Source organism: Falco rusticolus, chromosome 7, assembly GCF_015220075.1.
Source record: "Falco rusticolus isolate bFalRus1 chromosome 7, bFalRus1.pri, whole genome shotgun sequence".
Taxonomy (NCBI): domain Eukaryota; kingdom Metazoa; phylum Chordata; class Aves; order Falconiformes; family Falconidae; genus Falco; species Falco rusticolus.
Window position 1 is genome coordinate 52493532 of NC_051193.1, and position 120417 is coordinate 52613948.

The 120417-nt window shown below is 44.7% G+C and overlaps 2 protein-coding genes across 10 annotated transcripts; both read left to right on the forward strand.

Moving 5' to 3' along the window:
- Positions 1–825: 825 nt before the first annotated feature.
- ACTN1 (actinin alpha 1) lies at positions 826–91948 on the forward strand. Of its 6 annotated transcripts, none has more exons than XM_037394382.1 (22): positions 826–1121; positions 44209–44323; positions 49513–49632; positions 57176–57262; positions 57847–57934; positions 58844–58922; positions 65111–65192; positions 68286–68371; positions 73804–73896; positions 75023–75253; positions 75809–75956; positions 76529–76679; positions 79102–79210; positions 79733–79873; positions 81861–82043; positions 82778–82912; positions 83734–83913; positions 84820–84966; positions 86958–87038; positions 87602–87667; positions 89179–89337; positions 91067–91948. In XM_037394382.1, the coding sequence occupies exons 1-22, from the start codon at positions 1017–1019 to the stop codon at positions 91223–91225; spliced, it is 2745 nt and encodes a 914-aa protein (XP_037250279.1). In that variant the 5' UTR covers positions 826–1016; the 3' UTR covers positions 91226–91948. The 6 variants fall into 6 exon arrangements, with proteins under 6 accessions (XP_037250279.1, XP_037250283.1, XP_037250281.1 ...); XM_037394381.1 differs by lacking the exon at positions 68286–68371 and adding an exon at positions 66847–66932 and having other exon boundaries at positions 1017–1121; XM_037394386.1 differs by lacking the exon at positions 86958–87038.
- A 7920-nt stretch (positions 91949–99868) lies between these two features.
- On the forward strand, positions 99869–116720 carry LOC119150789 (serine/arginine-rich splicing factor 5-like). 4 transcript variants are annotated; one of them, XM_037393647.1, is made up of 8 exons: positions 99869–100014; positions 102394–102532; positions 106073–106143; positions 106902–106988; positions 109301–109373; positions 113205–113278; positions 114233–114343; positions 115216–116720. In XM_037393647.1, exons 2-8 carry the CDS (start codon positions 102407–102409, stop codon positions 115496–115498), a joined length of 825 nt encoding a protein of 274 aa, XP_037249544.1. In that variant the 5' UTR covers positions 99869–100014; positions 102394–102406; the 3' UTR covers positions 115499–116720. The 4 variants fall into 4 exon arrangements, with proteins under 4 accessions (XP_037249544.1, XP_037249541.1, XP_037249543.1 ...); XM_037393644.1 differs by having other exon boundaries at positions 99875–100014; positions 115195–116720; XM_037393646.1 differs by having other exon boundaries at positions 99875–100014; positions 109304–109373; positions 115195–116720.
- The last annotated feature ends 3697 nt before the right edge of the window (positions 116721–120417 follow it).

Sequence of the window (120417 nt, forward strand, 5' to 3'; positions counted from 1 at the left end):
TTTCACTGACAGAAACCCACGTGAAACATTTGTGTGTTGGTGCGCTCCTTAACAGCTTGTGTTTCTCTCCCGGGAAGCCTGAGAGGAGCCACATGTGGTTTGGTTCAGCGTTTCCCTGTCAAGCAGGTACTTGTGGGCCCGGCCGGGCGGCCTGGCACCGCACACCTGCGGCCCTCGGCTCCGGGTGCGAGGCCTCAGCCACGGCGCTGGCAATCCTAGCGCCCACCCACCGCTGCCGGCCAGGAACAAGAGAAAATCGCTATATTTCGGCACCCTCGGTGCGGGCACACCGGCGAGACCCCACGAGGAAGCAGTATTCCGAGGCGGAGGGTGGCGGGTCTGCAGGGCTGTGACCGAGCGCCCTCACTTCGGGCCCGGGAGGCCGGGCCGCCAGCTGCGCCGCACCAAAGCGGCCTCCCAGGGACAAAATGCTGCTCTGACCCGCGCTGCTCAGCCGCCCCCCGCACCGCTCCGCCGCACCACCCGCCAGGGCGGATCTGCGAGGGGCCTGCTCCCGGTACGGGCTCCCGCGCCCCGTACCGCCGCGGAGCGGAAAATGCCCCGACAGCAGCACCGAGCTTCCCCGCATCGCTCCGGGCCGGCCCCGGTTCGCCCGCCCTCGGCCGCCGCCGCGGGAGAGGTGTGGGCGGGGCTGGGGGCGGGGCAGCAGCAGCCCGCCTATGGCGGCGGCCGGGCACCGTGACGGACGCACGAGAAGCGCAATGAGCGAGAGGCTGTCGCTGGGAAATGCAGTTCGGCTGCGGGCCCTAGCCAATGAGCCGGGCGGGGGCGGGGCGGGGGCGGGGCGGGGGCGGGGCGGGGCGTCCCGCACCCGCGGTGCTGCGCGCGGCTGAGGTGGAGAGGTGAGAGCGGGCGCCGCCGCCGCCTGCTCGGGCTGAGCGGCCGCGGGGCCGGGCACAGCGGGCAGCTTACCGGGGCGGGCACGGGCCGCAGCATTAGCAGCAGCTTTAGCAGTAGCAGCAGCAGCAGTAGTAGGAGCAGGAGCAGCAGCAGCCATGGATCACTACGACCCGCAGCAGACCAACGACTACATGCAGCCGGAGGAGGACTGGGACCGGGACCTGCTCCTCGACCCAGCCTGGGAGAAGCAGCAGAGGAAGGTGGGCGCGCCTCTGTCCCCTCCCCTCCCGGCACACCGCGGGGCCACCGGGACCCGTGCCCGCCACCCCCAGCGGCCGCGGCGGGCCGGTGCGCGCCTGGCCGGGGGCTGGCGCTGCGCGGCGTGGCGAGGCGGCGGGGGCGGATGGAGCGGGCAGGTGATGGCGGGGAAGGAGGGAGCGAGGGAGGTGCCGCGGCGGTTCCCCCGCAGCAACAGATGTCCGCCCTGTCACCGGTACTCGGCCCGCTAAGGCGGGCCCGGCCCGCAGGTGCGCCCGGGAGGAGCGCGGCGGGCAGCTCCCCCCACCCCCGCCGCCCCCGTGGCCCCCCCGCTGCCCCCGCCCCGGCGGCCCGGCAGCGGGACCGTAACTGGCTTCTGGTTTGAATGGTGTGGTTTAGGGCAGGGCTTGCGCGGAGCTCATGTCCAAAAATGGTAACATTCGGCCCTTTTTTTAAACCGAAAGGGTGGCGGGGGGGGGGGGGGAGCTCAAGAGGAGCTCCAGCCGCGCCGCTCTCTAGTTATGTTTTTTTTTCCCCTCCTCCTTTAAACCAAAAGCATCCTGTATTAGATCACTCAGGAATCCTAATCCCCGAAACATTTCCGTTTTAGTCACTTCATCAGGCAACAATACAGCAGAATTTGGAGCAGGGCTCGCGCTGCCATGGCAGGGACACCCCGCGGTGCCGCGGGGTCCCGCCGCTCTTCCCGGCTCGCACTTGCTCACCCTGGGCTGGCGTTGGGGTCGCGCCTTGCTCAGCCCCAGCTGCGAGCAGGCAGGGGAACCCCCAGCCCTTCCCTGCCAGAGGGGAGGGTATCGCTTATTTATGCGTAGGTGATCTATTAATATATGTAATGTGGCTTCTTGTAAGGATCTGGGAGCAAGTGGGAAGGAGGGCACGGCAGTGAGAGGACTCTTCTTCTTCAGCCCCTCTGCTTCCGGATGGGGGGTTTCCAGGTTCTCCTGTTCATAGCGTCTGAGGTGGCATCACTGAACTCTGGAGCCTGACGAGTTAATGGAAGGTGGTAGCTATAAAGCTGCTTGGAGGGACCTGGGTGGTGAGAGTAGACAGCATGAGAATTAAAGCACACAAACAAGGGCATTTAGTGGAGAAAGGGTTGATGGGGTGTGAGTTATGTTTGTTACATTTCAACAGAGGAGAAGGAGGGGAATGTAACTGTGGTCTGGGGGGTGAGTCCTGCGTGGCTTATAGGAAGACCAGGCTCTGCTCCTTTGAGGAGGAAAGTTTCTTCCTTTTCAAAAGAACTGCCTAGCTGTGATCTGTATCTCCAGGCCTATACCTATATGAGGTAAATACATCTAGAAACGGCCAGCAGGGCCCAGACCGAGATGGGCAGTGTTGCTCACAGGCTGTGAGGGAAAATGATTGTCATGACATGGGGGGTTTTTTGCCTTTCACAGTGCAGGGTGAGGCAAAATAATTTATATGTAGTGGCACACTGACTCGGTTGTCAGAAGCAGGAGCTGAACCTTTGGCTTTAAAAGGAGTCCTAAAGCCCAGGTTGTGGTACGTGCAGTAAAGGCCATGCTCTTTTAATATTGTCTCCTTCTAGGAGATAAGTCCTCTTGATCTTATCACAAGAGGGGGACAGAGAGCTACTCTGTTAACTTGGGTTACTTGGGCAGCGTAGGGGAGAAGCCAAGAGGGAGTTTTAAGGAATTAACGTATCTGTTCCAAAATAACCCAAGCCAATTTCTTCTGATGGTCAGCTGCTATCAGTTGAATTTGATGTGCTGAGTGTCATTCTCCAGCTTGCTGAACGGCAGGGCTCTATATGGTTTGGTGCCCTTCGCTGGTGGTGGGGTTGCTTGATTGATTTTCTTCCTGCCGACGGACAGTTGAAGCTGTTCCCTTGAAGCTGTTCCCTTCTGCTGTGAGTGCAAGTTCATGGTTTTATCATGACCCACCCCTCTGGTGTCTGTAGGTAGGAAGATCAAGTCTGGGAATGATGGCTCCCAGTTGCAGCCAGTCAGGCTTGTGCACCCTCAAAGGGATAGATGACTGGACCCCAGCCTGTGTAGGCTGTGCGGATACTGAGGGACAGTTTTGTTCCCTTCCCCAGGGTCTGAATGTGACCGAAAGCCCTGTCAGGGTCTTGAGGCTTGATACCTTCAGAGGTGACGAGATAACAGTATCCACCAAGCATAAGCCTGGGATGTGTAGTGTAGCAAAACTGTCACCCCTTCTTTCTTGTGAAATGAAATCACTGCAGTAATTGAAGTTAAATGTTCATTACTGTACATGTTAGTTGATACTTACTGAGTTGAACAGGAGAGATTTGTGCCTCCCAAGTATTCCTGGAAGCTCTCTTCAAGCTTAGTGTTTCCTGGTTGATTCATGTGGTTTAGGTTTTCCTTCACCTAAGGAATAGCTAGAGAAATTCTGATAGAGGAACTCTAAGTACTAAATCAGATAGTACTAAATCTGATGTAAGTACTACCAAATCGTTGCTGCTGTTATTATTTATAGCACTGAGGACAGCTGGTGAGGCAGACTTGCAACTTCTGTGCTCAGGGCCGCTATGGGAGAGGAGATGGCATATCTGAAGTGGTAGCATGGCTGGTAATCCAGTGACCAAGTATCTGTGTGAGAAGAGACTGTGTCTTGCTGGCTGTTTCCCACCCAGCCCCTTGTGTCTCAGCTTAGTAAAGCCCTGTGGCCTGGGGAGAGCTGTGCCACAGTGCTGTCCTGTGCGGCTTTGTGCAGCTGGGACTAATTGAAACTTGGGAAGCAAACAGTCTAGAGATGTTACTCAAAGATGAATTGAATCTACCTCCCCTTCTCCCAGCTGCATGGACTCAGCAGAGCTCACGGCGGGGCATCCATCGGAAGCAGGAAGATCTGTGACTTTTTTTTCTTTTTTTTTTTTTTTTGTGACAGCCTCAAGAGGCATGCTGTAAGGACAAGTTTGCTGAATTTTCAGGAGATGCTGGTTCACAGGTTTTCTGTGTCCTGAGAGACAGATATGACAGCCTTAGCTGGCTGGAATGGTGTTTGAGAGATGATCTTGTGAGCTGCTTTGAGATGGGTAAATAGGTGAGCTGCAGAGTGAATTTCATGTTTGCAGTGTGCAGCTTGGCCCCCTGAATATGATACAGAGAAGAGACACTGGTCTCGTGCCTCTTCCCACCTGCCCCTTCCTGGGAAGTTACTGTTTTACAATGTAGGGATAAAGTGACAGTTCCTGGGAGGAAAGCAGCTTTCCACGCGAAGCCTATTTTTCATGTCTATCAAAAGAGGTTTTAAAGAGCTCGTTGCAGCGTCGCTGTTCGTAAGCGGCAAAAAATACAATGTGCGGAACAAATTCAGCTACTTCTCACTTGATATAAGCCTCTGCACAGCCTTTTGTTCGGGAGCAGGGGGTCTCTTCTGGGAATTAAAATATTTTCCCCTTTGCACTGTTGAACTCATTTCAGTAGTTTCTTCTAATAGCCTTTTCTTTCCTCTCCCATCTCTCTTCTTTCCTGTCTGGAGACAGGCCTCAAAGTAGCACCAGCCAAGGCATAACGGAATTGATCCTGCTGTTCCCGTGTTACAAAAAACTCGCTGAAAGGCATCGCAACAGTCTCACCTAGCTGTTGGGGTAGGAACGTTGCTGTGTAAAATGTACGTATGTTGGTGTTTACTGGCCAAGAGATCGTCACTCATGCCCACAAGGACATTTCTCCATCTTGCTCTGCAGGGTTCAGACTTCTCCTGAGTCAGTCTGAGGGCTTTTGGTGAAGGAGCTTTGCTGAAGCTTTGGTGAAGGATTTGGCCTTGAGGGATCGGGTGAGCCATTTGGTGCTCAGCATGCCTGGGTCGTCTTTGTGGGTGAGGTGAAGGACATTGGAGATAAGGACAACCTCCTGCCACTGCCTCCTGAGTGTCCCAGGGAGGTCAGGAATGACACTGGGGTGAAGTTGGCACTACTTTGGGGTCTTGGTGGAGAGAGCCCCTCAGGCCCTGCATGCCTCCTGTTGGCCACTCTTGTCAACTGGTTGGTCAAGGTGCACCTTGTTCAGGGTTTATTTTAAAATCTGGCCTGAAGCAACTTGTCCCAGCTGTAATGACCTGGCAGCTGCTGTCTTGACAATGAGTAGGAAGAGGGGTTCATTTGCAGCATGTAGAAGACAACCATATACAACTTAAATGCTGTAAGGAACGATAGTAATGCTTTTCCTTAACAAAAAAACCCAACCAAACAAACAAAAAAATTTGCTGAAATAAATGTGCCTTGTCTTTATCCAGTGCTGCTGTGCCTCACCAGATTGGCATTTCTGTGGCAATGTGACAGTAAATAATACCTCTGGCTGAGAGAGCTGCATCGCTTAGATTTACAGTGCTGCTGAAGCAGTGATAGTACTGACTTTGGGAGCATCTTTTCTGCCCTAAAGAAGTACTTACTAAGTACAGTTATTCACAGACTTGCAAGAAATTGCCTGTTAGAAATGTCCGTCTCCCAGAACCCCTTTTGACACTGTGCCATGCACTGTGTGTAAAGATACACATAAATACGGGGCCGATTGCATAACCTAAAAAGCCATGGGTCTCATGGCCCTGCTGTGTCTGCATCCAACAGGTCTTACTGCTCTTGTTAGGATTTGAATTTTGCTGTGCTAATTACCTCTCTGTTTGAGGTAGGGTTGTTAGTGATAGAAAGTACCTGTTTAAAGAGCCCAGGTCCCTCATGGAAACACCCCACCTCCAAGCCTGCGGGGTAGCATGCTCAGATCAGGTGGCATAAGTGTGACTAGTATCGCCACCAAAATGTAAAAGTCACAATCACAGCTTCCTTTGCCCTTGGACTGAGTGTACTCTTGTCCAGACAGGGTCTATTTTGAGAAGGGTTTCTAGATTTCCAGAAAACTACATTTGTCGTAGTTGCTGTGGATCCACAAGAGGCGTGATACTGCACCTAGTCTGTAGTTTGCTAAAATTTCTTTCAGTACCATTACAGATTCAGCCATGAGGCAAATAAGTGTGTCGTTAGTGAACGTACAGCACTGAGTCCCTTTGCTCCTGCTGTGAGTGATGCTGTGTAGTACTCTATGGGCCATAGTGAGGGATGGTGCTTGTGTGGTCTTTGCAATGTGGGTGTGCTGCCGGAAAGGTGGCCCTGATGCATGTGAGGATCTTCTGTGCCTTATTTTGCACCAACCAGTATCATACAGAAGCAGAATGCTGAAATTTGTAAGGCTGCTTGCTCAGCTGCTCTTTTATAGTCAAACAGGCAGGCAATATAGGTCACCAGATATCTCTTCCAGATCAAGCTTTTGTTGTTTAACATAGGTAGCTTATTGCCAGATACTTGCTCTTCAAAACACTAAACTCAGAAGTTGCTGTAGGGGGCTCTGGAAATATCTGGCTTTGTAGATCAGTTACTTGTCTTGAGTGTGGGAGCTGCCTCATATTTTCTGTGGTCAGGTTTCGTCAGGATGTGCAGTTGTGGGTTTTTTAATGACAACATTATTATTCATTGTAACCTCTTGATGCATGATGAATGAGGCATGTGCACTTTGCAGTGACTTACCCACCTATTTAGCATCCTATTTAAGTGGGGGGGAAGTAAGGAGAAAGCAGACATGGGTTAAAAAGGAGACCACGCGTACTTTGGGGGGCTTGGTAACGGATCCCAAGGTTCAACTTATAAGAACATGATACTTGCCAAACTGCATTGAACTGTTCCTTCTCCTAATGTTCTAGGGAAGGGTGGAACACCTCAAAGGCATCCAGCTACCAGCCCAGTGATGTAAAGTGTGTCTGTCTGGGGAAATTCTTGCTGACTGCTTCAGGCAACCAGTTTAAATTCTTCTGTGTGTGATTTGGTAATGACGTTTTTTTTGCTGTGCTTAAGTGCGAAGGCTAGAGAGGATAACATTGTTTTCCTCCCTGGCCACTTGCAGTGCTTGGTGGTGTAGCTTGGGGCATCTGGCATGCCACATAGGGCATTTTTAAGCAGAAACTGATTGGAAACTTCAGTTTTCTTGGCTGTCTGGTGAGAACTTGTCCCCTTAGAAGGAAGTGGGTGCTTTTGTATGAGGTGCTGTTGTCTGGCTATGAAATTCAAGTGTAACTGGATGGTAGCTGTGAGAATGTGGACCGGTAAACCTGTTAAGTAAAAGTGTTTGTGAACACCGGGACTGCATTTTGAGAAGCAGCGTGTGTTACAGTGGAGACTCAGTGAATGAATGGTACCTGCTCTTCCCAGCACTGAGGTGACCACCATGAATGGTAGTAACATGCTCCCCAGCTGCTCCTGCTGTAGGCACCTTGCTCTTCCCATGTGTGCTGTGTGAGAGGTGCAGTTCTCATGCAGTTTTTTAACTGGAGGAGGAGCAGGGTTCAGTTGGCCTTTCTGGCCAGGTTGTGAGCCTGTGTCACCTTTTCTGTGCCACCTCACTGGAATCCACTTAAGACTTTGGCTTGGAGTTCTTAAGGCTGGCACAAGCAGCAGTGACAGAGATGGTGAAAACTTGGACGGCTGTGCTGGGGAAGGACTGAGAGCATTTTCCAGCTGCCTGTGGATTATCACTGTTGTGCCCGACACTCAGACTGTTATCTGGGGTGCACTTACACTAGCAGAGGATGGCTGTGCTCCTTCTGACAATGAGGTGCAGAAAGCAGTCACTGCAGAAAAGAGGCTTGAGAGTTGTCTGGGGAAACGTTGTGAAGCTGCTAAAATGCAACACATATAGTGGACTGGTCTCACTTTAATGTGTTGCATCTGCCCCAGGAGCTTGCTGGATGTGTTGCTGTGATTTTTAGAGGTGTTCTGTATGGTGTTTGAGGAGGATGGGATGCAACGGAGTTTACTCTTCTTTTATAAAGAGCATAGAACTGATTTCCTGCCATGTGTGACTATTGGAAACATGATGGTTACCATGTGGAACGTGCTTAGCATGACTACTACAGATCTTGTATAGCAATGTAAAACCCTCTCATCCCCTCAAAGCCATAGGTGAACTGTGCGTGTAGGGGGAAAGATGTGTGTAGTATGCTTGGCAAGTGCTAGGTAGGGAAAACCATGACCTTAGCAAGAAAGGCAGTCACCTTTTTCTTCATAGGGATGTAAGATTTGCATTAACTCGGGTTTGGGCCTGAAACATGTTACACAGAGCTTGGACCTATTGAGATGAGTTGGTGTAGAGTGCTAAGATAGGCTGGTCGGCAGCAGGACCTTCTGCTGATGCTAGTCATGCCAGAAAAGTCTGCTTTGTTGAAGTCTGTAGAGCCACCTGGTGTGTGAGACTGACATACAGACTCTCCGTAGTCACCCTGATCACCAAGACAGAACTGGGGATTCCCTTGGGCCAACCCAAAAGATGCTTAAGTGAGCAACCCCACTAACATTAATATGATTAGCAAAAAAAAAAAAAAAAAAAATCTTCCTTCCTGTTCCCCTCCCACTGTTGCCTTTGCTGCTCTTGTCCCTCCACTGCCTGAGAGTAGAACTTGGTCATAGGATGTTTGTGGTGTGGCCTGGTGCCAGTTTAACCTCTTGGCTCCCTATTAGGCAGTAAAGCAGAACCATTTTTCCCCCATGTTGTTTTCCTGTTGTTGTCTTTCCTGCTCTGCTGGCAACAATGTGCATCCTATTGGTAAGGGCTGGGTCAGGCCTTTGCAAGCCAACCCTTGTATGCAGCTGACTGACTTCAAGCTTTTACCTGCAGTTGTCCTCTCTTCTTCCAAACCTGTTGCTGCTTTGAAGCGCTACAACGTGAACAAGACTCTGCAGAGACCTTCTCCATGCTCTAGTGCACTGAAACAGTTCCCATTGACAGGCCTGGGGGTATGCATGCATAAACAAAGGGGATTGTGGGGTCTCATCCAGATAAATCGTTGATTTGTCACTCTATCTATGCAAACTGAAAACCTCCTGGAAATGTATTCATCCCTGTAGCGTGGGAAATGATAGCAAAACTGGCCTTTCCATTGTATTGGAGCCAAGAAGGGAAGTGTTGTCAGGTGAAAAGGCCGTGTCTTGGCTATTAACACTCACTACAGTGGACACCACTGATGTGAGTCTCCATATATCACTCAGATTGGAGTGGTTTCAAGTAGGTCTCTGAATGCCAGCAATCCAGGGCTTCTGGGCAATATTGCAGGAACACACCAGTGTGGATAGTTGATAGACAGGTGAGGAGGCTGCAGGGAAGACTTCTTAAACAGCAGCTTTTTCCACATCCTCTTAGATGGTTTATGTGGTCAATGGGAAGTCAGGGATGACTTGATGTATCAGCTGGTTGCTTCTTTGGCCATGTGCTTGACTTTGCAGTGACCATGCATTACTGCGATGCAGTGTGCCCTTCAGGATAGCACAGGTGGGCTCTGCTTGTGCATCCTATGCATGTCCCTCATTTTCAGAGGAACCCTTGTGAAGTCTTGCATCTCTGTGCCACACAGCACAGTGTGGATGGGCAGCCTGTTCACCCTGCTCCTTCCACGAGCAGAGTGCTGGATGGCTGGAGAAGTTACATGTAGGATACTTGTGCTTCCTTTTGCAACACTGAGGACAACTCTCCTGTCCTGCAGAGGTGCTGAACCAAGGCCAGTTGGCAGTGGAGGAAGGACTTCTACTTTCTATGGCCTTTGGATCAAGCAGCCAGGGCACTCGCTATTCCTTGCTGCAGCATATGATGCTAAACACTTGAACTTTACTGCTGCTGTAAATGGAAGTTGTGCTGTTATATCTTCACTCCAGGAGCTAGCCTGTAAAGGCCTCTGAGAGATGAGAGAGAGTGAGAGAACCGTGTATGGTCTCTGCATCCCAGCTGAGTATTCTTTTCTTCATCATGGAAAGTGAAGTGTACATCTCAGAGTCCTGTTTTCTGGCCAGATTCATTGGCTCTATAGCAGGCAGAGTTTCTCTTGCTACCCAGTGTACTTAACTGTGATTCCCCCTCAGTTTATTTAAATCTGCCCTTCAGTAGGTGATGTTAATTCTGTTACTTTAATGTATTATCCCCAAGAAAACCTTTAAAATGTGGCTCCACAAGCGGGAAGAAAAAAGCACAAGTTAATTTCTTAACTGCTAAACAATGCCAAAGAAAGGACACTTTTGTTAAAGCTGTTTAGAACACATCTTTACCAGGGTTTATCACAACACAAAATACTTAATTTCCTAAGGAAAACTTTGATTGCAGCCAAAAGCAGTTCCAGCTTTTTAAGCATATTTATGCTCCCAGGTGAGTTTCCTACATGTCTTATCTAGTTTGGGAGATGTGGAGATCTCCCACCAATGAGGGAGGGGAGACCAGTATGCAAGGGTGTGGTGGGAAGAGGAGTGCGGAGATATATTTGTTCAAGCCTCTGCCTTCCCTCTAGCTCTGCTCATGGTGTTGATGTACAGGATGAGCATCTTCAGAGGAAGCATCGGTCTTGGCCACACCTGGCTCCGTGCACAAAGCAAGGCTTTGTGCTTCGTCAGTGCTTGCTCGTCCAGCACCTTTTCGCCGTGGCACTTGCAGGCGGCTGTGCTGTGCAGAGAAGCTGGGTGGGGGCAGCGGGGGAGTACATTCATGAATATGAACCAGTCTGTTTCAAAATGGCTAACGCGTGGAAACTTGCCTTTTCCCAAGGGTTTTGTTGGGCCGTTGGGGAGCTCTGGCCAGGGATGAGACTATTTCCAGCTGTGGTGAGCCAAGTGTGAACTCACTCTGGGCAAGATGCCCAGCTCCACTGGTTTTCTCCTGCCAGAAATCCTCACCCTCCAGCCAGCGATACCAAACTCTGTTTCTGCCAGTCCTCAGCTGAAGACCTCTGAAGGGAGAGAACAAGGAGACCAAGCAGAGCAAGATACTGCTGAGGAGGGGGTGATGGGAGTCAGTGAAAGGCTTGTGCAGGGGTCATGATGGTGGGGTGCCACCACCAAGGGGTGGCTGTTGTGGGTGAGGGCTGGCGTGGGGTGTAGAGACCTGCATTTCGTAGGGTGAGTGGTGAGGGTCCAAGGGATTGGTTTTCCTTGGTTAGGCAGAGCTACCCAACCCACAGGGACATACTGCTAGCAGCACCAGCAGGGTAGTCATCTAGGAATGAGTATTGTTCCTCTCCTTGTGGTTTCAACACACTGGGGATTTCTTCTGTAAAACAGAATATTCCTTTCCTCTTTTATGGAAGGTGCCTCAGGGAGGAGGGTGCCCTTCAAGGGTGTAAGCTGCACCTGGGACCTCTTGCCCTCCATGGAAGAGGCATGGTCACAAAAAAACCCTTCATCTTCCAGAGCTGGCAGTCCTTGTTGCAGTCTCTGTGCATTGGTATAGGACTTCTTGCAGGGATCGACTGGTCCGGCTGCTTTTCTGCAAAGACTGCTCTTCAGTCAGATGCTGTGGAAGAACAAGGAGATGGGTGAGTGTCAGGTGTGCAGGGAGCCTCACTGCATGTTCCTTGTGTGGACTTTATGCAACTGAAGGGACTAAGAGGTTAATGCCAGATACTGTGGCCCTTCCAGTGCTGGCCACAATTGCTAGTAAAAAGAAATTTCTAGCTGCTCTTTCTGGTGAGTGCCTTTGGCTCCTGATACTGTGGGTGTTTGCATTTGGCAGTTGGCTGGAGCTAGCAGGTCGCTGTGAAAGAGTTTCTAAAATGCCTGTAGTCACAACTCCTTGCATGCTGAAACAAAGCATCACAAGCATGATACTGTGTCAGTAACTTAGCATGCATACACCTGTCTGCATCATGTCTTCTGGGTCCACTCATGCAGAGGTGTTGGAGCTGACAGGGCCAGCGTATGAACGGGGACCTTTGTTCCTGCAAGCACACTTCCTCCAACACTGATAATTTTCATGTGCCAGCCTATTATTTAGTGACACATTACACTGCTTCTTGCTGTTGCAGCCTGTTGCAAATGTTCTGACCCAGCCAGCTGCTGACAGCCTCCTGCAGGGTGGACCACTGAAAGCTGTTTCCATCCTAGACCCAAACGAGTATTTCCCTCCCCCTCCTGTAATGGCTTGTTTCTTTAAAGCTGTTAACTGGCCATAATCCAATCATTACTACTGTAATTAGTGAACTGCTTACAGTAACTAAAACACTTGAAGCGTAATATCCTCTGCGTTTGCAGAGCTTGGAACAACTTTTGCCTGCAGTCCTGTGAGAGGTAATTACTGCTGATGGCCCCGGGGTGGGTGCAGGGGACACAGGGCAAGCCTGGCACAGGCCATGCTGCCTCTGCTGCCTCTTGTGCCAAGCTCCGGCTGGTGCCAAAGCCCTGGCTGGTGCCACGTGGGCTTCCCACAGCAGGGAGCAGCTCAGGAGCTCCATGGAGGTAAGCCAGTGTGCCCAGCTCATGGTGATCTCCTGGTGCTCGTTTATCAGAAAGGAGGCCTTCCCTTTGCAGGCTGTGTCACAGAGCACACTGGTGTTGAGTGGAACTTGCAGGGCAGCTGGTTGTATTGAAGGTGTGATGTAGTAGTACTTAACATTTAGTTTGTTACATGGCAGAAAATATCTTATGTTGCAGCAGACTCAATGTCTCCTCTTGCTGTCAGAGGACCCTGTTATCCCTACGCACAGTGTCTGTGCTCTCCACCCACCCGCCAAATTACTACCTTTGTAGGCAAAGCCAAGAGACTTCGGCTTCTGGTCCTGCAGTTTCATTCTGCAGGACTTTGGGTTTCCAAGCAGACACATCTGTCTGCTGCATTCTTCAGCCACTTCTTTTGCGAGCAATGAGCTGGCTTTCCTGAATGATTCCCCTGCCCTCCCCTTCATATCCTGACAGGAGGACAGTACCAACGTGCTGGTCTCCAGCCTTTGTTCTGCTTCCTCAATTTTAGTTCCTGAGATGAAGCTTGTGACTCGCTCTTCCCTCTTGGGGAGGAGGAGGACCATGGAGAGGAACAAGTGTGGGCAGCTTTAAAGTGGAGAGTCCTGCTGGATGAAAGGGGGCGAGGGTGGGTGAGTACACACAACTGCAGCAAGCACAGGCCCTGCAGTGGTAAAATACCTAGCTGCCAAGCCGTCAGCTGGCTGGGTGGCCGTCAGGCTGTACTTGCCGGCTGAGGAAGGGTATTCATTTGCAGTATTTGGCCTGTGATGGGGTCAGAAATACAAAGTGTCTTTTCAGTCTAAGGATGAGTTGGTTTTTTGTTGTTTGTTTGGTTTTTAAAAAAAAACAACAAACAAAACAATGAAACAAATAACCAAACAATACCACCACCACCCAAAAAAACCCAAAACCCACTCCCATCATGGGATTTTTGTTTTGCTCTTGAGCAATTATTGTGCAGATTATTCTCCAGGCTTCATTCCTGTGTGGTGCTGGGCAATAGATGCACTCTAAGATGCACAGTCTGCGTCATGGCCTCTGGCAGATGACATGAATAGAGAAGCAATCTCTGATGAGAATGAATTTGTTCCATATGCTCAGTGTTTAGCTTAGGAGGGAAGAGATTTTTCTCATCCCTCCAGACCTTGTGCATGCTGTCAGCCTCTGCCACTTACCTGCTGTTTTCACTGACTTGCATGAAAGATTGAAAATGTACTTGTTTCCACGGAGTTCAGAACGGTCAGTAAGGTGCGGAGGAAGTCCCAGAGTGCCAGTGGCCAGAGATCTCTGTGATGGGCCCTGTGACGTGCGAAGATCTCTGCCTGCTGGCCTGAGCAGTCAGCTTGTTGCCTTACGCTACACCTTTGCAGCTATGTGCATCTTCCTGCAGCCTCTTGCCCTACTCATAGCCTGCAGCAACTGTGTTCAATTCCGTATTTTTCTGCACTAGCGCCATACATTGGACTTGTTGGTTTGAGGTGCTGGCACAGACACTCTCAGCATACCCTACTTGAGTGCTTCCCAGTCTCTCTTCAGGATGAGGTCTCATAGTAGACCACTTTAGAGTGGTGCTTCTGTATTTCTGTCATCTTTAGCTTCAGATGTCTGCTTTCAGTGTGTTGCTATAAAATTGCAAGTATAGATATCCCTTTCTCCACACCCTTCCAACGCTGCTAGTGTAGTACAGCAGTACTCAGTAGTGGGTTTCTGATGTAGGCGTAACCAGAGAATAAAATCACCAGCATGCTATTTTTTGTTAAATTTTGCTTTGAGTTTAAAGCCTCCTGTGGTACTTCTCGATATCTCTTTTTCTATCTATATTTCCCAATCCCAAATTCTCCCTCCTCCTCTTCTCCCTTCATTTTCTTGCTCCACCTTCATTGACAGAAGCTGAGAAGGGAAATCTCTGTTCCCATCTTACTCTGCCATTGTGCTCGGTGATCTCATATGCTTTAGATTGAAGATTGCTATTCTGCTTAGGTGGGTTGCTGGCTTTCATGGTATGATACATTAACAAAATTATGTGGTGCTGGGAAGAGCTTTTGAAACTTCTTGTTAGTAAGATTTTAATAATTCTCTTCATCTCTTTCACACAGAGACTGTTTTGGTGGCGTTGCTTTCTTTCAGAGCTTATTTGGAAGTCCCCCACTGGCAGTGGGTTCTGGCAGCCTCTGGGCTCTGCTCTTCGCCTAGAGAGCAGTTCCTTTGGAAGGGCTGTACAGACCGAACCCACACCTTGGACTCCCACAGCCTGACTGTGCCCAGTGCAAACACGCCCCTACCTCTGGCCTGCCTGCGGCTGCCCTGCTCAGAAGCAGAACTCTTCTTCAGTGCCAGGGTGCAGCATGCAGGAAGAGGTGTCCTTTGGATAAGCACGCCTCTGGGTGTGAATATTGTCCTGATGCTACAGCAAAGAGTGAGCTCTTGGCAAAACTCGCTTGGGTTTCTGTTCCCCTCTGACCTTCCTGTGTGGTGGATTGGCAAGTCACATTCTCCTATGACTTATTCTCATGTGAAGCCTTAACAAGGTTCTGTAAGGGTGCTTATTTGTCGTGAAGTTGCAGTGCACCAAAACCACCACCACCCTTCCAATCTTAGTCAAAGAGAACAGAAATGTTAGCTAGACGTGCCTGTTTCTGTCAAACTAACTGGGCTTTAATTCCCCGCCCCCCCAAGTTGGTACTTGTTTTACCTTCTCAAGAAGATATGAGTGGGCAAAATATTTTACGTGTATATTGGGCATAACACACTCCAGAGCTCTTAGTGTAGTTTTGTGTAGTGCTTATCTGCTTTTTGGCTAGTGAACTTTGGTACTTCTGCAGCCTTTGGAAGGGGGTGAGTAAATGTATTGTGTAATTGCAGTCTGTAAAGTGTATTCTAGACAGTTTGCCAGAGGGTGACATAAGGTATATACAAATTAGCAGTCCCTGATGATTCCAAAGACCTGCCAAAATCTTTTGCACCTAATTTATTTAACTTTTGCATGTGCGAGTGCTGAGTATTCTCTCTTTGTCCATTTACATAAGGGGCAAGACTCACTCCAGATGCAGTTTCACAATCTTCAGTCCAGTCTGTGCTTACCGGTTACTTGTTCTCAGTTGGATGCACTCATGATCAGTACCTGCACATGCTATGGAAAAGTGTTTTTTCAGAGAGATAAGAGTTGATCCTGCTGAGCCTAAGGTTAAGAGGAGGAGGTGGTGACAGGGTGGGGGACGACAAGGGTGAGTGCAGAGTGGAACTGCTCACTTCCATGGCAGCTTGTCAATAAAGTGGTCAGTGTCAGCCATGAAACCAGTCCCTCAGCAATGTAGTATTTGGGGCTGAGCAAATGCAGAGGGGGCCTGGTTCTGGCAGCCAAAAGAGCTTGAGATCTGTGCTCTGTTCCAGGCTTCTGAATACCTTTTGCTAGGTTGGAAAGCAAAGCAATGCTTTCTCACTTTCTTTAAGCCCTTCCCAAATTCCTTGAATTTTTGCAGCTTGGACCAGGCGATAGTTCTAGTCTGCATGTGAAAAGAATACTGTCCCGCCAACTCTCCCGTAGGTAGGAATGCAGTTTAAAACCACCTCTAGCCATGCAAGATATCTGAGATTACAGGGGAGGGGTTTTGGAGTGAGGGAATGGCAATCTGCCTTACACAAGTGATGTTTGAAGCAGTGAAACTGTGTTTATGGCTTGATAGGGTAAGGGGGCTGCACTGAGAAATGTGTGTCCCCAGCTGCTCCTTCCCTCCCTTGCAAGGCACAACCTCTGCATTGCTCCAACATGACTGCTTGGGGAACATGAACTGTGAGCCAGATGAAAGAACTTAATCGGTGTTAAAATTAATTTGCCAAAACAATAAGAGGAAGAACAGTTAAACCTAAATAGCTCACCACAGTGAGGGAGCAGCAAGAGGATGGGGGAGAACTGGAGAGAGTCTAAGAAAAAAACACTCTTAACTGTTTTTGCTGTGGAAATAAATATCAGTAGATCTGTGTTCTCAACATCACGGCTCCCCAAGCACTGGCCCTGGATTGGGATTTGGCATTTGTCTCATTTTCAAGTCCAATGCAGGCTCCCGCCTTCTGGAAGCGAGTGCTTAATAGCCAGTCAAAAGAACCGCTGTGCAGCAGCTGCTGAGCTGGGAAAGAAGCTGCTTCTGTTGCCTATGGAGGAGTATTAGCTGCTGCCTTTTAGGCCCTGCTGAGACGGCTGGAGCTCAGAGCAGTTCACACAAACCCAGTTGCTGAAGCTTTGAGGAAACAAAGCTGCTCAGCACGTGCAGTCTTTAGCCCTCGAAAGTCTGAAAGCTCAAAACCTGAAGACTTTGCCATGCTGCTTTGCAGAATACCAGACTTCCTCCATGAACAGGTACCAGTAGTCTGATCCCCATCTTTAAAGAGTGGCAAGGCTGCTGTAGGGAGTTTGGGGAGCAAAGGGTTGTGCTGTGGGTTGGCCACTCATGCCTGGGGGTGGTGCTTCCCTGTTAGCATAATGCAACAGAGCTGGCTGTTGCTACAGCGAGCTGAGCAGTTGTCCACTGTCAGTGGAGGATGCTGTGCTGCAGCGGCTTCACTGATGGGTACCTTGCTCTTTATTCCCTAGCAAATGCATAGTGCTCTGATCTGATTTGCTTTTGCTGCCTGATTGCTGTTCATATGGACCTGTACTGCTCTGCCAGCTGTTGCTTCAAGTGCAGTTCAAAGTCTGCAGCATGAATGTGTTGAGGTTCTGTGTTTAGTCGTTCTGGGTAGAGCTCATCCTACAGCAGTCCTAAATGCAGAGAAGCAACACAGACAGCTGGAAATGGGCTGTAAATTGTCAGGGTTGGGTTCTTAAGCATCAGGAAGTTAGGGAAAAAAGTGCTAGAGAGTAGCCTGTTAAGCAATGCAAAGGCTTAGCTGTTTTGGCAGCTGAGAAGGGAAGAAATAAATTCTAATTCACTTAACAATACCTTACCTGCGTGCAGAAATGGGCTGTCTGGCTCATGTCATGGGAGACAGTCTAATGTGGAAATGACTAACTTCCTCTGGCAGTTGCCAGTGCACTGCATAGGATGTAGGAGCTAGGATGTGAGGAGGTCCTGGGCCACTAGGAAGTGTAGCTAGGCTTGTTAAGTACCAAGTGTAACCTAATGCTGTGAAAATTCCACTTTCTTAGTTGAATTGCCTGATTTGTGCAGGAAGAAAATGTTTCCCTTACAAGCACAGTGTTCTGTGACCATCTGACTGCATAAGAGGAAGGAAGAGTCCTGCAAAGGTTAGATCCTATGTGCTTTGATGATGGGGTGTGATCCCATGGGAAGGAAGAGGATCCCATGGGGGAAAGGGGCTGAAATTCATTACTTACCTGGCTTCCAGCCCACAGGTTCAGGTCACTTTCTTTTCCCAAGCTGTGGTGGGTGCTGGTGTAGGGCTGCATGGCTGTGTCCGCACAACACGAGTGGCAGCCGTTGGAGTAGGAGCACTGCGTGCGGGGCACTGCAGCGGATGCTTGCGCAGCAGGCACGGTGCCCCTGGGCAATGGCCAGCACCTACTATAGCGTGTAACAATCGTGTGATTGCTTGCTGAGGAAAGGGTTGAGACAACTTGCAGCCTTTGCTCTTCGAGCCCACCCACTGCTTATTCAGTGTGTTGGGAGTGGGATTGTTTCTTCCTGGCCCACAGACAAGATCAGCTTGAGCCTCCCACTGCAGGATCTTGCTGGCCCGTACCCTTTTCCCCATGAAGCTGCACGTAGACCAGCGTTGTTGCTGGACATGGCTGTGGCTGGTGTCCAGCCGGATGATTGGGTCAGAGCAGGATGGATCACTGAATAAAGCAGACTTCCAGGGGACTAGTTATGGTGGGAATCATGTTCCTCCTTCTGGGGCCTTCCATGGTGTGGATATGGCTTCCCAGAGGAGACAGCAGCAAGCACAAAGCTGGGGACAAAAGGCCAGTCAGTCTGAGGAGACACTGTTTTGCTGTTCCCACTGCAACTTTGTGCTGATGTGCAGCTGCCGGCAGGAAGAGGGTTAAGCGCACACATCACATGGCGCGGTTCTGTTTACTGCATAATTGGGGCTGGCTGCAAATCCGGAAGAAGATTAGCACTTAACCAGAGACCCTGAAACAATGTGTTTCATGTTGGTATTCCTGAAGCTATGCAGCCTGACATCAGCTCTATTGCAGAGACCTGCTCATCCCTGCAAGCCTCGGAGGGAGCTATGGGGAGAGCAGAAAATGGATGGTTTTAGGAACAAACCCTGGATTGGGCTGAATTGCACTTGTCACTGGTGTAAGCTTGAAGCCAGGGGAGTTTTGCCAGGAATTAACTTATTCTGTAATAACCTGATCTCTACCAAAGCAAGTTCTGGCTGGATCCTGGGTTGAGATTAGTGCATGAAGCTATCTGGGCTTGACAGTGACCAGTCTGGGAAATAGGACCGTGTCCCTTGCCACAAAGTTTTGGATGGGTGTCACTCAGCAATTTTGCCAGTACTGAGTTACTGAGCAGTTACGCTGTTGGAGAACCAAGCACAAAGTTCAAGCGAGTGTTTTAGGTGTGGCTTTGAACAAGAGGGAAGGTCTGGTCTATAGTCATTTTCTAGTGTGGTCTATAGCTTACCCTTGCTATCAGCAATGGGCATAACTAGCAAATTTCCACAGGGCCCAAGGAGGGGTGTGATTTACCTTCCTGCTATTCCTCCTGCATAAGGCAGATCCCTCTGTTTCTTTCTCTCTCCTGACAAACAGATCTCTGCCTAAGCACATACACAGCATGGGGCTTTTCCATTCTTCGGTCTAGTACCAGTTCACTTGTGAAGACCTGCCTTGTCCTCTTAGAGCTTCCACACATGGCAGCAACCTGTGTCACTGCTGATTTCCAAAGCCATTTCTGAACACGCCTGTCATCTCTTAGGAATCACAGAAGTTTGTTTTCCCCCATGCTTCCAAAGGTTTTTTTCCATCATCTTTGTCTTATCTGGAAAATCTGATCATCATGCATGGATGAAGTTTATATGAATTGAACATGGGAAAGGAAGGAGAAGGGTACTTCCCGCCTGCCCTGTGACGAAGCCAAAGAACTTAATTGACCATCCTGTTTATTATTGGGGTCTACCTGCTTAGGAAGCTCTTGGGCTGAAGGGGAATAGGAGAGGTTTCCTGGTCTAAGCACAAGCTTGAAAAAACCCTGTCCATGTGTCTGTTAGTGATGTTGGAAAGACTCTCCCCTCTCTTTTCCTCAATGAAGTTGACTTTTGTTTACTCTTTTACACTTCAGTAGGAAAGGAGATGCTTCCTATTCTGCTGAGTGCTAGCTATGACTGCTAACCTATGGTAAAGTTTCTTAGCCACAAATATTAAAATACAGCAGTTTGAGTCCATCTTGAATTTAGTTTTCTATATTGGTCTTACACTGAACTGGGTTATTGTAGGAGAAACAGAAAGCTACTTGAACTTCCAGAAATAATCCCAAATTCCTCTAATTAGAAGACTTGTGGACTTGTGATAGATGTCTTAGGGTGCTAGCAAGATACCTGTTTTCAGTAGGTATTGATAGACTTTGTATCGATATTGCTGGAATGAGGTTTTTAGGTCATCTGAAACAAGGGGCAATAAATGTTTGTACCAGGGGTAATTTGACTTCCAGATGGTAACTAACACTGCTGTCTGTCATCTGTGTGCACTTTGCCTCACTCAAATGATTCCTTAGTTGAGGAAACAGATGACAAACATCATGGCAATGGTGGCTTGTAGATTGCTCACAATCCTGGTCCTGTTGGGTTATTTCTTGTTAGTGTTCAGTTTTTATTTTTTTTAATGTAATGTGATGCAGGATCCAGGATCTGCTGGTTTTGTTATTCTTACTGCATCTGTTCATGCATATACTGCAGTAGAAATTATTTAGACATTCCCTAGGTAAAGAATAAAATATCCTGAGTGTCACATATCTGAAAAAAAACCAGGGTAGGTCAAAAAACAAACAAGACTCAACAGCCATGCATTTTACTGCGTAACGGTTAGGAACAATTACCATCTATCAGCTGTGATAGTACGTTGAATTGCAAATGTTTTGCTTAGCAACTGTTGCAAAGGAAAATTGTCGGGCAACAGCAAAATTAGGAATGGTGAGTACGGAAGGCACTCTTTTTAAGAGACGAGCTGTACTCTGACTATTATCTGTGACTAAATGATTCGGCATTTTCTTACACAGACGTGCAAGAATGAGCATTTATGAATATGTATCAAAGCAAGTTCAGTCTAATCCCCTAGCTTCATAAGTGTTCTTGCTGGCTTTCTGTGTGCAGTAGATACCTCTAGGCAGCTTCCCAACACAAGACAGCAGATTCAAAGAGCTTGATGTGGTACTAACTTCTACTTCCAGTACTTGGGCAGCAGCAATGAATTTGGGTAGACATCCAACCGTGGTAACTGAAGAATGGTGTTTGACTTAGTCATTCTCCATCATGAAACCATTCCTTTTCCCCTAAAGTAAATCACATACCTGAGAGGATGGTGACCAATACCATGTTTGAGATTTCCCTCCTGTGGAACTGCACCAAGGTTGGTGGTGGTGTAAGTGCATATGTGAATGAGGTGCTGGTGTGTCCACTTTAAAGTACATAGCAGGACAGAGCAAAATGATGAGTGATGCACCATGTATTGTCTGCAGAAGTGCTTGGTCAAGGAGTATTGGCTGTGGAGCCACCTGAACGGAGGATGAGCCTGCAGTGAAGAAAGCTTTAATTTTGTCATGTATAGGTATGCGCATATTATAGAAAACACTGTGTTTAATGGACTCCATGCAGGGGGCTAATCCAGCAGGTTTTCGGCCTAAAGTCTGAAATAAGAAATTCGTACTATGCTAAATGACTGCTTTAAGCACTTATGTTAGGCAACATCATCTTCCACATGTCTCCTGCCTTTGCTACTATGATCTTAAGGGACTGTCTTAGGAGAGGCATATGAGTAGCAACTAGGTATCAGAATACAAATACTGTCAGGGTAAGAGCACTTGCATTAGGTGTTACTTATTCATGGGAGAAATGATTAAAGGCAAAAGAAACCTACCTTGAACTGGCACACGAGCTGTGCTTCAGTGTGCAGGAGCCTTTCTGCTGGGTTATTTGTGAGAGAGTGCTTGACGCATCTTAAGGACTCCTTTTTAATTGATTATTAAATTGTTTGCAAAAATAGATAAAGTTATGTAAGGAAGAGTCAGAGTACAGCTTAGTAGTGGTCTGCCCAGGCTACTTGCCCAGCCTTGAAGTGAAGTCTTTGTTTTCCCTGTATCCCAGCTTTGCAGTGAGATTTTACAGTGCTTTCATTGCCCTTCCGGGCCAGGGCTCAGCTGGAACCAGGGCACTGTCTCCTAAGCAACTGCTCTTTCTTCCTTGCCTGTCCCAAATGTATAGCATGTGGCAGGGGGGAATCAATGTCTTGCTAGGGTGACAACATAGCTCAAGTGGAAGTTCTCCAGGATGAGGGCTTCTACACTTGAACCAGAAGGGCCTGGTAGGAAAATGTTTTCAGCAAGGCACTATCTTTTTCTGAAATTTTCTTCACACCCGAGTCTGAGTTATTTCTGCAAGTAAGTTCTGGCCCTTGCAGTGGAAGGACACTGGAGAGGATGCCCCTCACTTTGATGGCTCGCAACAGCTCTGGTGTGAACCATTTGCTGTGCTTTGGACTTGCAGTTCTGTCATTCTAGCTGCCCCATATGGGTTTTGTTTCCTTTAGCAGGAATTTTCTTTTAGGCAAGCCACCGTAGCTCCCAAATAAAGGTAGAGTCCCTGCTACCTCATCCTACCCTCAAATGAAATGTCTTGTGTAAACAGTTTGCCTCTTCCTGGGCAGAGACCCCATTTTATCCTTCACATCAGGAGTGGGAGCCTCTCCAGCCTCATTGCTCTGCTGAACCTGTGGGCTTTCAGACACTGTAACAAGGGGTGCGTGTTGCTCTGTTACAGACACTGTGCTGTGGCAGTTACACTCAATCCCTCCTGCATCTCCTTCATTGCCACGCTGATGAGCACAGTGTGTAACAGGCCCTGGGGATCCTCCACGGCTGCTGGAGGGAGCAGGTGCTGCTGGCAGATACCGGGGAAGCCTGTGCTGTTGTTTACTGACTCGCTCTTCCTTGCAACTAATAAAAAAAACCCAAACCTGTTTAAAAAAAAAAGGGGGGGGGGGTTTCCTTGTATGCACCTGCTTTTCCAAAGGCTGTGCAGTTGGTGGAAAGCAAATGAGGTCTCACAAGAAGTGGATGGGAGGATGTAAGCAAGCCTGCTGCCAGGCCTGTCCCTCCATCCCCTGGATGCCAACGGTGCTGGGCTGGCTGCTACCTGTAGCTTGTGCCTCTTCGGCAGCAGTCTCCTCTCTTCCAGCTCTGGTCTGTGCTCAGCAGAGCAGCCTGTGAGCCCCGGCACAGGGTGCCCTTCTCCTCCCCCTGCATGGCTTGGTGCCCCGTCTCTAAATGAGGGTGTCCCCTGTGCTGGTGGCTCTGTTGCCTCCCATGTCTGTCAGTGGCGGTGACTCACCTCTGCTAGCCTCTTTGGGATGTGCTGTGTGTCCACCTTGGTCCTGCTGCTCTGGGTGCTGGTCTGTCCACAAAACAAAGGGATTTGCCACCCTGCTGCCTTCCCTGTCAGTGAGAGCATGCAAGCTGGCCATGCCCGTGCCCTGTGAATTTAAGGGATTCCTTGGTGTGGCTCTGTCTCTGTTCATGAAGTGGGGAACTTAACCAGGTGTGTCTGCTAATACAAGAAATCAGCTGACTTGTGTCAGGAAGCAGGGGTATGACTTGAGAGACCGGCTCTGGTAACTAAGGTTGCTGAGCAGCCATCATCCATCTAGCTGTGTTTCAAAGGTGTATTGAGTGGGTACAGCCAAAAGAGCCTGCTCAGAAATGGAGACGGTGGCTGAGAGGGTGGATATGGAAAGCACAACCTTGTGGTGCTCATGCATCGTACCACACCAGCAAACTACACTCTGAGGGTCCTCGAGGTGATTTTTCCAGAATTGAGAAAAATCCCATGTAGCCTAAATTGAGGCGTTAGCAAAGAACTTAAAAGGTTGTGAGATGATGCAAATCCAGGGTGCAGAACGGTGCTCAGGTCCTGTGGGGAACACCTTTCCTATTGGCAATCATGGGAAGCATCTCAATGAGTTCAGCTTCAGTCTACTGCCAGCATATGGCTTAGGTCTGTAGGCTTTTCCAAAATTGCCACAGTAAGCTCTAAACTGTTTGGAAATTTATGAGACTCGGGTTGAATAAATCCCATGCCATTTACCAAAGAAACAGATACTTGATTTTTTAAATTTTTTTTTTTTTTAGAAATGCCATTCAGAAAATTACATGGGATTAGAGGTTTCATCTGGTCCTGGGGGAAAAAAATCCCAGTTCTGCTGTGCCAGGGCCCCAGGGTGATGGACTTCTGTGGTAGCTTGGGAACACTGCTCTAGAGCACTTCCACAGTTTTTAATGGGTGCCCCCTGTTTTGAAAACCATTAAGTGCAGAGGTTTACTGGCCATTAATTTGTGCAGCATAGTGTTTCATGCATCACAGAAAACAAGATGAGCCCGTGTCCTAGAGAATTTCTAGGTAAAATCAGTGGTTCACAGGTACCTGTGTGCAAGCGCAAAGCAGCGGACATCCTTGTACTTGGTTCTTCCTGACAGGCTAGACCACAGATTGTTTCCTGTGGTCAGGAGCCACATCTAAGAGTTTAGAGAAAACATATGCAAGTTGGGGACCTTGTAGCTAAAAAAAAAATATACATTTCAGATGAGATTAGTGCTTACTAGAAAAAAAAGCTAAGGAAGGATATAGGTTAGAGATGTGTTTGCATGCATGCTCAGCTTAGGCAAATAATGTGATGGTTCACAGTGGTTTTGATGCTGTGTTTTACAGGGGGTGCTGAAGCACTGCCTTTTGAAGCAGCTCAGTTTTGTTACCCACCTGAAATGACTATCTTTCTAAGACTTATTTCAAAACTTGCAGTAGACAAGGTGAAAAGCACCCCATCCTTTGAATGGTTTCACTTCTGTGTATGAGAGAAGGGCACCTCCCCATGCTACCCTCAGCTGCTACTGTTGGTGGCATTTCTCACTGGTAGTTAATACTCAACCACAATGTCCACAGAAAGTCTAGATTTCAACAATTATTTCTGTAGCTTGACAATGTCTTTTTCAAGAGTGGCAAGGGAGGGGCAGGAAAGGGGAGATTTACTTTGTATTGCCTCAAAAAAGCTAAACAACCGTAAGCCACATAGTATCGATCTGACCTTCATCTAAGTCAAACACAACATGAAATCTACTGTAGATGTATTAAACAATTGCTGCATAATTATATTCTGCTCTTCCCTACTGAACTGTAAAGCAGAAGTAAGTTGAACATCTCAGATGATCTAAGGAGTTTGCTTGCAAAAATGTTTTGTTCCTGCTTTCTTGTTGTGCAGATTCAGGACCCGACTGTGTTCTGTGTGCAGGTGCAGCATGGTGTGGTGAGCTGTTACTGTAATGTCCATAATTGTTGTTTGTCCCATTCCTTCCTCACCTGTATTTGCAGTCTCACTTCTAGGGTATTGCTGTGCATTAAACAAATGAGCTAGTGAGCTGTTCAGGGCTCTTCGCTGTTTTGTCCTGGTTTATTTTGAATTCATTTAGGATCCAATAAGATGTTTGAGTAGTCCAATACAACTGATTCTGTGAGGATTTATCATCGGTAACTTTTTTTGTGATTGTGTTGCTCACCTGCTTTGATTAGATCTAGTTCTTCACAGCTAGGCTTTATAAGTCAAAATATGTTTTCACCTTAATGATCATCTTATTTTTCACTGTCACTGATAATTGCATCAGGTGATATTTGTGCTTCTATGACATGTTGTGTAACCCCCCCACTTAGTTCTCTCCATGATGGAGACTGGCCACTTTATGCTTTCATTTTCTATCTTTAGTAGTTAGTTTATATTCCAGGAGAGAACATCCCTCTTGGCCTGTGGCTGTTTGCCTTTGAAGGGTCAATGACGTTACGATAACGGCGAAGTACAACAGTACCTAGGAAAGGGTGCACTAGGGTTACTTTGCATCTTTCAAGAACGCCACGTTGCCTGTTATGTTGTTAGTGATTTGTTTGAGTTACCAAGGCTGGCCGATGGTTAGTGGTGCTAGGAGGCTAAAGTACCTTCCTGGGCAAAAAAAGCCCCACTGATAACCAAAGCAGCTGTGGGCTTTGATAGCTTAATAAAGGGAGGGGGGTCAGAGACATAGCCTCAGTGATGTTTAAACTTGATGCCATTTTAATGGTTAGCCATGGTCACTTAAAATCTTCACTGGGAAGATGGTGTTGACTTAACGCCTATGGCAGGTGCAGTCAGTTCAGCTGTACTATGTTAGCAGCCCATCGGAGTGTGATGGTGGTAATGCAGTGGAGCCTGTTGTCTGGAGGGGCAGTGCTCCTAGGGTGTCATCTTCCCACTGCCCTTTGCAATGAGACCTTGAGTAATGGATTTTCATGACTCTGCCTGGGAGGCAAGGCCTGTAATGGCATACTAATTTTAGTCACCTAACATAGAAGGCTAGTGGATTGCTCTTGGCACTGTATACTGGCTTCTTGACGGGACTTTCTTTGTGTTGATTCGGGTCTGGTACAATTTTTGAAAGATAAGTGCAATTCTTTGTCATGCATGAGGTAGGAATTAAGTTCCTGTGTTGACTCTACCACATTTCTCTTCAGAAGATAAAGACCTGGAGTAGGATATGTGTCAAGGATGGGTGGATTTTTATAGGGCTCACATGTGGTTTTAAAGACTTTAGACCTAGAGATGGAGCAGATGTTGTTCAGGCACACTTGTTCTTGCTGTCACTTTCAATGGAGTAGCAATGGGCAGCAGTGGGGCTGGGTAGAGTCTCCTTAAAAACTGTGGGTGAGGTGGTTTTTGAGCCTGCCCTCTTGTTAAAGCTGGAAAAAACAGCTTTTGGGAAACATGGTTATGCAGTGTGCAGTTACACTGCTGCTAGCGTGCTTCTGCTGCACTGGATGGTGTGCAGTTATCTCTGTGTACTGCAATGTTAACAGCCCATTGCATGTCAGGCCGTCTTTAACACTTTTGCTCTTACAGCTTTGCAAGTCTTGAGCCCAGAAATCCTTGCCTAAATTTAGATGTAGCCACAGCACAATGCTGAAATACGATGATGTGTCCTGTTGAGTAAGTAGGCAGTATGTGCTACAATGAGACACCCAGCTTGCGTAGTGTATCTTGCATGGCACCTCTCCCTTCCTTCCTCCCTCAGCTTGGAAGAGCCGCGGTGGATGGCTGCCACGGCATTAATCCGTTAACTAACATTCATATGGCCAGAGAAACAGGCAGTGCTTTTGTGCCATGATTTCACTTGCAAGACTTCCCTTTGTGCCCAGGTAAACAGACAGAGGACCTCTGAGGGCTCCTGTCACAGTAGTTACAAAGCCAGGTCTCAGCCTTCAAGACTTCATGAAGAACACATGCTTCCCTGGGTGGTTGCAGCATGTGGAGAGCTGCCAAGTTCTCTGTTAAATTCAGACAAGTGGGATAGAGATGAAGAGCGGCACACGGGCCCTTTAAGAACAAACTGGCAAAAGAAGAGCTCAGTATTTAAATTTAGAGCAGACGAAGAGGGGAAAAATTCCCTGCAGCATCTGGTTTATATTACTGCTCTCTGCTTCAGTAGAGGGTGTGTTTACAGTGAAGCTCTCTGGTGTGTAGCGAGGAGGGTGCTCAAGCTGTTTGTTTCTGGGGGACTCGGAGTTCAGGGTATGCCTTGCAGCTACCCTCATGTCCTCCCTTTGGCCTCCTTAACTAATCTCGGCTGCTGAGCAGAGTGGAGAGGTGCCCTGTTGGGTCTGAAGCGTCTAAGCACAGCACTCTGTCTTCCAGGGCTCTCCAACAACACTCACTGTCCTGGCTGCTTCCCATTTTGCTCAGCCTAGAAATGGAGGCAAATAGTCCCCCGATTATGAATTTATGTGGACAGTGACTGGTGGCTACCTACAAAGACTATAAAATTGCTGATGCATCTGTGTCCTGGCTGTTGTAATGCTTTGAACAGTGCCGGTCACTTCTGACTTGTTCCAAATGCAAGGTTGAAGCTCAGCGTGGGAGGTGGAAAGAGCAGAAGGATGGCTGGATTTTAGTTGTGGTGGAATTTTCGTGTGTGTGTCTGTGTTGTTTATTAAAACGTGGTTTGTGGTCTCTGAGCAGTTTCAGCAGAACTGAGTGCCAAAAGGAAACCTGAACATAGTAACATTAATGGAGCGACCTACTTGTCAGAAAGCAGTAGAGCTTTGCAGAGGTGGTGCTATGCACAGGTCTGTGGTAACCCATGCAAATGCCCCCTTCCACCAGTAGCTTGTGCATCCTGTATCAGTGTATCTCCCTGAGGACTGCACACCTCCAGTCACATATGATGTAAAAGTACAGTCACTGGACTCAGCAGTGAGCTCCTGTGCTCTGTTTGGCAGGCAGGGATGTTAAAAATTGTGAATTCAGTAATAAGATAATTGTATTGCAAGATTTCATTGTGTTGAAGGATAAAATACAATTTTTTTCTAGTCCTAGAGCTGAGAAAAAATAATTCCTAATCACCACAGGGCTGGTGATCGTTTCAGTGTCTGCTATTTGAAACTTTTGGGAATAGATGCCATATGCTTCCAGGCAGAAGGAAGAGGAATGGAAAATTCTGGATTTATGTTCATATATAATACAGATTTTTCATATGGTCATTTTCTCCAGCTGCTGCTGGACCAAAGCCTGTTGCCACCACTGCCAGACTGAGATTAAAGCTTGTAACACAAATAAACTCTTACCCCAGCTATTTCCACAAATTCCCTCATCCAAGAAAACACAAAACTGGTCCCCACCTCCCCTTTTTCTTCCTCCTGACCTAGGAAGAATCAGACGCATTTCTCATCTTGGGATTTTCATCATCCCTTCTCTTTAAACAGCAGCAAAGGCAAATAACAATCTTTGCCTGACTCCATTCAAATCAGTTCCCCTCAACTACCAGTCATCTTTTGTAACTGAATGCATTTCCCTACACATGAATCATAAGTTAAACTCTACCCTTGGCTCTCTGCCATCCTCTTCCAACCAACTACCATCTTTCAAACTGCTATGTTCATTTCCCAGTGACTGTCCACCTAGGGGCAACCTGCTAGCAGCAGGGAGAAAATACCTTTTCTACACTTAACTGCATGGTTGATGGCAAAACTGGCAGCACTGTGTGTGTGCCCTGTTTTCTTGATAATGCTTTGGGAAACACTGGTAGCTAGGGGGATGTTCAGCATTTACTGCAAGGAGCCAGTCCTTCTCAAACTGTTGGAAATGTTCTTTGACCAAAATGCATATAGTCTTTAACTGTAGTATACAACACTTTTTTTGTTGTTGCTGTTTGTTTGGTTTTTTTTAAAGTGAAAAGTATGTTTTCAGTGGGGCAAAAGCGATACTGGGGTAACTTGTTTGTTTGGATTTTGTTGGTTCTTCTGGATTATTTTTTAACACCACCCCACCCCCCCCCCCCCCCCAAATACTGGAAATCCCAATATTTTGGCCAGCTTCCTTTTCCTTCTGCAAAATACAACGGAACTATTAGCTGCATACCCAAATGTATCTGTGAGGCGGTTTCCAAAGGGAATTGCATCTCCCATGATTTACACACATCAGACTCCTGTAAAGTACCATTCTATTTGGTAGCTTATTGTGGAAGATGCCATTAAATTAACATAATATTTCTGCACAGTAGAATAAAAAGGGAGCTTGAGGCATCTGAACTACATCTCCTGAAAGGCATCACAGTTCCTCTGCCAAAGCAAAATCCTGCAACTTCTGACAGAGTATTCCTCTTATTATATGTGCCCTTGCTGAAAACAGGCCCTTTTCTATAGAGCAGGAAAAAGATGTCTGATTCACTCTAACTAATATTTCAAATTGTCAGAGCTATCCTGAAACTCACTCACACTTTTCTAAAAAGGTGAAATTTGCAGCAGTTGGTTGGGAACGCTCACGATTTAGTCAGAGTGTAGCTGGAAGTATGGTTAGGGTTGAAGTGGAGCTACAGAAAGGAAGGGAAGATCTTAACAACTTCAATTGTTAAGTAATGTAGAAATGTCTGAAGAAAATTTAATTTTAACTTTGTTTCCAGTGGGATTTTGCTCTTCTTTCTTCTCTTTTTCCCAAGATAATGCTTGCATTAATGCACAGCATCTTGGGACATTTGACATGGCAAATAAGAATTGTCCCAATCCTCTTTCTTCCTGCCTAAAGCTGGTCAAAAAAATGGATATCTGGCGCTTTTTATTGAAAATAGCTAACACACCATTAACTCAAAGGTGTATTCATTTTCCTTGATGAAAGTACCTGCTTTTTCTCCTCAGATCTCTCTTCCAGTTCTCTGCCTACCTGAAAGCTCCTCCTTAGAGAGGGAAAAGATTGGGGTGTTTTTCCTCTCATCCCTTAACTGGGAGTGCTGAGCTTTGGAAACAGTGCAAACTTTTTTATACCCAGTGTGATGCCGCCTCCTGGCCCGCTGAAGCAGGCACCTTTTGTACCAATGGCCTTTCCTATAAATGGAAAAGCTCTGGGTGTGTGCAGAGCACAGTGGGGAAAAAAAATTAAAAATCTAGTGCTGGCACTCACCATCCAGTTTACATCATCCATCCTCTCTTGTGGTGAGCTCTTTGACCTCATCTCCTAGAAATGAGCAAATGCAAGAATGTGAACGTGTCTGTGGCTAGGACTTAAATCACACTCTGTCCTCAGTCACTGGAGTTGTTACAGCTCCTGCCTTCAGATTATTCATAGGCTTTCCTGACTACCCTGCCAAGTGAATTTCCCCAGCCAGATACAGTAGTGTGGTGTTACTAATCTAGGTTACATTTGGGCTTCTCGTGTCTTTCCAGAGGGTGACTGAAGAGTAGAGCGTTTACAGAAGGTGATCCTGGGCTGGTCCCCAAGGCCTCACCAGTCAATGGGCATATCCATCTGCCGAGGGCATTGATGCTGGGGCTTGTCTCCCTGCCCATCCCCTTGTGCTCCTGTTTCTCGGAGAACGTTGTCTGAAGCCTTCAGCTCTCTGAGGCAGAAAAGCAGAAACAGCAAACACTTCCTGATGGGCTGAACTTGGCTGGTAGCAGTGTTTTCCTCCCAGCTCTTTCTGCAGTGTGGTTCCCCCCATGTTCCTTTAGGTTTTCCTGTCATCAGGACAGTGAAAATTTTGCTGCTAAGTTTAAAAAGAGATCAAATTTTTCCCGTTAGTGTCTGGCAAAGTGTTCCGCGTGTCTGCTTTGAAATAACGCAGCAGTTCCTTACGGCTCCTTTTGACTTGGTTGGAGTCACCAGACTTTCTGTCGTTCTGCTGCTGTCCCCCACAGTGCAGGGCCTGATCCCAGCCGCCTGCAGTCAGTTGAAACATTCTCTTTGGTAGCCTTTGGGTCAAGTCCAGAAAGTTTGCTGACTGTGTTTCCCAGGCTTCACCTAGGGCAGCTGCTCTAACAGGCTCAACACCCTCCCAAAGTATTGCAGATCCCTGGTGCATATGTCTTTAAGCTTCACTTCCTTTCTTCCTTTTCATAAAAGTTCTGGAAAACTAGACTGTAAAACCACAGCATGAGTTTTTTAAAGAATAATTGATACCAATAGATACTAGCTCAGAGCTACTGTGCTACCTAGAACTGAAACTGCTTTTCCTAATGGTTTAGTTTGAAAAAAAGATCAAAGGAAGAAAAAAAAAAACACCAAAAAAACCAACCAGACTTGAGTGTTGCTCTTTTCCTTTTAATCCTTGATAACAGTTGCACATCTGACTTCTTTTAGAGAGAGTTTCTTGCTTTGATAAACTGCATAAACAGTTTCAAGACAAACAAAATAATTAAGGTCAGATTAGATAAAAATATGAGGTTTTGGTCATAAGATCGAGAAAGTCTTTAAAGACTTTAAAGACATCCCCTTAAGTTAGGTCATATTCTGCTTAGTTTCCCGGTCTGGAGTCTTGGTGGCTATGGGCAGGGCAATGGAGTATGAGTTTGGAGCAAAGACAGCAAATGGGGAGAAGCAGAGAAGTGCTGTGCTCCCTTCAGCCAGGTGTTCTGTTGGCTGAGCCAGCATTGCCTCTGTCTCTCTTAATGCAGTTGCTGCTCTCTTGGGGTGTCTGAAACGGTGAACCACAGCAGTCTGTAACAAAGCTCCTGCTGTAATTATCTCCTATCATAACTTTTAATCTTCAACTGCCTTTTTTTCATACTTTGCTTTAAAAGATCTCCATCCTGGTCTGAACACACCTGCTGGCAAGACCTGACCTGACCTCCTCTGCTTCTTTGCTCCACTGCAGTACGCAGCCTCTGTTCCCATGCTTTCTATGTACTAATCTCTGCAGATGGGCTGTGCTGTGGACCTCTGGTACAGCTCCTTCGTTGGATAGCCCTTGCCAAGCCGTGTTTTCGTACTATCACTGTTTCTGGTACCTTGGCTCAGACACCTCTACTCTGGTTTTCACTGTGCTGTCCAGGTGTACCCACAGACTTGGCACAGATTCCTCAAAGCACATCTCAGCACCAGTCAGGGCTATATATGCTGAATGAACATACAAAATCCCATCACTTGCAGTGCCTGTGGTGTTAAGGTGGTGTTAAAAACTTGCAGTGGCATGCAGATGCCTTAGGGCCTGTGAGGATGCTCACTAATTAGACCACTCCTTGGGCTGTGATGCACGCTGAGAAATAGCTTGCTCCTCAGTGCTAGTGTAGACAGTTTAAATCCTGTTTTATCCTAGCTTTTAGATGACACATTCATACCTCAGCAAGGAATATGTCTTAAGATCCCAGAAAAGACAATCTTCATTATCTCACCACCCACAGTAGCTTTAGCACTTTCAGTATCCAATTAAAAATAAGTCACAATGCTATTCAATTTTAAATATGACTGTTACCTTAATAAATACCCTTCCCCACAACCACAGGACATGCAGACACTGATAGATATGAATTTGTGGTGGTGGTAGCTGTTCAATGTGCTGGATATTTAAACTATAACTGAAAACACTGTTGAACCTACAGCTGTACAAACGTGTGTGCCCACCTAACAGTTACAGCCTAGGAGAGATGCCTGTGGTCAACTCCCAGTAATTCACTGAGGATGATCATCCTGACATAACTTGTCTGTGCTCTGTTGAAGGCCTGCAGGTTCAATGAGACACGTAGTGGACACGCTGGCAAGCTTGTGCCACAGTAAGGACCTACTTCTCTTCATGCATGAGAAGGTGCAGATCGCAGAACAATCCCTATTATCTGTTCTGGCTTCTCAGAGATAACAGCAGTAAAAAGTGACAACTGCTGCTGTGTGTGTGAATGAAAGGGGCACACCTACTTAGGGGTAGGTAGAGGAGCTTCTCCATCTCACCATCTCTCCATTGGTCTGGGTTGCAGCAGTGGAGGTGGGAGAGAGAAGGCACACTGGGGTGGTCCCTGTTCAAACTTCCTGAGGCTCAGTTGTGTATTTTGTCTTTTAGAAGGCATTAACTGCTCATGTAGATTAGCAGTGGGACTTTTTTTGTAGTGCCTTTAAGTAAACATTCAATATCTCTCCTATACCCAGATCAGTTAAATCCTTTCATCCAACAATAGATGTGACATTCCCTACTCTGAGCTGACATTTCATTTCCCTCCAGAATGGCTGATGGATCTTCCATACAGCTCCCACACAGGCTCTCAATTATCTTTTGTCTGATTAATGGCAACATCCTTTTTTTTTTCCTGTCCTCAGTGAAGCAATCCAATAATGCTCACCCAAACACCTGCAGTGATAATTTTTGTCACCCATCACTTACAAATATGCCCTTTAGTTCATGTCTCTCCAGTAGCACCCTTTCTTCACCTTGTTAAATACGAGGTACCCATCTTTGTTTTCAAGGCCCCATGTTGCCTCTTCAATTTTTCTCGTCTCTCCACTGTCAGATGTCAGCTCTCAACTCTATCAGCCCCTGATGCCAACTGTCTGCTCATTACATTTTCAAATAAATGCTTTCTTGCTCTTGTTTGTGCTGCCTCTCTCGCTTAGGAGTAATCTGCTATACACAACCACAGTTTTGCTGTTTCCCCTCCGGTTAGGCTGCCAGCACTAACTGCATGGGCCAAGCTAGAGCAAATTGCACCATGGCAGCAGGATGTTACTTTTGAGAACAAGGTGATGGCACCAAAACATAACATGATAGTACCAAACACTGGAGAGTGTGAGGGGATCAGTCCTGTGATCTCACCTAGGAGACTGCTGTTTGGACAGTTACATAGCTTGTAGGGATTGTGAACTGTGTTTTGCTTTTATCAGATAGGGTCAGTCTTTTTTTTTTTTATTAATAAATCTCTTTAGTTTCCTATGATCTTAGTAAAGAACATGACAAGAGGTAGGTTGTGGGTGTGCTGAGACCACTGCCAACCACCCTGACTAACGCCACCTCGATGTTCTGAGATGCACTGTCTCCACCCTCATCTCGAAGCCTCATACTGAAAGTGCCATCTCAACCCATCTTCAGGGCCCTTACTTCTATACTCATCTTGTCCCAGGAGCTATTTCTTTAATTTTGGAAAATCCTGTATTAAATGAATGATCTTAACAATTGCAGACCTTTTCTAAAAGGTGAATCCTCTGAAGCTGGGACTGATGCGCTTCACAGCCGCAAGTGAACGTGAGAGCTCTGAGCATTGACAGCACATTGAGTCAGGGACAGTGATTATGGTCAAAGGGACAAATGTATCCAGAAGTCTTATTTTCTTTCTGTATGTTTTAGCTAAGAGTTTGTGTCACCAGTGATGGGAATGAAGCCCAAATACGTAGCCTTCAGAAATTCTGTTGGACACAGGTATCCTGATTCCTTGCTCTTTGTCAGGGACCTCTCAGGCTTCATGCCAAACACTGCTTTGGAGTCCCTTTCTCACTCAAAATGCAGCTATAGATTCTTTTAGTCAGGATACTTGCCATCATCCCTTATAAAACCAGATTATTTCAAATTTTTTGTTTCCTAGAGCTGCAGAGTCACTAAAGTTCTGCAGCCTGAAAAGCCTGTGGCAGTGCTTTGTGCTAATTTTGCAGCATTCATACAGAGCAGCACGCAAATGCATTAAGTTGTTTCAATTATTCAGCCTGTTTACTTAGCTCTGTATTTAGAAAGCCTGGATAAATGAAGCTTCCCCTTCCTCCCTTCCCCTTCATCAGCAAAGTAAACAGCTGAGGAAGAGCCACAGAGCAACACCTGTGAATCCTGCCAGGAAGCTGAAGGCAGCAGCTCCTCAGGACAGCAGTGTGTGAGGTGGAGATGACTGCTCTGGGCAGTGCTACACGTCTCTGAACCTACGCTGCAGATGGGCTTTTGGCCAGATCGGCTCCTGCACTGCTGGCTTTGTGGACGTCCTGTAAACTGGTGACCCCCGCCCTGCCCCATGAGAGCAGAAGCAGGAGACAGATCTTCAGCAGAGCAGTTGTGTTAATGTCTGCCTGTGGAGCAATGGGAGTGCATGGGAGGGAGGGTGCTTTCCTGCCCTGCTTTGAGTTGGAAGAAGTCTTGTGCCTTTGTCCCGTGCTCTCAGGCAAGCCAGAGCTGGAGGTGGTCCACATGGCCTGATTTGTGTGGCAGTACTAGGTGTTTGCTGTCTCCCCCCCACCCCCCAGCCTTTTCCCTGGATCAAGTGGGTCACGCTTCACCATGAAATTGGTACTGGGTCTGAATAAACCCTCTGAGAGAGTCTGGCTGGGTGGTGGGGTGTAAAGTGCAGGCCTGCCATCAGGGACATAAGGCTGCTCATGAAGGCTTTCATCCTGGTGTCCTGGCCCAGTCCTGTGCTGGACATTTGCCGTTCAACCTTCATGGATCAAACAGTCTTGCTTTCAGTGGTTTGTTGCCACTTTTCAGTCCGTAAATAGTTGCATCCTAGTACTCAGTAAAATGATTTCTTCCAGTATGTTTTAAAATGCTATAAAGTATTTGGGAAGCTCAGCATATAAAGTGCAGAGATAGGCTCTGTTTAATTTTTGTTACGAGACAGCTTGAAACAAATTGACATTTATGAACTGATTTCTTAGGAGAGAGAAGAGTATAATGAAGTCTTGCTAGCCTGAGCTTCACAATAAACTATAAAAGACTGTACTTTTATATACTAGCCAGTTGGTTGTCTTGTATAGTTTTTTGCATGGTTTTTGCATGTCTGAAGACTTCTTGTAAGTTCTTCGTTATTAGTGCTTCCTGGTAACTCTGGGATAAAGAGAGCTTGTACTTTACTGATCTGAAATGCCAGCCAACTCATTGACTTAATGGTCAGTAGCTTTCAAATGCCAGAAGCAGATTCTTCCTGAAATAATGAATGCTGTAGCAGAAATGGAGTTAAAGGCTCCAGAGGCACAAATGTAGAGAAGAACAAATATTTACCCTGTGTGGGACAGGAAGTGTGCTGGATTGAGATTTCTGCCCTCACCACTTTAGCCTGTTATTAGCTAGTAAAAGGGATTGTTCTGACTCCAAAGCAGTTAATACCATGCCAGCAGAAAACCAACGTGGAAGGAACTCTGCCTTTTTCTTCCTCTGTCTTCCAGGAGAGGAGAATTAAAAATTGTGTAAGATGTTGAGAACTGTAGTCCACTGAGCAAAAATGAAAACTTCTACACTGAATTTACTTTTTTAGTTTGGTTTTATTTTCCCTATGTAATGGTTCCTAGCACCTCTGGACAAGGATAGGCTTTGGTGGTGAACTTCACATCCCAGTGGGATCCAGCCTGGCTTATGCAGTTAGTTTGGCCAGGAGCTCTTACTGCTGTGATGATGTTCTCATCCAGAGCTGTGGAGACAGGTTTTGGGAAGTGGCTAAGAAGCAGTGACTGAACTCTGTGTTTCCAAGTTGCAGGGGCTGTATCAAACGTGAGGAAACTTAGAGTTTTCCTTTTCAGCCTTGGTATTTCCTTATGCAGCCACCAAATGGTTCTTTAGGTGGATGCTGATAATACACAATATAATGTAATGATACCCCCCGTTTTCAGGATGTAGTACTTTAGAAGCAGCGTGGGCTATATTTCATCTTTCAGCTACACTTTGGACTCAGCAGCTGCAATTAAACCAGAACAGGACATTACCACTGATGCTAGTAGTACTAAACTCCTTTTGTGGAGGTGGTGAATTAGTGCTGTGAGTTTCTGTAATGATGCCTTCTGAATATCCATTTCATTCCTTTGGCCAACTGCATTGGAATGCAAAGCTCTTCTTTGTGCAGTGTTGGTCTTGTTGACCATCGTGTCTATAATTCTTTAAAGGTCAGCTGATGATAGTGTGACTCTTCAACACAAACCAATTTCTTTAAACCAGTCCCGTGTCCTGGAGAGCAGGCTTGAAGAGTAAATACTGAAAGGGTTTATCAAATGCCTTTCTTCTTTTCAAAATTGTTAGGTTCAAATGCAAAGCAACATGCAGTGGAGGTATTTCAGGTTAGAAGATGAAATTGGAGGTTATGGCAAATTTTGACTGATCTCTTAATTCACATTCAAGCAAAAGGCACTTTTTGCGCCTCCCTGGACTTGTGATGAAGTTTGTGTAGAGGATCTCCAATCCCTAGAGCTCCTCTGTGGGGAGAGGACATCCATTTGTGAGTATTTTTGGGCATCTTAGCAGACATCCAAGTACACCAAGGAGTAAACCAAGATATGTATGTAGAGGTGAGGGCTGTAGGGCTGCACTTCCCACATCGCAGCTGAAAACCACTGACATGTATGTGGGTAAGGCTTCTGTCACTTGCAGCCTGTGGGCACAGAAACTATTCAGTGGGCCAGGAGACTGTGTTCTGGCTTATCTGGTCACAGTTGTACTTCATGAAGGGCCCTTTCAACACCCAGCTTTCTTCACTAGGGTTGTTGGCATGATCCTTCTTGTCCAGCCACAGCCTTTCTTGTGCCAAGGTGTTGACAGCATCCAGGAGTACTTTGCAATTACTCCCTAATTAACTGAGCACCTCCTTGTCAGCTTATACCACAGCCTTGGACAGGAAAAGAAGCCACAACCAAGTCTGTCTTTTGAGTCGGTGTTGAGTTTAGGAAAGCCGACAAGCAGCCACCCATGAGACCCCTGCAATTCTTCCAAGTGCTTTAAGGTGTGACAGGAGGATTCTGAGAAGATGATGCCACAGAAACTGTCAGAGCAATAGCACCAGGAAGGGGAAAATCACATGATACCCAGGGGGTTAATGCTTTTAATGAATTCGTGCTGAGTGCAGGGAAAATTGGACTGTACGGTTGAGATTTGTTTCATGGCCTGTCCAGCCTTTCGGTCCAAACACTTCTGATTAATAAGCTAATGATGGCCTAGTCTGTGTGTTCAAGGAGCAAGAGAGAGATTTGTGGTGACTGTGGGTTAGCATCCTCCTTACCTGATACAGTATATTCAGCTCCCAGACTACCAAGGTGGAAAGGACCCATTTTGGGGCAGCTGGAACTGCTTTATCACTAATTCTGTTGCTTAGAAAACCCTGCGTGTGCAGCAGTTTTCTGCTTGCTTTTCATAAACTGTTAGTCATTATTAGCAGAGTGCTTCAGTTGATGTTCCAGATAATTTCATTTAAACAAAATTCCTTGCAGTGTGGAACCAGCTGCAGAATTTGTTGCAAGAATTAGCAGATCTGGCTCAGCAGTCCTGTAATGCATGGTGTTGTAGTGAGCAGGCACTGTGGAGAGTTGGCTTTCAGGCCAGGCAGGGAATGCAGCCTGGCCGAGTGGTCAGAAGCCCAGGTGCACTCCTCTGAACACATGACTAGCAGAAGAGCAGCACTTGCAGCTGGGTAAATTGATTTTGTTTTCCAGCTGTGCCTGATGTATTGTTTGAATATCCTACTTTCTTTTTTTGGTCACTCGAAAGGGAGTCTGCCTGTCTTTTCCCCTACAACGCTAGAACAAAGTGTGGGCCAGCACCCACAGCTTTCAGCCTGTTCAAGACCTCACTTTGCAGAGCACATGTGCAGACAGTGTAAAGCTGTGCTACTGGGCCTCATTTGTGTGCTAGCAGCTCCATCCCCTTTGTAACAGGAGCCAAACCTTTGTGGATGCATCTCAACAGCAGAGCAGTGTTGAAATACTTGCTTAAAATTCATCCCCCAGCATAAATGCAAAGGAGGGTGCCCTGGTGGCTGTGAACACTGCCTCTCTTTGAGTGCACTGGTGGTGTTCAGGAGGGGCAGTGCTCCAGTGAATTCTTTCTTTGGTTTCTTAAGCCAGACCTTTCTCCTGTCAGAAAGGAGGCAAGCAGCACTGCTCTGGCTCAATTACAGCTTCTCCAGGGCTGTTAGACGAATACCGCAGTCTCTTGGCTGTGTCAGAAAGTTTACACTCACCCATGGAAAGCAGGGCTGCATGGAAGAGTGATTTAGCAGGGAGAGAAGTAAAGAGCATCTGGAAAGGTCAGATAAAGCTGTAATGTCACTGTCGCAGCCACAAAGAAACAAAACTGCCCATTTATTTTTTTTTTTAATATCTGTTATTTATATAGTTGCGGTAGCTTCAACATTTACATTGCTAAAATTGTTCAGCAGCTGAAGTGCCTTATGACTGTTTTCTTGCAGCAAAGAACCCTCTAGATGTGAGCGGTGTCATGGCACGGCTTCTTTCCAGGCAGAAGCATTCTTTAAACTTCAAAATGCTGACTTACCGTCCACTTCCCCAGGTTTCAGGAACGTTGCCTGAGCCACTTTGGTACCAGAAAGGTACTGAATTTGTAAAGGATAGTGTGAAGAGGAAAGGTTATTGGCCTTCAGAAACAAAAGCAAAAGTTTGGGAAGTGCAAAGGGTACCAGAGAGTGCATGTGGAATACAGGGGGACCCAAAGGTAGGTTTGCCATTGGCAGGACTGGAAGGAGCCAGCTGAAGATGGTATCTCATTAGAGCTTTGGTTGCGGGACCTCCAGCAATCACCTAACTGTTGTTTTTAGTGAACTCATGCCTGGGCAAGGGTTAATACAGTGAACTCTGAAGAAGCAGGGACTTTTCACGGTGTGTCAGAAAAAGGATGTGGTGCCTGTTTAAGTAAGTAAGTAGGGAGGCTTGTAGAGGTTACCCAGCAGCAAACCTGCCTCATATGCAGTAGAACAGTTAATCTATTTACTTGCTTTTAGTAACACTTGTTATTCTTTTTATTATCTGACAAGTTATGTTGTGGTAGAATACAAAGGTCCTATTGTTTGTACAGCACCCAGAACACAAATAGCAAGACGTGATCTTAGTGTGAGGGATCTTACTGATGAAGCTGGGGTGTAAAAAAAGGAAGCTACAAATCACAGTTAGATGGGAGTGGGGGGCGCAGAAAGCAGTGGTGAGCAATACCTGGATGTACATGCAAACACACACAAGCTCCTTCATCGGGCATCCTCCACTGTGAATACTGAATAAGAGGCAGATCTGCAGGGGGGTCCTGGCGATCTGTTGTGTCCAAAAATGAAAGTAAGAATGCAATATATGGAAAGATCAAAGGGACAAGAAACCCAGCTCTGTTTGCACCTCTTGTGCAGTTACCATAGCAAATTTATGGTGTGAGATTTGTATAAAGAAAATCCAGTTGATGGAATGTTTTTGTGCTGTTATTTATAAGTAGTTTTCCAGCTCTGTGAAATTTCCATAAGCCTCAGGATTAGCAGAGTATTTGTTTCCTCGTCTTTGGGACAAGGAGCTAGAGGTAATCAGGAGAATAATATCCAGGCTTCTGCATCTGCAGGCAGCAAGGAAGCACATCTGCTGTCTCAGAGTAGTGGTTTGAGCTTGTGACTGAGGAGACTGTGCTTCCCTCCTGGCAGTGTGTTTCTGCCCTCCAAACTGGGGGGCAGAAATGAGATACCATAAGTTGGGGTGAGGTACCATACCATGAGATACCATAACCTCACCTCACCCAGCAAACAACAGGTGGGGTTTTTTCTGTCTGGCTGTGCTCAGGGCTGGGCCTGTGCCAGAAGGACCACTGGTTGCCCTCAGCAGCCCTTTCCACTTTTGAAAGCTTGTTTGCTGGTGGTGGGCAGCACAGCAGGGCTTACTAGCCACCCCAAGCCAGTTGCCACTGCTAGCTGTGACTCAGGGCATCGGGAGGAGCAGCTCTGTGTTGCCCAGAAGGTGGATGGGGTGAGTGGGTGGTTTTGGTAGGTTTCCTAGAATAACAAAAAGGATCCTGTGCAGATGCTTGAAGCCAAGTCAGTAAAAATGGCTCCAAACAAGATTGCCAGGATTGCAAGACCCAGCGGACAGCAAAAATTTCAGCTCTTCCTTCTTCTCTTGCTCCCCCCAGCTTTTCTGCCACATGTCTTCAGGCCTTCTCCTCCTAGCTGTTAATCTCCTTCCAATTTACTACTTTGAAGTAAGAAGATACTTTTTAATCCTGTGCAGTATATGCAGGAAATGCAACGTAAAGCTGTTTTCTGGTTATTGTGTTTTGATGGATGTTGCTCTGGATTGGTCTGTGAAGAATATAGTTTGTGAATCTCATTGCAGTTATTAAAAGCATTCATAATCCCGCTTTCTTTTAAAACAGCCTAATGCATCCACACTGGGCTGCTGGTTGTAGCTGTTCCCATACACTGTTGTGCTGCTTATAGTATTGTGCTTATTGATGTTCATGTAGGACCTGAAGGGTGCCTTGAGAAAAATGTCTGCACATCTGGGAGTTGTCTAGTGGGAACTGCATGTGCTCTATCTATTAACCCTTCACGGTCCATGTCCTTGAGGAGCTGAGGTGTCAGCTCTGCTGCTGATGGCTAATGGCAATGTTTTTCAGAATCATCTCCCTTCAGCATGTCTGAGGCTGTGATGTGGTGGCAGTGGCTCCAGCAGAGAAGTTGGAGTGTTGGCTCTGGGACTTACTTTTCCACCAAGCCCTAGGTGACTCTTACAGCAATAAAAATACTCTCATTGATCTGGTTATCCTGCCGTTTATAATCAAAGTTTAGAAGATTTATGGTTTTCTTTTAATTTCATCTGTTTTTCTTAGAAAATTAGACCCAGTTTCCCTCTTTCCACCCTCAAAATGTGCTAAGCGATGCCCAGTTGAGCTATACCAGAATTATCCATGATTTAAAGCAGAACTTTCTGATCAGGTTTGGGCTGATGGAAAACAAAACGGAAATGGCTTCAGAGAAATCGTACAAGAAATAAAAGTGCAGCCTTGTGGCCTATGAGTTAGATCTCAGGCTTCCTCCTCAATTCAGTGCAGATTTTGTAATGTGACTGGCCCTAGGTCACTAGCGCTAGGTATCTTGCTTTCCAAATATGAGAAGGAGGTTTGTGGGCATCCACAACGTTCCTGACATAACTTGGTCTCATACTTTGATATGGGATGATGATGTAGCATCTGAAAGTATCTCTGCTGTCATTTGCCCCTCTAGAGGAGTGAAGGAGCCTGGCTGCAAAGGGGGGAGCCAAGTAAATGAACCTCTTCTCACATAATACAGCACAGGCAGTGGAATGAAGAAAATAGTGCCAAAAGGATGTCCTTAGGATACAGGGCCATTTTCAAATAAAACCGCTCTTACTTGAAAAAAACTCCACTTTTATTTCTCAGGGGAATAACAATAAAAAGCAATAAAAGGTGCTTAATGACTGACTTTTTTTTAAAGCTTCCAATTCTGGAAGGAAACCAGACCATGTTGAAAAAAGATATCCCAGACTTTCACAATACATGCGTCCGTCCAAAGGGCCATTGCCATGAAAGTATTAACAGCTGCACTGTTATCCTGCTCCATCCCACAGCCCTGGAGGAGAGCAAGGCCAGAGCGCAGCACTGGGAAGCTTGGCAGCTGTTGAGCAATGCTTTTTCCAAGAAAAGATTCTGCTGCATTATTTGTAGTTGTGTCGGCATGAGTGCAAGCAAGTTAGTAGAGGAAGCCCAGCTTCCAGACAAATAAGAACAAACCCTGATGCTCTTTGCCGTTTGAGGTAATCTTTCTTTTGAAACCCTGTGCATGCTGTAAGCAGCAGCGAAGCACTTCTGAGTTTTTGGCATGCCGTGCTTCAGTATCAGCTGAATCCTTTCTGCTGCAGACAACAGCCTAAGATGGCATGACTGCTGTGGTCCACTCCACCCTCCTGCTTGGCCCATATATGCCAAATTTTCTCTTGGAGAGGCTTGTTAGACTGTGCTGAACTGTCTCCATGCGCTACTGAGCAGAAGACATAGCCTTACCAAAGGAAGTAAACAGTCCTTTGCTGGGTCAGTGAGTTGAATTGGCTCTGGGAGCACATCTGGGAGAGGACGGGAAGAAAGACCTCCTTTCCTTGTGGTAGCACTGAGCTTTTAGAGCCACTGGTTTTTTGAGTAACCTCACCCTTCTATTTGAAGAGTGATTGAAGGGTTATCAGTTTGTACAAAGCAAAGGGTTTACTTGGTGTCCTATTCAAACACTGTGAAACACATTCGTTAGCACTTGGACAAACATGTCTGCCTTAAAAGAACTAGTTGCTACCATTTACTCTTCAAACAGTGCTTTTGTGTCAAACAGCTTCTGCATCTCCAGGTTTGGCCCTTTGATTCACCTGTGTAAGACCATGCCACCCAGAGGTGTCTGAGGTGGTTTATATTTGCTTTTTGTCGTTTGACCATCAATTGGTAGCAGTTACTTTTTCAGAGCTGTTCATATGGTGCTTTTTTTGAGGTAATCCCTACTATCACATCTCTTGGACAAGACAGTCCTCTTCCCCATCAGTGCCCCACATGCCTGTTGTTCAGAACACGGGCTAACAGATGGCAACCACAAAAAATGTGTCTTCTCATCAGTTGTGGTGAAATTCATTTCTATCACATGAGAGATCCTCTTATCCTGACCACTTGAGGTCAGAAGGAGTTTCCAAAAAGAGTTTTGTTTAGCCTGAATGTCACTGGCTGTGTTGTAGTTTGGACCTCAGTCCCTCCCATGCTTCAAACTCATATTATTACTCCATTGGTAGTACATAATATCACTAATTACAGACTGGCTGTGATTTCTATCTTTGATGTGGCTGCAATGATCCGCTGCGAGAGGCTTTCAAATAGTGGGAGTTTGGGATTGTGCTAGACAGTAGTGTTGCTAAGTAATGCTTACTTTTATCCTTTCTAGGACCTGCACTTCTGCTGAGATGAGTGATAGCATCGTTATTCAGAAAGCATTTACTCCTCCACATGAGGGGGCAGGGAAGGTGGGACAGTCATGCGGCGGGGGGAGGTCTGCTTAGCAGCAACTCGGTGAGAAAGGAGGCAGCGGGCCAGACGCTACTGGGATGTGGTTTGTATCGCTGAGGAGTTCAGCACACTGTCCCTCAGTGTCTGAGGGCTGCAATGTTTGCTGGGGATGGAGTAAACCAGAGGCAGGCAGCCATAGGAGGATGGTCCTGTTTTTATCAAGCACCTGTCCGGAGATGAGAAGATCTGGAATGCTGTTTTCCTTCCGTTCTCCTTCACGTTATGTTATGTCATTTAACAGCACTGGAGTCCCTAGCAATCTGAGCACTTAGCATGCCTTAAAATCAGTTTCAAGGTATTCTAAACCAAACACAAAACATAGGGGCCTCTCCAGAAAATCAGACATGCTGGAGCTTTGAAGTGACTGCCTCGCTCAGACTTCCTCTGTCGTGGGCACACCCTGCAACTTTTTTTCATATTTAGGTGCTAACGCTTCTGTTCCACAAGGACAGCGGGTGGAAAGATGATAACCTAACCAGCATTTAAATCTGTGTCGTGGTATCTAGCAGCATTGCTTTGGTTGTGAACTGTTTGGCTTCTGGGAAGATTACTGACTGCCTCTTCTTTTTTTTTTTTTTTTTTCTCTCTCTTTCTTTCTTTCCTGTGTTTTAGACATTTACAGCATGGTGTAATTCTCACCTCCGCAAGGCTGGGACACAGATTGAGAACATAGAGGAAGATTTCAGGGATGGTCTTAAACTCATGTTACTTCTGGAAGTCATTTCAGGTGAGAGAGGTTCTGTGTGGTGCTCTCAAGTGTCCTGAGCATCTCTGTTTGGAAATCTGTCCTCTCCCTTTCTTACAGAATAGGGACAACAAGGGTTGTAATGCTGCAGACTTTGCTGGAATATAAGAACAGCTGCTTCCTGATTCAGAACAAATTTCCCCCTAATGAATATCTTGTCTCCAGCAGTGACCATTAATGTGCTTTTGGAATGTACTCCAAGCCTCATGGCTTGTGCAGGCAGCCCATTGCATTCCTGCTCCTGCCTCTCTGCTCCCCTCTGCCTGTCAGGAATGCGCAGCCTCCTGTGAAGGCTGGAGCAATGGCTCTCACTGCTTGGCAGGCTCTGGGAAGTGTGAGAAAGCTGCATTGGCAAATCATACCAAAGCCACATGACAGTGGGAATAGGATAGTAGTTATTGGAAGAAGGGAGTCAAAACTGTAAGTCTTCTGTGTCCTTCAGTTTCAGCTGTGACTGAAGTTTTTTCCATTCTAGTTTCAATCTGAACTCAGTGCTTAAGCCTTCAGGGGAAAAAAAAGTCCCAAACAAAAGCAAAATCTCAGAAAACCCAGTCTGAAATAGAAACAGTAGCATAAACAAGTTAGGTCTGATGTGTTTTCACTCCCTATCACAAATGTCCTACTACACGACAGATATCTCCTAGGGATTATTTCATATAAGTAGTAATACCTGTTGATGTGCTGATTAAATAAATACCTTAATAAAGTATTGTGGGAGGCATCATGGGGGGTAAAGATAGTATGTATGAAACTGGGATTGTATGCTCACAGACCTTCTTTTGATGGCTTTTGAGCCAGTAATAGCAACCCAGTGACTTGCACTCCCGACCTTCTTGGTACGTTTTCCAATAAAATTGCCTTGATAGAAGCGCTCGGATTGCCTTCCCTCTGCCTCTCCTTTTCTTTCCTTCCCCTTTTCCAGCTCCTGCAGACGCTGTCACTGTATGTGTTTTTCAGAATTTATGGCAATAGGATAAAACCTCAAGGGTTTTGCCCATGCTAGTGGTTTGGAGGGATCAGAGTTCAAAATACTATCAGAGCTTTGCAGCACACTCATTGCTTCTGCTGTGCCTGTAAGAAATGAGGTAGCAAATTCCTATTAGTTTATTTTCTGTATTTGTGTTCCCTTGCAGAGGAGGGGCTGCAGCCTGGAAGCAGGGACAAGTGGACCTTAGTGGCTTAGTTTCTAATCACTGAACTGGAGGACAGGGGAGAGAAGCATGAACAGGGGAGGGCAGATGAGGCTCAGTGCTAAAGCAGGGGGCCTCATATCTCTGCTTAATTTCCTTGCCTCATCTCCCACTCTTCCTCTACTGTTGTCCCTTTGGGGGCCCACTGGCAGGCCCTGGCAGACCCCCCTCAGTTTGCGAAGAAGTTAATGGCTTCTGAATGCCCTGGTGGTGTGGGCACAGCTGCAGAGTGGCTCTGTGCCCACAGCCTGTTGATAGATGACCAGTGGGCAAAGGCATGGGGAGCAGCTGTGGGCTGCATCCCACCAGAGGCTATGGTCCTTCACACACTTAAGGACTGAGCATCCTTTTCTTAGAGCCAGCAGAAGCTAGAACCACAGTTCTCCTAGGTACAGCGGCAAAAGAGGAGAAATTTAGCACAGTTGTGTCTTCTCCATTTAATTTCCATAATTGGCAGTTCCATTTCCAGTTGTGAGTCCTACTGCTCTTACGGAGCCTCCTTCCAGCTGCTGGCTCTGCTAGTAGCCCCTCTGGCTCATAGCTGGGGTAGCAGCAGCCCAACCTAGGAGCAGCAAGAGGGTAAGGAGTCTCCCAGTGGTTGGCAAGGGCTTGCCTGTACGTTCCTGCCACAGTTCCCACTGATCACCTGCCAACAGGATGCATCTCTGGATGGCTCTTAGCTCTCCAGTTCCAGCTTCTGGCCTTTCCTTTCAGCTCTTGGTTCATTCCGTGCCTCCTCCTTCCCATATTTTGGGGGACTGCAGAGCTGTTGGCAGGGTTGCTTTGTGGCAGGCTGATCTTTTACTCTAACCCAGAGGGTGATGGCCGTAAGAGCCTTCAGCTGCGAGAGCACTGGGCTGGGCTGGCCAAGAGCTGTGTGAAGCCGAATGCCTCCTCTGCCTGGCCAGGGTGTGTGGGAGTGAGGGAGTGCTATCTTCCTCTGCCCCGTTACAGTGGTGGCTGCTGCCGTGGGAGGAAGGATGGAGCCTGCATCAGGGAAGCTGCTGGAGACCCGAGGGAGGGAGAGGGACTGTGCTGCTGGGGCTGTGGAAGGCCTGTTGTAGGGCAGACCCTCCTGTGCGTCCTGGGGGACATGTCACTGCCAGGCAGGTAGGAAGCAGTTTTTCCATCTGATGCAACTTTCCAAAATATGGGAGGCAATGATGTTATGCAAGAGGAGAGCAGCTGGGTTTTATTCAGCCTGGTACCTTCTGGACCTGTGCTGCCAGTGGGTCCCCTCCCAGCCCAATCAGAGCCCCTCGGTCCCCCAGCCACTGTGCGGTCGGGGAAGCTCCGTGGACAGTCCTGGGACTTCCTCATTGCCAGTCTCTCCCATTAGCCTCTGTGGTGGGAAGTAACAATTGGGGGCCTCGTAGAAATTGCCCCGAAAGACACACTTTCATTTTTCACCGCATGCATTTCCTTCCCCTGACAAAGCCATTTTAAAAGTAACACTACAAGACTGAAAAAGGCTAAGGTCATGTTTAATACTTCTAAAGTTATAAGGCTTTTCTTTTCCCCACCCCCAAAGGAATGACTAATTGAATTTTTTCCTAAACAAATTTGCTGTAAACAACTTCTATGCCAACACTTCCTTACATTGTTTGGCTTTTAAACCACAGCCTTGGGCTGGTACATGAGAATCGGAGAATGAAAGCAAGTAGACCATTTTCATTGTCTCAGCTGGGAGAAGTACTGAGAAATAACGCAATGATGCAAATAGCTGCAAGTAGAACATATTTCTAGCAGGCTTCCCTTTTAACAGTCTACATCATTAATAGTGTATGGCATGGAACCAGATGAAGCTTTTCTCTGGTAATCTAAATTTGTAATAAAGTCCAAGTCTAAAGGAAATAGCCATTGGGTTTTGAGACACTTTTATTCCAAATAAAATTATTCTAAAACAAGTATCTTATTGTGGTGTTCGAGAGAGGGAGACTGCAGTTCTGCAATCACCGTCAATTGCTTGAGGATTGCACTGCTGTCAGAGGGGAACAATCCTGCTCTCCCCAGTGCTGGGGAGAGCAGTTCAGATGCTCTCCCTTGCATTGGCAGTGCACATGCGGCCACAAGGTGAATTGGATCAGCTTGCTGTTCCAGCTGAAACCTAATCTCTTGTCTTTGTTTTTCTTTTTGCAAGGCTAGTTTACAGTCACATGAGCTGAAGAAAATGGTTATTTTTTAGCTGGCTCAACCCGTTTGTTGACATTTGACAGCACAACTCTGTTTAAGTCCGTTGTGAAACTACATGTAAAAATGCCATTGTAAAACTGTCGCAAAAAATGCTTCCACTTCTATTTAGAATGACTAGCATTATCCAAGTGGAAAAAGAAAGCAATGTACCATGATGTGTACTTGAGGCTCCATTAAAGCAAAAGAGATTTTTTTAATCCTAGGGTGGAGGTTGTACCATAAATACATCTTTTTACTTAAATTGTCAGACATCAGTGTTTCATTTTGAAAGTGAATCTGGTTTTATCCTTGAGCTTGAGAGCTAATGGCACCAACCTACGGTAATCACTGAAACACTTTTAAAGAAAGGATTTTCATTTCCAGCCTTTTTTTCTTTGTTAGGGCATGGCTAGGGAGACAATCTGTTTTTTTCCATTTTAGATTTTCCTCACTCCTTTGTTAGGAAACAAGCCATCCAGTTTTAGTATGAAAAATGGTTCTTTAAAAAGTACTTTTCTGTCTCACTCTTAAGCCTCAAATAAAGGTTTTGCGTCAGCTTGCATTGACTTAAATATTAAGGTTCGAGATACAGCAGGAGACACTTGGTACTGAATAGTTCAGGTCAGTAATTACGTGCCTAGACTTGCCCAACTGATCTCCTTTTAATTATCTCATAACTTTTTTTCCAAAATGCAAAACCTGCTTGCATTTTGTTTAGATTTTTTTGGTGTTCTGCAGCTTATGATCTGAAAGCAGCTGCTCTGTTCATTTTTTGGTGGTGTGTGTCACATACAGGTGGTCCCTGATGCCTTGTCTTATTTATCTAGCAGAGGTGCCTTTGAAAAGGCAGCTTGTCTGTCCAAGTTTTAATTTGCCTACTGTGGATGTTGGGTTGTTAGTAAAAGCAGGCTGTGAGCATAGTTACAGGCAGCCTATCAAGAAAGGCATGACTGACATTAATGCAGCTCTTTCAAATAAATAAGGTCAAGAAAGTGCTTTTCTAAATCTTCCAGCTTTGTTCCAGTCAGGGCTGGCATTTGCCCCGAGACTCGTTTCTATCAGAGATTTACCTGCTCTTACCTCAGAGCTAGGCTGCTTCTCTGCTTCATTATAAACATTTAAAATGCATACCGCTGTGCAAGAGACCATTGCATAGGGTTGCATACATGAAACATAGAATGGAAAGGAGCTGAGATGACAGTCCTTCCAGTTACAAAGCCATTTGCCAAAGAAATGATTTTATTTCCTGATACAGGCAGTTGTGACCGTTCAGTGAAGAGACTGAGAGGTAGGAGGTCTGTATCCTGGCTGGGGAAAAGAAAAGGCAAGATACAAGATCACCCTCACATTTGACTGTAGGGAGTTCCAAAAAGGAGATATTTGCTTTGTAAATTGGGTGTTGTAAGTGCTGGTGGGGAGCTTCCTACCTGTCTTTGTGCGGGAGGGAAGTTTGTGCTGTTTCCAGGCATCGTTGTCTGCAGCTAATAGCATGGAGGTTAGTTCCACTGCCTAGCTCAGTGTGCTTTTGAAGGACCTTTTCACCTCTGATATAAACCTGCTGCGGAAAGAGTTCAGTGCTGACAGTTCCTCTGTTACTAAAATTATCTGGGATGCCACAAAAAGGTGATTCTTTCTGAGGGTACTTAACAGGGAGTGTGGCTGTCCAGCATTTGCTGTTGAGAAAGGATGCAGGGAGGTTTACCCTCTGCCTGGCGGAGCAGCGGGAGCTGCCAGCATGAGGAAATACCCACCAGGGAAGAAAGGGGTCAAAATTGTTTTCTAATACTTCTTTTTCCTTTTTCTTATTAGGTGAACGTTTGGCTAAGCCTGAAAGAGGCAAAATGCGAGTGCACAAAATATCTAACGTGAACAAGGCCTTGGATTTCATTGCCAGCAAAGGGGTCAAACTAGTGTCTATTGGAGCAGAAGGTAAGGAAACCATCTGGTTTTTCTGGGCTTAAGCTGCGCTTAGCCATTGCCTTTCTCTCATGCATGTCATTTGCCTTTGTGCCTCCCCAGCCCCACCACGTCTTTGTTGAATAAACCATGGAGGAAAAAAGGGGCCTTTACCCTGGATTTAAAACCTAGCTTCGCGCCAAGCTGCCAAACTTGATTCCCGCTTGCCCTTATTGGCCAGGTCCTCCTGCTTTTCTCCTGGTTCTCATGATTTCTCATGAACACTTGAGCAGTGGCAGAAACAAATTGATTGAGATGTTTCTTTCCTGAATGAAGAAAGGTCCTAACTGAAGCATAGCAGCTGCTTGTATTTAGCTTGTTGCAGACCTGCTGGGAAATGTTTCCCTGTTGCTCTAGGACATCCCATGGGTCAAAGCCAAGTGCAGTCCCCAAGACAGGTCAAGGACCCCAAAGGCTCCAATTTTCAGGGCTTCCAAGCTTCTTGTTGTGCACCCCGGAAAGCTGGGTGCTCTGGCTGGAAGCCTGTGTGTCATTGTGTAGACGCCATTGTGGGCAGCATCAGGGATGCCCCCACTTTAATCATGCAGACAGCAGGGAGTTGTGTAGGACTTTTGTATTTTTAGCAAAGATGGTAGGTGTTTTGCAGGTATGTCACCTGAGACCCAGAAGGGCTTGCAGGTTAGTAAGGTAGTTTGCTCTTTTATAAACCTTAACAACTTGTCATCTTACCTGGATTGTGTTCTCATGATACTTATTTTCCTCTGCTCGGGAACCTATGTGTGAGTCCTGTCTATGGACTCATGTTGTCACTGTTGCTGAGGAGACACTCTGCTTCTGTGGTATTTCTAGGTTTGCCTTTACAGTGACCACGGAAAATGAGGAAGGTTTATCTCCATCTTACAGATGGAAATAGGCGGTTTCTCCAGGGAAACTCCTGACAGAGTCAGGAAATGAGCCTGTGATACAGTTCTGGATGAGCATTCCTCCTCCGGGAGAGCCATGGCTGCAGGGCTGAGCCATGCCTGTTCTGAGCCCATGAGGTTGGACCAGTGTTGGCATGCTGTCCCTAGTTTTGACCTTTCTCTTGGGGACATCTCCAAAACATGCCCATCCTATGGTCCACTTGTTCTGTGTCAGATCAGGCAGGATACCTCGGCTGCTGCAGGTGCGTATGGTTGCATTACAGAGACCTTTACTTCAACTTACTGCATTACCTTTATGAAGACTTTGGAACAATTTGAAACTAGTGTCCAGGCGCACTGCAGACACTTCTATACTGCGTTTGGTATTTAACAGCAAAATACAAGAGGCAAATGGCTCAATGACACTGATACTTCACATACAAAACTTTTTCTTCAATTTTCTTAGCTTTTCCTTCAGGAACAACTTGAGGGTGTTGCTCACCCTGAGTATTGTTTACATAGCAAAAATGCATATCTAAGGTAATTTTGTGCCCTTAAAAATGACTGATGCATCCAGTGTCTGATACAGTAGTCCATATCTATATGGGACCCTTTTCAAACTGGAAGTCGGACCTGGAGTCAGAGGTCTTCTGCCTTAAGAGAGCTCTTGCTGTCATTTGGATCTTGGGCAGATATTTGGATCCTTCTGGGAGTTTAGAGCATGCCTAAAACCTATCTTCCCTGTTCTATTTTTTTTTTTTCCCCTGGTTCTGCTTTCCCTGGCACTAGTTTGCCTTTTTCTCTCCTTCTATTGGATTTTTCTTTTTTGATCTCTGCTCCTGAATCAGCTATGACTGTACCCTCACAGCATGTAGAAATCATTTGCAAGTAAAGTGTTCTGTGACCAAAGATCTCCAGGGCCCAGTTATTCTGTATGGATTCATAGGAGTTACTCGGTTCAGAAATAGGCTGTGAGGTGCCATTTTGTGACAGAAGCCATGATTTATATCAGTCTGAATAGTGATCCTGACCTCCCCTGCCAAATGATCCTGGCTCTCCTCTGTGCTGGTGCCCATGCAGCTACATGGTGAACCCGTGTGGGTTTCTTTGTACTCACAAAGGTAGCACGGAACTGATGTTTGGACCAAGGCGAGCTTTGATTTTTATACAGAGCACTTGGGCTTGTGCTGTGATGCCAGCTCAGGCTACGTAAGTGTGATCACAGCATGGGCTCCCCCACCCCAGCGCTTGCCCATGCACCCAGACCAAGCCCAGGCCACTCTGGTTGTCACCGGGAAACATAACCTGCTGCAGGGCCTTCTGCCTGGTCCATCCAGGTGATTGGTGTACAGTAAATTACACATGAGCTATAGAAATGGACTTTTACTTGGAACAGCAGAGCAGGAACTCTGTCCACGTAAGGGATTATAAACCTTTCTGGAACATGAATTTTAAGGGTTTACAAGAAGACACCGTGCAGCAGCAAAGTAGAAGGTAAAAGCCAATGAGGCAGTCATAACTGCACCAAGAAAATGAGCTCTAAGTGCCTCAGTCAGGTTGGACTGATCTAGGAATTTTTCCAGGTGGCTTTTCTCCCAGAGGGGAAAACCACCATCCAGCAGCGGTGTGGTTGTGCTGGCTAGGGTAGTGCTCTCCTCACCTCGAGGTGGCTTGCTCGTCTCTGGGGAGCAGGGTCCTGTGTGAAGGGTCTGCAGCCTGGCTATAGTTCTCTGTATACATTAGACAAATAGCATTGGCCAGCAGTGTCCTGGCTTTATTCATTACTGTTTTGTTGTCATTAAAAAAATAAACTCCAGAAGGAATCCCAAGGAGACTTTCAGGTCAGTTTAAGCCTTGTGCAACCTTGTGTTTGAGTTAAAGCCAGCAAAAATGTTTTCATGACTTTTATCTCGTATTTTACCAAATAAAGATCCTTCTCTGCTGTTTACAAGCCAAGCTCTGCAGCCTTGTCCCAGTGAACAAGAACCAGAGTTGAAGAGGACTTCCTATACACAGTATGAGTGCAGGACATATTCCATGTCCACATTGAATGGAGAGTTAATTAAGCAAGCAGAATAAGCAATAAGGGTTGAAAGCTGCTTTTTGCAACCATCTTTGTTAACAATTCAAGATGATTCTAAACATCTTTGTTAGCTAGAGTCCATAGCAGATCAAAGCAGTTGTGGCATACAGCAGATCTGTGTAAATCTGGATCAAGGAAGGCTCTAGCCTGGTACAGTTTTCTAATATTTTTTTTAATCTGCTTTTAAATCTCACTGTCATCTGACACCTCAGGAGCCTTCTTCCCCTGTAATAGATTCCATACTGGTGTCAAATGCTCCTGGGATTTAACAGATTGAATAGGTCAAGTATGTGACCCTAAGACTGTTTTATTTACACCTCTAATCTGCATAGAAAGCTGCTGCTTTCTTTGACAGATGTGGCTCAGTTCAGCATAAAGATAATTTTGGATGAACTGATGCCTATTCTCATCCATGCAAGTGAAAGGAGAAATAAAGCTTGGAGATTTCAATAACTGCAGAAGTCCCATATGAGCAAAACACCTACTGAGGCACCAGCTAGAGCAAGCATATATTTGACAGTGGAAAGAGGGGGGAGATAAGGTCTCTCTCTGTCAGTGAGTGAAGCTAGCATTGTATTTGTCCCTATCTCCTGCCCACTCACAATTAGGGAGCTGAGATATACACCCCCATCAACAATGCCAGCCATCTGTTCTAAATCTGTCTGGGCCATCATTAGCAACATGCTTTCTGAGGACAAGGGCATGGTTGCTCGTCCTGCTTTATTTGGCTTTTGTTAGGATAAATAGAATGCTCAGCAGCCTTTATTTTATGTCACCATTGTTGCTCTATGTCTCCAATTCGCAGATCATAATGCTGTCCTGCCAGTTGTTGATCCCCTGCAACTCCTCTCCATGGGGTAACCAGAGAGGCTGTGCTCTCACCGGCAACTCAGAATTAGCAAGGGGGGAATAACAGTTTTTGTAGCATTGATTCTGCTTTTAATTACCCAGGCCAGGGTGGAAAAGTAAGCTTAATCATTTTCGCATCTTTCAAAATGTGTTCATGCATTTAAAAAAGGTAGTGGCATTTTAAAAACCACGTCTATGTAGCCAACCAGTCTTGCTCCTAAGGACTGGATATTTGTGAGGCTCTTAATTCGCTGTCTAACAAATGGCTGAGGGTACTGTAGGTTTTGCATATTTTGTTTGTGGTATTTGGTACAATAATGGGAGCTGGGTGGAAGCATATTCACTGGTGCAAAAAATTTCCATCCAGCTGCCTCACCAGCTTTAGCCAACGACTGATCCACCCCCAAGTTGAATGTAAATCACATTAATAACATGTACTAGCTGCTGCTGTTCAGACCACAGCTGCTGGTGGTGGAGGGAAGCGCAGACAATGCTTGCAGAGGTCCTGCTTAGGAAGAGCGCTTGGAAAGCACAGTCAGGCAGAAGATACTGTCTGATTATTAGCCTCTGCTCTCACATTGCTGAGCCTTACTTATATCAGCAGGGAAAAAACACAGGATCTTTAATTAAGCGTTAGATTGTTCTAGCTTTGTAGTGTTATGTTCAGCTTCTTAAACAATTCCTGTGGAGTTTCATCGCCAGGAAGCAGAAGGTTTCATGCAAACCTGTTTTGCAACCATGTTTTTCATGGTTTCACTTTTGTTTCTTGACCATATATCAATATATTACAAAGGGACTGGCAGCAGCTGAAGGGCACTGAAGGGATCCTAAAGGAAAAGGAGGCTGACATTGAGGAGTGCAGGGGTGGAAAACTGAGTGAGAGGGCCAAAGAGCATATTGCCTTCCTGATCAGGCTGGCTGACTTTGTAACAAGGTTGTCAGGAGAAGTTTTCTAGCTCTAGAAATGAAAAATGCTTGCCTGCTTCTAACAAATAATAACAGTTTTGTCAACTGTGCTTAAAAGAAAAGGATTGGGGATGGTGTGGTTGGTTAAATCTGCATTCCAGGATGGATCCGTCACTAACCTCACTGACATCAGTATCTGCTTGTTAGGCAGTGGGTTTTCTCTGTGTCATGAAAAAGTAAAATGATATGTAGAGATGAAGTGCTGGAAATATTCTGGGCTTCTTCCAGAGCAGCTTTGCTTTGGTGCACAGCTAAGGAAGACATGGGATCAGGGAGCACACAGCTTCCTTTTTAAATGAGTAATGCAATGAAGAGAGCTGGGGGACAAGAGATGCTTTCCATCTTAAGTCCGCCAGCTAACTTTATAAAACTAGAATTTGAGAACGTGACCTGAGAACAATCGTGGTGAATTCTAATGCCACATTAGCAACTTAACGCCATCTGGTTTAGCTAAGTATCTTGACCTTTATTTCCAATTAAAATCCATGGAACAGTAACATTAATTGCTTGTTTCAGCTCACTGATCGATTTATTAGTGTTCGTAAAGCTTTTTCACATTAAAGTATTGCCATCAGATTTTAATCTAGTCTATTAAAATAAAAAGCTCAATTTAGTTTCCAATCTTAAATACATCCTAGGGCCCTCCTGCCAACTGATGTGTTTTTTACAGGCATTGGAGATTTTGAAAGTCCACCAAAGATCTACCACATGAACAAAACTAACAAGCTGAAAACAGATGCCTTTTATATATATATCTATGTATATATATTTTAGCTGTAGTATCTCAGGTATTTGTAACAGTAGTAAGGATTTTCCTTTAAGTTGATTGTGGTGCTTTGTTGGAGGTGTGAAGAATGCAAGAAGTGCAGAACTGAATATACCTGCTATCACATGACATTTTGTTCCATCAGCCTAGTGCACAACCCCCTGCCCCTAAAATACCTGTAAAAAGTTCATTTGTGAGAAAACTGTCAACAAGCAAACATAGGTTTTTTTCTTGCCAGCAACCATAACTGCAGTTTTGTACTGCAGTGAAAAGTTGGTGGCTAATTCTGGGCAAACTGAGGCACCACCAAGATATCTGTGTACTCTCAGGTGCAGAAAGATGTGGACACAGGGGTTTACTGCAGTAGAACAAAGTGGTGTGTCTCGTTTTCTGTCTTTTAAATCTATAGATCCCTCATGCATATGTATGTCAAAGCAGAGTGGAGATTATCCTTCTAATTTACACTGAAAGCTGTACCACATGTATTGCTAAATTATAACTTTTAGGAATCTGGACCATATGGACATGGTTTCTGAAGCAATTGTGTTTGGGGTGCGTGCTACTCATCTGCTGGTTTTGAATACACTGAGGTTCACATTTTGAAAATTTTCCATAAGAGGAAAAGCTTTTTCTAATGGCTTAAAAGGAAAATTTGAAATATTGTTACTTTTGTGACAGGGTCCAGACGTGTGGCAGTTGTCTATACTGCAGATTTCTACTTGCCCCAGAACAGTGCTGGGCAGCTTTATGGAAGCAGCGGCACAGAGGTCTACAGTAGTACAAAAATGGTTTCTGGCAGCGTTGTTAGGACTTGAATTATTCTACCTCCAAACAATAGGTTAATTCTAACACTTTTCTTACTGAAAATACTCTTACAACTTGCCAGTTGCTTGTGAAAGATCTTTCTGCCTTGCAGGAACCTGCCACAGAATGAATAGGAGAAGGCAGCTCAGCTAGTTTCACTATCCAAAAAAGTGAAGGCTGTAAATTCTATAATGTGTATATATAGTCTGTGCAGAATTTTTGTAGATGATGAGGATTGGCGCTTGAGACCCAGCTGCTGACTGTTTGGCACTAATCTATACATGGTGGAAACCACTTTCTCTGCCAGCGTCTCCCCCCAGATCCCTAATCCTCCCATCCTAAACAGATAATACTTCACACGTGCAAGCAGTCATTTTCTAAAACCTCTGAGTTGTTGACCCTTGCTGATTTACATTGCGGAGTCCAATGAGCAATGAAGCACAATCTGTTGAACATCTTAGTTTATGTTATGGTCTGCTCGGGCTGGTCAGCATGAGTCTTTACTTCCTTTTCAAGCAGGATGCATGTACTTCAAGGAATGCTCTGTTGTGTCTTTTGGCAATCTATTTGACTGAAAGAGGCCCTATACAGGCAGTCTGGTGTATTTAGGCTTGTTTGAAACAGCAAGCATTTAGGCTTGTTTGAAATTAAAATGTTGATGTTTCTTGGTGGTATCTTGTTCGCAGGACAAAACCAGCTGTCAGAGCTCATCTGCACTGGGAAGTCTCACTGGTTCTTCTGAATAATTATGCTGGGGCAGTTATATAGGTGACTTGGAGTAGACATCAGAATAAGAGAGGAAGGCTTTTCTTTTTCCCAGTTTGGCTGATATGGCTTTTAAGTGATCAGAATTTAACCTGAACAAGGTGTTTTTAAGCCCCTGGAGGGAATTACACTGATCTGAATTGAGCCTTATTCCCGGTCTTTTGGATCATTGGTGTCTGTTTCATGCTCAGTGTTATACTCTGAGAGAATCCGTCTGTTTACTGGGTAGTACTGGGGAAGACTGCTGTACCAGCAGAGTATCTGGGGAGGAGGGAAGAACAGTTTTAAGCTGGAATTCCAGTTCTCCCATCTGCAAAAGCGATTGCTCCCCAGTGCTCCTCTTTTACTAGGATTTGCACTTGCAACTTGATGCCTTCTATTTCTTCTCTTTCTGCCTTTTTTTTTTTTTTTTCTCCATAGAAATCGTGGATGGCAATGTTAAAATGACTCTTGGAATGATCTGGACCATCATCCTTCGTTTTGCCATTCAGGATATTTCAGTTGAAGGTAAATATTAGTTCTTTCTAGCCAGTGTTCAATAATGAGCAACTGGGGTAACTAAATGGCTTTTGCCATTTAAAAGGCCCGGAATGTGCTTTTAGGTGAGTCACTGGAAGATTCTAGGGAGCTACCCTTCCCAAGCTGCCCTGTCATCTCACTGACATTTCTGGCCAGGTTCAGCTATACCAAGAAGAGTTTTTTACATCCTGTTGTAAGAGATTTTTAAGAGCAGCTCAAAAGGATGTTTAAGCCTGAAAGCCAACATTGATGTTGGAATTTATTGCATTTCTTGCAGGCTGATTCAGGGCCTAACACTGCAAATGAACCTGTCTATTACAAGTCCTACAAAGCTCTCCTCTCTAATCCTGAAAAGCTACCTCCTTATTACAGAACCTCATTAAGAAAATAATAGTGGCAAAACTATGCCAGCAGACTCTTCCAAACAAGGAATTTTCTGACAAGTAAAGTTAAATAAAGCACAATTCAGTCCGATCTCTACCAAAGTTGGTCATGTTTTTCTAGCATATGCTCCAGAGACTCCTGCTTTCTAAGAAAATGAGTTAATTGGTGTGTTTTCTTTCTTTCTCTAGAGACATCTGCTAAAGAAGGACTTTTGTTATGGTGTCAGAGGAAGACGGCCCCCTACAAAAATGTAAACATCCAGAACTTCCATATCAGGTGAGTTACAGGCAAGAACTTAGCTTTACAATCTGTTATTTTCATATGCTTCTTGGTGTGTTCAACAGTGTTCCTGACAGACCTCCCAAGGCAATGCAGGTGCACATTACACAGTAACACTGTAGTCCAGAAAGTCATGTAGGAAATTAAAGGCAGAAGTTACAAGAAGATCCAAGTACCTACATCCCAATTCCTCATTCCAATTACAATTGCTGCTTTCATAAAGTTCTTTAGAGCATTAAGTCCTCAGCATATGTGCCATGGGCTAAGCAAGACAGCTTTTGCTCTGTGAAAACTCAGAACACTTTAGGAGCCATACTTCATAGTATAAAGTATAAAGGTATGAGAGGTTTTCTTGCTTTTATCTTAGTATTTCCAAATTGGCAGATGTACCAGTGAAGATTCTGCATAACAGTGCTTTTTCCAGCACATCTTGGAGAGCTGTGTGAACCATATAAATGTAAAGCACTTATTTGAGAGCTTAAGTGCCTTCCACACTAGCCAGTACTATAGCGGAGCTAGCTGTGGCCATCTGCCTTTTCCCTGAGGAATGCACTTGTTCCTTCTTTAGGGCTTGTGTCTAGACCTTTTTTGAGCCCTGAGCTCTGCACCTGTCCTTGCATGCTCCACAGCACATGCACAGTTCTCTGTGCATGTGCTGTGGAGAAAAAAGGAGGTGGCAATGCAAAGGACAAGTCCTAATCACAGTGGATTTTTGTAGAGATTGAAAGGAGTCTTTATCACAGTCTCATGCAGGTACAAGACAGGCCTCCCTCCCAGCACTTACAGAAGCACTAACCATAATTAGTCATCCTGCTGTCTTGGTGGTGTCTCTCGTGCTCATGCCCATCACTGTGTCTCTCCCTGGCTGAACACTGTTCATTGTGCTCTCTTTTGTCTCTCTTGTAGTTGGAAAGATGGCCTTGGTTTCTGCGCTTTAATTCATAGACACCGTCCAGAGCTCATTGACTACGGGAAGCTACGAAAGGTACAACTCAATTTGTTTGTCAGACCAGATGCTTGGCTCCTTAGAAGTAAAGAGGGAGAAGAATTAGCATGATAAACTTAATTGGAGAACTTCAGCACAAGCTGGCAGTTGCAGGATTGAGGGGAAGGAAGGAGGGATGAATCAGTACATTCAGGCTTCTTAGCGAAGCGTGAACTTAATGAGCTTCCTGCTCGACTTTCCTGGCTTTCAGACTGCCTTATATGAGAGACACGTGCCCCAATCCCAGCTGATGAGCAAAAGCTGGCAAATTCAGTAACACCAACTGTGAGACTAGTTCTGTGCTAATGTCACAGATTAGTGAGTCAAATCAGACTTAACATTTCTGCGGAGAGTTGGTTAGAAACTGATTACCTGATGTTCAATTGCAAAAGCTCATTGAGGGGTCTTTGTGCCCTCACTGGACACTTGTCACATGCTTCCAGCTTAGCACTGAGCTATTTGCAGTGCTTGGCTTCTCCTAGCATGTAGGTGTCAGGTGCCAGAAAAGCATTTATGATAACACTAAATTTTACTTTAAAAGTTGCCACTGGTAACATGATATCTAGCTGCTCCAAAGTTTGCTTCCTGTGTGTCTTGGAGACAAGATTGCGAAGTGGATGATGAGAATAAGCGTTCAGTGGTTTGTGCTGCCAGCAGTGTCTTGACCCAGCAGAGCCATGGAAGACCAAACTGGGTTCTCATCCTACTGGCGTTCCTGCAGTCTGTTGAGATCTGGTTTCACTCTGTCTGTGCACATGTGGAGTGAAGTGTCACCAAGAGCATAATTCATATGTTGTTACTGGGGCTAATACTCAAAAAGTTTGACCACCTGATCTCACGAGCTGGGTGTTATAAAGTGCATACGTGCTCAATGTTAGCTAGGGAAATAAACATAGAAACCAATCTCTGATAGACCTGGGATCTTGGATCACTGTGCAGATAGGCAGTATATAAATGAGTTAATCAAATTAGCTGCATCCTTAAGGAAATGAATTGTACAATGCCTGATCTGCTTTCCAGTAACCTTTTAGATCTTTACTGTCTTGCAGAGCAGTCAATTACATTGTCTGATCAGTTTTAGTGTCTGGAGTCAGCATGTGATGAATAACAGTGGAGAGAGACTGTACCTGTTTACATAAACAGCAGCAATAAAAAAAGGAATTATTAGAGCTACGTTTTCAGTGCCTGATCTTGGGAAAATAAAAGCAGCTAAGCAATGTGCATCTGACAAACCCAGCCGGGTAAATGCTACAGCACACACTGTTACCAACAAAGCCCTAAGCCAAACGCAAGAGAAACTAGAGTGAGGAAAAGAAGATTATTTGGTCATACTGCCTGCAGGCTTTTTAAGGTGAAAGAGGGGGTGATTGTCCTAGCCAAAGTCAATGCAGATGGGAAGGGATTTGTCCTACTTGGAGTAATGTTAAAGGGAACAACCATCGGGTTTTTTCCACTTGCCCTTGATCTCATCTTTCATCAAGTTCCCTCTGCCCTCCTGCAGTCTTCTGACTCTTTCTGTATCATTTAATTGTTGTTCTGCTTTAATTACTCTAAAGGTGTGAGACTAAATGCACGTTTGAGAGCTCTACCCCACCTGAAATCCTGAGCAAATAGCTGGGAAGAACTTAGCTCACAGCCTAGTATGTATAGTATAGTAGTATGTATAAACATGGCACCTTCCTAAACACAGTATTTGCCTGGACTGTTTCTGTAACTTAGTTTTTGCTTCTTTCTTCTCCCTTTGGCTCAATTCAACTGATTCTTGCCCTTCTTCTCGGAGCCTGCTTCCCCTCTCCCCTTTCCCTCAAAAACAGTCAAGCAAACAAACCAACCCCAACATTTTGAATCATGCCTGGTTCTGCAGGGGACTTACCTTGCAGAAAAGGACATGAGCAAGGCTGCTGAGAAGCAGCCATTACGGTTGATAGTAGGTTAGAGGTCCACCTCCAGGTCTCTTCCAACTCTAGGGAGTGATTAATGGCATCTCATTTGTATGTGCCTTTGGTGATGTTGTGTGTGCTTCTGTCTACAAGCATACACACACACACAAATGCGTAAGATAAGAGAGATGAACATCAGTCAAAGTTGCCAAGAGGTCTGCATTGTACCTCCTGTCTGGGCAGTTTTAGTGTTTTCTGCTCCTTCACAGAGGCTGTGTCTATGCTACAAACCTCGTATTGGCAGTGTATGCTAGCAAAAGCTAGCCAGTGTAGCTGCATGTCGTCTTCTCAAAAGTTAACAACTTCTTTTATTAGCAAAGTTTTGTACTGAGTTTACGCTCCTAGCTATTTTTCCTAGTGTAGCTATGTTAGTGGAGCAAGCACAAGTCTGCCTACCTGCACTGCCTAGCTGAAGTTGCTTGTATAGTCCAGGCCCCAAAATAAAAGGAGCAAGTCCACCCAGGCTGGTGTCAGTGATTTCCTAACACCACAGCTACTTATTTGGTTAGGTGGTTTCTGTTCAGTGCAGGTCTGTCTGCTATTGTTGAGTTCACTGTAGATAAGATCTCAAGATTCAGCTCATGGTCTGGTGTGAAAGATGTGCAGAAGATGGGGTTTCCCTTCTTCCTTTTAACCCCAACTGCACCTCAACTGTGAGCCATATTTAAGATCTTCTTGTCAAGGACAGTGGTTGACTGATGGCTCACCCCCTCAGATGCTTCAATCCACATAGAAATGTGGTCTGTGTACTGCTGTGCTGGATGCATTTATTACAGGTATTCCTGAAAACATGGGTTTTGGATTTCTTTCCTAGCGTCTTCAACTCTGGCAGATATAGTAAGTGCCTGCTCTCCCTTGATTTTTCTTCCCTTCCATCTCCTTTCCTGATTGCTAGTTAATAGAAGATTTTTTTTTATGTCACACTGCAATAATTGCCATGGCAACCTTGTGTGCTGCAAGGACTTGGAAATAGCTGGAGGAGGAGAGAAGAATCCCTGTGTGAGTTAGGGCTGTGGTGAAACAGGAGGAGCTGCAGTAGTCTTTAGTCAGCAAAAGCAGAGAACGTGCCAGGTGGGCATCTGTTTAGGGCAAGTTTGCTGTCTGCCACCGTTAAAACAACTTAATTCCTCCATGGTGAAACTATAACTTTCCTCACAGTTGGCCCAGCTAGAGCCTGGCCATTTACTCCTCATCTTCATGTCTCTGCTATTTCTGTGTTCAGATAAGCAGAGTGGGAATCAAGGCACCTCTGCAGAACCTCGTCTGGGTCAGTGCTCTTCTGGGGGGATGTTTCAGCTGTGGAAGGAATCAGGGGACAGGTGACTTGGCATTTGTTTGTTTGCTTTGCTGCCTTTCAGTCCCTAAAGTGTGCCGGCAGCTGTAGTGCTGCACTGCGAGGCTTGGAGCTGCCCGGCCAGTCTACTACTTCATCCCTTTTCATGGGAGTCAACTGAAACAGGTGATTGGAATAATGATTAGCAGGTGTACCATGGGATGGAACTGAAAGTGATGGAGTTTTGGAGGAATTTCATAGGGCTCAAGACCCTGTTGTAGTCTCGGGTAAGCCCCTAGGGAAATCCTATGTTTTGCACAAAGAAGCATCACCTTTGCAATGAGCAGCTCCACTATCCACGAGGAGTGAAGCTTTTCCCACAGCAAACACCGTCTTGCTGGGTTTAGCTCTCTGCTCATCTCAGAGCTAGCCTTGGACTTCTGCTTTCAGTAGCGCTATCTTTAGCTTCATTCCCCAAGAGACTGTGTGATCACGCGTCTTAAATATGAAGCAGAAGTCTGCTGGCTTCATGTAGGTGAGCCTCCGGTTTCCCACATGTTAAGACTTCCAGCCCTTCCTTTGGGAGTGCCCCAGCCCAGTAAGTTTTCCCATCAGGAAACCTCTCCCAACTTCCAGCTTAAAATTTCTTTTTAACCTTCGGCAACATTGCTCCTAGTGTTGTTACTTGCAAACTGATAGAAAAGCTATGTGCAATGAGTTTGCTTCTCCCTTTCCTCCTGAAGAAGCTGACAGATCTTCAGGCAGCATATTCAGATGGACCTGCGCTGAGGAAGGGTCTGTGCTAATACTAAACACTCTGTCAGGGTGTTAGCCACGCCGTGGTGGTCACTGTCAGCATAGGCTGAAATTTGGTACCCAGTGGTGACATTTCTACAGAAGTAGAAAATGACACAAGGGCTAGGGGAAAACTGGCAGGGGAGATGCCACTTGGCATGTCTGGATACTGGAGTGAAAGAAAGGCTGTTACTTTTCCTTCGTAAATGGAGCTAAGGACCTGTGAACAAGGGTGCATTATATACCAGCTAGCCTCACCTCCTCAAGTAAGGCTTTTGGTTACATTTTGGATTCATAGAGTTTTATCCACAGCAGGCACAGGAGACAAGTAGACTGAAGCTGAAATGGTACAAGCCTCTTAATTCCATAGTATAGGGTGGTTCCATGTGCCTGGAGGACAGTAAAAATCCCCTGCCTGCACCACTGCTAAGCTCTGAAGAGGTGGATGTAGATATATTCAATGTAGTCACCCTTGAAAGTGTATTATATAGGGGTAAGGTACTATTTGACACTGAGACGGGGGCCTGTTACCATGTGTGACAGCTGCTGGTTTCATCACAGAGTGCCCGTACAACACTTCTTTGCTTAGCATTGACTTGTCCCAGTGGACTAAATATGGAATGCTGGTCATATTTTGTTTGATGGCCTCCATGTGTGATTTGCTCTGGTAGGTGAAACATTGCTGTCTGCTGGAGACATTGACCCAAAGGAGTATGACGCTTATATGGGATGCCAACATAACACAGGCAGTAATTCCTATGGGAAAGCTGCAGGAAACGGCTTTTCAGAATAGCTACGTTTCCTAGTTTCGTGAAGGTTATAATTCCAGGGCAACATAATGACCAGTGCCATAAAAGAACTTGTCTGCATGCCTATACCTGTTTGCCCAAGCCTGCCTGGCTTCATCTTTGGTGTTGAGTGGGTTCAAAGGAAACTGTCTGTTGATTAGAGTTCAGCTTAATCTTCCAAGTCGATGCAACAGGCAAAGGCATATGATCTCAAATAGAAAAGAAAAAGAACATGGGTGCCACTCTAGAAAGGTAAAATAATTACACTCCTTATTTCCTAGTTTTTAAGGTGGCACAAACGACAACATGAAGAGTGTCACTCCATCCTTCCTCTCTCCCAGAAGGCACTTGGCAAACAAGGTGACTAAACACAAGCACTTTGTGCACACCCTTTCCTCCCGGAGAAGCCACTTGCCTCAACAGTAGAAAGTGACAGTGCAAATGTCATTTGTCATCCATTAAGTAGACTGATCATTCAGAGTAACTAAGTATCATGGATATACACGTATATAGGAATCATGCTTGTATGAGGGTCTCCATGCAAGGCTTGTATGAGGTTCTACAGGTTGGTAGGTGTCTTGTTACCGATCATTACGTTTGAATGCTGGAAACGATTTGCAAAGGTCTTTCATTTCCAGCGACATCTGCGTTTCATATTCTTTTGTGTGGCTCTTTAAAATCTAGTTACCTCTGTGATATGACTCATGATGATAAGTCACATTTAACTTTGTTTAGGATTTGATTACTGTATATTGATGTCTGTATCTGAAGTGCACCCTGCCACAGCAGAAGGTTTATATATAGAGGAATAGAAATGTACCGAGGAAATAGCAAGTCATGTGCAGTGCCTAGGAGGAAAAGCAATACTCAAGACAAAATGGGTACTTTTATATATATTTATTTTGTAGAGATTTGTTAAAACATTTCTCTTCCTCCCACTCAACTGGTGTTCCACAAACTGTAGACTAGCTAAGGACAGCACCCATTGCAGATGTTGTTACTATTTTAGTATTGCTTAGATGTTCTAACAGATACGCTGCTCTGCAGTTCTTTGAAATGGAAGTTGCAAACCTAATATAAGCGTGAGATATGGCCATTTACTATCAGTATGATGTTCACATTTTACTTTAAACTAGGTTCACGACAAAATGTATTATTCCTTCTTGTTGCAAGTGCATAGATTGTATGTTAATTAGCATATCATGAGTCTCCAGGCTCTGCTTTCAAAAGGAGGATAATTACTTCATCCTGATACATGAGGATTCACGCATAATTTTGCCTGGACAGTACGGTTACCTGAACCAAACCAAGCACGATAGCTCTGTTTTGAGATGAATGCTGTGTACCTTGTTACAAGGTGATGCTGATACTCTGGATCTGTTTGTTTCCCAGGATGATCCTCTCACTAATCTAAACACAGCTTTTGATGTGGCTGAGAAATATCTGGATATTCCCAAGATGCTGGATGCAGAAGGTAAAGTAGAACCCGGTGGCTTTTAACATGCTTTTCTCAAGAAATTTTCCCACTTCTTCTAGGTGGACTTGTATTGTACAAGAATTCAGTAACCTCTGAATGCTCCCTCCATCACCACATAGTAAATGTATAGGGAAAAAGTTACGATGGAATAATGAATCACGTGTTCTGCTTCCCTCTTCCTCCTGTGCCCCCTCTGCCTTCTGAGTCTGGTGTGGCAATCTTAACCTGGGGTTAACACATTAGGCAGAGATGAGTAACACCTGGCTATGTTCACTGCTGACTGAAGTGTTCCCTTTCAAGGATTGGGCTTAATACTGAGTTAATGTATGGTGTAGGACTGTGTTCCTTTTACTCCAGCATATTTTTCTGGGCTCTTTCTGACATTGCTGGCAATCCCCCTTTTGGGGGCATGATATTAGTATTATAAATTGCTTCTTCATGACTCCTCAAAGTGTTGGGCCTGAAGATCCCTCACTGACTGGGTCTGGAGACCAAGGCAGAGATTATGTTGTTCAGAGGTGCTTTTGCTACTGACTATGACTGCTTCCCTGATGCCACTGGGCCAGCAAGGATTACTTTTCAGAGCCTTGTCAGGACCAGCTTGGCAATAGACTTTGAAGACTGCAACTCTGGAGTAACAACAGCCAGAAATCGTTCACTGGTTGTTGGCTGTTTGCCTGAAGACAGCTGGTTTCAATGGTAGAAGCTGTATTTCAAGCTTGGTTTGGACAGGAGAAGCAGTTAAAGGCTTTTGTTAAATAAGGGAGTGAGAGGAACAAGGGGGAAAGGGGACAATATCACAGATAACTACAGTGAACCTGTATTTGGATAACTAGGATGTTCATATTCTTAGGCAGTATTTCCCATCCCCAGGTATGAGACTTGCTTTCCCTGCATTCGTCATGCTGAGGTGACAAAAAATCATGATGTTTCTGGAGTAGATTCAAGTGCTTCCTGCCGTTATGTAGGAAATAAAGCCACCTCCAAAATAAGTAGATTTAGCTTCAGATCTCATCAAAGCTAGAACTGATGAAGAGAGGGCCCCTTGCAGGAGCTCCCACTGATCTTTTCTGATCACTCTCCTCCCTCATGGAGTGGAGCTAATGTGCGTTCCTCCACACCTTTAATTCTGATCCCTGGAGGCTTTGAGTTTCCCCTGAAACTAATGAAAGGGTCTTTTGAAATTCAAGCCATCATTGTGTTGAAATAGTGGGGGGAAGGGGTGTGTGGGGTGGGATCGGGCATGGAAAGGAAGGGAGAAAGGATCTTTCCTGAAGAACTGCATGGAGGAATTGCAGTAGAATACGTCTATAAAAGCCATGTCAACCTGCTGCCAGTTTGGACTGAGTCAACCCACCATTCACAGCAATGTTCTCGGGACGAGGAGGTGCTGTGACATGAGACATGCTGACATATGGCTGAATGAGTCTGGTCAGACCCTGGAAGCAATTTTATCATGAGGGAGGGGAACCAGGAAGGTGATCCTGGCTTCTGAGAGAGACACATCTTCTGGGAAATGCTGGGAAGCCCTGTGGAGTTGCTATGACAAGCATGTACCCCAGCAGGCCTCCTGGACGATTCTGGTTCTCCCTTTCCTTTGCTTTTCTCCCATTAGTTGATTATGCTCTTAACGTGAGGTTTTTTTTGACAGACATTGTTGGAACTGCCCGTCCTGACGAGAAAGCCATCATGACCTATGTTTCTAGCTTCTACCACGCCTTCTCAGGAGCCCAGAAGGTATCGCAGGATCCCAAGCTCCCTCCACAGAGCACACCTGGTGCCGTTGCTAATGTCCAAACCTTTTTTTCTTTCTCTCTCTCCTCTCTAGCTACGGGCATCTTTATTATTATGTTCTTGGTAGAGTTGGCTGTTGGTTCAAAGTGGTGCCCCAGACATAATATGTGGGGCAAGGGAGCCAGGAGTCCCATTTCCCTGTAGTCAGTGGTACTTCCAGTGGTACTTTAGTATGCCAGCACCTTGGTGCACACACATATCCAAAGGAGTTGGGAGCTCTGCCTTCTCCACTTGCCTTCCAAACTGCTGCCCTGACAGTCGAGGACCTGCACCCCCTGTTCCTGGGAAATCTGAGCTAGGATGCTTGGTCTCACAAAGGTGGAGACCACCACATAGATGCTCTGCTCGTCAGGGCACTACGGCTTGTCCCCACTGGAAAGAATGATGATACCTATTCACTTCTTTTTTTTCCTTTTTCAAAGATGGAGAAACAGAGCTGACTTAGTGGTTTTATGAAGAGCTCAATGAATACCCAAAGCTTTATCTTTTACCTCACATATGCCGCAGGTTCCCACACCCTTGTTTCAAGGTCTGAACGTGCTGCTTTCTCCAGTTGTGCCACCAATTCAGACCCAGTTCACCTGGGGCTTACAAAGCACGTCTAACAAGTACGTTCGTGGTGATTTTGCAAACAGAGCGTTGCCTATTATGACCGAGATGCCTAGTTTTGTTCATTTGTTTCTCTTTTCCCTCTTTTCTCACCCACCATGCTGGAAATCAGGCAGTTGGGTCCTTGCTTGTGTCTGGCTTAGCCATTTTCCTGCTGGTAATTGGAGTCACTTAAGGAAAACATTTTGTGGGTGAAACCTTGTAAACATCTCTCGCCAAAACCAAGCAGCCGCCTGTGCTTCAGTGCTGTAGGAACAGGCAGTGCATGTTGCAGCAGAGCAGATCTGTGTAGGAAGCGCACCGCGTAGGAGGGCTCTGATCTCTAGCTCCTTGGCATACACAAGGGCCTCGAGTGCGGGCATTCAAACCTGCAGACAGCCTGTCTGCATCCTCGGGCCAGGCCTCTGGCCCGTAGCCGTGAAGGTGGCAGAGCCTGGATCCTCAGCTCGGGATCCCCCTGGACTGGGGTGGGTGGGAGGGAGGGGTGCCGCTTTGAGCCACAAGCCAACGCTGCTAGCCACCTTCTGATCCGAACTCCCAGCTCTCCGCATGGAAATCTGTTTGGCCTGTCCTGCAATGCATGATGGGAAGTTTTCTCCCCCTCTCACGCCACCCATGATTGTTTTGTTTTATTCTATGTGCTGCTTCTTACTTTATCCTTTCAACCTCTTTTCCTTCTCTGCACAGATATTATAGGCACGCTAAGGCCGGATGAGAAGGCCATAATGACCTATGTCTCATGTTACTACCACGCCTTCTCAGGGGCGCAGAAGGTGAGACTTTACCGCTAACAATCCCCTCCCCTCCCCTGCCCTGCCCACTGCTCCTCTCCGAGCGAGCCAGACCCACCATCAGCCCCAGGGCACTGGCAGGGAAGCCCAACACACCCAGCGATGCGCTGGGATGTGCGATCTGTAGGCTTGCCAGAGATGTGATGTCAGCGTCCTTCCCAAAAGACCTGAGCTGCTCCTTCCCTCCATTGTCAGCCCCCAGCAGTGGGGAAGGTGTTTGGTAAAGCTGGCATTGAGCGGTGCATGAACATCTGCTCTGGCGGAGTCAGTACCCTTTCAGTCACCAGTGGGCATCATCCTGGCCAGGCGATGCACCTCCAGAAGCACCACAGTCAGATCAGCCTACTCCAGGAAATCGCAGCCCATCCTCCTTGACCCGCCATCGTGCCTTCCCCGCTCGACCCCACTGGGTCAGCGGTCTCCTCCTAGGCTGAATCATCTGTGAGCTGGTTACGTAGCACTTTTGTGCTCCAGCCACAAAGTCCACTCCTACCAGGCCTTGAGCTTTCCCAAACCCACACGCTTCTCCATTCCTTGCTTCTCCCCGGTCATTCTCCTCTGTTTCCCAAACCTCCTGTGCGTTTTATTTCTCTTCTCCTCTGCTTTGCCCATTTCCATAATTTAAGTCCTTCTTCCTCCATTTCCTCTTTACTCCAGTCTCTTTGCCTGGCAGTGGGACAGTTGTCCTCAGAGGAACTAAATGGTCACAGTTCGCCTTCGGGCAAACTTCCCCCAAAATAGCAATTTCCCTGCAGTACTTTGAATAGAAGAAAAAGGTCTGTCCTTCGCTCCTCCAGTGCCATAGTCTGGCTGGCCTGCAGCCTTTCCACAAGATCACTGCTCATTTCATATTGTAGGCTTTGGAACAATAAAATCCAAAGTTCAAGGGTACATTCTTCTTGTTACAAACAGATGTAAAATCTCCCTGTTTCCACCAGCCTCAACTTCTTGCTCTCGCAAGGCCTTTTCTGTTTGAGACACGGTCCATGTGTTGCCCAGCCTGAGGGCTAACTCCACTCCAAGAAGAGTCCATCTCTTCTGTACAAACCAGTGCTGATGGTTGCAGCGTTGGTGCAGGTACCATGCTGATGCTGGCTTTCAGAGGGCAAACTCAGGCAGTAGGTTAGGGAACAGCTCTTTACTTCAAGCTGTTGTGGTTGTTTTTTTCTCTGCCCTGTTCCGTAAAAATTATATGATGCTGCCTTGTTTCCAAGGAACTGGGAGTACGTCCCACAGCAGTGCACTAGACTTGCCTGTTTGGTATAATTTGTGTAGTCGTGACTTTTCCAGTAGGATCCTGCTTTGTAAATAGTTTGAAAACCTTAAGACCAGGCTGCAAGCTGTGGCCAGCTGATACTTGCCTAGGAAGGCTGCAGTCTCAGAACTCATGCCATCCCAGTTGTAAGGCCTGCTGTTTGCCAGGTGCCCCAGGGGGACTGCTCCATGCTGTCTGCTTAGCCTGAAGAACTCCAGACTGAGGAAACAGTGAAGCACAATATGAGGAGGGTTGTAGCCTGCTGCAGGAGCAGCTGTGCCTCTTGCCAGTCTCTTCCTTTTCTCTGCACCCATTCCACAATTTGGAAACCTGCTCAGCAGGTCCCGTGCTCTCATCAGCAATTTAGGTGGATGCTAGGTCTCCTGGGATAACTGAAAACAACCTTTTACTGCCTCAGGACCTGAACCAAGTAGCTAGGTCAAGAACTAGAGATGGAGCTGCTTAGTTACTAAAGCTTCGGTCCCATGTAGTTTAACTGGCTTACGGGAAAGATCAAAGATCTAATCGCTTATTAATTTTTTTAGCAGTTCTGATGGGCCAGCAACTCAACTGTGCCCTGGATGGAGGGGTGGAGCTCCTTTTTGGAGCTGCCTTAGCCATACATTAACCAGCTGCTGAGTGACAGATTCAGACCCCTGGGCAAGTGCAAAGTGATTACTGAGTGCCAGCCCCAGCCCAGACTGTAATGTGTTGCCACCTCCTGCACGGTTAGGTGACTTACTGTGGTATTGCTCCATTTTTCATTCAGATTTTTCATTACTGCCACCAGTCCTGAAGGGGAAGTCCCATGAGCTGCTTTCTGCTTCTTTCACTCTCTTGTACTGAGCCTTTGAAGGTACAGGGTCCCCAGCCTGACATGTGTGTGTAGATGGCTGCTTTTTCTTTGTGCCATTTTTATATATATATATATTTGTAGGTATACTTGCTTTGGTTCATTTGCTTGTTTTCTAACTGCTTCTGACTTTCACACTAAATGCATGCAACTACTGGTTGGCTTAATATTTTGTAAACTTGATTTCTGGGATGAAAATTTCTAACTAACGTTTTACCATTTTATTAAGAGATTGTGTTTGGCATACGGTGTTCTGGAGCGGTCCTCTGAGACCAGAGGGCAGCAACAGGCAGGCATCTTACCTACATAACACACTGTGGGAATGCCTTCCTTTAGGATCCTCCTCAGCAAATAGACCTGGATCCATGAGCTAGAGAGACAGCTTACTCCACTTCTATCCTAAGCAGGCCAACCCAGGGCTGAGAGGTATAGAAAAGACAAAAGGCAGAGCAATTACTGTTACTTTGGCTATTCCAATTTCCATTTTGAATCTGCCAAAACAGCACATTTGTATCACACCGCAGCAGTGTGGTATCAGGCAGAATGCCCTGGGCTTGCCCTCCCTACAGTCTCTTGAGTGCAAGTAGTATAATGTGTCAGCACTGTGCTGCACTAAAGCTGATCAGCCCACACGGGTTCTCTGAGAACACAGGTTTGCAGCTTTCAGGCCCCAGGATGGTGCGTTTTCTCAGTGTTGCTCCATGCCTTGTGGGCATCCCAGCTTGTTTGGAGCCAGTGTGAGCATCCTAAATGTATCATTGCCTTTAGTAGGGTGGGGAAGCCAAAATGGCTTTTTCCACTCCACTAATGAAGGTGTAGGGAGGGGGAGCTGCCTTGGCATCGCATAAACATCTTAGTATGCCATTCTTCTTTTACCTGAAAGTGTTTCACTGAGGTTGCCATCGCCACAGATCAGCTTATTAGCAGTACTGTGGGAGGCATTTTGGAAGGTTACCTGAAAGCACTAGCATCCTTTTGCCATGCCTTTCTCTGAGCAAGCCGGTGTAATGTCTTGCTCATGACATTAATGGTGATAGTGGCCACAGAGCCTTTCCCGCTGCTGCAGCAGCAGCACACTGTTGCATAGAGCAGTCTGGAGTAGGCAAGGACCATTGAGAAGCAAGTACTGGTAGGGGAGAGAAAGCCTCTACACTTCAGCTGTTAGGATAATACAAATAATGTCGTAATTGCTGACATTCAGAGGGCTTTTGTGTTTGGACAGATGTTCAATACTCATATATACACACGCATATTTAAAAACTTGGGCAGCTGGAGAAAATCTATTGTTGGATACATGTAAATATGCCTCTGTGAAATGGGGTCCCTCCTGCACAGCTGGCTGCTGCTGCAGTGAGCTCCTGGGGTGTAAAAAGAAGAAAGTTAAGAGTATGCAGGGCGTTCCTTTCCTGAGACGATCAAGGTGAACATTTGGCACCACCAGTTCCCTGCAGTCACTAGGCACATCATGGTAGGACTCTGGCAATGTCTTTTTGACATTGTCTGTATACATCCCATGTCTATAAAGTTTTCTCTGGATATCTGAAAGCACTCCATTAAAGTACAAACTTCAGTTAAAAATAGATCAAAATACAAGCTTTCTTAAATGCAACCATTGTTTGCACTTCTTGCAGACATATTTTTTCCCCGATTGAAATTGCTCTTTCTCCTGTACAGCAGGTCCCTCTGATATATTTTTAAATTAGTTAATATCTGTGTATCGGCTAGCTGGCCCACTTTAGTGAAGGGACAGATGACTGAATATTTGTTTTTACAGCTTCTTACAAATGGATAAGATTGCCAGATCCCTTGGGACCTTTGCAATCCATACATCGTTAATAGCCTATGACTTTATTGCTATTCTTGCTGCCGTCGCATCAGCTGCAAAAATTAGAGGATTCTTCTCAAATGGCCTTGGAGATTGAATAAACAGATAATAAAAGGCCTTTTAAAGATAGAAAAAGGTTGAAACTTGCCAGCAATAAGCTCAGCAAAATTTCTTTTGACATCGGTCCCACAGGTAGTTCTAGGGCAGGACACAGCATTTGCAACTGGTTTGCTGTAGTGTTGGCATGTTTCCTCACCTCTTCATCTCCACTTAGCCTCTGTAAGGAGGATTACTCCATAGTGTTCCTGTGGATAGCTCTAGCACCTGCCCCAGGCACCAGGGCGATAGCTGTACTGTGGTAAGAGGGTGCTGAGCAATCCCCTGACACCCATCAGGGCACATCCTCCAACCCTTGGTGGCCTGGCACGCACCATGATAATGATAAAGGGAGGTGATATCCACAGATACATGCTGTGCAAGGATCAGCCTGCTGTATGGTCTCTGTGCCAAACGCGTGCCTTGCACTCCAGAGCAGACTGCTCCTGAGTTCATAGCTGGGATTTTTCTGATCCTTACTTTGTTCCAAATTCATGTTTTAACATGTTCAGTACCCTGCAGAGAACAAGATTTTGGTTCCACAATGGAAAAAAAAACAAAAAACAAACAAACCAAAAAAACCCCAAACACAAACCCTAAATAGTAACAACATGCTCTTTTTTGGTGAGACTTGTTTTGGGAGAGTAAGCAGAAGGATTACCTAGAAAGGGAAAAAAAATATCCTCTTCTCAGCTGGATCATAAGACCCTGAATACATGGTAGGTGTCATGCGGCAAGATGCTGGAGGAGGTGGCCCTGTAATGAGTGCCAGAAATACAGGAAAGGCTGGAATACAGCTCTGCTGGGCAGAGTTTAAGGTTAAAAGGAGTATCTACCACTTTATCTTCCAAACAAAATTAGGAATTTTCCAAAGTCTGGTGTATGGATTAACTCTGTTTAGGTAGTTTTTTCCTGGGTAAAAGCATGTAGAAAGCCTCATCAGCTTGGCCACTCAGTTACAGGTGTTGCAGCTCTGAATGCTGGTGAGGGGAATGGAGGTGGTGGCAGACACCCCTGTCATTGCAAAAAGGCAGCCAGGGTCCCTCTGGTAGGAAGCAAACAACGGGGCCCTCATAGGAGCAGCTTCAGAAAAGGCATAGAAATGTGGTTGTCTCACAACACATAGGGTGTGATCAGTAGAGCTGAGAATCTCTGAAGGAATGTGTTCAATGTATTCACCTGAGAAGGAAAAAGTAAGTTATTCTAGGTCAGATGGAAAGCAAAGGGATCAGGACAGAAGTTTTGAAGCACAAACAGGTTGCTAGAGCCAAAGGTAGGAGACTTTACCTGCAGGTATGTAGCAGGAAGGTAAGCTGCAAGCCTTGAGTTTTGTTTTGGGGTTTTTTTCACACTTTGCCATCTTCTGTTTTTCTTCTCTCCATCAGGCGGAGACAGCAGCAAATCGTATCTGCAAGGTGCTGGCAGTCAACCAAGAAAATGAACAGCTCATGGAAGACTACGAAAAACTGGCCAGTGATGTAGGTGTTGGTTTCTGGGAGGTGGTAATTGGAAAAGAGTTGCATTTAATGCATAATTAATAACTAATATTGGGGAATGCTGTTGCCCCATGTTCCCCTGGAAAATTGTTTTTTCCCCTTCTAGCTTGAGAAAAATTAAAGATCAAACTTGCTTAAAGGCAAGAGCAATCTACTTTAAAACAGAAAGCTTCCATAGAACAGCTTTGAGTTTTTCAGTTCATTAAGAGCAGCTGCAGAAATGCGAAAATGAAGGAAAAATCAAGCTGGTTTAACTTGCATTCCTCAGGACTATAAAACTTCATAACATCTTTCATGCAAATTGTATGCTGATGTACTGCAAAAGTCAGGAATTGGATCAGAGAGAATGGAAATTAGAGATAATTGAGGAAAGAAATATGCATTTGCTGATAGTTGGAAAGAATCTGTGTAAGATACAAGCTGGAAGCTCATTTGGTTAACTGAGGAGGCTGACAGACTGACAGCTGTGAAACTACAGAAGTGACCAAATGTGGACTGAAGTATGTTTGTGGAAGATAAGTAGGGAGGGGAAGATGGAGAACAGACAGGCAAACATAGTCCAGGAGCCCGGTTTCAGCCTGGTCTGAAAAGCACTGACACTGTAGAGTGCCCACCATTGCATTAGCATTTTGCTGGCTCCCCAGATAGGTTTGGTTTGCTAAGGAGGACTATTCAAAGAGCAACACGGGCTTCAAGGAAGCTACAGTGGGAAAAGTGTAACTGGAGGCAAGAAATTGATTTCTCCTGTCAGACACTTCTGGAGATAATATGACTTACAGCATCCTTTAGTTATTGAACAGTCCAACAAAACTGGAAAGCTTTAGCATAATCTGAGGACCTAGTTTGGTCTTGATTGTGTGGAAGCTATGCCTTGTTGTATTGGCGGTGCTGCAACAAGCAGTACTACTTAGTGTGGTAGGGAATGGGCTGCTCATTAAAAAGCAAATACTTTCAACAAAGTTGGCAAACTTTTCTTTACAAGCCCTGCTGGTGGCAGAATCTTTCTGACAGCAAACATAGAAGTAAGCGGTCCCTAATGAGAGCAGAGCAACACCTGCTGTTCTAACACAATTTCCAGTTCAAGGCTTCTTGTCATTGCTCTTTGCAGCTGCTGGAGTGGATCCGTCGCACCATCCCCTGGCTGGAGAACCGGGCCCCAGAGAACACCATGCAAGCCATGCAGCAGAAACTGGAAGACTTCCGGGACTATCGCCGCCTGCACAAGCCCCCCAAGGTCCAAGAGAAGTGCCAACTTGAGATCAATTTCAACACCCTGCAGACCAAGCTGCGGCTCAGCAACAGGCCAGCCTTCATGCCTTCAGAAGGGAAAATGGTCTCGGTGAGTGGGGGTAACTGCTCGTGTATACCCCAGCCATGCCTAAAAAATGGGAGTCCTCTTCTGCCCATGGGTGGGCAGAGCATACGCACCTTCAGAGTGAGCTGCTTTATGGTAGGAACCCTACAGAATATAGTTCAACGAGGCCATAATAAGAGATAATCACATGATCACTGATTCCCTGTATCAAAACCAGACTGTGAGGCTCTTCACAAGTTTCAGCCTGGTCTTCACAAGTTGCATGCCTTTATGAGGAGATGCCTTGGTGCCTCGTTCTTTCTGATTCAGACATGACCGGGTTTTGTTAAAGTTTCACGTGGGGTGTTGCTTAGAGAGGGACTCTTGTGCAGACAGGTATATCCTGACACTGCTAGTCCTGCTTCTCTTAAGTCTGGCATTTTGTCTTTGTCCTGACTGGTCTGCACAACACTGTGAGATGAAAAGCCCACGGCCACTCCCTGCTACCAGCTGGAGCCATGTAGCTCACTGAGTCTAATGCTGATGAACAAATCTCCCCATCTTCTAACATGCCTTTTCTTCTCATGCTCCGGTCTCCAGGATATAAACAATGCCTGGGGTGGCCTAGAGCAGGCTGAAAAGGGCTATGAGGAGTGGTTGTTGAATGAGATCCGGAGGCTAGAGAGGCTGGATCACCTGGCAGAGAAGTTCCGGCAAAAGGCATCCATTCATGAGTCCTGGACAGATGGTAATGCCAACCTACATGCTTCCTGTTGCCTGATACAGTGCTGTCCGTTATGTAGGGAGGCAGAGGTGGATTGTGCATAGGTCCTTCCATGAGATTTTCCTCTCAATAAGGCTATATTTGTTTCTTGTTTTATTAGAAAATAATGTATGAAAAGCTTGATCTCTGTTCTGCTACATCATGCAGCCACGTCAGCATTTCCTAACTAGCAAAGTGATAACTTTGGATAGAACAGAGCTACAAAGCAGAGGAAAAGTTACTGTACAGTAAATGCTGCAGTTGGCCTTTACAGGACTGGCATAGCCCAATTTGCACGTACTGAGATGAGTCCAGTATAAACTGTGACAGCACTGGCTTGAGCTGCACTGTGTGCCCTTCTCTGCGGTTAATGGCAAACTCACACTCTGTGGTTTGAAAGCGAGGACTGTGCATCTCTTGGCCAGCACTCGGGGAGGGTGGCTGGAGTGGTGCAGATACCCTCCTGAGGGTCCTCGGGGCTGCTCGGTGGCAGGGAGCTGGCTTTGGGGGCGTGGGGGCCTGTCCTTCATTCTCCTGTCCTTTGGCTCCCTCCCCAGGTAAGGAAGCAATGCTGCAGCAGAAGGATTATGAAACTGCTACCCTCTCGGAGATAAAGGCCCTGCTGAAGAAACACGAGGCCTTTGAGAGCGACCTGGCTGCACACCAGGACCGCGTGGAACAGATTGCTGCTATTGCACAAGAGCTGAAGTACGGCACCCCAGTGCACATCCTATCCTTGGGGCCAGGGAGGCTTAATCAGCTTTGCCCTCTGCCCTCTGGAGAGCCATAAATCCATCCCCCTACAAAAATGTTGGGAAGTCCCAGTGTTTCCAAACAGTATCTAGGATACTGCTCTTCAGTATCTGCATGCACCAGAAGAGCAGGCCAGAAAACAAATGAATCGTGGGTGCTGGTGAGGGGGCGGCAGAATTATGTTCCCAAGCCAAGTTTCCATCCTCTTGAAGCTCGTTACGCTGCTGTGAACCCTTCCCTCGAGAGTCTGACCTGCCACTGGTGCCTGCTAGGTTTCAGAGTTATAACACTGTCATACTTTTCCAGGAGTAGAAGGGAACAGCAGAGGATAGCAGGCTCTCGGTTTGCTCTGTTTTATCAAAAACATCCTCCTTATTCTATCAGGAAAAAAATCTGCTGATGCTTGAGCCCATCGTGGTCACAGTTGCCACCTTTAGGCCCCTTGCCTCAGGAGTACTGCACCATGTGCGCTTTGGTCAGCACTTGCTCCAGGGCATCCTCAGAGCAGCTCGGCTCCCTCCCTGCTGCCCCCCAGCTTGGAAACCTTCACCTCCACACCTTTTGCTGGAGTGAGGAGTGGCAGGTTACCAGGAGAAATGGGTTCTCATCACAGCAGGAGGTTGATTGCTAGGGATAGCAGGCAGGTAAAGAGCTGGCCTCTGCAGGACAGGGAGGGAGATTTTGAAATTCTGCATGATTCTTGGCAAAAAGTCTAAAGAACTTGGCTTTGACTTTGTTTTCTATTTTAAAAAGATTTATATATCACACTGACCTATCTCAAGTTAGCATCTGGGCCGAGATCAGTACTCTTGGGCTGAAGGACTGTTTTTCTCTGAAAAATCAGGATTATTGGATCAAGATCATTATCTCCTTTAACAACACAGATTTACAGAATTGCTCCCTTGTCCACCGGAGGATTGACCTTGGAACAGGAGGAGGGTTCAAGGCAATCCTCCATGTCAGTAAGATTAAAACCAAGGCTGGCTAGTCAGCAAGCATTAGCTGACCTGCCACTTCCAAAGCAGCTGCAGCTGTAAGAGCGACAGGGAAGGCTGGACCCTAAGCTGTGGGACAGATGATTTCTTCCAAAGTGTAGGAACAGTGGACTCTGCTGTCCTTCCAAAAGTCATCTTCCATCTCGGTAAAGAGGCTGTGCCCTGGAAAACCATGGCTGAGCCCTTTTCTCCCCCAGAGATACACTGCCAGGGAGATGGAGAGGGTCTGGAGGAAGCAACTGCAGCTGCCTGTGCCAGGTGTGTTTGGGGGCACGGCACGTTCCTCTCCCCAGCAGTAGTGGTCCAGCAGGGGTGCATTAAGAGACAAGCTTTCAGAAACAGTTCTTTCATCTGCAGTGCTGGCTCTGCAGCAAAGTAGATCAAGGAACTGATCTGGATTAAAAACCCAGCAAAGAAGTTATTTTTAGCCTAAATCAGTTTCCTGACTAGTTTACCACAAGACTCCACCAACAGTTGTGCCCACGCACCTCAGGAGGGCAATACAATGGTGGGAAGAAACAAGGCTGGAGGAGGCGATAAGAAGCGTTTGAACCTGCATTCCTGCTCAAAAAAATGCTCATCGGATGGCCCAGGGTCAGTCACTGACCCAGTAAGTCACTCTTCTTTCTCTTCTGAGGCTGATGATTCCCAGTTCAGCTAGTCTCCCTCTGCCTGCAGGTTTCTTCCTCTTTGACCATGTGCAGAACCAAGAGCACAAAGCTGTACAAGTCCACAAGCTTCAGGTTACCCCTGTGCTCTCCTTTCCCCAGACATATTCTTACCAGCCTGTCTTCCATGAGTGTCAGCCTATAGGCAGCAAAGCACCCCCTGTCAGGCATGTAGGAGAGAATACACTGTAATTCTGGGATTGTCCTAAAGAAATTAATGGATTGTATAATTTAGCTATTCCTTGCCACCCATATTATGCAACTCTTAGAACAATCTTAAGCAGTTTCTTTGCATTCATAATAAAATTTTTGCTGCCCATTCTCGTGTACAAGATGCAGGTAGTTAGCCTGCATGATGTCCTTACACAGCGTACAGGGGCATATTGCTCTGCACTTTATCTGTTTATTCCCAGTCTGAGCAAAAGTCTGTACTCCCTTCCCCCAGTGCAAAGTTATTCCGGTCAGGCAGCCAGCACCAGTGTTTGTAAGGCCTTAGGTTGTGGTGGTTTTTCTTCTGTTCTGTTCTGTTTGATGTACCATAACGTACAGCGTCTCCAGAACTGGATACTGTTGTCATCCTGGCTCACTTTACTTGCAGAGACCACGAGCTCTTTGTCTGAATCTGTCCTCAAGGCTGATAAAGATTTCTAATGGGTTTCTCCTCCCAAAGGTCTTTTTTTGATGACTTATCCTTTTTTTCCCTGCCCCTTACAGTGAGCTGGACTATTATGACTCTCCAAGTGTTAATGCCAGGTGCCAGAAGATCTGTGATCAGTGGGATAATCTGGGTGCCCTAACCCAGAAACGTAGAGAAGCCTTAGAGGTGAGACATGTTACCAGTTGGACCTTTGGGTTTACGTGGGAAGGTCATTTGTGGGAAGCAAGCTGTGGTGGGCACAAGCAACGAATTTCAGCTCTTTTGTGCACTCCTATAACATCCCAGACTGTAAATGGGGGCTACATTTCAGTATATTTAGCCTGCTTTTCCCCTTCCAGCCCAATTATGGTGTCATTTGTTTGCTCAGACTATTTCTGATAGTTTTCTATCTAGATATCTAGATATGCTCAGATTTATTTCTACCTGTCTGTGATTTTAATTTTGTTCTGCTTGAAAATACTGCCCTTGTTTTGTTTTATTTCAAAGGACCTGAGATTCTTCCCTCTGAGGGAAAAATCCAGCCTGTGTGTAAGCGCTTAACAGCAGAGACACTTTTACTGTAGTGCCATCCTGGGAGCACCAAGGAGGTCTGAAAGGAAGGAGCAGCTCAGCCAGCCCACCTATCTATGTGATTATTCTTCTCTAACCATTTCTCCCGAATTTCTTTCTTTTTTGGTGCGTACCCAGAGGACAGAGAAGCTACTGGAAACAATTGACCAGTTGTACCTGGAATATGCCAAACGAGCTGCCCCTTTCAATAACTGGATGGAAGGGGCCATGGAGGACCTGCAGGACACATTCATTGTTCACACCATTGAGGAGATCCAGGTACAGAGCAGTCATTTGCACCGGTTAGGCTGGAATAAAGAGAAGTTGGGGGTCTCCTGGTTTCCTAGTGGTGCCAGATTTGTAGGTCATGTTTTGGTGCTTCTGGTCTAGTGAGTGAGCCTTAGCAAGAGAAACAAAAATTGTTATGTTTTTCCTTGATTTCCTGGGAAAACCTGGATCTGAATGGGTATGAAACATATTAAGACCATCCTAGCTGGACACAAAGAACTGAAAGTAGGTTTTTTCAGTGTAAGTCCAGTCTTATTAATGAAAGCCTGAAAATTAGAGAATCTTTTAGGGTCCTGTGTGGTTTTTTTAACCCACATGAGCAGAACTTAGTGTTGCTCACAGGTTCTGCAGGTCAGTTTTCCCATGTAATGTCATGTCCATGTAATTTGGTCCTAAGTGATAGGAAGTACTGTGAGGGCAGGTGTTGAGCTGGCAGCTGGGTTTCGGTGCTGAACACAAGAAAAATCAGAATTGTCCACTTTGGTGGTGGATTACCATTTGAAGTGAAAGACTTCCTGCCTTCTGCAAGACAACAGAGACAGTATTTCAGTTTTCCCCCTTCTGAAAGTGTGTTATGAAAGCAACTTGAGGTATCTACCGGTGATTTTCAGGCCTCTGAGAGCAGGAGTTACTCTTCCCTGGGTTGCACTGGGGACTTCTATTTCTCTTGCTTGATGGGCTCATGAAAAGAATCCAAGTTAACTCTTGGCAGAAATGGCGGACAGCAACGTGGCCATCAGCGCGGCGGTGAATGGGACACCCAACAGGACACCATGCAGGCAGCGGGGGCAGAGGGGTGGTGAAATAGCCCTAGCTTGGTATCAACACTGTTAGTGAGCTGCTACTTGTTTCTTCTACCCTTCCCTCCTGAACAAAGGCGTTCGTTAAGCCTTTCATAATGCAGAACAAATCTGAACAGCATTTAAGCACTTCCATCATCCCTTTGTGCAGTATCTTTCCCAGGCCCCCAGACTTGCATTACATCTCGATGGCCACCGCAGCAGCTGCAAAGTAATGAGTCACCGTGTAAGGAAGCACTTTTACAAAAAGTAGTTACAGCGTGTGTGTTGTAAGAGAGTGGTCAGCCATGCGGTTTACTTTCATTCCCTCTTTTGTCCACACTGTTCCCTCAGTTATCCCTGCACACACCTCTCTGTCCCCCATTGGTTTTGCTGCCTCTTTCCCCGTGTTTGCTTCCCTAGTCTTGATCTTCCAGGCTTCTGGGACGAAGTACCTTAAAGGCTTGTAGAAGCAGTGGGAGATGAGCCAGGACCAACTGGCTTGTCAGCTGTCCACAAACCACCAGCAAGCATGCCCCCACCGTCAGTCCTTGGAGCAAAGGCTGGGCACCACGGCAAGACGGGGAACAGAAAGGGCCTGTTGTGTTCAGGGAGAAGGAGCTGTTTTTCAGGAGCAGCTGGAGCATATGTTGCCTGCGCAAGTTTGCTGTTGGCTGGAAGACCTTCACCTAGTTCTAACTGGCTCTGATCAGACTGAATCTGACTCTTATTATTCATCTGGGGTTATCTTAGGTGTAGAAGTAGCGGATACCTAGTGGGACAAGAAAAGCGTGGCACATTTACACTAGTGAAACTAGTGTAAAGTGACTGCTTTATAGGAAGTGCTAGTAGTCAGATCTTCCCAAAGGGGCTGATGGACAGTCCCTGAGCAGTGTTGGAGAAAGAGTCCCCCCCTAAATTATGAGCTGGAATTATTCCACCGTTTTTTGGGATGTGATCTGTCATTGGTCAACATGGGACAGAAGCAGAGCAAAAATGAGACTTCACATCATTTAACTACTTGAAACAGCCTGTTAAGTGATGCTGGGAGAACATGAAAAGTGTATTAGAGTAGCCTGCTTTGTATCCTGGGAATATCTAAGCTTTTGCAGTCACTTCTGCAGGGATACATTTACTGAAGAGGCTATTCAGTAACTAATGCTCTTAACTGTCCCTTTGCTGCTGCCTTCCTTCTGCAGGGATTAACCACAGCCCATGAACAGTTCAAAGCCACTTTGCCAGATGCCGACAAGGAGCGACAGGCCATCCTGGGAATCCACAATGAAGTCTCAAAGATTGTCCAGACATACCATGTCAACATGGCAGGAACGAATCCTTACACTACGATCACCCCACATGAGATCAATGGCAAATGGGAACATGTGAGTTCTTCCCAACCTTGCAAGTTAGTGTGGAAGAATGCTGCTGCTCAACTACTGGGGGCCCCAGGAAGTATATTATTTACCCTTCCGTTACCCTCTCGTGCTTACTGCTGAGCCTTTTTTTTTTTTTTCCCCATTTGTTTTCAGCTCAATTGCCACATACTTGGAAAATGGAAGATATATTTCATATAAATGTGTAAGGGGTGTCAGACCCTTTTTACTTGCTATTTTTATAATGAAAGATGCTAAATTAAAAGCTTTGAGGCTTTCAGTCCTCAGTTGACCTGACAAGCAAGTATGATATGTGAGTCAGTATCCTTTTTCACCATTCAGCCCTTCAGATGTTTTATCTCTACAGCCTTCTGTGGCTGTAAGCTTAGAAGAGCAGCTGCTCTCCCTACCAGCCGTGCTGATGGTTCTTACTACCAAACAAGATCACCAAAGTGAGGTCTGGACAGGGTCCTGCAGTTCAGTTACACGAACCACCAAAACCCACCAAAATAGTAGTGAATGGAAGATGCTTCTCGTCTTCCATGGCCTGAGATGAGTTGGCAGCATGCATCCTACAGCAGATAGGATTTGCATTCCATGAGCCTTCCCACTGTGTCCTAAACAGTATGACTGCTTGTTTTCAGTGCAAACACCACTCCTCCCTTCCTCGCAGCAATTTCTGCGTTTACTATATATGTGCCTTTGTATGTATAAACTGCATACTTTGTTACTCTTTGCTGTAGGTGCGGCAACTAGTTCCCAGGAGGGATCAAGCCCTGATGGAAGAACATGCTCGCCAGCAGCAAAATGAACGACTCCGTAAACAATTTGGTGCACAAGCCAATGTCATTGGACCCTGGATCCAGACAAAGATGGAGGTAGTGCTTTGCTGATTTTGAAAGAGTCTTGTTTTCTTCTGTGATCTTTGCTGATATTCTTATTCTTGGTCTTTCCTGACCACTGGCACAGTCATTCTTCCTTCAGGTTACAGCAAGAGAAACTTCAATAGAAAATATGGAGAATCCCAAGATTGACACTAGTTACTAAAGTGCTTGTACTTTTCTTCCCTGAACTCTTTAGTACAGGAATAAAAAACATCACTTAAAACGGTTGTGTTTATATGCAGCAAGTTAAAACCCTAAATCAAAGGCATGTTTTGTGTAACTGCTTTCACAGCAGTGGTCTTGATACACATGACAAAATAAATACAATTAGCATATCAAACATATATAGAGGAGACATTTTAAAGGGAGATCTTCTCTCTCTAGGTAATATTTGAGTTGAAGTAATTGCAATTGATGAAGTGGAAAAATATGAAGCTGTAACTGATGGCAGGAGCTGTAAAGAAGAGGGCAATTACAGAAATATGTCTGTATGAAGGGACTAAGTGGCAGACAGTACATCAGAAAAAGATCTGGCTTGGTACATTACCAGCTTGTGGACTGCAGTTTCCTTTTCTTTTGTATCCTTGTATTAGACACATCTCATGTGACTCACCTCACTTGGAAAATGTTCAGCTCTATTAAAATTTTTGCTGACACTTGTCTTGACTCATTTAAAGTAACTGCTCCATGAGATATTTTTTTTTCTTTTTTTTAATCATCATCCTGTGTGAGTGTGAAATAGCTGCAATAAATGTCCAGCATGTTGAAGCTTGTCCTTCCAATGGGGTCTAACTCCTTTGGCTTTGCTAATGCAGGAGATTGGACGCATTTCAATAGAGATGCATGGGACCCTGGAGGACCAGCTCAATCACCTGCGGCAGTATGAGAAAAGCATTGTGAATTACAAACCAAAGATTGACCAGCTGGAAGGAGACCATCAACAGATCCAGGAAGCGCTCATCTTTGACAACAAGCACACCAACTACACCATGGAGGTAAATGTTTTGGCAGCAGATCAGCCAGCCTCATCTGCTGTGGCCAGCTAGCATCAGCCACACCTAGCTCTAGCAATGTGTTCTGGTTTAGGAAAATTGAGAGCTTGACAGTGTGGCCAAGCATGAAACAGCATGTTGCTGAATTTCTTTTTTGCCTTGCTGTACTTCATGCCAACCCAGTCCAATATATTTCCAAATATAGACAACAGACATAATCTGAATGAGATCAGCAGTATTGCTTGAAAATTGGCCGGTCTCATTTCTTCTGCCACCCAATTGTGGCAACCTATTAGCTGGGATTAGAAAGACCAAGGGAGTGCTGGTGATTTTGAGCTGCCACAGCCTGGTAGAAGGAAAAAGTCCAACAAAAGCTTTTTAAAATTGGAGTCTGGCTTTCTGAGGTTTCTTGGAAGCAATTGGAGTTCAACATGAGTCCAGCAGAACACAGACGGGCTTTGAAACTTGTCTTTTGGTTTCTGGCCAACTCTCCATTAAGCAACAGCACAGGCAGTGGAGCACCAATGTCTTCCAAGGACTGTGGTTTGTTTATTTTCTTAGTAAGGAGAGTTTTCTGACCAACTAAGACCCAGAAGCACTGGGTTTGATTCTCATTTGTGTTGAAGGCTCTCAATGTGTTGCTCTGACAAGACAAAGGAACTTTGCAATAGGACCAAGGCTTTCTTAAGATCAGGAAATGGCCTCTTTTTTTCAGTCAGAATTCAGATTTTAAACATCTGGTTGGTTCACACTGCAGATGAGAAGGAAGCTTTTGTGAGCAAATGGACGACTTCTGCCTTGGCCACCAGGATCATTTAATTTGAAACAAGTAGCACATTAGATCCACTGGCCTCAGAGGCAGAAGTGGTACTTTTTTAATTTAAAAATTGTCCTGTTCTCTTTTTCCAGCATATCCGGGTGGGCTGGGAGCAGTTACTAACAACAATTGCTAGAACCATCAACGAAGTGGAAAACCAGATTCTGACCCGTGATGCCAAAGGAATCAGCCAGGAACAGATGAACGAGTTCCGGGCTTCTTTCAACCATTTTGACAGGGTAAGTCAGTGCTGACTGCAGCTTGGTAAGCTACGAGCTTCCATGTAGACTGCACAATGCAATAAAAAGTAAATAGTCACTGTGATAAAACTAGATCAACAGAAGCTATTTCATCCTTAAAAACACCACTCCTGTGGAGCAGTCATTCCTGTGAAGACTGCTAATGGATCATCAGGCTGGCAGAAGTGTATCTTCACAGGAAACTGCAAAATTTCTTGATAAAGCCTAAAGCATGGAAAAGTTTGAAGGCTTATTTAGGGAATCAAACTTCTACCCCATCTTCCCAAGAGAGAGATTATTATCTTGATTTATAAAATTCTTTGGAGCAGCTATCCTCCACTCTGACATACCATCATATAAATGTGTATTGAAGAAACAAATATTGCTCTTGTATGGAGCAAACAGGAGAGTCTATACACACCATGGCATTGCATGACATAGATAAACCCCTGATGTAAAGCCTGCCTTGCCTTACTTGGAAACACATGCCAAGGCGTTAAGTCATGCAGTAAGAAAGGAATTCGAATTCCTTAAAGGAAATTTTCCTCCCTTCAATTTGCCAGCCTGTCTGCAGCCGTTCCTTCTACAACCCAAGTCACAAAGGTGTCATGCAGGGAAGCAGAGACAGCAGCCCAGGCTTGAAACTGGCTCCATTATCAACCCCTCAATGTTGTCTGGAAAGCCGTGAGCAGCCTGCAGAGATACTAAGTCAGTGATGCAAATATAGGTTGCTCTCCACCACTTGCTACGCCAGCCAGAGTGTGTGAAAGGTCTCCATAGAACAGGGCTGCAGTCTGCCCTCAGAGACTGGCAACACTTTCAGATTGCTGAACACTGGCTGTTTCAGCCCTTCTCTAGCTGCCTAACAAAAACCATTGGCTTCTTTTCTTAGCAGAGGAACCCATAAAGCCCTATAGATTTTATATTTTGACCTTCATATCATTTGCCCCTTGCTCCACACCAGTCTGTATGATAACATATAGAGAACATGGGTTTCCCATCTTCAGCTGTGTTTTGATTTACGAAGGCTTAATGCTGACCTCAAAAGCTGATTTTTTTTGAGGAAGGTTGCTTGGAATTGGCCCCACCATCCTGTCTTGTAGCTTCCTTGATCTGGCCAGAGATGATGGTGGCAGGCAGAGCCTCTTCAGTGCTTGGGGGCTGTCCTGAGCTAAAATTCTGCAGGGTGGATGGGGAGTCTCAGTTCGCGTGGTAGCTCACGTATAGTTTGATGGGTACATCCAGACACTGGGGGATGTGGGGAATGAGCAAAGGGAAGAGCAGCTGCCAAGCTGTGTAGTGCTGTGCTGTACAGCAGTGCTGTTTGCAGAGCTGAGCACTTGAAATAGCTTTGCCAGTCAAAGCTTCGGCTCATGTGCAGGTCTCACAAATACAGCCATAACACTGCTCCCCTGAGCTTCAGCTGTTTTTCCTTGTCTGTTCCTGGGATGCCCTGACAGCTAAGCTTCCCTGGGCGTGTTTCCAAACATACCTGCCCTCACCTACTCCTTTAGTGGGACTTTTGACTAGAAGATTAAGGCAATGCTTCTCACTGCCTCTGCCTGCTTACCTGCACTCCGGGTTACTAGTCAAACACAGGGCTTCTGACACTATGGATAACAAGTGGTGACACAAGTAATTCACTCGGGAGATGGAGATCTTGAGGCTTCTGAGTATCAACTGGTTTTGTCATTCAAATGCTCTCAAGATGTGATGAGCTCTGTGAGGAGGAGCTGTTCCAAGAGCATTTTTAGCACATCCTGAAATGTCATTGTGATATCTAATGTTGTGCACTTTTTTTATTTTTCTTCCCTGTCTTTCTATCTGCATGTCATTCTTCCTCTCCCTCTCTCCTCACCCACTGCATGGTGCACCTGTTTGTTGTCCTTTCACCTCCCTTTTATCTCCTCTTTGTCCCCCTTCCTTCTGCCCCACACCATCACCCCACTGGCACTGCATGTCCTGCTGCCTGGCGCACACCGCATAACCAGGACCACTCCGGCACACTTGGCCCTGAGGAATTCAAAGCCTGTCTCATCAGCTTGGGTTACGATATTGGAAACGATGCACAGGTACTGAATGCTAGTGGTGAACACAGCCAGATATTAAACTGTGAAAAAATAACAGTTTTTCCTTTCTTTTCTTGTTTGTCTTAATCCATCTGTCATTGCTGTTCTTGTATTTGACTATATATACATCACTCTTCTATACTACTTCCTCTTTAAATGTACTTTGATATCTATTCCTTCTTAATTCCCTAATTGTTTGTCTTGGGAAAATTCCTTTTATGTCTGGAAATTATTCCATTTACTTCTGTGTCACTTCACACTCCCTTTTTTGTCCATCCCTCAATCTGTTTTGCTTGGTATATTCATTCCTTTTTTTCATCGTCAATATGTTCCTTGTGTATAAACTATTCCATGTCCAAAATCACCTTTGCTTCTTCTTGGTTTCACAAACTACCTCTCCTCTGTTGTTTTTCATTGTCTGTAAATCCTTCCTTCCCTCTCTTCCCTCCTGAAACTCATTCTTTGTAATATCTCATGTGGGTTCATTTCTCCCTGGACTGGTCTCCCTTTTTTGTCTTGGCTTTTTCCATCTTTCCATCTTTCCATCTTTTCATCATTCCCTGTAGAAGAAGACTGGTATGATGGATTGTGAAGATTTCCGAGCCTGCCTTATCTCCATGGGTTACAATATGGTAATGTAGAGCCCTCTGTCACTCCTGTTCAAAGTGATTCTTGTAGACATCTTCAAAATTAAAGGGAGAATGTGTAGTGAATCAAGGTAAATACAGCCTTATTTTCCAGAATTATCAGCAATGGATGTTTAATCTAGAGTAGTTGTACATGTAAAATTCTTGTCTCACAGCAGTAGTTGAAAGTAAAAAAAATGGAAATAATTGTCTAATTCCTGTGTATTTCAAATAAGCACTACATTTATCGAAGTGAGTAGCTACAAGTGGAAGAAATGGTAAACTTCCTTATATTAGTTCCTGCACTCTGCACAGTGCACACAGCCTCCCCAGCCCCAAGTATCAGTTGAACTCATCTAGAAATACACATGACCTGATTTCTGAATACACTCAAATGCTGCTCCTCTCATTCCTACTATTTATTTCACATCTCTCTTCCTGTACATATAAGTTCGAGTTCTAGTCATCCTCCCCATAGCTTTTCCCTCTCCAGAGTACTTGCATAGTCAGAACGGTAACATGTGGCACCTTCAGAGGCACAATAAGTAATAGAAAGAGCTTCACCAACGACTGATGCTCATCAAGGGGCAGGAAAAGAGTAGTGCAGAAATATTCAGCTGTACTCAGAGTATCTTTGCTCCTGCTGTCAGGCAAAGCAGTGTTTATTCATCTTACTCATCAGCCCAGTATAAATACAGACTCTTTAGTGTAGAGTGCCAAGCTGCAGTAACATTTGATTAGATACCTTAATTACTCTTGAAGGTATACTGTTCTAGATGTGTTAAAGAGCCTGTTCCCAGGAGAAGATTCAGCTCTGCTCTCTCTTCCTCTTTACCTGGGGAGGAAAGAGTCCCAAAGATGAGAATAGATGATCTTCCATTTATATGCAAAAAAAAAAAAAAAATGCAGAAAATTACACTACAGAGTTTTGACTTATGTAGCGAACTCCTCTGTAGGATCTTCCCTGTAAAGGCTACTTCCCTGTGCCACTCCAGGTATGCAAGTCCTTCTTTCCAAAGCCTGTCTAGTTAAGATGAACCAGATACTATTAAAGACCCCAGAGACATTTCTTCTGGGAGCTTCTGTTCTGGCAGCTGAATAGAACTGTGGAAGTTTTCTTTTAGTAAATGAAAAATAAAAGGATTTGAGGAATGCAGACCTTCAAATACTGCTACAGACATCTAGGACAACATATATTACACAGAAATTTGCATGATTCCCTGAATTCTGTGTGATACTGTTTCCTGATAGGAGCATTGTCCTAGAGTTGGATGGAGATGGATGTTATCCTAGGGCACAGCTGTGACTTTTACTCCAAAGGGCAAATGAGTGGGAAACATTTGTACACAACAGCAAGCTGAAAAAGAATATCCTGCTTAAGAAAACAGAGGAAAAAAAAGTGGTTTCTATTTGGCTTTGTTTTTCTAGCTGTGAGATGCACTGCTGAACAGTTTCTCCTCACTTTCATAGCACTGCTGCCAAAATGTCCAGGCTTACATGACTCTCTTGTTCTCCAGGGAGAGGCAGAGTTTGCCCGCATCATGAGTATCGTTGACCCTAACCGTTTGGGTGTAGTGACGTTCCAGGCCTTCATTGACTTCATGTCCCGGGAAACAGCAGATACAGATACCGCTGACCAGGTTATGGCTTCCTTCAAGATCCTGGCTGGAGATAAGGTCAGGCTCCACACCTTCCTTACCTGCATCTGCATTGCTCCTGCTTTTCTTTTTCTATCTTGTCACTGAGAGAAAGTGTTGAGGGAAGCACCCTCTAGCATGGAGGGTATTTTCACACCACCATTGTGCAGTGCTGGAGGAGTGCAAGGCTTAAGTGTGGGTTAATGAGCAGCCTTGCCAAGGCACTTGAAAGTCCTCTTCAGTTGTCAGTCAGAACTTTGCTCCCCACTCTTGCTTTAAAAAGTTAATTAAGAGCTTGGTTGCATTTTGTCATTTTAAAATGTATGAAAAAATTCAACAGATGGTTCTTGATTAGTCTTGAAAAACTATTAATTACTGATGGCTGTAAACTTGAGATGACCTTTCTCAGATATAGATGTGTCACTATCAGTTGTTACATAACCAATAGTAGATTTTCATTGAGGATATCTGTATCTGCAAGAGATCATCTTTTAAGCACAGAAATTGGATGATGCTAAAAGTATTAACTTTTTAAAATTTGCATCATCAGTGGAACCAGCTGATAAAAATTGTCATCTTATTTTTCTTATATAACAGTCCCTACTAATCTTTTATGCAATTGAACAAACATCTTCATGTAATGTTAATATATCTCTATATTTGCTAATGATTTTTTTCATCTCACTTTAAATGTCAGATACCATTTCTGAAATTGTAATGAGTTACCATTAAATCCAGTACTGGTTTCCATGTTTCACTAATAAATCTTTTCAAAATCATTACTGTAGAAAACCACGATACTGGTCCTTTAGTCTTTACAGTCCTATTGTCTTTCAAGGCATGAAAATTCCACATTATTTAGATAAGCTAATCGCTGAATAAATAGGTACTTTTGGATGCAGTGTTGCTTATTAACTCGTTTACTCTGTACAGTACGTTAAATATAATTGTCAGTGTTTAATATGCTTTAGTGACTGTAACATGAATCAGACAGTACTTCATTATGAAGAAAAATACCTCTTACTCACTCCAGTCATTAAACTGAAAGGCGCTGGGGGGGAGTCACGGAGGAGGGAAGGAGATGGTGTGAAACCTGAAGCATTGTTCAGACAGACTGCAAATGCCCATGAGTCAGTCAGCTAAAGACAACATACTGGTTAGCAAACAGGCAGCTACTGTTACCTGCCGCATGGAGAGAAGCCAAGCTAGCCCAGTGAGTCTCCAGAAGCTGAATTTACATAAGAAGTTTTGCTTGCTTATTAAAAACGTCTGCTGTGAAAGGCAGGGATTGTTGGGGGACCTGCAGAAGCAATACAGAGTGTTTGCTTGTCTGCTGCCTGCGCTGGTGCTACCAGCCAGAGCTAGTGGGGATGGCTCCTTTCCCTGCTCTGAAGAGAGGGATCGGCAGCTCCCAGGTTTCTGTGTCCTGCCATTTGCTTTCACCCAATTACCTCCACAGGAAGGCACAGTCTTACACCAACAACTTGCCTTACTTACGTCTAGGTCTTTGCTTTAGGTGTGCTGGCATCTCTCCTGCAAAAACAATCTTTTTCTGTTGTAAAAATCGTTTTCTTGTCCAAACAGTGGGCAGTGACTGCATTTCCTCCCAAGGTGTATGCACAGAGCTCCCCACGTGGGTGTACACTGCTAGTCTAGTTGTTGGGTCCCGGCCCCGATTGCTGTCTGGAGGGGCAGGGGGTGGTTGTCGCTCTGAGGAAGGTCAGTTTTCTGAAAGTAACAATCACCTTATTGTTTGTCCTCTTTGCAGAACTACATCACTGTGGATGAATTACGGCGGGAACTGCCTCCTGATCAGGCTGAATATTGCATTGCTAGAATGGCACCCTACAATGGCCGTGATGCTGTACCTGGTGCCCTGGACTACATGTCCTTCTCCACGGCACTCTATGGCGAAAGTGACCTTTAACTTTTTTCTGTCCCACCACACGCTCCCTCCCCTCTCCCCTGTCCCACACGCCCTTCTTTCTCTTTGCAAAGCAGCCTCTGCTCCGCTCTTTTTTGTGTTTCCCTGTTTTGCTTCAGATAACAGATCACATTTTTAAGTGGGGGGGAGGACATTGACATGGCACCACCTACCTTGCCCTTGAAATGACAGTTTACAAAATTATTTTGTGCAAAAAAGTTACATTTTAAAAAGAACAGACATATTTTATTATAGAAAAAGGTATTTTTCACCACCAGATTGAAACTTAAAAAGAAAATGTTAAAATACTGCACCAGATATTTTTTGTTGTGACATAGGAAGTCAAGCACAATGTTACATTCCATCCTTTCCAAAAAGAACCAAACAACAACAAAATACCACTTGTTCTGTTAACTTTTGCATTTGCATATGTCTCTTATCACGGGAGGGGGGAAGGCACACAAGTGCATGTGTTTGCTGGTTCACTCATTTCATGAAAATATTTTATGATAAACTTTTGAAATTGCTGTGTTTTCTAGGGAAAAAATAATGTACACAGCTCATGTTTTCATATTTAATTAAAAAATACAATATGCCTCCTATGTTTATCAGTGCACAACTTTTTTTGTTGCTGCGAGTTGTCTGGTTTCACAACATGAAGCTTGAGAGTTGATAACTTTGATATTGCTTGTCACAAACCATATTAAAAATTTCTTGTGATAACAACTCCAGACTTCATTCATTTGTATAGTAAAATTGTTTAATCCTACTTAGTTAAAACAACAAACATGATGAAGAGAATCCAAAGTTAATGGCTTTTTAACTGTAGTTACAATACTTTTAAAGGTATACTTCCCTCCCTCTTAACGTTTTCATTCTTGTTGAATGATGTTGCAATTTTCACAGCTTTATGACCACTTTAATGGGTTGGGTAATTTTTCACCATCCCTGATACACCCACATGTCTAAGAACAATAGTCTTCTTATTGCTTAAAAACCAGCACAGAATTGGTTAGTAGACCTGTGAGATCAGACAGCCACTGTACCTTGAACTACCTATGAAAAACTCATCCACTGTTCCATGCTCAGCATTGAGTATCTCACCGCTTTTGATATCATGTCTTCCAACTATAAATTCTTCCAGAGACCAGGATCATATTTGTATTGGACATTCAGAAGAAACCAGCCTTTGGGACCTTTAACAAGTCATAAAGTATACACACACATGCATGTGCCTGAAAATCAGCAAGGGGAAGCAGCTAATCCTTTCCCAGCCATCTGGGCATTTCCTGTCATTCCACAACTTTAAGAAACATGGAGTTAGGAGCAAAAAAACTGCATTACTGCTTCATGACACGTTTCTAGTGAGTGTTTTTTAGGTAAAACTACATACTGCCATCTCTGGTCCCAAAGGCAGTTTATGTTTTGAAGTAACAACTGCAGGAGCACCATGCACAGGTTCACCAGCAACCCCTGCAGCCCTCAGGAGCGTTGCTGTTGCCCTCTGTTCTCCAGGGCAGAGCTACGTCCTGAGGAAGGCATTGTACGTGTTGGGTTGGGGGGTCAGCACAGCTTTCTGGTTTATTCTGACCTTGAGTAGAACAAAATAAAAATCACAGCGGTGTGATGGTGTTATCCCAAATCTGGGTTCTTCACCCCGTGTGCAAGAGCTGATCCACACACAGAGTCTTGGGTGCTAGGTGGTAAATCCACAAAGCTAGCACTCCTCTGAACACATAGTCAAACTTCTTACACACTTGGGCAATAGTTCACAGTTACATTTAATCACACTTAATTTTCATTGGTTCTTTCGAGCCTTGTCTCCATTTAAAGGTATAGCATTTTTCTTTTCATCTGCATGTTCTGTGGGGAAGAGGGCTTTGTGAGGGGGCCCTCTTTGCTCCAGGGTGGATCTTTTATTATGTTAATAGGATTGTTGACACATAGTTCAAATTGTTTAGTGTTGTTAACCATTTGGTTCTCCTTGAGCTTATTTTCTTGTGTCCCAGCTTGACATATTTATGGTTCCTTCCCCCAAGGCCATGTTTTGTTATCTAAGGATTTAACTAACATCCTCCCTCTTTCAAATGCTTGGTTTTTTCGCTGCAGATATTTACATTTTCACCCTCTCTTTTTTAAAGTAAATGGTTCTTACATCACAATGATGTATCCCAACCTGACAGTATCCGCATACTGTATTTGGAAGGGGGGATGCCAATGCCTCCTACAAGGCTTCCTCCAGGAGACACCAAGATCTGTGTTCTCCTGTAGGCTGGGTAATGTGTTCACAGAGGGTACACAGCTTCATACGTACAGTACACTGCTTCATACATAGACAAGGCCAGACTGTACTTGCTGTCATTTGTCTCCAAATGTTGAAGCAGAGGCAGTTCATGTAAGTTACCGGTAACTGCATTGTTAACGAGTGCTGTGGTTGAGCTGAAGCAGAGTTTCCTGTGCTGTGACCCATGACACCGAGAAGCCTGGAGGTGCGCTCGGAGTTGGTCAATACATAATGTAGGGACTTGCAGCCACGTCAGTATTTAATCCACTTGCAAGCTTCCCCGTAGGCCCACTTTCAGCTACATCGCTAGTATGTTGCTGCAAATGGGACTCTCCTCTTCAAGAATAGTGCCGATTTCATTGCCACATTCTAATGTGCATAATAGATCATCTGTTTGAAAACTAAAACAGCAGAGGTGGTGATGACAGGCATGAGCTGATAATCTACATTGATGTTTGCCTCACAGTAGCCATTGCCCTTGATTTGATAACCAACCCTGTTTCCTCAGCCTCAGTAGCTGCCCTGTCCTGTGTTTGCAAAACAAAAAACTTTTACTGGGCTGTAGTTGTGTTGCATGCTGTGACCACACAAAACCCCAGCTGGTTTTATGAGAGAGAAAGCAAGTAGCTTATCCCTGCCCATGCCACAAATTGGTGTCAGTGTGGGAGATCCAGCCTTGCTAATGTTGCTCCACTGGCACCACAGCACCACATCCTTTGAAGCCGATGTGTCAACAGCACCAGAAGGGCCTCACCTGTGTGAGTGCTTCTGAGTGAATAAAGTTCAAAATATTGGCAACAGGTGTTCCTAAAATTTTAGGCACACTTACTGGTATTTATTCTGCTTAGGTGGCACAGCCTTTGACAAACTGGTTAGAGCTTGTGTGACCTTGTCTGTTTTTCTGGGCTGTAGACAAAGCCTCCTCATTCCCAGCCCATCTGAGGGGAAGCAAATAGGATGCTGCAAGACATTCACCTCCCTCATATGCAGCACAAGGTGCATCTTGCAATCACGTGGCCTTACAGTCTCTGGCAGTTGGCATGCTGAAATTTGAAAGCAGCTTTTGGTATTAGGTTCATGGTTTTGCAGCTAATATGCCATGCCATTCTTTAGCCAAGTCCTGACATCAGCCTTGATGAAATTTGTTTCTGGAAGCAGCTGCTTGCAGTTCAGTGACTGCCCCTTCAGGACAGAAGAAGCAGACAGTCTGCTTCAAGCTCACATCTCCCATTCAAGGGTAAACTCTTTTCATCAGTCTGCCATACTCACTATTTTCAGGCACAAAAACCTGAAACAATGCTTTCCCAAGAAATTAACCATGTTCCTTTCATCGCTGTTGATACCTTTGGCTGCTGAGGTCTCAGTACCTGCCCCAGCATAACTATCTGGCAGTACAGGGGCAAAAAACACATCAGTGCTCAGACAACATGGGTCTGTCTTCCCTGCCAGAATGTCAACTGCCTTTCTAAAAGCCTCTCAAATCTATCTTGTGACTGTTGAATGTCTTCAGTGCTGCCAGCATCTGTTTTTGGAGTGAAGGAGCAGAGCCAGCAGTACAAGAAAACAATGAAAGGAAACAGATCTGCAACCTTGACTAAACTTGGTTTCAAAGTAGTATTCATACATCCACAGACAATCCATCCAGCTGAATCAGACTGACTGGTTTTATCAGAGAAATAATGGAGAGGGCAAGGAATAAAGAAAGGGTGACTGTAACGGCTGGGAAAAGGAACAGCTCAAACTAAAATAATTTTATTAAGAAAACAGAATGCAGGTATGATTTTCAGACCACAAGATTATTGGTACAACATTACTTGCACTACAGATGCTGGGGTAGGACAGATTTTTTCCACCCGTGGCAGCGAAGTACTAAGAAAGCTTAATCCTGTTGAATTAATCAAACTGCAGAGGTGACTGGCTACTGAAAGAGTTGCTACTGTGTAAACCCTTACAATCCATTGCATTAGCTCTAAGCTGCTGGGAAAGTCCTAGCATGATAAACAAAGTCTAGGGCATATCCCGAGACAAACAGGTAATCAGAACACTCCCCAGCATGCACCGAGAAAACATGTTCAGTGCCACAGTCAGTAGAGAAGTCAGCCATTGCAAAGAATAAAGTTAGACAATCTCATACAGGAAAGGATGCTCTGTAAGACTATTTTAGGTAGATTAAAGTCTCAGCAATTTAAATCCACTAAAAATGCAAGAGAAAAGTTAATCTTTCCTATATTCTGAGGAGTTACAGCCACTATAGACACTCACCAATAAGATATTAAAATGGATTCCCCCCCCCCGTGTTTGGACTCCACATAACAGTCAGGAAAGAGTTGCAATTTGAGTCAAGATGGCTAACAAATATTGCAATACACCCACATCAATTAGTTGTCAACAGCTCACCTGTCACAGCATCTGTTATGGGTCACAGGTTCTCCCACTTGTCTCAGCTACATCAGGCACCAGTTTTTGGAGTCCAACTCAGTCAGCCTTACACGGGGCACCAATTGTTGCAGCACAAACAAACTAGTAGGCTACAACAAGGCTTTTACCTTTGGTCAGATTCTACTGTCCAGGCTGTTTCTCCTTCCTCCAGAAGACAGACCACACTACTCCCACTCCTCCACCACCCAACCACCTCTCCCACCCTCCTCGGTGCTATTTAAGCACTTAGCAGGAACGAGCTACAGCAGCACATCGTCCATGTCAATCAACCCACTGCCTTCGAGGCGAGGCCACAGCTGCATGTTATCAATGCTAATCAACCCACTGTATTCCTCTACAAGGAAAGCTTCTCAGGTTTGTTCTCTGATTTCTGGGACACACATGCACAAAAATATGTTGGTAAAAACTGCACTACATCCCATCTCTGTCTTATCTCTTCTTAGCAACTTTATTTACACCTTCTTGTTATTAGTCAGTAGTTCACATCCTGTGACCTAGCAAGCATTCAAGCAAAATATTGTGAAGGACCTCTAGCTAGCACAATACCTCAGTGACCCTGATCCTCCTACTGTCTGGAAAAGCATAATCTCTCACGACTGCTGTAGGAAGCACACAGTGTTATTGCCACTGTGCAGATGAAGGTGGCACATGGAGAAAAAGGGCTAGATGCCACTAGAAGGTTGAAATGCAAATCCTGAATTTACAATTGCAATCCAAACGGTCTCTGTTCAGCTGCTGCCCCAGTCTGGAGGTAGTGTTCACTAGGCTTTTCCCTGTTACACCTAAGCCTTCTCTGCACACCTACATTTCTGCTTCGGGGCAGGCCTGGAATGGGCCATTGAAACAACCAGCTACCTGGACCCTGGTGACAGTCCCCATCAGGGCCCAAGCATTTCCCTTGCAAACACCCCACATCACTGGGGGCTGCAAACCTTACCCCGTGTACAAATAGCAGTACGGAACAGCATGACTGGCTGCTTTCTTTGCAAAGCCCCTTGGTGGGTTTGTCACCCATTTGCTCTGTAAGAGCCTAATTGCCTAAAATACCTTCACATAAGGAGAGTAACACAAGTTCAGGGCTTCATCCCTCCTCAGGGGATCCCAACCTCCCAACACTGCACCCTAACCAGCAGGACACCTAATAGGCTGGGCCAGGGAGCATCTCTCCAGCCTCACTCCGTCTGTCTCTGTGAAAAAAAGAGTAAGCACCCAAGGAACAGGAAAGAAAACCTAAAAACAAGGACTACTTTAAACTGCAGAGTTAAGAAAGCACTTTATACCTTCTTTATTATTAAGCACATTCAAACATTACACCATCACTTTAATGAAGAAATTCTCTCCTGCTACTTCTTACTTGAATAATCATAGAGGGCATAATCTCTAATCTGTGGTACTGAACCACAGCATCCTGCTTTCTGCCACAGAGAAAATAAAATGTCTTCTTTGAGGAAGCAAGAAAGCAGTTCATTTATCCCAGCAACAAACAGGTTGTGTTTTTTTAAGTATCCTGATTCCAGCTGAGTGAGCGTTTACATTTGTAGGTGTGCAGTCAGGGCACTAATAGTTCCTAGTGGGCTTTCAGACGGTCTTCTGAGAGATGGATCTTTTTGTGCGACCAAAATAATGAGGAAACTAAAATACAGCTTTATTATGAAAGTTGATTTTGCACACGATAGCTTCCAGAAACACTACCCACACGCTAGAGGCAATGCTGGAGATTCTTCTAATGATATATTTCATGCCTTTTACCACCCATGCAGAGTGTCCACAACCAAGAAAGGAAAAGCAGGACTCCAGCCCGGCTCAGAGACTGCCAGAGAAGCCAGAGCTGCGTTCCATATGCACAGCCACATTCTTCCCCACTGACATGACCCCAGAGGCTGCAGAGATGCAGGATAAAACCAACAAAGCTTTAATTTGGCTTCCAGCATGACTATCTTCATTATTGCCAGCAACTCAAATCCCTATTACTCCTGTACCATTCCAAGACTGCCACCTAAGGAGCTTTTTTCTGCTTCTGAGCTTCCTGTGCAGCAATTCAAGCACACAAGCACACAGAGGCTCTGGTGCTACTCCTATAATAGTCCAGCTCTGCTACCTACACAGAATTTATATAGAAAGACTCACAGGGCTGCCATTTTGAGTGTCTTGGACAGTCTTCTCAAATAAAGATGTAAAACAGCCTTACAACTGGACATTGTATTCAAAGTTTAAGACATACTTGCCCCAGCTACAGCTACCCACTTTTTCTTTTTTAACCACAGGTACCTTTGTTAACCTGTCACATTACTCCATTTTCTTACCGGTAAGTGTTCACATCAGTTGCCTTGCAGCAAAAGCCAACAGCATCCTGGGCTGCGTTAAGTAGAATGTTGCTGGAAGGTCGAAGGGAAGTGATTTCTCAGCACTGGTGAGGCTACACCTGGAGCATTGTGTCCTCTGCTGTGCTCCTCAACACAAAAGAAATACGGGCTTACTGCAGCAAGTCCAGCACGGGGCCACAAAGACGTTTGTGGGACTGGAGCATCTCTCATGCAGGGAGAGGCTGGGAGAGCTGGGACTGTTCTGCCTGGTGAAGTCTGAATGTGTATAAATACCTGATGGGAGGGAATTCAAGGGAGGGAGCCAGGCTCTTCTCAGTAGCATACACTGACAATTTGAAATCATGATATTTCATGTGAACACAAGAAAACACTTTTTTACTGTAAGGTTGGTCAGACACTGGATTGCGCTGACCAGAGAGGCTATGGAGCCTCCATCTCTGGAGACATTAAAAAGCTGATCAGACACAGTCCCAGGCAATCTTGGGAGCCTGGACCAGATGATCTCAATGGGTCCCTTCCAACCTAAATGATTGTGTTTATTATGGATGTTGAATGTGTAGGTTATCTGCATCCTAAAGAATACTTAGATGGCAAGAAATTTGAATGATGCCTGAATCTAACATATGATGTCACAGACGTAACTTAGATATTTACTCCAAGCTAAATCAGGAGATCCAGACATAATGCTATCAGACAAGGGGAAAAAATGGGCAAAACAAACTACAGCTGTATTTTAAGCATCCGGACAATTAAGATTTTACCAGCTATGCTATACTGAAGAAACAGGTAACATTTTTTATCTCGATCATCATACTGTGAACTGTCATGAACTACACCGCAGGAACTCCCTAAAATGAGTTCATCTCAGACACTGATAAACCAGAAAGTAGCGTGCTGCTTGTATGTGCATGGAAAAACTGCTGCCTAGCATCTCCGTGCGAGCCACTTTTCCCCACCCAAGGTTTCCCCCTGGTGTCAGCGACAGTAACAGTACTGCGATTTTATCCAAAGCCGGGTAATTCTGGATAGGCAGGGCTGGCCGCAGGGAACTTGTGTTAGCAGAGCTGTAGCTGCTGAGCTGACGGGTAACACCGGATGAACTCTTCGGCCGTGTGCCTTTGCTCGTCCGCTTGTCAAGCCTGATAACCACCTTTTTTTGCTATGTCTTGGTCAAAAGCCACACGCAGTTCAGCACGAAGTACAACGTCTGGGGGACTGCAGCAGGTTGCCAAGGATGCACAGGCACAGCACGGCTTCCTTGGGGAAGAAGCGTGGTTTATTCCAGAGGGCTCCACGCCAAGCGCTGGCTCCCAGCGCGTTCCCGCCCTGCAGCCTGGGCCTGGTGGCGGCAGGCGCGACCTCGGCCTCTCCCTGACCTGGCGGCCTCGGCCCCACAGCTAACCCTGACAGGGCCGCGGCCTGCCACCCCCGCCCCTCTCCTCCCGGCCAGACACCGCTCCCCGGGAGCCCTCATCCCCGCAGCGCCCGCTCCAGCTGAGAGCGGCCAGGCCAGGCCAGGCCCGGCGCCACCCGGCCGCCCGCAGCGCCTACAGCTCCCGGCGCGCGCGGGGCGGGGCGGGGCTGCGCGGGGCACGCTGGGAGTTGGAGTCGGGCGTTGGCGGTTGCGCAGTATCCGTTGGGGGCGCGCGGCGGTGTCGGTCGTTGGCAGGATCACGGCAGCCATTGCCGCCGCGGCGGGGAAGAGTGGTTTCCTCACGGCCCGCAGGACTCAGCGCTCGGTGACGGTGCGTGTCTGCCCCGCCTTGGCTCGCTCGGTGGCGGGGGGCCCGGGAGGGGTCGGGCGCTGAGTTGTGAGCGGGGTTCTTGCGGCCGGGCCCTGCCGCGGGGCGGGGACGGGCCAGGCCTTTCTTGTGGCGGCGCCGCGCTGAGGGGAAGGCAGCTGCCGGCGGAGGCCTCGCTGGCGCCGCGCAGCGCTGCCGGCCCGGGCGCTCGGCGGGGGGCCGCCGGCGGGCGGGTAACCGAGGCGCGACGGCACCGGGCCCTGGGGGGCGGCGCGCCTCGCCGCTGCCCCGTGGCGGTGCGGAGGGAGGGCTGGGCCCGGCGGTGCCGCTCGGAGGGAGGGCTGGGGAGCCGTCGGGGCCTAATGGGGAGCACGAAGCTTCCGCGTCCGCTGCGAAGAGCCGGAGGGGCGATCGCCATTGGGCGGCCCGGTGCTTCGGTGGCCGTGAACCCGAGGAGGAGGTCCCCCCGCCTCGGAGAGGCGGACAGTGTAGCGCAGCCCCGTCCCGTCTCGGCTTCTTAAAAAGCCGAACGAGCAGATGGCCTTTCGCTGCGGGGCCGTGCTTCCCGAGGGCTTTTCCGCCGGTATGTGGTGTCTTGTGAGTCACCGATGAGCAGCCGCGGTTGCGTTGTGCAAGGAACGACGTTGTGAAGCTCTGCGACTTGCGGGTGTCGATACAGATATCACATCCATTGTGCTCCCAGCTGGTTGAGTAAATAATGCATGGACGGATAGTTTGCATGTTTTATGCTGCATCTGTGACGGTTTCGCAGGCCGTCCTGCGAATGAATTCCATCCGCCCATGTTAATTTCCATCTGTGATTCTTCTTCCCACTTTGTTTTCCTAAAACTTAAGAACTGAAAGTATTGAATAGCAGTTACACAGTCGTTTTAATTTGTCAGAGCTGTGTTGCACCCAAAATGAGTGCCGTTGCCGAGGTGACTGATCTTAGAGTGTTTAAAGTACGTAGTTATGTAAGTCTGGCCTTCCTCTGCAAAGGCCTGTCTTTCCCTTAATACCTACCCACTGCTGGCCTTGGCAGTGTGGTGAGGATGCATCCGGGAAACGATCCCTTGGAAGACTAGCTAACTCTGCGAGGGAGCTGAATCGGTCTGAGCTGGATTTCCATGCGGGCATAAAAATTCAAGTGTGAGCACAAAGGAGGCAGTGCTTACAGAAGGCAGCATAGGCTCTTGTAGGGGAAGCACAAAAAACTTCATGTGAAAGTGATCCAATAGCTATTGGCTTAGGTAGTAGTTTGGGGACAATTTAGGTTAATCGATGTGAAGTGCTGGCACACTTCTACCCCTTGCCCCATAAGAAGCCCTATACACTGTCTTCTGAAGTTCTGGCACTTTTCTAGTGGCACAGTGGGCCTGAATAAAGAAGTTGATCAATAGAAACCTAGTGGGTGTTAACACAGAAGTTAAATCACACTAATTCAAAATACTGTATTCAAATTGTCTTGAATTACTTTCACAGCTGACCTGATATGTTGTCTGTTTACTGTATCTGCTTTGCAATCCAGTATTGTAATTTAAGATCACGTTGTGTTTCAATTCCTTAGAGCTTGGATTCTTTGGGTTTTGTGTGACAGCAAGCTCACTGAGCCTAATAGTTAATATTTTCCAGTTACAAGAACTTAAAAATTTCTAAATCACATAAACTGAAAAAAAAAATAATTACATACTCAAGGTAAACATTGGAGCTTCCATAAAATATCTCAGAGTATGTATCCTGGATCAGTAGATAGTTTTGAAAATCCGAACGTCCAAAATAGCCTTTGGTTTTGCCTTTGTTGAAATATCACAATAACAAAATGTTTCTTCTTCATAACTTGATAGACTGTCAAAATAAGGTATTTTATGGCTAGTGCAAATGAAAATAATTTTCTGACTACTCTTTATCTTTTGGATGCTGATACAACTTTTATTGCAACAATTCCTTCAGGTGAAAGCAAAAGTTTGAGAATGTTTTATGTTGTTTTTCCAATGATTAGCATAACAGTTTTGGTGGTGGTTTTTTTTTAACTGCTCTTAACCCAGTATCTTGGAGCTTATAGAGTGGTTTTTATCATGCTCTGTGATACAAAAGCCTTGTTAGTCTTAACAGCAAACAAAAAACATAATTTCAGATGCGTTAAGTCTTTAAATTACATGACTAAAAAAGACAAAACTGAGAGTTTGTGTAGGTTCTGCTAGAAGTCAGTAAGACAGGATTTTCTCACTTATCTGGCTATAGAGAATTGGGTTTGTAATATATATACTGGGAGGACAATAAAATCAAATCCTGTTTAACCAAGTTTTCTGAGATACAGAAGTGATCTTAATCACCCTATTTTAAGTTGGTTAATCTGATAAACAGTGCTGTTTTCTTTCTTAGCATCAACCTTAAGATGAGTGGCTGCCGTGTCTTTGTTGGACACCTAAGCTCACGCGCTCGGGAGCGGGATGTGGAGAAATTTTTCAAAGGATATGGACGCATACGAGAAATCCATCTAAAAAACGGATTTGGATTTGTGGTAAGTAATACTTTATTTTCCTTTCTTTTGCTTGCAGGTACTATTCTTGCTAGGCTGATGTCAAGGAAGGGAGGGTCTTTAAGAGAATAATAGTTGCAGTGGGAAATGGCAAATATTAATACACATTTCAGACTGCTTTTCAGATGTTGGGATTATAGTTTTACCTGGTTTTAGCCAGGTTTTGCTCAAAATCTTGGTAATATTCTAGGTACATTAAATACATTTTCTGATCATAGTCCTCCATGGATTTAAATTTTATCCCTTATTTCTGAAGACAGTATAAATACCCTGTTATAGCATTACAAAACTTGACAAAGACTTAACCTGCAGAAAAGTTTATAAGAACCACTTATCTTCCTTTCTCACTCCTGCTCAGCTTGGTTGTATCTCGAAATAATGGCCTGACATAAGAGCAAAGAGCTGGCTGAGGCAACAGGTGTAATAGGTGCTTGTTGTTGGATTTAAGCAGCACAGCTTTTAACTCTTGTGCAGCTAAACTTAGGCTTATTCACCATCAATATATGTTCACAGGGCCTATGGGTCTGTTAGACTGTTAAATGAAATGCACACACAGTTCATTGGATCTTAGTTTCCTACCACTGCTTTCTAGAGCTCTGTGCTCCTAAACCGTTGTCCAAATTTTTACAGGTTCCCAAGTTGATCAACCTGTTTCTTAACTATTTTCTCCTGAGAACTGAGAATTATCTGTTCTGCAGCACAGAGTTCAAACTGGAAAGGTTGATACTGCCCTCACAGGGCAGCCTATGGCAGGCTTACATGTCATTTGTTCTGCCAAGATCAATCCTTGGGTGAAGCTGTGGGAAAAGAACAAAACCACAAGCTTTGCCTACTTTGGTTTCATAAGAGTATTGACTCCTACATGAGCCAGTTCCTCATTGCCCTGCAGTATGAGCTACTTCTTGCTGACTGCAGTAGGTAAATACCTGCCTCTTAAAGTCTGAAGGTACACGGCCGATCTAGACATGGACCTGCATTTAGTTAGTGTATCCTTTCCCATTGCTGCTGTTTCTCAATGGCCTTTCTCTGAGCATTCCTCTTCTTTTCTTGGGTAGGGCTGTTGACTCATTCAGGCATAACTTCTGTTCAGCTCTGGTACATGAGTCACCAAACCCTCCCTCCTCTTCTCCAGTTCCTAGGCAGAAGCGTTTTCTTTCAAAGCTCACTAACAGGCTTGAATAATTGTCCCATAACTGTGTCTAAAAAAAAAAAAAAATAATTGTTCTCATGATGAAGAATTTTTTTCCTTACATCTGAACAAAACTTCACTTGCCCCTTCACCTGTCATCCTGTCGCTGTGCCCCTACATGAGGAGAGTACTTCCATCATCTCTGTAACTGTTTAGGTTTTGGAAGACTTTTAACTGGACCCCCTTTGAGCTGCCTTTTCTTCAGGCTGAGCAGACACGGCACACTCGACCTTTCTTTGTTCTCCAACCTTCTGATCGGTTTTGATGACCCTCTGCTGGTCCCACTCCAGTTTTTCAATGTCTTCCTTGAGCTGGAGGGATCAAAACTGGACACAGTGTTCCAGGTGTGGCCTAACAAATGCCAAATAGGGTGGAATAATCACATCCCTTGGTCTGCGGGCTGTACTGTTCCTGATAACAGCCCAGGATGCAGTTTGCTTTCATTGCAGCAAGGCCGCACTGCTGACTCATGCTTAGCTGACTCTCCACAAGGATTGTCCATGTCTTTTTCAGCAGAGCTACGCTCCAGCTACTCAGAACCCAGCGTGTTCAGCTGCTTAGGTTTATTCGATCCCAGCTGCAGGATTTCATATTTCTCTTTTGTTAAAATTTGCGCTTCTTGTTGATAAAATCTTTCAACCTATCAAGGTCTGTCTGTGTTTTTTACTTAAATAGATACGCTTCTGGTATATCTATTTCTCCTCCCACATTGGTGTCAGCCACAAAATTGGTGAGAGTGCACTCAGTTCTGTCATCTAGATCATTTATAAATACATTGAATAGCATTATCCTTTGTGGTACCTCACTTGTCATGGGCTGTCAGTTCATCTTTGTTTTTTTTATTTAAAATACGTATTTAAAAACCCTATTAATCAAGTTATTCTGATTGAACATTGTTGTAATGTCAAAAGCATGTTTCATTGTGCCTGATTGAAATCACTGCTTGATCTTTGAAACTAACTATATTTACTTAAATTTTGTGGACTTTATTGCAGAATATTTTCAAACTTCAGACCATAAAGCTAGTATGTAAAGCTAGATAGACTTGCAGATGTTCAGTTTGTTAGAAACTAGCTGAAATCAGGGGAGTTGTAGATGCTAACTATTGCTACTCTTAAATGCTGGGCCTAAATTAATTTTCTCAAGGTAATATCTGCATCATGCAAGGATGTGTGATGTTTCACTTCATAGTGAAACAGATTTCAGTGCAGACAGGGGTAGGTTGCTTAAGCCAGTATTGCTTCTGAAAAGCTGTTTTTAGTTATGCAAACACTTTCTTCAACTTGAGAAGCTTCTTCTCTGTTGTTCATTGCTCTCAAAGTGCAGTTCCACTTTTTTTTTCCTCTCCATCCACACTGTTGGTTCAAGCAGTCCCTACCCAGCTGCTTGTTCGCACTGCTTACTTTTTTTCCTTTCTCCTCTTGCCTCACATGGTGTTACCATGGTTGTTCAGCCACATAATGAACCTACCTGGGTAGCTGATCTCGTTGAAAAGTAACGCTTCTTTTTCACCCCACCTCCTGCACAAAGTCTGCTGTTTTTCCTCTGGATGTTTCTTGACCTAGTTTCCTGCAGAGCTGTACAAACAGCTTTGCCAAGAATCAGTGGGCTGGGTAGTGGGCAGAGGCTACTCTGGCTGACTGAGGCAGCATTGCTGCCAAAAGCAAGGTGACAGATTCTGTTGCAACAGTATATGGAATTGCATATTATAGGTGATCCAGACCCACAGGTGGCCAGTGCTACTCTGAAGAGGGGTGTCTGTTTCTTACTTTCCTTACTCAGGCACCTTTTTGCCAGACTAGTGAGCTGAATTAGCTCAGAAAAAAAATAGGAAGGGTTTTTTTTCTGGTTTACTCTCTTTGGCAATTCAGTAAGAATTAAATCAGCCCAGAAGTCTCTAAAAAGTTTGGGAGTGCACAGCTCTCATGCTCTTGTTTGCAGTTGGTCAGCTTGTAGTGTTGTACGGGCTTTTCCTGTATGTAGGCCTGTGTTTTAAACTGTACACCTTGAAGTAACTTCCCCACCTCTCTCACGAAAAGTATTTTAAACATTTCTGTAATAAACCAGGTAATTTTTCTGTGTAGGTCCTGGAAATAGTTAAACTGAAACAATGGAGGGAGGCAAAAGGAGTTTGCAGGGTGGAAGGAGAAGAAATGGTCGTGAACAGGAACATCTTGGCTTTTCAGTCATAAATGGAATCTACTTCCTTGTTCAGTGTTCTGGCTGTTGCTGCAGAAATGTAAAATTTATAAAGAAAATGTGTTTTGACATTTGAATGGATGGAAAATTTCCATATGATGGAAAATACTTTCTTATTCCTATTTTCTTTCTAGGAATTTGAAGACCACCGGGATGCTGATGATGCAATTTATGAACTAAATGGTAAAGAGTTGTGTGATGAAAGGTAAGCATGATACTGTAACTTCCCTTAAGAACAGCAAAAGTGCTTTGCATCTAAATACAATGCATTAGCTTGTGCTGTGACATGTTTCTTGTGGCTCAGGGGTGGGATACAGTGTTCATAACTTTATCTAAAGGGATTCATTGGGATCCTGGCTGCAGGCTTATATGAGGCACAAAGACATGGCTGGAGGAGGGGTGGTTTGGAGCAGGGCTCACTGTTTTTTCCAGTGGCACTTACTTCTCCTTCAAAGCTAACTCAAGGTCTTGTCACTAGAAATGTTAGTAAAAGTGAATTAAACTTATATATCTATTACTTATCTGTCTGTTGACTTCAGAAAATAAGGTGATGCTAGCTTCTCATCATTTGGAACGTTGCCCTTCAGTTTGCAACAATGTGGACTGTACTGGTTGCATGTTAGAGTAACTTGTATTTCGATTGTGGGAGCTGGTTTTTGGTCAGTAGGTTGTTGTTAATCATTTTGGTACTCTTTTCCCTCTGATTACTAGTGATTACTCTTGGGCTCTGGTTGAGCAAATTTAATTGTTTCAGTCTGAATTACAGACTCATGATGATTTGAGACAAGAGAATACCACTGCTCTGGCTCTTTAAGAAACGCCAGTGACTCTGTTATAAATCATTATTTGCAAGGGCAAAGTAATTCTTGTTTGTGCATGTGTGCTTCCAGTTGCAAAAGATGTATGTCAGTGTCAAACAAAGTTTGTGGGGTTTTTTGTTTGTTTTTTTGTTCCTATCATAAGGGTTACAATTGAGCATGCTCGAGCCCGAAGGGGAAGGGGCAGATTCCCACAACGGTTCAGTTATTACCAGTCGCAGAGTGGATCTAGGTAAGTGGTCTGGACTCTGTGTCTTACAAACTCAGTAGCTGAAGAACTGTACTGAAATACTGTTTTCTTCTTGTGGCTGGAGTTAGGGATCCAGCTCTGTTTCCTTCTATAGCTTCACGAAAGAACTTTCATGTTCTCAAACCTTGGAGGTCCATTACTATCATTTACCTCCTCTGCCTGAGGAGAATGTGGATTTAAAAGCAGTTTAACTGGCTCACAGAGGTTCATAAACCCATTATAAAATGCTCCCTCTCCATGTTGTAGGCACTACATTGGTCTTGCTTCCTACTGTTGTGTAAGTGGTGTGAAGGAGTAGTGCTGCAGTTGGATTGGCTGTTTTTGACCCTAAATCAAGAAAGATACCAGAGCTTCTTTGTTGAGGCTTTTGGCATTAAACTGAGCTTACAGGCTAAGTAGAATTATTATAGAGTAGTAGTTCAAGATATTTACTGTCTAACCAAGCTTTCACATTTCCAGTTGTATGGTTATCAAAATGCTTACTTCAGCACAGCATACAAAAGAACTGTATTTGAGAGACAGTGCTAGGGCACAAGATACTAGCACATGCAGAAGTGTTTAAATACCAATTGACTTAAGTTTGCTGACTGAACAGATGTCTTGCTGATGGAGAGCCTCTGTCTGACAATGGAATCTGAAAAACAGGACATAGCTCCTATCTAGAATACCTGTAGTGGACATACAGTGTTTGTGCAGTTGTTCACTTTCAGGGATTTGAGCCAGTGGTGAACACTGTGTGAACTTGCAGCAGAGTTTGTGAAAGTTCTGCAGATTTGCACATGTTCTGCCAAGGAACTACACATTACACCTTTGTACTTGGTATCTGCCTGTGTGAAACAAGTATGTATGGAATATTTTACTCTGTAGAAACATTTATAGCTGTGGCCTATGCAGAGCAGAGTTTGGAAGAAAGATGAAGACTTAACTGACATAAACCTCTGCGTTTGTTTCAAGGTCAGAATTGCTGCCGGTTACAAACCAGTGTCTGGAACATCTAATTTGCATATGCAAGTATGCTAATTAGATTATTTTTTCTTTAGTGGCAGTAACCTTGATGCGGTATAATTGGTCCGAGGTCCAGGCTAAAAGTGGACTTTTAAAGTAGGAAGTGTGATTGAAGGTCGTGGGCATCTGACGTTGTAGTCATGTTCATGACGTCAGACTGCCGATGCCAGACAGGAAGAGACTGCGGTTTGCAATAATGGAAAAATGAGACTCAGCCTGCCAGTTTTGGGACTGTGGGACCTCTTTAAATGCCCGGAAGATCTGGATGTTCTGAAAAAAATTGGGACACTTTGAGGTATGCACTGAAATGAAATTGCCTATGCTTCAGTGTACAAATCAATACGCACAATTTAGGATTATGTTTCTGTGGGAGGAGAAGATGAGAATAATTTTCTGTAAGGTCAGTGTTCATGATTCTTGAATCTTTTTGTAGTAATATAAATAGTGCCATTGTTAGAATCCTGCGTTATTTATTTAAAGGCTGGTATACCTTTTTCCATAGTTCTCAGATCCCTTTGGATTCAGAATGACTAGGATTGGGAACAGAAATGACGTGCAAGGGCAGTGTTCTTTCCAGATGCCTTACTTTTCCGTATGAACACTTTCAAGCCACATTTTCCTTTTTGAGAGGGTCTTTTTAATTTTTGGTTAAGTAAGAAGCATCAGCTTTCATTCAGGAACTGTAAATTGCCACAGTTACTTCAGGAAAAACAGTTATCTAGCTCTCATTTTACTAAAATAAAAGTATTTTTACCCACAAAAATAACCTCATATAGGTCATGGTGACATTTATAAATACTAACAAGTGATTTGGAATTTAGAAGCATGAACTAAGATGCTTTTAAATTGTGCCTTCCATCTCTGACGTGAAGCAGAATTTACCCTACCAACTAAAAAAAAAAAAATTAATAATTGCCCTTTACATTAATATTCTCCAAAACCAGATGTGTGAGCCAAGCCTATCAAACACCAAAGTTAAAATAATTCTCTTTACATTATTTTCATTTTGCTAGGCACTTATTTCAGTGTATCTATTAAAAATGGCAGCTATACTGGCTGCCTTCATACAAAGTTCTTCGTCAGAATTCCTTTTAATCCCCTTGTAGCAGCTCTCTTCTTGTAGCGGAGTCCTAAATATATCTTGAGTAGGGAGAATCCAATCTGCAGACCAGCAACAAGGAAAATACTTAAATCTCTCAGCAAATTATAGAAAACATCAGATCTCCTAAGTTCTAAATTCCTTACGCTGGAGACTTTTTCTCCCTTTTTTCTCCTCTGAATGCTTCTAGCAGGTATGGACCTCCTGTTCGTACTGAACACAGGATCATAGTTGAAAACCTTTCATCCCGTATCAGCTGGCAGGTGAGTTAACCTCTTAACTTCATTTTTTTATACCTTATTTTCCTGCCTTGGAAGTAAGACTGCTGTCAGCCTGGTTTCTTAATAAAGCCATCATAAATATTTAATATGAATAAAAAATAAGCAAAAAAGCTTAAGTGATTGCTAAAAATTAGCATTTGAATGCTTAAAAGCTTAAAGGAGTCTTTTGTTTCACAGCTGTGCAGATAGTTGTATAACTAGATTTTGTAGTTGGGAACTGATTCTTGCTTACTTGTGTTTACCAGCTGATAAAACTTTTGAATGCTGTAGATTGTTTCTAAATTATTGAAGCACAGCATCCATTCAGATTGTCATCCTTTTTGGATTGTTAAAACTGGAAGTGCATGCCTTTGTTTTGAGTGAAATTTACAGTCTTTTCTTATGTTTTGCAAAATATTTTTGTGACAAGAAAGCTTACTGTAGGTATTTTCTAAAAACCCCAAACTTTAAATAATTGTCTTTTGAAGCTTTCTTGCCATCTTTTTTTTTTTTTTTTTTTTCTCTCCACACCCCTTGCTAAGGTTTTGCTAATTTTTAGCTGGCTTGTAACAGAATAACTATATAATCAATTCCTTTAGTTGTGTTCTACATAGTATACAGTCTACAGAAAGTTTACTTTTTAAGGGCATAGCAATAGATGCTTTTACAAGAGCTGAGTGAATAGTGGAGTTTAGTCTTGTTCGTTAACCTTTGTATTCTTTGAATAAAGATACTTTAATTAGTGTACTGAAAGATGCAGTGGAACATCATGAATGTTCAAAGCCTTGGTCTTGCAGCTAAATTCGTGTGAGGAGGCTGTTTGCCTTGCCCGGAGCTCCGCTGATGTGTTCCATAAGAGCTTGGGTACAGTCCATGCAGATAAACAGTTGAACTAGGTTTGTTTACTTTCTGCATGACAGGTTCAAAAGGTTCGTAATTGTACAGTTGTGTTAATTATTGAATAACTAAAAAAACAGCTTCTGAGTTGGTGATGAGCAACTGGATTTCATCTCAATGTCTTCCGAGTATGCTACGCAGTTATGTTTATGAAGAGATTGTTATAATACACAGTGCTTAGAAACGACAGTAGGAACCAGAGAAGTAAGCTAGAATGGAATGTTAAGGAGAATAAATCCTATAGGGATGTTCAGCATTAAATTCATAACTTGGGGGGAAAAAATTGTTTCTGTAAAATTCTTTTACTTGTCAATATTTATAATGGCTTTATGTGTACTTACCATTTTAGACTGAAGCCCACCCAATTCAGATTTCATACCGATGAATCTTTAGGATTCTAATTAAATGTTTTAATATGACTCTTTTAAATATATGCTAAGTTAGCGTAAGAGACGTTACTTCTTGATACCTGCCTAAATAGAAATCATTTGAAGCTAACATCCATACACAAGCCTCATTTAGTTTTGAAGCTGTACTGCTTTGATACTGACTACAGTGTTTTAACTGCTTTTAAGTATGCTACTTACACCACAGATTAAAATAGCCAATATGTTAACAGTAGTGGCATTGTTCTTCCTTTCTTATCCCTGAGCTTCTGGCAAGCACGATTGATATGGAACCTTGCTTTCAACTTACACGCATAATTTCATCTTGTATGTGTGCAGATCCCCATGCTTTGATAACTTGTCTCCTTTAAGAGGTATTGTGTTGGGATATTTTAAAAAAAACCTAACAAAACAACCAACCACAAATAAAATCTGTATTCAGATCAGTTTCTTCATGTTGTTGACTATTATTGCTCATTTATAAGCTCATATCTAAGTAGTCAAACTGCCAGAATTCTCCTTATTTTAGCAAACGTATTTCTGTGTGTTTAGAGCTTTCCAACCACCCTCATTAGTTTTTCAGAATCTGTAAATTTTCAAGCTGTTGGGAAAAGTAGATCTGTGTTACATCAAGGTGTAATTTTTAATTTCTGTTTTTCCTATTTATGATTGTCCTACACCTTATTTTCTTTTTCTGTTAAGGACAGCAGGGTATTCTTTTGCTGTTTAAGGTGAACCAGAACAGGAACCTTAGGATAAAATTTGACTCTTCCACTGATAAAGTAAAACCAGTTAACTTTAAAACATTCCCCTAATAATAGCAACTACTCTGAGATTTTATAACACATGCACACTTACGGTCTTTTAAGCAATAACGTTGGCACCTTACTTGTGTTGACATTACTGTTACAAATTATATTTGGTGATGATGATCCTTAGGATTCAGAGTATAGTGTGGCAAGTCTGTGGGGGGTTCAGTTTTAAAGCCTAAAGTTACTGAAATAGAAAATATTTATGTAGGTTAACATTTTCTAACTTCCTTTTGATTTACCAGTCCTGGTCTGGTTAAGTTGTCATTGACTTTAGCAGAGCCCAAATTTTATTCTTCATCTCTGAATTAGGATAAACATGCCGAGACTGAAGTGTTACTTTTAATGGTACTGTAGGGCCCATTTTTCGTTTGCTATTAAGGTTTCTTTGTGTTAAGCACACGTGAAACAAGGAAAATAGTTACTGGTTTGCATATGCCAGTTTTTAAAATAAAACGATTTAATTTTAATTGAAAGATTAGATAAAACTAAGCCTTCTTATATTCTGTAGCAAATGTTCTTAAGTTTTTCTTGGCTTTTTGTTTCATAGTCTTTTCTTCCTCAAGCATATGTCTAACCAAGTGCATTTTGAACCTCTTCTAACAACCTTGATTTGGTTAACCCTCATTTTTCTTGTGTGGAGGAAAAAGAACCAAAGATTTGGGGGTTTTCTAGTGGCTGAAATTCTAGGGTTTGGCCTGTTCTGAATTTTCTTTTTGGTTCCTATGACACTCCTGTTTTTTGGCGATCTAGATCTTGGTTTGCCTGGGTTTGATCTCGATTGGCTAGCACAGATCATCCTCGGGTTCTTTAGCCACTTCTGGAGACTGGAGACTATGTCCAGTGCTTTCAGGGCCTCTGGTACCTCCGTGAAGCATATTGCTATGAGCCATCACTCTGCCTTTCTCATGTAAGAGAGTTCCTCTTGGCCAGCTAGGTATTGGACAAGCAACTCTTTGCTTAAGGTACCTTCTTATATCATCTGCCACTTGTGGCATGTTGCGGTAAGTAGTCTGGGATTATAAAATACCAGATAGTGTTTGGTAAAAGTACTGCTTTAACTTACACAAATGTTTAGCTTTTTAGTGGCCTTTTGCATTATTTGTTTGTACTTTATCCTATTGCTGAGCAAGTAATGTTACAGTGTCTGTGTCTTTAGCCTCTATTAAGTTAAATACAAGGGTGTCTACTGATGTAGCACTGTAGTGTGACAGATATTCCAAGTGAAATATAAGAAAAAAATTTCCCTATGTAAAAATATTGTTTATGTAGTAATTATACCTTTTTGCTTTTAATTTTTGCGGTGAAGTTGGGGGAGGTGAGCATATAGAATGAATTTGTCTATGTATGTGGGACTGTCATTTAACTGGGGGTTTAGTCATGAAAATCTTAATTTAATACTATGTTGCTTTTCATCTGTTATAGTTCTGATCTCAGTGCATATGTAGGTATTTAAAGTATTGCATTGTGTTTTCATAATAGATGGTTTTGGGATGCAGCATTATTTTAAAAGCAATATTTTATTCACTGCAGTTGTAAAAATGAGGGATCCTTTCTATATGCAGCTGCTGTTACATAGGCTTTTTCAGAAACTTTTTTTGAAATCATACATGTTTTTAGATATATATAAATACAAAAGCATTAAGCGGTTTTAGCAGAGAAAGTTTTCGGGGGGGGGGGGGTATTACTAGCTGGACTCATTTGTGTCCTGTTTAAGACTAAAATGTTAACTTCTGCTGCAGGACTTGAAAGATGTCATGAGAAAAGCAGGGGAGGTGACCTATGTGGATGCACACAGAAACAACAGGAATGAAGGGTAAGTTCATTTTATGCCTATACCTGTATGATAACTGAAACTGTTGAAGGAAGATTATCTTGGCAATATAAAGTAAATGAAACACGAATCTATGGTGTGGCTTAGATGCTGAATTTTTTCCAATTTAAAAACAAACAACAAAACAAAAAACTCCAAACTGTCAGTAAGTAGGAGTTCAGAAGTGGTATTGAACTCAGTTTCTGCAGTGTGTCAAAGTAGAATGTTTCTTAAAAAAGAAAAAAAAATTGTCAAAGCAGGAAGGGAAGGGAGGGTAACTTCCAACAGTTGAGTTCTGCTGTCTTTAACTTTGATATGTATAATCATTTATGATCTGACTCCTGAGGCTAAAATACCTCCTGTGTGTGGCTGCTTTGCACTGGTTCAACAGTCAAAGTCAGAGGAAATGAATGTAACCAATAGGGAACACCTAGTTGCCTTCTCTACAATTCTTAATTCTGCAGACTACAAAACTGCTGCAGAGAAGCAGGAGAGAGGGAAATATGAACAGAGTGGCTGTGCTGGCAAGAGTGCTCTAGGGCCAATGCGAGCAAGTGCAACTTACATATACTTTTTTTTAGGGAAAAAAACCCTAAACCCATGGGATTTTTCTATTCACTATTAAAAATGTCAGTAGGGCAGGAGAGTCTCCAAGTTTTTGTTTCTTGGACACTTTAGAATGCAGTTTAGTAGAGGACTGAAAGATACTTCCTCAGCTGGTGCAGGTTTGTGTAGCTTCCTGCGTTTTCTCCATCTCATTGCAGATGAGCGTGCTTGTAATGTTTGAAAGGCTAGGACTGTTAGTGTCATACTTTCCTGTTAACCAAGTTAAAAATTAGCTTTGAGAAGATAAAACATCAAGCTGTGAATAAACAGATTGAAAAAGGCCCAAAGTTGTTCTTCTTTTTCAGTTTCTCTGAAACTTTTTCTTTTTTTCCTGATGGTATGTATATATAGGGTTGTGGAATTTGCATCTTATAGTGATATGAAGAGTGCATTGGAAAAACTGGATGGCACTGAGCTGAATGGGCGCAGAATTAAACTGACTGAAGATCACAGAAGGCACAGGTATGTCACCTGATCTGATAAAATTCTGCTGAGGGCATGGATTTCAGTAGTATCAATGCCTAAGTTTTATTACCTAATTCTTTGCCCCTAAGCTAAATACCGCAGCACAGAACCACTTTCTAGCAGTGTAAATAGATTTAGATAAGAACTAACTTGCTAAAACCAGCATAAATAGAACATTTTTGGATGAGAGTAAGGAGGTGGGTTTCTTTAAAAATAAAATTTTATATTTGAATGAAAGGACTTTTAAAAAACTATGAATAAAATAGATTGTTTTCATTATTCCTAAAGTAGTTCTGCCATTTAGTCATTAAAAAAACCTGTTTAGCTGCTGTTCTTTCATTGTCTTTCAAAAATAAATCCCTTTCTTTTCATGACAAAATGGACAGATGACTAGAGGAGGTGTTAAACTCTTACACCCTGAAGTGTGCTGGTGTTCCATGCCTTTAGGGACTTTTTCTAGAGTCTTGAAAGAAACCCTAACTAATTTACATGGGTGTTTCTAGAGAGAAAAAATAGCACCAGTATGAATTTTCATTTCTGTACTTTTCTTGAAAACTGGCTAAACATTTTTTTTGTCTCCTCCTGGCAGGGGGAGGGGAATGCATCTTTTATTAGGCAGTTCATATTTTGCCAAGCTAGCAAAGAATGTCAAGGCTAGCAGTTTCTGCTGGCCTTGGCCTAAGAAGATACTGTTGTGATGGAGGAAAACAGCAATCTAGCAGTACTCTCAAATAACAGAGTGCTGTGCATAGCACATTCAGATGTTCAGATGGATGTGCTGTGCCTGCAAAATAGTTGAGAACTTGAGTACTTTAAATCTACTAGGAGGTGAGACTACAGCTTTGTAGCTTTGTACTGTGTTTCTCTAGAAGCAGATCTCGATCAAGGAGTTACTCAAGATCTCGCAGCCGGTCCAGGTCTACAGGATCTTCCAGATCAGACAGCCGGTCCAGGTCCAGGTCAAGATCAAGGTCCAGGTCTCGCTCTCGATCCCGGTCCCGATCCCGGTCCCGATCTCGTTCTCGCAGTCGTACACCTAAAAAGAGTTACTCCCAGAAGAGCCACCGCTCCAGCTTGCTAGCTTCCCCATCTCCCTCTTCGTCTAAAAGAAAATCTCGTTCTAGATCGAGCTCTACTCATAGCCGTAGTTAACCTGCTCTTAGAGATGTATTAATGCATTTAATTTGACTCAAGTTTCTTGAAGACTTGAGACAAATTTTACATGAGAACTGGGAGGGGAAGAGTTAACATGATGAAAGGGTAACCTCCTCTTACATTGCCAAAGTGCCTGTCATCAAGTAGGCCATCTCTGTGAGGAGGGGCTGTCAGCTTTCTCCTTTCAGTGAAGTCTGGAGTGGGAAGTCTTTTTTACTTTTTTCCCCTGCTATTAGTAAACGTTTCTATCATAGATACATTATGTACACATAATGCTGAGGTAATGGGATGAGACAATATGCTGCTTTCTCCCTCTCTTGCCCCTCACTTCCCCCTCCACCTCCAAAGGCCTTTGACTTCCAAAATACTACGTTAGCTTTTGTCCTTGGTATTAAATCTGAGAACAGGAAGTATAGATTTTATTCCTTTAAGGTTCTGTGGCTACTTTTCTGTGAGAATGGATGGACCAGCTGAATTTAGAGTTCACTTTTTCTCCCCATTGCTTGGCTTAACAGGCTGTTTAAGTTCCAGCTTTAAATTACCTTGATAATATGCTTAATTTGCAACAGACTTTCAGGAATACACATTGGTTAGTTGAATATTACTCATTTGGATAGTGAATCAATATAATGTTAAGCAGTAATGGAAGCTGGAATTTCCTGTTAAAATGAGATGTACCATCCAGATATCAGGATTATTGGGAATCCATTATAATAATTTTCCAGTAATTCAGTAGTATGTGGTATTGTATGTAGAGGCCTTATTTGACAAGTGACTCCATAAAACTGCACAGAAATGTCAATATGCATGTCCATGTTTTTGATGTTTATAAAGTGACATAGCTTTCATACCCAAAAGTATGATACTGAATAATGTGTGTATGACTAGCAATAGTCTTGATGGAAAGGAAGGTTATTTTAGTAATGACAGCAACAAAAAAATCCCAGGAAAAGTGTAGTCGGTTGTGACAGGAAAAGTGAATCATGGTAAAGCGTAAAGAGGGTAATTTCTTTAAATCTCCTGAATGCACAGTTGTTTTGATTAATAGAAATTTCCGCTGCAAGTACTGTTTGTTCTTATCGTTTGGAATTAGATAATTTTTTTTAACTTCTGTATCATCAAGGGAAACATTTTTGGAAAAATATGTAAATTAATCCCAAAGTCTTACATGTGTTTAAATGTACCATTCCTAATTAAAATAAAAACTTTTTCTGGCTTATTTTGCAGTTTTGTTTAGTAATGTTACTGTTGCTGTTGTTCACGTCATACAATCTTGGAAACCATCACAGGGAAATTTATTTGACCGTGTACTGATAATACAATAGAAGCAAGCAAAATGTAAACTAGAAACCAATTACAACATGTAAGTAACCAGAAGCTGACTAATAGAAGGACAAGATAGAATTTTACTGTCATGGCCATCAGTGCCTGTTTGAATGGATGGCAAATAGTGGTCTTGCTGCAGTCCTTGCAGACAGATTTGCGTGATACCTTCTTGTCCACCAGCAGAAGAACCAACAACCAAATGGCCATGGGTGTTGGAATCTTCCTATAGGTAAACCCATGTCACTTTTGAAATGTGGTTCCAGAGATTCTGTTGCCCACACCGCTTCTGTGCATCTAAGGCTTCAAGGCTGATACAGATAGCCTTTTTAGAGCAGATTACTGCTTACCATGTTCTTTGCGTGTTTGGCTTAACGTGATCTGAGTAGGCTAGCACATCAGAAAGAACCCAAGGAACAAATAGAAATCACTTTGCAGAGGAATCTTGCTAGATGTGACTAATTATTAGCACAGCTGGGATATGTTCAGCTGTGTTAAATGTCAGTGTTGCTTGCTTTGGTAGATTTGTCATGCTACCAAAAAAACCTAAAAATGTCCACTGCCTAGCCTAGTGCCTTTGAGATTGGCAAGCTCGATATCAGAGACCTTGAGTGCTTCTGACCACAGCATGCTTACCTTGCAAATTGTTTAAATATAGAACTAATGCAGATCTTGTTAATTTTTTTTATTATTGTACAGTGTCATTTCCCTTCCATAATTTTCTGTTGATTCAGTCAGCAGTAGCAACAGAAAGATGAATATAGACCAAAGAACCAGCCTCCCCTTTGCACCCAAACACCTTGAGGGTATAAACAAGTTTATAATTGCTGCGATTGTAACCATGAATACATAGAACTTATTTCTGAACCTAAAGCCCAGTCTACCCATAGGTGTTGCTATTAACACTGCCTAGAAGTACATTTTTTTAAAAAAAAAAAACTTGTCAATTGTGTGATTGAACTGATAGTGGTTTAGTGTAGAAACACCTACAATGATATTTCTTTCCTGTGCTGGCACAGTAGCGGTTTAAACATCTTTGCCAGCACAGCTGCATCCAAGTTAACTGTAGTCCTGGTTTCTAAATATAGCAACAGGTAAGTAAGGACTGCAGATTGTGGGGTGGTGGTACAGGTGCAATGTCACACAATGGAAATAGACCTTTCTCTAATTTTTTTACATGTTTTTCAAGGTGGCAAGCAGTGGCGCTCTCTTCCCCTAAGGTGCACAAAGGTGTTTAGGTAAGGAAAAGGTGAGCTTTTGAAATCCTAAGAATATTAAATCTGATCATTCTCTAGGGAAAGATTTTTTTTTTTATGGTAGATGTGAACTTGGCAGCTTTCTTAATATTTATTTGAAGGGCAAGGCTAGGAATTTATGGCAGCTGAAAACAGTTTTCTTAAAGGAGATGCTGAGTCCATGGTTACTCAGCTCTTAGTTGTCTATTTTGGTATATCAGTGCCTGGAGAAATAATGGATTTTGAAGCCCAGATTTTTATTTATTATGCACGTGACTTCTTGTCCATGGCTTTTTCTGCATCAGAAAAGCTTAAGCCCTTAAAATGTACCATGGGGGAAAAGGTAGAAGGGTGGTCTGATTTCCCCTTCCCCATTTCCTGCTGTGTCACCAAATTTATTTTATTTTTCTTTTCTTAAAGAGGGCAGACTATGAATAGCAGCTTGGATATTTTTTTTTTTTGTTTTGCCTTTGAGGGGTGGGGGGAAGAACAAAAAAACCAAAACCAAACCTCAAGACTATCTTATCAGGAAGTCCTAACAATTTTGCACAGGTTTCAGAGCAGCACAGCCCTGTTTTGGCGCACTGTAGAGTTGGAAATGAAAACTATATTTTTCATTGGGGTTTAAAGTTCTGACCTTACCTGACATGTAAAGTGAGCTACCTGTGTACACTTAATTGCTTTTATGAAGTGTAACTCATTGTGCCACTCTTAAGTTGGTCATGTCTGACCTCAACTTGGAGCAAACCCAATCCAGAATCTGTAGTTTTAGGCATATAAATTGGTGCAGAGGGATTAAAAGGACGGTTCAGCAGCCTGAATAAAGTACTTGCTTGGTGGTCAGAAGTGTGGAAAAGTCTTGAGAGGGAAGAAGAGCGTCTGGGGTAGACAGAAGCCATGACCAGGGAAAAAAGGACAAGAGGGAGTTGAGCTTTGACAGGTGGCAGTTGCAGCGTCAAAGACTGGTATAGACAGACCGCAGGAGGGAGCGCGATCTTTATACTCGTGACAATGGTTCAGATTCAGAGGTTTCCCCCAGCATGCGATCTTGAAACAAATTGGGAAGCACGCATGTTTGTTTTGCTTAAAAATATTTGGTGCTCCGCTGAAGAGCCAAAGGTCTAAAAACTGAAGTTGTACCTGTGTTCCTCTGAGAAGATAGTATTTATGGGTCAGGTAGGCAGCCGATGAGTAGATAGGGTCTTGCCTGGTAGACTTTTTCCAGAACACATTATAGTCTGAAACTTGGCTGAACTATTGGTGTATTTCAGAAACCGGATTATTTTTAAAAATAGAACATTTTTATACTCTGTTGGAACAAATTATTTCTCCATATCAGGTGCCTTAGTTCCAACTTTACAGAGCACAGGAATGTAAGCTCCACTTTAAAATAACCATAAATAGACTTCTTTAAGTATTAAAGTCATATATTCTACAGGCAGCGTGTTCCAACATCTGACACTTTCCATGAGAAAGCTGGGAATCATCCCTTCCAACCGGCAGAAAGCTGCTACTCCCAGCCCTAGAAAGCTGAAGGGAACAAAAGTTCTGCAGTCATGCATCTACAAGTAAATCTGTCATTAGTCCTACCTTACTCTGCTAACCTGATCCTTGAAAGGCAGTTTGCACAAGTTTCTCCTCAGCAAATGGAGATGACGTGAGACAATACACATGTTAAACTTGTATCAGATTCAGAGGTTCCACTTGAACCTTGAGGGTGCAGTTGGGCGATACAGCTGGGATGATTTAGCAGCTTGCTGCTGGCCAGACAAGCTGCCATCCCTGTGCCTGCCCCCCATCTTGTGCCAGCTCTGATGCTCATCCAATCCTCCAGAAGCCAATTCAATTACATCACAAAAAGTGGGTACCTGGGTCTCCTGCAATACTGCTTTTTCCAGCCCTCTCTGGGAGGGAGGCAGTGGAATTATGACCTGGGGGTGCAACTCCCCTGCAATCCTTCTGTTTGCCTGCCTCACAAACAAGTATCCTATTTTTCTGAACTTTATCCTCCTGTTCTGCTCTCCAAGTGGTCAGTCTCCAAACAGAACACCATCACTCTCCTTCTGTCCCCGATTTCTTGTGCTTCTCTTACCACAGGACATTTTCTTCCCAGGGGAAGCCTTATGCTACAGCATACAACTGCTATGCTACAGCATGTAGCTGCTTGCAGCACAGGGCACAGCTGAAAGCTGAGCGCTGCAATTAGTTGCATTTTGTCAACTGGTGACATCATACCCCCAAAATAAGAGTGTTTTCTGCGATGTTTATGGCACTTTATTATTAATTACATTTTTGTTACATCAACACAGGGCTCTTCATCCATGGGTATCCCAGCAGTTTGTGAAGATAAACTACTCG

What these genes read in the sequence shown, in the direction of transcription:
- ACTN1 (XM_037394382.1), top strand. Translation starts at nt 1,017, where the DNA reads ATGGATCACTACGACCCGCAGCAGACCAACGACTACATGCAGCCGGAG. An exon ending in GGGAGAAGCAGCAGAGGAAG is followed by an intron (nt 1,122 to 44,208) that starts GTGGGCGCGCCT and finishes CCTGTGTTTTAG; the next exon opens with ACATTTACAGCATGGTGTAA. An exon ending in CAGAAGGGAAAATGGTCTCG is followed by an intron (nt 75,254 to 75,808) that starts GTGAGTGGGGGT and finishes TCCGGTCTCCAG; the next exon opens with GATATAAACAATGCCTGGGG.
- LOC119150789 (XM_037393644.1), top strand. Translation starts at nt 102,407, where the DNA reads ATGAGTGGCTGCCGTGTCTTTGTTGGACACCTAAGCTCACGCGCTCGG. An exon ending in AAAGAGTTGTGTGATGAAAG is followed by an intron (nt 106,144 to 106,901) that starts GTAAGCATGATA and finishes TCCTATCATAAG; the next exon opens with GGTTACAATTGAGCATGCTC. An exon ending in CATCCCGTATCAGCTGGCAG is followed by an intron (nt 109,374 to 113,204) that starts GTGAGTTAACCT and finishes CTTCTGCTGCAG; the next exon opens with GACTTGAAAGATGTCATGAG.